This window comes from Coptis chinensis, chromosome 2 (assembly GCF_015680905.1).
Source record: "Coptis chinensis isolate HL-2020 chromosome 2, ASM1568090v1, whole genome shotgun sequence".
Classification (NCBI taxonomy): domain Eukaryota; kingdom Viridiplantae; phylum Streptophyta; class Magnoliopsida; order Ranunculales; family Ranunculaceae; genus Coptis; species Coptis chinensis.
The window spans coordinates 5,073,571-5,198,703 of NC_141457.1; the positions used below are offsets into that span (position 1 = coordinate 5,073,571).

Here is a 125,133-nt window from a genome sequence, read left to right on the forward strand (position 1 = left end):
AACGAAATGCAACAAATAAACATATACAAAAATCAAAAGGGACAAAGCAAGCAAAAGTTCTTACCTTCAAATTAGAATTTTATAATGCTAGAAAATTTATTAGCTAAACATAACCCAGAACTCAATGTCAGCAAATGCCTTAACAATCCAACCAGCTCAAGTATTTTCAAATGGTTGCCCACAGGTATAAACCATATCTCATTATGAGTACAACCAACTAGAATAACTTATATTCTGGTATGAAATATGAAGTACTGAACACTAATGCTTTGGCATTTGGCAATAGCAAGATAGAATTTCAAAATCAGGAACATAAATGGTTTCAACAAATACCCAATACTTGTAATAAGAAACTGATCTCAACAAAACAATAATATAGCTGAAAATTAGTGTATATAAAGAAAGGAAAACTAACAACTCATTTTGTTTAGACACAATGTCAAACACGTTGGTGCACTGGTATACTTGACGAAATATAACATGAAACAAACAGTCAGCAGGTTTAAGTGTTTAACCGTTTAACAAAGAGAACTAACAACAAACTCAAGGAAAAACAAATATATCACAACCAGAAAATGGACAAGGAAATGAACATAAAGAAGAAAAGAATTGAAGTTTACCAGTTTGTTATTGGTTAGTTTCGGTTGGCCAGTAATTGATGAAGAAATTGATGTGCTTCCAACTTTCAAGTGGGTGTGTGTGAGTGTCTGACTTCTTTCGTGTATAAAGATCGACAGCTATTTGGAGTCAAACGTACAAATAAAATTCAAAATGCAAGATATTGAATTGTATTTTTTGCTTCAATGGCGAAATTTTAAGCTTTCACCGCTCTCCCAACTTTTAATTTTGCTAAAGCTCGAATGTGGCGATTTAACAACAATGTGGCTAGATTGGTTTGTCCAAACAGGAATTAAAACGGTGAGAAACTCAAATTAAAATGATCTTTGGTGGGTTTTTCGAATTGAAACTCGAATTGTTTTTGGGGTTTTTTCGTTAGGGTTTCGAAGGGTTTGCACGAGAGAGATGACCAGTTAGAGTAGGTTTTCCCGGTTTCGCAATTTAGGTGGGGGGTGTACTGGGCTTTTGTTTGGGCTTGGGCTGGAGGCTGCCCAATCTAATTTTAGTGGCGCCCAATACAGGACTCTAACTATATTTTAGGTAGTTTAATTGGGCACTCATCAAATTGGATTGGGCAAGACCCCAAAAAAAAAGAAATTTGACAAGTTTGTCATATTACAAGTTTGTTATCAAAGCCGAGCCCCAACAACCAATTCAACCGATCTCGCTATAACGAAACATCCGAGTCGTTTGAGTGTACACTCAAACGATCTCACCATGTCTAGAGTTCACAAGATCATGACATGTGTCCTAGATGATTTGAATTTGAATTTTGTATTTGCCAAAGTCATAGGGTATTTATGTAATTATACCTAGAAAAGGGCATTAAAGTTTTTTCATTTGTCTTGACAAAAAACATCACGGTCAAACTCAGTTGACTTGGATGTGTTGTGGTCTTTGGGGGGGGGGGGTAAAGCTAATTGGCCTAAGTTTTGGAGGGGTAAACCTCTAGATGAAAGAACTGGGGGGATAAAGCTAGAAAACTATTAAAAGGACAATAAAGTCTTTTTATATGCATTGACCAAAAAGATAACAGTTGACTTGAATGTGGTGTGATCTTGGGAGTAAACTTCTAGATAAAAGAACTGGGGGGGGGGGGGGTGTAAAGCTAATTGACCTAAGTTCTGGGGGGGTAAAACTAGAAAACTGTAAAATAAATACATTCTGAACATGCAATCAAGCAGAGTGTACAAAGATGTACGATGATGACCCAAGGCTTAACTATACTTGAGCTTTAGCATCTACGCACACTATGCATGATGACACACTTGCGATGAAAAAGAATGAAAACTACATTTGCCTACCACCCGCTACACTCCCAGTGTCGCGCGATCAGTATCTCATTGTGAGGGCGGGTTTCGATCCCCTACCTCTGGTATAATCAACCACTGTCGTCTCTTTCTGCTGCCCCAATCTGATCGAAAAGGTTTCTGTGGGAGAAGAAAGGCAAAAGATGATCGCTACTTGACGAAGGCTAGTTGGATTAAGTGCGCCTAGTCGATGTTTGCAGAGATTTATCAGATTTTTATGTTTTCTATAAAGGAAAGTCTCCAATCCTTTATAGAAACATATAAACACGAATATGCACTCATGTTGTGCTATATAAACTCTCTGTAACCTAAACTCCTATCATCTCAAGCAAAAATAAAAAACATTTCTTCTCCCGTGGACGTAGGTCGCCATATTGGCACCGAACCACTATAAATTATTGTGTCTTGTCTATTTATTTAGGTGTTAAATTCTACATGGTATCAGAGCGGAGCTCCTAATCTCTCTCTCTAAATCAATCTAGATAAACACAATACATTATGTCAGATCCAAATCCAAACCCAAAGTCGGCTGTTACTACAGAGACTGATTCTAATCCTGGTTGGAAGCTGTCATCAGTTTTTTTGAATGGAACGAACTACATACCTTGGTCTAGGGCGGTTTCTCTATCGCTTGGTGGAAAGAGGAAATTGGGGTTCATTAATGATGCAAAGGTATGTCCTGCTATTGATGATGCCGAATATGAGAATTGGGTTTCCAATGATCAGCTTGTTCGATCTTAGTTACTAAATTCTATGGAGTCTACTATTGCTAGGATTTTTACTTTCTCTGATTCTGCGAAGGAGATGTGGGATTCAATTGAAGATTTATACGGAAACCAGAATAATTCTGCCCATGTGTTTGAACTTCAACTCGCAATCGGTGCTTTGCAACAAGGTGAGAAAACTTTTACAGAACACCTTGGGAATTTGAAGAAATTGTGGGATGAGTTAAACATTTACCGTCCCCACACCACTGATGCGAAGACTCTATTGAAACAGGCTGAGGAGGATAAAATCTTCACAGTATTTCGTAGTCTTAAATCAGAATATGAAAATCTGGAAAGCAACATTCTAATGGAAAGCACTCTTCCATCACTTGCTGCTGTTTGTGCAACTATTCAAAGGGAGGAAACAAGAAAGAAAACCATGAACTCCGAGGTAAAGTCCTCAAATCTGAATCCATTGTATTGTTTGCAGAAAATGATTTTAGGAAGAAGTCACGAGGGGATTTGAAAAAGGGTAAAGGAAAAAAGGGAACCATCTCACTTTGTGATCATTGTGGAAAGAACGGCACACCAAGGACCGTTGTTGGGAATTATATCCACATCTTAAGAAGGAAAAGGAATTGTCCAAGAAAGAGCATGCATTTGTTCGGAGACATCAATGTCCAACTCAGATATTAGTCATCAGTTGAGTCAAATTCTCCAACAAATCACTAAGTCCATGTCTTCTAGCAAAGGTCAGTTTGCCTCAACTCATGTGTTAGGTAATTTACATGCCTATTTTACTATGCCAGAAAACAGTAACTCATGGATAATTGATTCTGGGGCTATTGATCATATGGCTAACTGCCCTGCTTCTGTCCATAATTTTGTGTCCAAACCTGGAAAACATAATATTTCCATAGAAAATGGTTCCACAGTTCTCATTCTAGGTAGTGGTCGAGTGAAATTTTTTGATAAAAATCTCAAGAGTGATGCTCTAGTCGTTCCGTCATTCCCTGTTCAACTTCTATCTGTGGGAAAACTTACCAATTCGTTAAATTGTGATGTCATTTTTTCTCCTAACTCTATCGTCTTTCATGATCGAAAGTCGAAGAGGACGATTGGTGAAGGAATTTATTCTAATGGACTCTACTTGTTGAAGTCGCATAAGAAGGCGTATCAAGCTAGTGATTTACTTGAGAGTCGTATTTTGCATAAAAGACTTGGGCATCCATCTAGTCATGTCCTTTCAAATTTGTTTCCGCATGTTTCTTTAAACTCTGATGATGTTTGTAATGTTTGTCAATTTTCTAAACAAACTCGGTTATCTTTTCCACACTCAATCGCGGTCAAATAAGTTGTTTGAGTTAATTCATTCTAATTTATGGGGACCTGCTCCCCTTAATTCCTATGATGGCTATAAGTATTTTGTGTTGTTCATTGATGATAAATCTCGTGCTACATGGTTATATTTATTGAAATCGAAAACTGAGGTTGTGATTGTATTCAAGGATTTTCATACTATGATTTCTAACCAGTTTGGTGCTAATATCAAGATGTTTAGATCTGACAATGGCACTGAGTTTTGTAAAGGTATGTTACCTGAGTATCTTCGTAGCCAGGGGATAATTCATCAAACTAGTTGTGTTGGCACACCTCAGCAGAATGGCGTGGCTGAAAGAAAGAACAGACACCTTTTGGAGACCACTCGTGCTCTTATGTTGGGCATGAATGTTCCTAAGCACTACTGGTCTCATGGCGTCTTAACTGCTGCATATTTGATTAATCGTCTTCCCAGTCGGGTCCTTGGTTTTAAATCGTCATTGGAAGTGCTCAAAGCCAGGCCGCTGGATCTCTCTCACCTGCGAGTGTTTGGGTGTGTCTGTTATGTGCATCAGCAAGCCATTCATCGAGATAAATTTGATGCTCGGGCTACTCAATGTGTGTTTGTTGGTTATTCCACCACCACGTAAAGGCTACATATGTTCTGATCCCTGCGACAAGGAAATTAGTTGTCTCTCATGATGTCCGCTTTGTGGAATCTGAAGCCTTCTTTCATGATTCAGCTGTGCCTGGGAATCGGTCCCAGGGGGAGTGTTTGGTAGATTTGGCACCTCTCCCAGCTATTATTACGGCTGAGTTGGCTCCTCTTCCAGCGGTTGGTGAAGGCATTGCCCCTGTCCCAATGGTTGGTGAAGGTACAGTTCCGACCACTAAAGAATTGGCGCCATCAAGCAAGGGGCAATTGCGCTGCGGGGAGAGCGGGTGCGCTCTGGTAATCCACGACTTCTAGTAGATGGGGCACAGGTGCGCTCTGGTAGGGCGCAGGTGCGCTTGCAGATTGAGCAAAGTGATCCACGACTTCCAGTAGATGGGGCGCAGGTGCGCTCTGGTGGGGCGCAGGTGCGCTTGCAGACTGAGCAAACTGAGCGCGGGGTGCGCTCTGGTGATTCTCCAGCCCCTCCAGCTCCTCCAGTTTCTAGACAATCTGAACGAGAGAAACGACCTCCAGTAACTCTCAAAGATTACTATAAATCTGATAGAGAAAGGTATCCTCCAATGACTCACAGGAATTTTTATTCTTTGCATAACGTTACATATCCTCTACAGGAATATATAACGTATGCTAATATCACTTCATCTCATCATGCTTTCCTAAGTACAGTTGATGACGTGCAAGAACCCAAGAACTTTAGAGAAGCTAACTCTCGTCCAGTATGGAGAAAGGCGATGCAAGAAGAACTTCGTGCTCTAGACGAGAATAACACTTGGGATATTGTTATGCTACTGTATGGAAAGAAAACTGTTGATTGTCGGTGGGTGTTCAGAAATAAGTTCAACAGTGATGGTTCATTAGAGAGGTCTAAAGCTCGACTTGTTGCAAGGGGATTCACCCAAACGTATGGTCAGGACTATAAGGAGACCTTTGCACCAGTTGCAAAGATGAATACGTTTAGAGTTCTTGTATCTCTAGCTGTGAATCAAGACTGGAAATTATTTCAGACGGATGTGAAAAATGCATTCTTACACGGAGATCTTAAAGAAGAAGTGTATATGAGCATCCCACCTGGACATCCGAAGGAGACTAAGGTCGGATTAGTATGCAAGTTAAAAAAGGCTATCTATGGACTTAAACAATCTCCACGAGCGTGGTATGCCAAGCTCAGTTCTATTCTAGCTAATGACTGGTCTTAAGCGAAGTGATGTTGATCCTTCCTTATTTGTTAAATCTAGCAGGACAGGCTTGGTTATAGTTCTTATTTATGTTGATGATATAGTTATCACAGGTGATGACCTTATCGAGATTTCTAAGCTCAAGGAGTTACTGCAGGAGAAGTTTGCCATCAAGGATCTGGGTATTATGAAGTACTTTCTTGGGATCGAAATTGCTTATTCAAAAAAAGGTATATTTCTGAATCAAAGAAAGTATGTGTTGGATATTTTGAGTGAAGCAGGAAAGCTGGGGGTAAAACCATCTGATTCTCCAACTGATAGTGGAGCCAAGTTGGACAACACTGGTGATCTTCTTACTGACATTGGTCAGTATCAACGATTAGTTGGTAAACTAATATATTTAACTATTACCCGACCAGATATTTCTTATGTAGTGAGCTTGGTTAGTCGTTTTATGTATGCTCCAAGGACTCCATATATGAATGCAGTTTCTAGAATACTGCAGTATCTGAAAGGGTCACCAGGCAGAGGTATTTGGATGCAGAAAAATGGGCATACATCTATTACTGCGTACACAGATGCCGATTGGGCAGGATGTCCAGTTGATCGGAGGTCTACTTCCGGTTATTGTACCTTTGTGGGAGGTAATTTAGTCACTTGGAAGAGCAAGAAACAGAATGTAGTGGCTCGTTCTAGTACAGAAGCTGAGTACAGGGCTATGGCTTCCACCACCAGTGAAATCATATGGCTTCGCGCTCTTCTGAAGGATTTGTGTTTTAGGTTGCATATGCCAACTACACTTTATTGTGATAATCAAGCTGCTATGCACATTGCGGCAAATCCAGTATTTCATGAGAGAACTAAGCATATCGAAATTGACTGTCACTTTGTGCGTGAAAAAGTACAGTCCAACATTGTCACTACCTCCTTTGTTCGAAGTGACCAACAGCTTGCAGACATTTTTACCAAGGGACTTCCAGCTTCCAAGTTCCATGATATTCTCTCCAAGTTGGGTTCGCTAGATATCTTCGCACCAACTTGAGGGGGAGTGTGGGAGAAGAAAGGCAAGGGCGCAGTCGCGCCTTGACCAAGGCTAGTTGGAGCGCAGGTGCGCCTTAGTCAGTGTTTGCAGAGATTTATCAGATTCTTATGTTTTCTATAAAGGAAAGTCTCCAATCCTTTATAGAAACATATAAACACGAATATGCACTCATGTTGTGCTATATAAACTCTCTGTAACCTAAACTCCTATCATCTCAAGCAGTGGTGGAGCTAGGAAAGTAAGTGAGGGTGAGCCAGCCAAACAAAAACCAAGCATACAAAAAAAATAAAAATAAAAAAACATATATTATATATACTAATGTATTAGAAAAAAAAATCAAATCTAAACAAATACTTGTTCATAGTTGTCCTCGGCGGCCTTCTTTTTCGTCATCCTTCTTCATCTTCTGGAAGCGTTGTAAGATCAATTCAGTATCAATGCTATCAAAAACTTCTTTTCCAATGTATGTTATTAAACAATCATTCAACCACTCATCAGCCATCCGATTGCGCAGACGATTCTTTATGATATTCATAGCAGAAAATGCCCTCTCTACAGTGGCAGTAGCAACAGGTAAAATCAGCGCCAACTTAATCAACAAATAAACAAGTGGGTACACAATGTCTTTCTTCGTCTCAACCATTTTTTTGGCTAGGCCGCTAATTCCATTTACTTCACCAAACTTAGTATCGGAATGCACATCAATGATATAATTCTCAAGCTGATCCGCTAATTCCATCTGATCTATCTCTGAAAAATCATCGGGATAAAGTCGAGCAAAACGGATCAACTTTTGCTTATCAAAAGCAACAAACGATTCACTAGGATCAAGACATGCCATACAAAGAAGTAATTCTGTGTTTGCTTCATTAAACCCGGTCGTTTAACTCTTGAATTTGCAAATCAATACGATTGATAGAATAATCCAACACGATAGTAATGTAAATTGGTGTTTCCTTACGCTCTTCGTCGAGACCTCCCTCGAGCCATATACCTCTCTTCCATATTTGGAACAACTACATCATGTTTGACACATAGTGAAGAAACTTCAGTCAAGAGACTATCCCACCCATCATCTCTCATCACCGTAAAGTTTACCTTTGTTATTTTAACAAGAGCCATAGCATTGACAATGTCTTGGTCTTCGTCTTCTTGAAAGCCTTTGACAAATCATTGCTAATTCCTAGTATCGCTTTCATCAAATGCAAATTGAAGATAAATTCAAAAGACTACACTGAATCTAATAATCCGTAAGCCTCACCTCTTTGTTCCGAGCTTGAACCATTTTCCGCTACATTATCGAAGCACATCAACTACTTGAACCATAAGTGGTTATCATGCCAAGAAGTGTATAATAGTGTGAGCCCCATCGAAAGTGTCACCGGATCGTTTTAAGACTAGTCTCTTGATTCAACCCTTTGCCACTTGAAATTTCTCCACTTTGTAACGCTACAACAACTTTAGCCTTCATTGCATCGCATGAACATATCCCCGCCGCTACATGATGCTCCAACAGTATTTACCACATTAGAGAGAATACTAAAAAGGTTAGCGATTGACTCATGGTTCTTTGCAACCGCTACAAGGGCTAATCAAAGGCGATGGGCAAAACAATGAACATAAAATGCAGGCTCATTCTCTTTTTATTACAAGTGTTTTAGGCCATTCAAATCACCTTGCATATTCTGGCCCCATCATACCCTTGTCCACGCTAGCCTAGATATGCTCAACCCATGCTTGGAGAACAACTCATCGATTGCCTTTTTAAGTGTTAATGCACTAGTTTCCTTAACATGCACAACTCCAAAAAATCTCTCAATCACTTAACCTTTCTTATCGACATAACATAAAACAACGCCATTTGCTCCTTAATTGATATATCACGTGCTTCATCAACTAAAATAGCAAACAATGAATTTCCATAATCTTTTAGAATAGCATTTGTAGTTTCCACGTTAAATTTAATTTACAATATCTTTTTGGATATCAGGCGATGTCAATTTCGATTTTTAGAAGCATTATCAAGAACTTTCTTAATGACTTCGTTATGATCTTTCGTAAAACCGTATAAGTTCAAGAAAATTACATTTATTGATCGACTCATCTGATTCATCATGACCACGGAAAGCTAAACCTTGTCTCAAAAGAAACCTAATGCAATCAGTTATTGTAGTTAGGTGTATTCGATAATCCCTTCGAACTTGGTCAGATTGTCTGTGAAGAAATGTCTCGATATGCTGCTCTTGATTTAACAAAGCTTGTGCTGCCCTATAAGCAATATTATGAGCACTATTTGGTCCTCCAACGTGCTCCTTTAATTTGGTTTTTCTTTCCCAATTAGTAAACCCCCGTGAGAAAAAAAAACATCCCCACCTCCTTGTGCCCCCTTATTAGGTTTAAAGAGATAACAATATAGACAAAATGCGGCATCCTCGTGAATACTATATTCCAACCAACTAAACTCCTCATACCACTCTTCCTGAAAGCGTCGGATTCTCTTGCCTCTTGTTCTTGGAGGAAAAGCATGATTAGGCTGGCAAGGACCCCTAAGCAAATATGCTCGATCTTCTCACTGAGTCTTGATCATTAGGATGATAATCGAAATCTTTTTTCGGTCGCGAGTGGTCTCCCCAAGACTAGACAAGTCAAGTTCTTCACGATTTTCACGATGAACCCACTTTGACGTGGGTTGTTCAACACCACCATCCTCAATTTCTTGGTGACTTTGCTTTGAGGAGGATCCTACTTCAACACTGGCAACAGTATTTGTTTTATTAGGTGGTTGAGTAGGTTGAGTAGGCAACGACTTTCCTTTGATCAAATATTTTAACATATCTGTTTAAATAATTAAAATAAACCATTCATCAACTGAATTGAAATTGCACTAATTAAAATAAACTACCAATGTTATTGTGATATTCAAAAAATAAAATTAAATAAAAATATGTGGTTTAATAAATTCACAAAAAAAATACAAAAAAAAAATTAAAAAACATGATTTAGGAATCAATTTAATATGAAAAGACAAAAAATAAGATAGAAAATTTAATAATATTAGACTTACCTATAAAACTTTAGAAATTATAGATAGCTAATTAGAATAAAAGAAAGAAAGGTGAAACTATGGAAAAGTGGGATACCTGTGGGTTTTGCTCAAATTTTTGATAAAGAGTCAAACTGGTTTGTTTCGTTGTTTGGTTTCGGTTTGTGTGTCTGCTTTTTATTATGTCTTTTGTCGGTTATGGGGTATGGGTTTTTAGTTAGACTTCGAAGCCAACACTGTTAAGTGTTTACCCAATTACTTTAGTACTTCATAACTTTAGTACTTTACTTTATATAGACACATGGTTCTACTGTTCACTTAGTACTTTCCTTTATACAGACACACGGTTATATTGTTTACTGTTGGAGTTTTTTTTCGGATATGGTTTTTGGTTTTTGCGAAGATGTGAATAGTAAAAAAAAAATTGTTTGCGAAAGTTGAGGGTGAGCCAGGGCGTACCCTGGGCCCCCCTTGGCTCCGCCACTGATCTCAAGCAAAAATAAAAAACCTTTCTTCTCCCGTGGACGTAGGTCGCCGCATTGGCACCGAACCACTATAAATTATTGTGTCTTGTCTATTTATTTAGGTGTTAAATTCTACAGTTTCAAATAATGTTTTCTGTTCAATTCACAGGATCCTGAATCTTTTAAATTTCCAACATTTTTTAACCTTAACGCAAGTCCAACTAAAGCAAATCCAACGTTGCATAGCTTGCAAACTTCACTTTCCAATAGCTTTTGAACCACAATTTCTGACATTACCATGCTGTTTTGTATAAACTCGTTCAAGAGGTCCAAACTCCGAAGTACACTCTCTGTTAAAGGAGGAATAGCTTATATCCTAAACTCTAGAGTACTATTTCTGACCAGTATAAATGATGGGTGAGAACAAACAATTGCTAACATACATAAATTTGTTCATCCATAAATCTAAACATTAGAAGAAAAAAAGAATGCTTCCATTCTTGTGCTTTCAGCTGCCACTACTCCAGAAAGGCAACCGGGGAAGTTGGGAAAGCAGGGAATTCATGACTGATGCAGAAGGTGTTTTATTTGTCGACGTAGGCTCCTTTCCTTCCCCTTGAACATCAGCATCCCGCCAGAACTTGATAACATGGAGGCTCTCTTCCTCCGTAGATCTCTGAACAACAATCCGAGACGCATATCCCTTGTCTCTCATAATGCCACATATCTGGAAAGGATTGTTGGCAGTTAGTGTCACCATATACAACCAGCCCCTCTCTGACAAGAGCTTGTCAGCAATGAGTAAGATCTTATCAATAATGGTACGCCCATTCTCCTCTCCTGCCCAAGCAGCAGCAATCCCATCAATATTCACTTCATCTTCTGGTGTTGGTACGTAAGGCGGGTTTACAACCATCAAATCGACCATCCCCTCTAATCGCCTCTCCAGTCCTGATGCAACATTGTCACAAATCACCTCTGCATGGACCCCATGAGCCTTCAATGTTTCATGTGTAACTCTTACAACATGAAGATTTATATCAGTAGCAAAATAGTGATGCCCGTCACCCTCCTGCCCAAGCATAGTGGCTAGTGATGTAATTACATAACCGCTGCCACAACCCACTTCCATACACACCGTAGGTCGATGCTCCAACAAGTTTATTCTATCAGCTAGGAGTGCATCAACTAGTGCAAAAGAATCATCACAGGGCTCATAAACCTCCGGATGGCCACTTACAAGTTTGATTTGGGCAATTCTAGACGGCATTCTCGATAGAACCTGGACAAAATAAAAGAAAGCTTGCTACTTAAAACACATACAATGCCAACCGAAACTCAATACGGTAAAAGTGTGTATCATCCCTACTCCCTAGAATCTCACACTACTAAAAAAAGGGGTTGTTATCTCGGTTCTAAAATTAGCCTTATCTTAGTTATGCTGATAAGCGAGATAATATGTCCTATAAATGAGATAATATGTCAGGTACTAACTCTGAGTATAAATATGTTATCTCGCCTCTTACTTAACCGAGATAAAATATATGGATTTTACCACTGGTGGTGTGGAACTAATATAATAGGAAATGTCGTTTATCTCACCATTGTGGAACTGATATAATAGGAAATTTAATTTTATCTCATGTTTAATTGATATAATTGATATTATACCAAATATCTCGGCACTCAAATGATATAATTGCTATTATATCAAATATCTCAGAATAAATTTGGCAAAGAAAATAGAAATCACAAAAAAAATAGGGACACGCACGATAGATAAGTCCTGCTCTACAGGACTCTCTCATGACTAGCACGAACTCACGATGGCAACCGCCGTTGTGCTCCCAACTATCTCGCCTCTCCACTCTCTCTTCGTCTATATTGCCCAACTCCATAGCAGCAGTTCCACTACCCATTTCAACTCGCACCAACTCAGAAATGATTTCCACTATCCATTTCAACTCTACAGTAGTTCAACAACTCTTCTCTCTCTAATCTAGTAACTATCGACTGCCTTAATATGAACACATTAGCAAAGGTGTGCATATTTCAGCCTATGTATTTCTCGCCAAGATTGACAGATTGGGACTTTCCGATTTGTCCAAGTATTTTATTTTTTCATAGAAATCACGCACACTATATTCATTCAGATTATGAGGCACAGACGTATTGAGAGAGGAGCTTTAACGCTTGCTTCTGCATAAGTCAAATTTCAGATTGACACAGAAACTCATGATCCTCTTGATATTGGTATGTGACTTCAGTATAATGATAAACCACTGAGCTGCACGACTTTATTCTCCCAAACAAATGCATATGATCTATCACAATATTGAAGGAAGCTTGTTGGGATAACAACAATTTTGCCATCAACAGGCTTGGTATGTAGTGAAATATTGTGTTTCTGTCTTTGTCTTATATGCCGATGTTTTTGCAGGAATGTATCATATTAGAGAGGCAAACCAAATGATTGAGGAGTTTATGTTAGCTGCAAATGTTTCGGTTGCCGAAAAAAATCTTAAAGCATTTTCCTTTGTTCTCGATATTAAGGTATATCTTTGGTTTTGAACACCATACTCATGGATGTGGTTACTTGTTTGTTCTTATGTTCCTTCACATCTCTTTCGTTGGAATGGTTCTCTACCATGATAGCCATATACTTCCATGCTCGTAGAGTGTATGGTTTTCATTTGTTGAAGCCACAAATATGTCGCACCTTCAACTGATTATTCTTGCCACGGTGTCATAATTGAGTAGTTTCTTTGTTGTGATAGTTCAAGTTCTATTCTTGACCGGCTACAATGTGTATGGTTAATTGGTTACAATTATGAAGCACCGACACCCGACATGAGCATATTCTAAAAAAGTAGGACGTGGACATTGCAAGGACCCAAATATAAGATAATATTTGAAAATTTATTTTATATTGATGTAAGATTAAATTTTAAGTCTTATCATAATAAAGATTCGTAAACATAATAATTCAACATTCATAAACATAGGACCAATAAAAAGGAGTCATAAAGATATCTCACATAACTATATAAGTCATGTCCACGTCCAAACTACCCTAGCACGTGGCACACGCATGTTCCATGTCGGACATGTGTCCAAGTTTGAAAATTTATTTTATATTGATGTAAGATTAGATTTTAAGTCTTATCATAATAAAGATTCGTAAACATAATAATTCAACATTCATAAACATAGGACCAATAAAAAGGAGTCATAAAGACATCTCACATAACTATATAAGTCATGTCCACGTCCAAACTACCCTAGCACGTGGCACACGCATGTTCCATGTCGGACATGTGTCCAAGCCACGTCCGTGTCCGCGTCCGCGTCCGACACATGTCCGATATTGACACAGTGGAATTCTAGAGGTGTTCGTGCTTTGGAGGGTTACATTCATGGTTGATCGTCTACACCCAACGTAAAGGTAAAAAAATTTAAGTATAATCCACCAAAGAAAATTTGGTAAAGGAATCTTGATGACAAGCTTGTGGAGTGCTACTCTTATTTCTTATAACCTTTGTGCCTGCTCTTCTTTGGGTCGAGAAACACTCATTTCTATCCATCAAATCTGTATTAAACGCCACAGATGGATATAATGGATCATTTCTCCTCGTAATTAGACTCCAAACTGGAGAGGTCCGGACCTCCCAGTCCATATTTGGTCTTCGTGAAAATGCTTGACTATGCAAAGACCAATTGCGCCTATTCCGCTTCTATGAGTGGACTTGAGCTATTATTAAACATATTAATACTTGTATATCTAATTCAAAAGAATGTTAACAAATCCTGCTTTTTTCTCTCTGATTGGAGCATCTTCAATAAGTTATTCTTGGTTAAGTAGTAGTGAGACAGGGTGTTGTCTTCTTCTGTTGTAAGCAATGGAGAAATCTAGAATCAGGAGTAATTAGTATGGGTTATTGTCTTCACTTATGATTCTGTATCACAATAGAGAGGCAGTTTTCTTTTCATGGAGTTGTTGTATATTTTATTATTTTTTAGTTCTTTCTTTATTTCGTGAATATTCTAAGAGTCGTTACTTCCAGTGACTAGTTTCATATCTCAATATATTAAACCAGAGACTGCTACTTTTAGGTTCAAAAATTTAATATTGCATGAGGTGCATACCCACTTTGCTCAACTTCTTTAGTCAGTTGAATGTACACAAATCATCAGTGATTGCTTACTTGTGCAGACGCCATCCCAGTCCAACGAAAGAGATGCTTGAACCTTTACTACGGACAATTTCTTGCAGTTTGGTCCGGATTTGGATGTTTCATCTTCAAAAGCTCTGGATGATTCACTTGATCGTGCGGTGGTAAGATCCATTGTTCTATTGCCTACTGATAGCATTCACATGCTTAAGGGTGGCTTCATGTGTATACTTCTTTTATAACATCTGAACTTTGTATATTAAATGAAATAGGTTTTCAATTAACTGGGGAAAGTGTGGTAAATTATAATATTTAGGTTTTGTTCATTTCTAGATATATATTTTTTAATTAAAATGATTTACTTGAGTAATAAAAATCTATGGCGGGGTGATGATCCATACTTTAATAAGCCGATCAGATATCTTGGCGACTAGGTGCATGACAGGTAACATTATCGGGCTTATGAACTACTGTGTGTATTATATGTATAATTCTACATGACTAAGCTGATATTTTATACTTCTAGGCAGTTTACTTCTGTAGTGGAGATCTCACGCTTCCAGAATTTCACCATTATGGTCTTGCATCACCTCTCTATACCCATTTTACTTCCCCTATAAGGAGATATGTAGGTAATAGGAGTTATTTTATGCTGAGAACTCCTCTCCCTTTTAACACATGTGTCTTACTTTACTTAAATTTAACAAGTAATCTTGGTACTTTATATTCCTACAGATGTCATTGTGCACAAGCTGCTTGCCGCAGCTTTGGGAATCTACAAGCTTCCACCAATATTTCAAGACAGACCACAACTAACCAGTATTTCTGACAGTAAGAATCTTTTATGCTATGCTACTTATATAAATGGACAAAAGAAAATTAGAGCTAGTTGGAACATTACTGTAATTCCATTTCTTTTATAGTATTAAGATGAAGACAGCTGAACACTTTGATGAGATGTGTTAATTTCTGATGTGTTATTCTTTGACTACTGAATGTTCTTTCTTACTGATCAAAGAGATATTATGTTTTCTTAGTTTTACATCTCATCTCTCGCAGGGTCCATTCTTTGTATTTTCATAAAGAAGCTAGTTATTTGCAAATTTTATTTTGTGATTCAATTTGGTGTGGTTATCTATTTTCAGATTTGAATTATAGGCATAGAAATGGCTAGTCAGGCCTCAGTTGAGCTGCATACACTCATTTACTTTAGGAAAAGGTACCCCCCTCCCCAACACACACACACCACCACCACCACCACTCTCTCTCTCTCTCTCTCTCTCTCTCTCTCGTTTATAGCAGCTGTTTTCTCATGCGGTATTAATGAAGCAAGAATAGTAAAGATAAGAGCCAATGGTTTTATTGTCTTTGTGCCCAAGTAAGCTATCTAATTTTTGCCTCTCTTGGTTTTCTTTTTCTCATTGAATTGTTGTCTGTGAACTGCGGCGCAGAATAAGTCCATCCCACAATCATTTTATTTCACAATTCACATCATCATTTATGGATAATTTGTATTATTGGGTGTAATTGTTTTTCCAGAATCATCTGTAAACCTACTTTTAAAAAATGAAATAAAAATGAGAATAGTTAAAGTTATAGCTCCCAACTAGTTTTCTCTAGTTTGCGTCTCTTTGTAGAAATCAAAAGTGGTTTCTGGATCCTTTTGCCATTTTTTCAAGTATGGTATTGAAGGCCCTGTGTACTTAACACCTAGAGGAGAAAAAGGAGGGGACTGGTTCGTAGACGAGGAGCATCAGAAGGTCAAGAAGATGGATGGAAGCATCAGTTACAGATGGTTAGAATTCACATGGAGGTTGTACGTGGAACCCCAGCCGGCGATTGAGGTACTGTCCTCTCTCTAATAATTCACTTCTGCTTCACTTAACAACTAACAAGTAACCTCTATTGATATATATCCAAAAAGAAAAGAGGTATGGTCTCTTCATAGGATAACGTTTTGTTTCTTCTAATCACTCATTGAAATATTTTCATTACATCTTTTGAATTATACTGAAAATGCAAGTGTTAGCTTGCAACTCTTTTTTACATATCCAGCAGCTCCCTAGACAGTTGAGTCAGAGAGAAGTGTTCTTGGATGGAGTTTCTTCATTTTGTTCTCACAAAGACACTAATGTTTACCATCAACCTATCTATGTTCAAAGGTTAGTTTTTGCTTTCTAGTTTCTTCAATATTCTATGTTCCTTTTTCCAGCTATCTTGGTATTAAGCTATATTCACCAATGTTTCACTTGTACTTTTGATGTAGTGGTTGTTTTTATTTTGTTATTAGGAAGACTTATTTGGACTTGATGCCCTGCTGATTTTTGTAAAAATGTGAATTAACTTCACACAAGTCTATTGATCATACGTCATGTACATAAGTATGTATGTTCAGTGCATGTATATCGGCACGAGATTTGTCTACAAGGTTTTTAGTTTTCACCAAGTGAATGTATAGTTCGTATGTCCTTTCCACTTTGCTGTAGATCGACAATTAACTGTCCTTAAGAATTAATTTATGCCTATAATGACTTCTAGGCCGGTCAGGGAACATAGTGAAGATGTACATGAGTGGGGTTTTAGCACAAACCTCACTCATGTTGTACCATATTATATATATGTCCTTTCCTTAAATGTTGATAAAAAATATTCAAATAAAAAAAGTGTTGGCTTTTTATTAGATTGGATTATGATATGTCATCTTTAGTACCATTAATTTATGTGTTCTATTTATCGGGTTGCTTCTAGGGGACGTCACTTGTTTGGCCACCGTTCCAATTGATATGAAAGTAGAAGCACATTTCTTTGTCAAGGAGGACGACATCATTGCTAGAATTTCTCTTGCAGAGATGATATTTACCGAGGTCGATCCTTCATTGGAGGTATGTAGGGAGTCTTTTCTGCAATTCCTATCTCTATTATATTTATTTTAAATGCACAAAAGCGTCTATTAATTAACAACATTTTTCGCTCTTAGGTCGAGTGCTTTAAGAAAGATGGAGATTATGTAAGTAAATGGACACAGTTTGCCAAAGTTTCTGGTAAGATCACTGTTGCAACATTTTTATACTTGTTAAACCCTTCCTTTTTTTGCCCTTCTTCTTTTGTTTATATTCTCTCTTATTGTGTGGTTCTATTGCTTAGAAGTAACTTCTAAGCAATGTGAGGACCCTGCATCTATACTACCAGAGCTTCATTGGGGTGAGATAGCTTCCAGTGACACACATAGTAATTATGTCCTTGAGCAATCAAATAATTATGTTCAGGTAGGGGCCTCCACTAAAGATGCACCTCAAGTTGAGTCCTCGGTTGCCAAGCGTGGATATATTCTTATTGACATCAATGACCGATTCCCTCGGGATTTCCTGTCAGATATATTTTCAAAGGAAAGATTGACTGAAGAGTCCTAAGTCCGTTGTACAGTGATGGAACTGGATTGAGCATAAACATTGATCATTCTTTCAGAAGTTAGCATTGAATGAGTTCGTTAGAAATGATGTTTCTATGGATCAGGACCATCTTGGATATTCATCTCCACTTACTAAGTTGATGAAGAGAGTCTTGGAGCCTATAATTTTTCACAGCTAACAACTGACGTGAATACTTTAGGACCTGTGGATTCTCAAATTTTTTTTGAGTAGAAAATTCAACAGGAACCATCTATAAAAAGGAAATTTAGCAGGAACCATCTGTCTCCTTTCATGAATATATAGAGAAAGGTTAAAAAAATGTCTTATTATAGTTCGAAGAATAGTAGTTGATACAATATTTGAGTTTCTATATATAATTGATTGATCACTAGTACTCTTTGAAAGTTAAGTTCATGTTCAACATTGTTCTTTCTTATCTTAATGAAATAAGTTCTTCAAAGAATTTACTTATGTTGGGTTGCTTTTGTTAATTAGTGTTGATGTTTATGAATATGAAAGGGAATGTGGTGGTTTGGGACAGGTTTTTATTTGCTGATTAATTGTCATAAGCAATACCAGCAAAAAATGACAAAGGATGAAATAAAAGGTTGTCCAACAATCTCCCTTTGCAAAAGAATTTATTACGGTTATTTTTTTATATTATCTCGGTTTCAATAATTCCAAAAGAATTTATCACGGTTATTTTTTGATATTATCTCGGTTTCAATAAAAAAAAACATCTCAGTTTTCTTCTATACTAATTGGTTTCAATCAACAATTCATTTCAGTTTTATTCTATATAATATCAGTTTTATTTAGAAAATCGAGATAATATATTTAGATAAGATCTCAGACTTCTGAGATAATTTAGTAGTTTATTATCTCGGTTTTATAGAACTCTATTATCTCAGTGGATGTTATCTCGGTTTGTTTTTCTTAGAAAACCGAGGTAAAAACTCTAACATCTCATCTTTTAACTGAGCTTATAAACCCTTTTTTTAATAGTGATGGGCAGCGTTACACAAATTATGGATTCAAAGGTTCAGAACAAAAAAAATAGGAACCTAAGGTGCTAGCATAAAACTCACTAATGGCTCTTAAGTCTCCTCAAACTATTTTAACAGACAACTCAAGGGGAAAATGTACAACGGTCCAAGTCCTAAGTATCTTCCCAAAACAAAAAGTAAACGCAAGATATGATTTTACACAGTGAGAAAAGCTATAGAACTGTGCTTGTTTATAACCCACCTTCTGTGTTCTGCTTGAGGGAAAGGAGAGCTGATTAGCGAAGTCATCTATGTCAATATTGTGCTCCATGTCAATTGTCACTTAATTCGACAATCCTGTGACAAACGTAGATAATTGAATTCCTCAAACATATAGTTAATATATGCAGAACAAAAAGCATGTATGGGATGTATGAATGTGTCATTAAAGTTGATACTCGTATGGAATCATAATTTTAGTATAAATCACTCCAATAGATAATCCTAAAAAAAAATGTTGACACAGTGTATTTCCTATAATTGAAGATTGGGCCTATATGGGCTTTATATTATATAATGAGTAAACTGTCCACACGCGAGGCCCGAGTGTATTTCTTCACGTTTGCTTCACTTCTATTTTGCTGGCCATGGAACGTTTTTTGCAAGATTTGGCATTGATATGTCAGGAGCAAGAATTTCGAAGTTGAAATATCATTGATATTCATTGACAATGTGGACTGCTCAAGTGTTTATGTTAATACTTAATAAAAAGATTTGGAAGTGCTAGTATAAAAATGGTTGAAGCATTTTCGCTACACGTACAACAAATGAACTTGTGTGGGTTTAATGACCTTAATCCATGTCAAGAGAGTTTCAATTTCTGGGGTAAAAAATCAACCTTTCTAACACAAGCAAATAACCATTCGCAGACAACAAATTTCTTTAACCTACCAATCCAAAGCAAGATAATATAATCATATAACAATTGCACTGTACAGCTCTTCCTAGTCCAGATGACAAACACAGCAGTTCATCAGTGTATTCAGTATCTCGAAATACCATTCTAACCAACTAATAACTTAGTCATGTATCCTGCAATACAGTACATCTGTTTATTCTAATGTCAACAACTTGTAGCCATCTACAGCAGATGAGTACCACCACACATGCAAAAACCACAAATCGTTTGAACTAGAAATTGATGTCCCAAATTTGTAGTACAGTATATATCTGCTTATCTACTGGAAAACACACACAAAATATGCTTAAACTTTCAATACATTAACAAGGCAAGAAATGTAAAACTGCAGCTCTACTGCGCTTAGAGCAACCTTGAAACCTAACAAGAAAAATATCAATCTTCCATTTCACGTGAAGCAGATGATGCATTACTTCAGTACCGGTGTTCCAACTTCTCCTTCTCTTGGTAACTCTGGACATACCTGCATCCCATAGGAGGAACTGTTAGCATAGACTGCAACAGGATAATGAAAGATGGGCCATACGGAAACTGGTCCTAGCTATGTCCCTCCTTACAGCAACTCAAGCAGGAAACAAATGGTAAACCGTCAGATTCTCTTGAAGTGGGATCATGAGGATGGTCATGTACACACGAATAAGATACAAATAAAAAAAAATAGGCAAGTCCCATGTAAGTTCAAGACAAATCTGTCGAAGTAAATCATGGTTGCACTAAACCTAGGAGATCCTCCTAAGCAAACACGTAATTGCAACACACAACCCCAGGAATAAGTAAACTATGGCCTACGGTCAAGTGTACGACAAAGCAATGGTCACCGGACTGTATTAACAAGGACAAGGAAGTACATGGTAAACATTTTCGTTAGAGTCCAGTGTGATCAATGTAAATATATGGTAGGAAGATACCTTTGCTAACTCATAACTTGCAATAGAACATTCTTAACAATACATATAACGAATATATATACAAATAAATCTGCAATGATTTGTTATTCAAATAACCTACAAAAGCCTTTCTTTCCATTTTCTCCCATTTGTTGGCCTCTTTGAAACAGAATGAGACCTAAATCCTGGGATTCTATTACCACTAGTGTAGTGAAAATTACACAAGAAAACAATTTTATATCAAAGAACTGGCTCCTTTCATCATCTTACTTCTAAAACCAGTTTTCTAAAAGATGCTAGGCGGTGGTCGGACGGTGGGAGAGCACCTAGACATGCTAGGTGCTAGGCGGTTTTATTTATTTATTAAATATATATATGTAAGAGTGTAAATGTATATGTATATATGAAGAATGAAGAAATGAAACTTTACAGACTTCTTAAAATGCATGTTAGTGAAATGTGAACAAAACATGTCTCGTGATTCAAAAATTCAAACAAAAAGGCATAAGAGTTTCCAAAGCAAACATGTTTCATAAGTCATAACTGACAAAGACAAAAGGATGGAAATATCGAACATTCCACTATTTCTCTAACTCTTCCTCTCCACATCTCTCCAAATTGGGCTTGTAACTTAAATTTTTAAGTCTGCGTTTTATTTTGGACAGACCTCTTAAATTGAAGGAAAAAAAAAACACCTCCTAGGCCAATTAATCAGCCCGCCTGGTCCGTCTAATCGGACCACCGATTATAGGCCTAAACAGTTCAGCTAGGCACCGCCTAGCACCTAGGCCGTTTTTAAGAACACTGTCTAAATCACATAAAATAGAATCTCATGATCTGAGGTAACTCCTAATTCTAGTTTGATTTCTTCACCCTCTTTTTCTATTTAGAGAAAACATGAAATCTTCACACCAACAATAGGATCCATTCTATCTTATTGTTTACCATCCATTCAAATACTTGAGAGGGTAATGTTAACTATATGGGCAACAACAGAAAATGGAAAATCAGATAAAAAGCCCCACACTTTATGCATCACCAATATTATCCAAAAACAAACTAAAAGAGTAATGCAAAAAAAATTAACGCTATCCAAAGGTAATCAGTCACCAATACGTCCACGCAAACTACCCATCTGAACAAATAAATTCTGAAGTCTTAACCTAAGGCCAGTAATTTCATCAGTAATTCAGACGACGTGTACTAGAATCTACAAATTTCTTCCATCAAACACACAATTCGTCAATAACTTCAGCCATCTATATAAATCTATGTTGTCAAAGGCGTAGCTAAGCAGTCGGTCCCTCCAAGGCTGAGATTAGTGAAAATGGTTGGGATTTGTTGTCAAAGGTGTTCGTAAGGAGCAGCCAAGGTGCCTAAAGGCGCCAATTGGGAAGGCTACAGCCTTGCATTGCTCCTGACAACATGTGGACCCATACAGTGTACCAGAGGCATAATTCTAGTGAAGTACGATCTACTCACCATTATGATCCTTCCCTAGAAAAAACCGCTCATTGGGATATCTCAACGTTGTCAGAATGGTCAAAAAAAATATGTCCCTCCTTACAGCAACTTGAGAAGAAAACAAAAGGTAAACCGTCAGATTCTCTTGAAGTGGGATAATGAGTGTAGGGGAGTGATATTCTCTATACAGCACGCGCTTAGCATAGTGGAACTAAGGGACCGACCTGTGATATCAGGTCGCATCCAAGAGCCAACAACGCGCCACAAGACAGATCGTATCATCACGCGAACTACATCAGGCAGTGACACATACTCCCTATCCATAAGCAATCATGACTGACGGAGTACTTGCACTAATCCCGTCGATCGCCACCATCGACACGACCGCAAGCTACTTGCTCGGGATCCACTCCTCATCATCACAGCAGACCTATGTAGATATTTCTCACATGCTCCCATGATCCACACCCCACGTTGGTGATATCCTCTACACGTGGAGGGTGAGGATACACTCCGAATCTCTATAAATACCACTCCTATGAACTACGCCAGGACTGATTCTACGAGCCCCGACCCCAGAAAGCAAGATCGCGAGGCGATTCGGGCTCCAAAAGCCGAACTCGGTCTCACCTATACATTCATACCAGTCCCCAGAGACTGTTTGTAAGGGAATATCATATCACACCTTTACATTGGCGCCGTCTGTGGTCTCGATTACTTGAGAAGCCAAACCACCTTTACACTAATCATTAGCAAAAAACCAAACCATAAAGATTCTCAAGCCCACGGCATGGCAAGCCTCGGCTCAATTCAACTCTTTGGCGCCGCGCCTAGGAACCATGAACGAACAAATTGCACAACTCAGGCAAGAAAACGTCACCTTACGTGCACAAGTAGATACACAAAGCCCACTAGCTGGCACCGCCGACGACGACGTTATCAACGTCAGTCAACAAATCACCGAGCTAAATCAAAGGCTCGACAAGAATGCGGTCAAGAAAGATTCCACTCAAATAGTGCAGAAAATGCTGAAAACCTATCGCGCCTCTCCATTCGCTGCCGAAGTCCTTCACAAGGTCTCGCCTCGGACTTTGTCCACCCGTTTTCCATCAGATGACGGGTCGATTGCCGGGCGCCAAAGATATAGCACGATATGCTCAAAGCCTCGCGCTCTACAGCGCGCCAGAGTTCGACCATCTCCGCTGCAGACTCTTTCCAGCCAGCCTAAAGGACGGCCCACTCGACTGGTTTTTCTCCCTCGAGCCCGACTCCATCTGAAGCTTGAACAAATTTCACCGACGTTCGCGAACCAAGACGCGTAACAACGACAGGCGCCAAGAAGGGTGATCTCAATTCACTCTTCCATTTCACTCTGGCAGGGGGAAACCCACTCCCTTCTTCTTAAAGCCGGTTCAAAACAGCTCTTGGACATGGAAAGCGGCCTCAAGGAATCATTTGCCGCAGATGGCTTTCATTAACTGACGCTGCCGCCCCGCGAACACCGGCCTCACTAGGTCGCTCTTAAAAGACCAACCCGACACGTTGGCGGCATCTTGCGAGTGGATAAATACATCGTTTTGCAAGAGGCTTTGTTAAAGCGAAAAAGGGAAGCGTAAAGCAAAGAAGCCAGAAGAGGAAGAAGTTTTACGGTCGCATCATCATCTAGGAAACGACCCGACAACAAGGGCAACCCTCCGCATCCAAACCAAGAAATGATCGGAATTCGGCCGTGCTCACGGATCTCCTAGTCACATACTAGAAAAGATCAAAGCGTCTTTGATTCTACCGCCGAGATACGACGGCCCGCCAGATCGCCCGGATCAGCCCTTCTTCGCGCTTTCATCAAGAAGAATGCCATGAGACCGGCGTCTGGGGGGCTCAAGCATTACTTGCAAGACACGGTCGGTGGGCACATCAAACATTACACTAACATCCCCCGACGGCGACTGCGCCACAAACTCATGGCCGCAAGATTCGGCGAGGTCCCCACCCAAGAAGGAGCTCCGAGGTCTCACGATCGCCCCGCCCGCCGAGGGCGCTCCCCCTTAACGCCTTATCCGGTCGCCGCCACCCGCCAAGGCGTCGAAAGAAACCGCGACGTAACCATTCACATGATCACTCTCCAAGACGATTCCGTCTCAAGTTCACGGGAAAAGCGAAGGCGCGTCGGAGCCCTTCATGAAGTATACAATTTCTCTTCACAAGCGCGACCATGCCGCGATTCGGGAAGAAGAAGAACGGGAGATATCACCTTCTCCGAGGTCGACCTCAACAAAGGTCCGCCTCCCGCGATAACGATGATGCACTCGTGGTCCACGCCAAAATCGTGGATGGACCGCCGTTGAAGCGAAGTTTTGATCGACCCTGGTAGCTCGTGCGATATTTTGTTCTATCACACGATCCAGGAGATGAACTTACCAAAGTCGGTCTTCATAGACCCCATTGCACCCCTCTTCGGATTCAACGGCTCCAGAGCCGACCCAATAGGAGACATCATCCTCCCAGTCTCAGTGGGATCCCGGGAAGACAAAGTCAGCTTCAACACGCGCTTCAGCGTCCTAGATACCAAGTCGTCCTACAACGCCATTCTAGGACGACGTTGGATACATCGATGCGGTGCCGTACCATCCACGCCGCATCGTCATCCGCTTTTCGACCCAGGGGATGATGGAACCGAAGCAACCAACCGAAGCCCATCATTGTAACAAATCATCGCCGCAAGAACCAAGAGCGAGGAACCTCCCATCTCCACAAGAACGAACCTACCAACTATACTATGGCCAAGGATTTAGTGGTCGAGGTGAGAGCTAGCTTGAACAAAAAACAAGACGGGGGCTCCAAAGAAGAGTTTTCAGTCACCAGCCCCGATCTCAACCACTACCAAAGCACTAGGCATATCGACGGTTCAAATCCCAGAGATCGCCCCATTGGGCAGCATCACGAACAAGCACAGCCTCGTGCTACCACCACCACCTCCCCTCCAACCAGTTGTAATGTCGGGGGAACTACCCGGTTCTGTTGTCACGCCAATGCGGCGATAGCCGACTGTTACTTCCGTAACTCGTTGTCGGGAAACCAGTTCCCGACGCCCCCTTCCTCCGACCACCGGCCAGCCAACACACCAAGACAGAGCCCGCGCACGAAAGCGCCGTAAAGTTTTAACGCCGTGAGAGCTGCCGACTCAAGACAAGCAGCAAGTGAACCTCGGAACCGAAGACGACCCTAAACTCGTCTATGTGGGAGCCAACCTAGACCCCACACTTAAGGCTCAACTTGTAAACTTTCTGTCCATGAATAAAGATGTGTTCGCTTGGTCGTATATTGATGTGCCTGGTATAGACCCTAGTGTCGCATGCCACCGGTTAAACGTCAACCCTGGTGCCAAACCAGTTCGACAACGTCCTAGACGATTGTCACTACGCTTTCAAAAAGCAATCAACGACGAGGTAGATAAGCTCAAAAAAGTCGGTTTCATCCGCAAGGTCGACTACCCAGAATGGATCGCCAACATAGTGGCAGTCCCGAAAAAGAATGGCACCGTCCGTTTGTGCGTCGACTTCACCAACGTCAATCAAGAAACTCCAAAAGACAGCTTCCCCCTACCAAGAATCGACCAGCTAGTCGACCAGACTTGTGGGCACGAGCTGCTATCATTCATGGACGCGTATAGCGGGTACAATCAGATACCACTAGCTGAAGAAGATCAGGAGAAGACATCATTCATCACCGAACAAGGAACTTACTGTTACAACGTACTCCCATTCGGACTAAAGAACGCGGGAGCGACCTATCAGCGGCTAGTAACTAACATGTTCCAGGACATGTTAGGGGATACCATGGAGGTCTACATTGACGACATGGTTGTCAAAAGCAAAAAAGCAGCCGACCACCTCACCCACCTCGAGCAAGCGTTCTCCAGACTACGACGAACCGGAATGAAACTAAACCCAGAGAAGTGTCTTTTTGGTGCGTCCTCCGGAAAATTTCTCGGATATCAGGTCTCGCAACGAGGTATAGAAGCAAATCCAGACCAAATTCGGGCGTTCATCGACATGCCCGACCCTCAAACAAAGAAACAGATACAAAAGTTGTATGGGGTATGGTCGCCGTGACTCAACCGATTCATATCGAGCATCGGACAAGTGCCGCCACCATTCTTACAAATACTCAAAAAGGCGAGCAATTCTCATGGAACGATCAATGCCACCAAGCATTAGCCACCCTCAAAGAGTACCTCACAACACCTCCGGCCTCGCCAAAACCAACCGACGGAGAAACTCGGGGGCTCTATCGGGCGGTATCCGATTTCGCCATCGGTTCGGTCTGTTCAAGGATCGAACACTGGTCAGAAAGGCCGATCTACTTCACAAGCAAGACACTCATTCCGCTCCGGTAGAAGAACTACTCTTATATAGAAAGAGCGGTCCTTGCTTTGTTATACTTCGGCAAGAAAATTCAGGCCCGTATTTCCGGCTCATCCAATCAAAGTCCGAGCGATCTCCCTTTGAAGAGGATTCTTCACAAAGACAACAAGACTACCGGGATGGCAATATGGGCGTAAGAGAGGCTTTTTAACACCATATGGACTTCGTCCGCCGCGATATATCGCGGAAGTCGGTCGTTCTGCGGACTTCCTAGCAGATTTCCCGGGTTGACGACCCTAATGGGGAGGTGAAAACAGAGGTCGCACCCAAGAAAGGGAGCACACAAACACGGTCCCTCTACGCCGATGGTTCCAAAAGAACCCCGAGGCGGTGGTATGGGAATCGCCCTAGTCTCCCCGAGGGAGCTATGGTAGAGAAGCGATTCGGATAGACTTCGCGAACGCCAAACAACGAAGAGTCACGAAGCACTAATAATGGGGAATGCCAAGCATCCAAATTTGGGAGTAAAGGAGATCCAAATCTTTAGTGACTCATCGCGAATGGGTCGCTCGCCAGTTGCAAAAGAGTACACTACTACAAATGAAGGTAACCTCTCTAAATACCTTCGGGTTGTTAACAATTTGCTTCCGTCATTTAGCGAAAGCGTCGATACACCATTTTTGCGTGGCGAGAACCGCCACGCCAGATAGCTTGGCATATCTAGCTACCCGGAATCGAAGCGTGGTCCCTCGACAACCGATTATCGAAGTAGTCGACCGAATTTACAAAGCGGACCAAGTCTTGACAATTAGCGACTGGTCCCACTCTCACGAAGATCGACGAGTCACTCATGGATGCAGCCTATTATACAAGTACATTCAAACGGCACACTCCCCAGGAGCGCATTCAAGGCCAAGAAGGTTCCACACCAAGCACGTAGCTATTGTTTGGTGAGCGACAAGTTATTCCGCAAATCCCAGCGGACCTCATCCGAGATGTATCACCCGAGCAAGGCCGGCTAATTTTTTGCTGAAATTCACGAAGGAGAATCGCGGCAACCATGCCGGGTCGGTCACTAGCCCACAAAGCGATCTCCCCAAGGGTACTTCTGGCCTCGTATGCAGATCCATGCTAAAGCGTATGTCCTCAAATGTATCAAATGCCAAACATTTGGTCACAACATCATGCAACCAGCTCGCGAACTGATTAACATTGCGAGTCCTTGGCCGTTCCACATGTGGGGCATGGACATTATGGGACCATTCATCCCTCGGAAAGAGCACCGGCTCCGCTTTGTCCTAGCTGCCACAGACTACTTCACTAAGTGGGTTGAAGCAATTCCGTTAGCGCACGTCAAAGAATCACATGTCAGAAATTTCATTTGGACTCATCTCATCACCCGGTTTGGCCTACCACATACACTGGTGATGGATAATGGCTCAGTTCAAAGGGCAAAAAGCGATCAAAGAGTTTCGGCCAAATGGAAGATCGTTCATGCATTCTCTACACCACGAAGCGCTCAAAGCAATGGACAAGCAGAGGCCAAAGTAATAAGGCCATTACGGAGAATTTGAAAAGAAAATTGAAAAGAACAAAAGCCGGTGGCCCAATCACCGGTGGAGAACATAACGGGCTCATCGCGACTATTTCGCTTCAAGCACCGGGCGAAGTCACCATTCTCCCTATGCTATGGCACGAAGCCGTCATACCCACCGAAGTCGACAATCCGACAACCCGATCTGAACTTGTCTAAACAGCCTTAATAACTTCGGTTCTAGCTCGAGAGATCGACCTCCTCGAGGAACGGCGCGACCTAGCAGCCGTCCGAGTAGCAGCCTACCAACAGGTCCTCAAAAGATCTTACAACAAACGAGTACATCCACGATCTTTTCAACCAGGCGATCTCGTGTTGAAGAAAACTCAAGATGATGCTAAGCTAGCACCAACATGGGAAGGCCCTTACATCGTGGAACGTGTCGTTGGCAACGGCGCGTATTGGATTAAAACCCAAGAAGGAAAGATGTCGCCACGACCATGGAACACATACTTGTTAAAGCAATTTTTCCAATAGTTGTATTACGCATTGTAATTCCTGTTCCCAGGCACAACAAAGTTCAAATGAAAGAAAGTCAAGATGGTATCATAAATGGCGGACCTACTCACATCTCCAAACCACGCCTCCCGCAGGCAACCGAGGGGGCTAAACACGCTCATACGCCAGCGGGACGCTTTCGGGGAGCTTACAGGGCTCAACTCTCGAAGTCTCGCTAAGTTGAGGACCTATACTTCTAGGATCAACTAGCGAGAACGCTTCGGAGCGTAACGCCCTCGGGGGCTAAACACGCCATATCATCACGCGGGACGCCTCGAGGAGCTTACAGGCTCAACGCCTCTCCGAAGTCTCGCTAAGTTGAGGACCTATACTTCTAGGATCAACTAAGCGAGAACGCTCTCAGGAGCGTAGCGCCCTCGAGGGGGCTAAAACACTCATATCGGCGGGGACGCCTCGGGGAGCTTACAGGCCTATCGCCTCTCCGAATCTCGCTAAGTTGGGGGCATATACTTTTCGAATCAACTAAGCGAACGCTCAGAGCGTAACGCCGGGGGGGCTAAACACGCCATCGCAGGCGGGACGCCTCGAGGAGCTCATAGGCTCATCGCCTCCCCGAGTCTCCCTAAGCTGCGGGCATCCACTTTTTCGACTCAACTAAGCGAGAACGCTCCCAGTGAGCACCATAGCCCACGAACTCACAGGGGCAAAGCCCCCTTTTCGTCCTAAACGATCAAACGCTCACACAGCGTATTCCCATACATTATCATAGCAGCACAACATGTAGCAAGAATACATTTGAACCAAAACATATATAAAGATTAATCCGATCCAGAGCACCGACCTGCTGGGTCTACCCAGAAAATCCAGGTCGGCTACCGAATCGCAAATACCAAAGGGAGCGAACTGCCACTTTAGTGGAAACCAGTTCTCCAAAAATCAAAAGAAGCGAACTGCTCGGGCAAGCCCGAAAATGCAGCTCTAATGTTTAACCCTCATAGGGGCACAGAAAACACACGATCAAAGCGGACAAATCAAAAAGCCGTATCCTCACCAATAAACAAAATCAGCATCACGGTGCGACCACATGTTTATCCTCGAATACCGGTCGAGGGAACATATCCGGAAGCTCGCGAACAACAACACGATACCGCCTCTTGAGCACCATCCGCTTCTTCCGGTGACAATATTTTCGTCCGGCTTTGGCGTTACTCACTACTGAGCGGTGGTATACGCTGCGTTCGAGCCTTTACGAGCAACCCTTCGGCATTGCTTCACAGACTCGGTCACCTCCGTGATCTCCATTTGCAAGTCAACAACAGACGCAAACAAGTTTTTCATTTTCAAAAGACGACACACTTACCTTAGCCGACATAGCTTTCCGGCCTCCTCTTGTCGGCTACCGAAAGCGGCTCAGCAGACATCCCAATTTCGACTCGGGCATCAACATCGATAGGAAGGCGTTACAACGTTCTTCACTTTATCATAACCAAAGAAGAAACCGCAAGCACGAAAGTACAATGAACATCAATCGAGAGAACGACCGAGAAACTAGCAAACAACACTTTCACTGGTGACATTTCGCCATGTCCATGGTCCCCAAGAGTATCCATGTCGTCGTCCTCGACCTCGGCTTTGTCCCCGTCAAAGCCAATACCCTCGAAGACTTCGCCGCTATAGCGCAGAGTGGAAGCCGCGAATAACGCGCCACAAAGACGCTTCTTCCCCGACCTCCCCGACGAAGAACTTCTTCGCCCCCACGCCCCAACGTGTGGGCGAGAACTCCCACTAGCGACGTGGCCCCCTGCGCCCGGTCGTCCATCCGCTCGGGCGACCGAGGGCCGTCTCCTCCTCCGGTGGGCGATTCGATAACCACACCTCCGATTGGTTTCGCCCGACCTCCGGGGCCGTTTTAGCTTTCTTGGACCCCGTTGCATTGCCTTCCTCTTTGCCACGGTCGCCGCGGCACATGTGGATGAAATTCCATCTCCTCCATCCAGAGGAGAGCTCTCTCGCCTCTTGCCTTCTCCACACCAAAAGCGTAATAACGAGCCATATGAGCGGCTAAAGCACAAAGAGCAAAACAGAGGCAATGAGGAAGAGATAACACCTTCACAATGATCAAAAAAGAGAGAACCACCATACGGAAGATGACCACCAAAAGCAAACACGCGTTCGGTGGAGTGAAGACAAAGAACAACGGGGAAGTCCAAATGCCATCGCTCTCCCGAGCGGTTTCTATTTATGCAAAAGAAACGTCTCTTCCCGAGGCTCATTAAGACATCGAGGCGCCAAACGCCAATCCAATCGGGCAACCATCATTTCATATTTCGCGAAACCGTTCATCTCTCGCGACACGTGCAAGCACGCGACTTGAAATGGAAGTGACCATTGCTCAGGGGCGCTCGGTCGTTACCAATCTTGAGTAACCGAGGACGCTAACACCGACCTCCACGCAAAACACGATTCAAGATTGATACAAGTCGACCAACCCGGGGCATACAAATCAAATGCATGCATAAAGCGAGACGCAAGGAAGAAAAACAACGGATAACAACATGGCATTAATATAAAGCGGTTAGCAAACCGAAGAGACCGATCAAACCCAACCAGTCGCCCGGATAAGCCGAAGCTGCTTTGGTCTACCCAGAAAATCCAGCCCGGCTAAAACATCGATTATCATAAACACGCGGACAAAGAAAAGACGAACCGCCGTGTAACCCCGGGAAAACAGCTCTATTGTTTTAGGCCAGTGGCCGCTTACAAACGCAAAAACCAGACATTCAACTTTCAAACAGCATCTTCAAAGCCTTCAACGGAGGGGCGCCCAAAGACTTGGGGAACGGCTCGGATCACGGGGAGCGCGTAATCTTTGCCGGTTAAGCGCCCCACCCTGACCGCCAACGACGGGAGGTTGATCCGCAACCATCTCATCAGCAGGAGCAAGAACGACCCAGAACCAAAGACGACCGACCTCGGCGAAGTCGACCCGGTCGATCTATTGCAGGTCGCGAGCGGCTCCTCGGCAGGTCGCCATACCGCCTCCGGTTCCTCTATTTCAGACGGATGGCAAGATAGGCGCGCCGCCTCCATTGCGAGTAGCTTTACAACGCAGCGTATTAGCGGCAGCGACCTTCTTCGGATCATCGACCTCATGCCGGCCCGGCCGCTTCGTTCACGGCCGGCGCCCTCTCCGAGACGATGTAACTAGTTGCGCTTTGGCGTTTCAGCTCCACCTTCTCCGATTGAGATATCGCCTCGAGATCGGAGACCTCAAGCCTCAAGGCCTCAACCTCCGACTTCTCCATCTCGGCCAAACAAGGCGGTTGTCTTCGGTTTCGATACCCGCAACCATCTGCAGCAGGCTTCACGTATTACCGCAAAACAAACGATAAGCAAGCGATGTACAATAAGGGATAACACAATCGGTAATAACACTTCCACTTACCGGGCAAATCGCCTTTATCCACCGCTCTCACATTCGACTCTAGTTCCTTGGAGTCAAGGTCTTTCTGTCACACCATCAAGTGTCATCCCTTCTAGCAAGCAAAGCGGCTATGGGTGCGGACTTGTAGCTGCGATCCGACCTCTTCCGCAGGCGCTTCTTCCCGCCATTTTCATCAACGCGTACATCGTTGCGCTCCGGCTCGTCCTTGCCCGATGCCGGACGGCTCCTTACCGGTTCCTCTCGAGCCAACCTTCCCCTTCATCTTGCTCGAGGCATCTCCAACCACCCGGGTCGAATGACCTGCAGGGCAACCTCAGCGGCATCCTCCATTAGAACGCTGAAGTCGGGCATCGGCCTCGACCTCGGGTTGCGAGCTGCCCCTCCCACCCATTCGCGACCTCACCACCACAATGCGGCGATCCGGGCCACCCTCGCGATCTTAGCGGTCGGTACTCGGAACATCGGAAGGAACGTCCTCAACGTCGAAGGGAGCATCCTCCCGACCCATGCCCGACCCAGACCCGGAGGCCCCAGCACCCCCGAGGGGTCGCTTCACCCCAGTACGGCCCCGGTTTCTATCCTCCCTGGTCACCAAATCACTTCCACGCTTCTCCATAACACGTACTTTGGACGCTCCCTTACCACGAGCCCTACTTTTCTGAGCTTCTCTTCTCTTCCGAACAACAGGTCCTCCACGCTCCTTAAAGAATTCGGCGACCTCTGGCAACTTGGCGATTTTCGTCCGTCCGAAGTCGGCCGAGCGAATCTCGATCTCGCTTTCGGTTAGATGGCACGTGCGGTCGGTATATCTGTACAAAAGACAAAACACCAAATGTTCGATCAGTACAAAATCAATCGATATCAGCGGAAAACCTAAGAAAGCGTACTGGTACCCACCAGTGAAATCACACGTTTTCTGTCCACACCGAACCCGGCTTCGCCGCGGTGGTTACCGACTAGCAGAACGGTCTTTTATCCCAAGACTTCGTTACTCACTCCATCCGAAAAAGCGCTGAGAGTAGCTCGGGTTTGCAAGCTAAAATTGTATGCCCTAGATCGCTTCAAAGTGAAGTGCTCAATAATATCAGCGACTTCGATCTGGTATTCACCGCTGGCGTTCAACAGGTCGAACACCTTTAACAACCGCCAGGTGTTACCCGAACCGCGACGTGCGCTTTGCCCGGCCGGTTCAAAATGACAAACCAACCCGAATCGGTATCGTCATGTGCGCCCTCAGCTGCCCCTCACAGACGATCACCCCGTGGTGCGGTGGGACGTACCTATCGCTAAAGACCAGGACGCCTCGGTCAGGCTCGTGGATCTCCAGACCTTCTACGGTTATACCATATCTTTTCCTCAGATATGGAAACGCCCTCAAGGCGTGTTTATCCACAGCCCTAGGCGGCAGCTCGCTCGAAGCCGACCTCTCACCGCGTCCTGAAGTGCCAACGTCAGCAACCACAGAAGCAGATCGAGCATCGCCTTCTTCACTCACAGCCTCAGCCTCATCCCTATCTTCCTCACCCAGCCTACCAGCTGATTCATCTGTCTCCTCCTCCTCTTCCCAACCAAGGGAAACTTCACGACTTCGATGCGAGCGAAAGTGTCATCGAATCCGACATTCTTCTCCTCTAAACTTAACAAACCTAGCTACTGGTATCTAACAGAGCACCCTAACTACTCTAGCACAGAAGCTTAACACTAAACAAGGGAAACGGGTTCAAAAATGGCAGAAAACTAACCTGAGGGTTGATGCGCTAATGAAGTTCTCTCTACCAAACGAAGTAGCCAAATGAAGCCTCAGTCAAGCAAGTAAGATGTTTGAACAACCGCCCCTCCAATTTCCAAGGCATTATGATTACACCGTAGCCCTAGCCCCCACGACTTCCAAGTAACTGTCTTGTCTTTTCACATCCCGAAAAACGGGGCCCCACGTTCCCTTTGTTTGCGAATCGCCGGATCATCGCCACGTACTTTGCACACGCGTCACACGATCACACTAACCAACTCACGCGGTTAGCACTAGTCGTTCTATTAAGCGATCGCGGGCGATCCCCAACTATCACATAGTACGTGCCACCGTTAATCGTTTCTCTCGCCAGTCGTTTTCACAACCTACTAAGAGGGGGTGGTAGGGAGTGATATTCTCTATACAAAGACGCTTAGCATAGTGGAACTAAGGGACCGACCTGTGATATCAGGTCGCATCCAAGAGCCAACAACGCGCCACAAGACAGATCGTATCATCACGCGAACTACATCAGGCAGTGACACATACTCCCTATCCATAAGCAATCATGACTGACGGAGTACTTGCACTAATCGACCGATCCATCGACACGGCCGCAAGCTACTTGCTCGATCGGCTCCTCCTCATCACAGCCAGACCTATGTAGATATTTCTCACATGCTCCCATGATCCACACCCCACGTTGGTGATATCCTCTACACGTGGAGGGTGAGGATACACTCCGAATCTCTATAAATACCACTCCTATGAACTACGCCAGACCTGATTCTACTCTGAGCCCAGCCCCCAGAGCAAGATACGTAGGCAGTTCGCTCCAAAAGCCGAACTCGGTCTCACCTATACATTCATACCAGTCCCCAGAGACTGTTTGTAAGGGAATATCATATCACACCTTTACAATGAGGATGTTCATGTCCTCAGAACTAATGTGTCGGAGTAAATCACGGTTGCACGTACAAAATTAGGAGTTCCTCCAAAGCAAACACATAAATGCAGCACACAACCCCAGGTTATAAGTAAACTATAGCCTATGGTCAAGTGTACAACACAACACAGGTCACAGGACTGTATTAACAAGGACAAGAAGTACATGATAGGAAGAAATCTGCAATGTTTTGTTATTCAAATAACCAACAAAAGCTTTTCTTTGTGTTTTCTCCCATCCGTTGGCCTCTTTGAAACAGAATGAGACCTAAAACCTGGGATCATTATTATTTTTTTTTTATCAGCAAAACAATACAATGCATTAATTTTGATGATGTAGCCCATAAGTACAAACATACATATACAACTCGCCTCGCCAACCAAAACATCCCATCCAAATATGAGATCTTCCACTTTCATTCACCAAACAATAGGATCCAGTCAATCTTATTGTTTACCGTGCATTAACAAGATATTAATTATATGGGCAACAGCAGAAAAAGGAAAAATTAGATAAAAAGCCTCGGACTTTATAATCCATAATCAAGCTAAAAAGTAACGGGGAAAATTTTGAACGCTATCCAAAGGTTATCTTATAATAAAAATCAACAACATAATGTTCATCAATCTAACATTAAATCGAACAAAACCCAAGTAAATAATATTCATCAAATCAATTAAAGTATGAAAACAATAATGAATCTTATATATAAAAAAGTAGAGAGATGGGGTAATTACGTATAGCGCCGACAACGGGGAGGCGACAAGAAGAGTAGCTACGATCCAATTCTCGAAAAACTTTTTCCCAAGCTTATGAGGAAGATCTCTCCATAAGCCAGTCATCACTTTTTGTTGAAATGGTGATAAACTGTACACCACTGCCTTCATCCGTATTGGCGTCTTCCCCATTTTTTTTTCTTCTTCTGCGAATAAAAATGGTGCAGACGGATAGCCGAATATCGATTCGTATTCGAAAAATAGGATATTATCCAAAATTTTCGGATTCGGATACGGATGCTGGTACTATCCGTCCGATAATATCATAATAAGGTTTTTTTTTTCTTCAAACCAAATATCAACTCCGCCACCACCACTCCTCTTCTCAAATCTCAAATTCTCAATGCACCACCACCGCTCCTCTTCTTCATCCTCAAAGCACCACCACCATACAAAAGTATGTGATTCGATTATTGATCAACTCTCCTTACAATCTTCTTTCTTTTTAAAATTTGAGGTTATGATTCGATTTCGAATCACTTTTTTTACCGCAGTATTTAGTATTTAAGAAATGTACAACAAACTTTTTGAACGATAATATCAAGACTATTCTATTGAATAAACATGCACACAACTTGTATAATCTATAAACACTCACCCCCTTTTTCAAGGTTCGATAATGAGGTGAATCATTCCAATAAATTTTGATATTATGACTAAACAATGCTAGCCATCTAAAGACAACTGGGAAAGTTCTAACTAGGGTGACAATTATTATTGGCATCGACCAGTCATAATCAGACATCCCAGAACAAAACTTCACCCGCTTCAAAATGAGATATCTTATTAAAGCTTGTATTAAGATGACTAAACACAACATGCAGATTGTGCCAACACTGGCAGACGCCAGGTTTGTGCTTATTTTAAATTGTGGATCAAACCAATAAGCACACCGGTAACATCCCTTCAATCGTCCAAACATGCTACTGCTCCCTTTTCTAAGAACCTTATTATAGCTACTAGTGGTGAAGCTATTATCCTCTTTAATAAACGGATAAATCTGCCAGAACATTGAGAGCAATAGCACCATAAAGCACAAGACTATGATATGTTCTATGATGAACATAACAATAACTCTAGTATGTATTTGTATACAGATGTTTACAACTATGGATATGACGAAAATGCTCAAGGACATCAAATTTGAAAAAATATTAGCATCCCTGTTATTTCCAATAGAAGGCATGAGAAAACTCATACACACACATATAAAGGTAGTCCCATAGAGTTTAGAAAACTGATCCTGGGCACTCGGCATTGAGGTTGTCAGATCGACGGGGAGTTTAGTTGCTATGGAAAGAAGAGTTGGAGAAACAGAATTAAGTGTGAATAGTTTGTAGGGTAGCCATCGCTTTTTAGCACGAATTCCAGCTACGGTATCACAAAGCATCAATAGCATGCACACCAAAGAAGTTGCAGCTATGTATAAACCAATAACAGGCACAGGTGAAGGGAACTTAGAACCTTCTACAGTTCCATTGATGCAACCATGGTTTGCCATTGTTTCTCTGTTGGCTCACAGTCTGAAGGAGTGAAAGATGGATCTAGCTCTCCTTTAATAATGGCAATTGGAACAAGTTTTATTTTTATTTTTTTTAGATAAGCATTACTTTTATTGTTGTATGAAGCAAGGTATAACGTAGTGCACACTGCACATATGAGGGAGATTCTCATACGAAGGATACACAAGCATAATTTTTATTAATGTATGAAGCAAGGTATAACATGCCCTCATACTGTCCCTAGTATCCTAATTAAATCCCATTACTACTTAATAGAGTATTCCAATAAAAAATCATCATTTCAACACAAATAATTATTTCTTGCGGAGAATCTTGAGAACCAATACCACAACAAAGCTTTAACGTCAAACAAGATTCTATCTATTGTTAAGAACCAAATAACTGGGATGCAAGAGTTGGGAGAATTCTTATTGAATTGAACAAAACCAGTTGGCTTAAATAGCCTTACAAAGTAACTGAAAAACAGAGGAAGATGCAACCCACGTTTAACACTACTTCACTACGTGGTATGAAGCTAAAGAATAGGTCAAACAAGCAAACACTCCCTTAACAATAGGGATTATTAACAAATCAGTAACAAATCCTAACAACTTAACATCCTCCCTTAAACTGAATGATACTAGCACTTTCGGTTTACACAGTCTTGGACACCGCCCAACATGGTCGAAGCTTCAAGAATGCATCCAACTGTAGAGGTTTAGTCATCACATCTGCTACTTGCTCCTTAGTATTGCGGTGAACCATCGTCGCGATCTCGGCCTTTGTGAGTTCACGAAGGAAATGAAAGCGAACATCGATATGTTTTCTTTGCGTCCATGCATCAACTGGATTTTTGGAAAGCTTGATTGCTGAACTATTATCACAATATACAGTGGTAGACTTACTTTGAGTGTGACTAAGCTTCTCTAAAACTCTCCTCAACCACACTTTGCTTGACAAGCACATGAAGCCGCTGCGGCGTGATGAATTTCTGCCTCGGTGGTGGATAAAGTGACTACCGGCTGCTTTCTTGAAGACCAAGACACGCCCTGAACTCATTAAAATACATACCCTGACGTGCTCTTCCTATCTTCTGAGTCCCCAGCATAATCACTATCCGTGTAGGCAATTAATTCCTCACTTCCTCCCTTTTTGTAAAAAACACCAAAGTCGGTTGTACCTCTCAAGTACCTTAAGACTCTTTTTGCTGCTTGCAAGTGAAGTTCAGTAGGATTTCCCATGTATCTACTGATAAGACTTACTACAAACATCACATCTGGTCGAGTAGCGATTAAATACATAAGACTTCCCACGACCTGCTTGTAGAAAGTGCTGTCTACTTTTACTCCATCTTCATCTTTGAAGAGCTTAGTTCCCGGAACAATTGGGTTGTGAACTGGATTGCTTTTATCCATCCCAAACCTCTCTAACACTTCCAGCGCATATTTCCTCTGACTAATGTAGATACCATCAGATCTTTGCATTACTTCAATACCAAGAAAATATCTCATCTTCCCAAGATCAGTCATGTCAAACTCACGCATCATGGATCGTTTAAACTCAGCAAACATAGACTCATCATTGCCAGTGAAGATAAGATCATCAACGTAAAGACTTACAATTAAAATTTTACCTTTTTCTTCTGTTTTGATGAACAAGGTATGTTCACAATGGCACCTTTCAAACCCTTCCTTCACAAAATAAGACTCTATACGACTATACCAAGCTCGTGGAGCTTGCTTCAGTCCATATAAGGCCTTTTTCAGCTTGTACACCTTCTGCTGCTTATTACCCTTCTGTTCATAACCACGAGGTTGTTCAACAAAGACTTCTTCGCGCAGTTCACCATGTAAGAAAGCAGACTTCACGTCTAGTTGGTAGATAGTCCATTCTTCCTGAGCTGCAAGAGCAATCACCAAACGAATTGTATCTAATCGTGCCACAGGTGCAAACACTTCAGTATAATCAATCCCATGTTGTTGAGCATATCCCTTTGCTACCAGCCGTGCCTTGTATTTATCGACTTCCCCATTCTCCTTGAGTTTTGTTTTATAAACCCATTTTACTCCAATTTTCTTTCCTCCAGCAGGTAAATCAGTCAATTCCCATGTACCATTCTTTTCTATTGCCTCTATTTCCAAATCCATAGCTTTTCTCCATTTTGCATTTTTCACGGCATCTTCATAAGAAATTGGATCAGCAGCTGCAAACAAGGCCAGATTTTCCACATCTTCTTCTTCAAAAAGGCCTTCTCCACTTTCATAATCTATCATCCAGAATGGTGGTTTTCTGTTTCTTCCTTCATTTGAGCTAGGTGAACTGTCTTCAGTTGGCTCATCGGAAGACGAGTTCTCCACTCCTTCTATATCACCATTGAAATCAGCTTCATTGTCATCGACTACAGCTGTTTCTTTTTCACTATTATCGACTACGACTGTTTCTTCTTCACTGTCACCCAATTCCAAATCAGCTATAACTGCTTCTTCATGGCTCTTGTCCCAATCCCAACTCTTATCTTCTTCAAACACAACATCTCTGCTCACTATAATCTTTCGAGAAGCTGGATCATATAATCTATATGCCTTTGACTCCTCACTAACGCCAAGCAAAACACAACTGAAGCTTTTGTCATCGAGCTTTGTTCTTTTACTATCAGGCACATGAACATGAGAAACACATCCAAAAACCCGAAAGTAATCAACGGATGGTTTAACTCCACTCCAAGCTTCTTCTGGGGTCATATTTCTCACTGCAAACGTTGGACTCCGATTCAGCACATGTACAGTCCAATTGACTGCTTCGGGCCAGAAAGTTCTTGGAATCTGCTTCTCTGAGAGCATGCTACGAACCATATTCATAATGGTTCTATTCTTTCTTTCCGCAACTCCGTTCTGCTGGGGAGTGTACGCAGCTGTCAACTGTCTACTTATACCATTTACATTACAAAAATCGATGAACTCTTGTGATGTAAATTCCTCCAGCGATCGACAAGACGTAGACACTTTATATATGATTCTGTTTCTTTCTCGACACGATTCTTAAAAGTTTTGAAAGTAACAAAGGCTTCTGACTTCTCAACCAAGAAATAAATCCAAGTTTTACGACTAAAATCATCAATGAAACTAATCAGGTACCTCTTCTTATTGTTTGAGATGGGTTTGATTGGTCCACAGATATCAGCATGTACTAGTTGAAGTCTTTGAGAAGCCTTCCATGTGCTCTTCTTTGGGAATGGATCTCTCTGTTGCTTCCCCACCATGCAGTCTCTACATAACTTTGAAGGAGCCTTGAGTTGTGACAAGCCACTCACCATCCTCTTTTGCTGAAGAGTTCTCAGACCTTTGAAGCTCAAATGACCATATCTACAGTGCCAAAGATGAGTTAAGTCTTCTGTGATTGTGTTGAAACAGTTGGATGCTTTTGGCCAAGATGTAGCTAGCAAGATGAACATCCTATTCAAGGACATTTCAGTTTCCATAATCAAGCCCCTCTGAGGATGATAGATCTTGCACTTTCCACGTTGAATCAGAATTGCAAGCCCTTTCTCTTGTAGCTGCCCAATGCTTAGTAAGTTGTTCTGTAGCTCAGGTACATAGAACACTTCAGTGATAATCTGAGTAATTCCATTTACTTGTAGCCTTACGTTGCCTTTTCCAATCACAGTCATGTTTGAGTTGTTTCCCAGCTTCACAGTTTCCTTGAAGTTCTCATTAAGATCAGAGAAAAATTCTTTGTTACCACACATATGATTGCTGCAACCAGAGTCGAGAAACCACACATCTTCTCTCCTAGCATTATTAATCTCCACATAAGACATCAACAACATTTCCTCTTCAATCTCTGCATAGTTAGCCTCATTCCCCAAGCTTGGACATTCATATTGAAAATGTCCTAGCTTATGACAGTTGTAGCACTCCACAGTGGACTTGTCGTATACTCTTCTGCCTCTTCCTCTTCCTCTAAAACCTCCACGACCTCGACCCCTTCCTCCAGATCGATCTTCATAAGTGACCTTCAACGCTTGCTCCTCTACACCGTGGCCATTCATGCGTTGCTCATGCACAAGAAGGCTACTTTGCAACTCATCAATGGATAAGGTGTCTAGATCATTAGACTCCTCAATGGAACACACAACATAATCAAACTTGGGGTTCATAGATCTCAGAATCTTTTCAATGATAACAATATCCCCCATTTTCTCACCATGTACTTTCATCTTGTTGGCTATAGTAAGAGTCCGAGCAAAGTACTCATCAACAGATTCTCCTGCCTTCATGTGAAGAACTTCGAACTCCTTCCGAAGAGCTTGTAATTGTGCACGCTTGACTCTTGTCGTGCCTTGGTATTTCTGCTTCAAAGAATCCCAGATGTTTTTGCCAGTGTCTTTGTTCAAGATAGTTTCCAGAATTGATCGATCGATCGCTTGAAAGAGATAATTCTTAACTTTCAAGTCTTTCAGCTTCTGTTCATCAATCGCCTTCCTTTGTGCTTCAGTGAGATCAACTCCTTCTGCTGCTGCAGGGATCCCACTCTCCACCAAGCTCCAATATTCCTTTGAACGCAAGAAGTTTTCCATAAGCATAGACCAGTGATCATAGTGCCCATCAAACTTTGGAATAGCTGGTTTCACAAAGCTTTTTTCTGACGCCATATTCTTACTGCTACACGCAAGAAGACTGCCGCTTCTTAAGTTTCAATCAGACTCCCTTGACGTGGCTCGATACCATATGTTAAGAACCAAATAACTGGGATGCAAGAGTTGGGAGAATTCTTATTGAATTGAACAAAACCAGTTGGCTTAAATAGCCTTACAAAAATAACCGAAAACAGAGGAAGATGCAACCCACGTTTAACACTACTTCACTACGTGGTATGAAGCTAAAGAATAGGTCAAACAAGCAAACACTCCCTTAACAATAGGGATTATTAACAAATCAGTAACAAATCCTAACAACTTAACATCTATTACTTTGCCATTCTTTGATGTGACGCTCTATTACTTCTATCCCTACCTCAAAAACTTTCACGTACCCAGTCGGATATGGAACTCTGCACCTTTAAAGAAGAGATCACTTCATGCCCATTGACCAATGTGTACACGTATTTACAAGCAAAGAAGCAGTTGCAGAAGTCAATGAGTAAATGAGTAAATGTGTACTGCTCAAGTGTTTATGTTAATACTAAAAAAGATTGGGAAGTGCTAGTATAAAATAGTTGACGCATTCTGGTTACATGTTCAACGAATGAACTTGTGTGGGTTTAATCCATGTTGAGAGTTCCAATTTCCAAACTTGGGCTAGTGAAAAAAAATCAAGGCAACAACAAGCAAGCATCTAACACATGAAAATAACCATTTGCAGACAACAAACTTCTTGAACATACCCATCCAAAGCAAGATAATATAACCATATAACAATTGCACTGGGCAGTTCTTCCTAGTCAAGATGACAAACACAGCAGTTCATCAAGAAGGTCTGTCAGCACGACTAACCTAAACCTGTAAGTGTGTACATAACAGTGGCAACCTACAACTCTTGGTTCGTTAGATAACAACACAGCCCTTCACTAGAAAGGCCTGTGAGCAAAAACCTATAATTGTACATTTATTATTACAGCACTCCAGTGTATTCAGTATCTTGAAATACCATTCTAACCAACTAATAACTTGTTAGTCATGTATCCTACAATTTAGTACATCTGTTTATTCTAATGTCAAGCACTTGTAGCCATCTAGAGCAGATGAGCACCACCACACACATGCAAAAACCACAAATCTAATGAAGATGCAGAACAAATCATTTAATTAAACTAGAAATTGATGTCCCAAATCTGTAAAAAATATCTGTATACCTGCTTATTCTAATGGATAACACATGTTTAAACTTTCAATGCATTAGCATGGCTAGAAATGTAAACTGCAGTTCTGGTGCGCTTAAAGCCCAAAACCTTGAAACCAAACAAGAAAAATATCACTCTTCCATTTCAAGTGAAGCAGATGATGCATTACTTCAGTATCGGTGTTCCAACTTCTCCTTCTCTTGGTAGCTCTGGACATACCTGCATCCAATAGGAGTAACTGTTAGCATAGACTGCAAAAGGCTGATGAAAGATGACACTTATTAGCTATGTCCCTCCTTACAACAACTTGAGAAGAAAACAAAAGGTAAACCGTCAGATTCTCTTGAAGTGGGATAATGAGGATGTTGTCCTCAGAACTAATGTGTCGGAATAAATCACGGTTGCTCAAAATTAGGAGCTCCTCCAAAGCAAACACACAACCCCAGGTTATAAGTAAACTATCGCCTATGGTCAAGTGTACGACACAACACAGGTCACAGGACTGTACTGACAAGAAGTACATGATAGGAAGAAATCTACCTATCTATAAATTTACCTATCTATAACGAGATAGTGGGCTATCGGTATAAGTTTACCTATCTATAGCGTTAGTTTTAACGAGATAGCGTTAAGTCTGCACGGCAGTATGAGTGGCGGGTAAAAGAAATCTAAGCCACACGCCCTGCTAGAATTTAAAAAAAAAAAAAAAAATCACACACGCCCCTTTGAGAATGGCGGCTGGAGAGTGGAGAGTCAAAAAAAAAAAATCCTTCCTATACGCCATTTGTACTGGCGGGTGTGAAAAATGGAAACGCTAACTCTAGTTAGGAAAAGTCGAGATGCCAGCATAAAAAACACAAGTTAAATATCATGTGCCGGCATTTCGACCGAAACGAAGATTATTTTTGAACTTTTTTGAGTGTGCGTAAGTGACAGTGTACATATATTTGCATCCAATAAAAAGGGGGGGGGGGGTAAACCGTTTGTTTGTTGGAAAAAGAAAAAAAAAGAATCGGAATCAGAATCAGAATGGGTACGATGGAGAGCTTGATAGGACTGGTGAACAGAATACAGAGAGCTTGCACCGTTTTAGGAGATCATGGTGGCGAAGGCATGTCTCTTTGGGAAGCTCTCCCTTCCGTTGCCGTAGTTGGAGGACAGGTGTCTCATCTCTGTCCCGTTTTTATTATTAATTCATGCATCTCTATTTCTATTTCCATTAGAGTTCCGGTAAATCTTCCGTATTGGAAAGCGTTGTCGGAAGAGATTTTCTGCCTCGTGGATCGGGTAATGTTTTTTTTATGATCTCATACATACATTTTTCTATCATCTCATCTTATACTCTATTAATGTCTCCTAAGGTATCGTTACGAGACGGCCTTTAGTTTTGCAATTGCACAAGACTGAAGCTGGACAAGCTGAGTATGCCGAGTTTCTCCATGCCCCTAGGAACAAATTCAGTGATTTTGGTACGAATCATATCTAATAATAATTGTGTTTTGATATTCTTTTCTGCATTGCCCACACTACTAAAAGAAGGGCTTTTTGTGTCACTTTTTAACTAACAAAAGAAGTCACTTGTGTCACTTTTGAAACTAATTCTGGAGTGACCTATAAGCCCCCGACACATAAAGTTCTACCAAAAGTGACACAAAAGCCTTACTAAATGTGTCACTTTTTGTTAATAAAAGTGACACTTAAGAATAACCTCTTGTGTCACTTTTAAGAAAGAGTGTCACATGCTTATTAAAAGTGACACTAGTTGTATCCGTTTAGAACTAGAGTGAGACATAATTTCGTTAAAAGTGACACATTAAAGTATCTTGGTTGTGTCACTTTTTTTTGGACCGAAGTGAGACATAAGTACGCCAAAAGTGACACATTAAATATCTTGGTTGTTATTGTCACTTTTGACTAGAAGTGAGACATAAGAACGTCAAAAGTGACACATTAAATATCTTAGTTGTCTCACTTTTTGGACTAGAGTGAGACATAAATGCGTCAAAAGTGACACATTAAGTATACTTGGTTGGTCACTTTAGACTTTTTAGAAGAATGAGACATAAATGCGTCAAAAGTGACACATTAAATTATCTTAGTTGTGTCACTTTTGGACGAGAGATGAACATAAATACGTCAAAAGTGACACATTAAATTATACTAGTTGTGTCACTTTTTAGACCAGTGAGACATAAGTCGTCAAAAGTGACACATTAAATATCTTGGTTGTGTCACTTTTGGACAGAGAATGAGACATAAATGCGTCAAAAGTGGCACATTAAGTATACTAGTTGTGTCACTTTTGGACCAGAATGAGACACAAATGCGTCAAAGTGACACAAAAGCCCCTTACTTCTTGCGTCACTTTTGGGAATCAACTCCATATAACTTCATTATGAAAAGCGACACGTATAAGAGTGGTGGTCGGTTGTGTCACTTTGAATAGATATTATGTCACTTTTTTCAAAAGTGAGACAAATGAAAATAATTTTTTTTAAAAACATTTTCTCATTTTAGTATTCAATCGTATTCATTTCTCAACCTGCATCCTATACGTCATAACCAAAATCCCATTAACCTGCTTTGTGACATAAACAACATCCATATACATTTATCAAAACATCACAACCAAAATCACTTTAACCTGCTTTATGATACGGAAACAACATCCACTCAAGAAGAAAGAAACAACATTTAAAACAATTAACTTCTATTGATTTCATCGATCAAACCAAGTATTTTTCATCTAGTTTGACTCTCAACAAAAGAAGTCATTCCAATACCAAAAGAATCATAATTAAAAAACTACATATATAACGCCAATACTATCCTAGCAATATCTTAGCTTATTGTGCGCACTTCCAACACCAAAAACCTAGCTGCCATCTATTCATCTGTTAATCGATCCATCGATCCATGACACCTGCATCATATCATGAAGTCGTCATTCCACTATGACTAGTATATAAAATTAAAAAACAAGTGAATCAAGAAGGGTATATTATACAAGTAAGAAAAAAAAAACGATAAGAAAAGTATATATATACATAAACAAAGGGAAAATATGGAAACCCACTTACCCAAATTAACTACTCGATAAATTGTTGGATAAAGTCGATGAATTCAAGGCGGAGTTCATCTATTTCATTGGTGTAACTCTTCTTGCTAGAGAACTCCAATACGTTAAACGAAAAATATATTATAAATATTATGAAAATAAATTATGCAGGTAATGCATTGCCTACCATATTTACAAATGCACCAATTTATAAGCTAGCTAAGACTATATGAAAAATAATGCTACTTTGTAGTCACCTTCTTTTTTATCGGTGGACCAGGATCCTCTACTAAATCTTGCATAAAGCAATACATAATATCCCATACAATCCCTCCTTGTTGTTGTGGGCACTATACATAATTAATACTTGCATTAACACATACACAAATTGAAAGATACTTTGTATTGTATTCCAAAGAAACTAAGCTTACTGTCACATAGTTTCAATTTGGATTTGGATTCATCTTTCTCTTTCCTTTGGACATATTTGATGTCTTGATCGCGACCTTGAAAATGAAAATGCATTTGTTTCATTCTCATTATTTTCAAGATAGAATCAAATATACAATGAAAAATACAATAAATAAAGACTAAACTCACGTGTTTCTTGATAATTTAAAATTTGGATCCGGTGCCCACGAAAATCTTTTAAAGAATCCAACCAAGACACTTCCATTGATGGTATGTTAAGAACCATTAAGACCCAATGCCCCCTACATGACCAGTTATGTGGATACAAATTTAATTAAGTACTTTTTTAATTATATAACTTGTCGGAAAAAATAAATAAAAATAAAAATAAAAATAAAATAATTTTAATTATATGAAAATAATGTATATGTACTACAAATGTATAAAACACGGTTACCTGTGTTGAAAGGAATTAAAAGCACCACGATCACCGTGTTCTTGACCAACTTCGAATATATCGAGCCTTCTCATCATCTTTTTGTATAAATAGTAAAACTTTTCGGGTTACCAAATGCATACTTTGCTCGAGCAATTCCAAAAGTCGCATATAAATATCTACAACATATATATATACATTACGTTAAGTCGTCAGATATGAAAAGTTAAATTATAACTAACACAAATAAGTTCACCAAATTATTCATACCTCATGTAGGAGATAATCAGTTACCATTTAACATTCTCTTCTCACACACATCCATCAACTCATCTTTTGAAACTTCATTACTTCCTCCATCTCATCATGGAAAAGAGTTCCAACCATTGGAACTTCTATAAAAGCGTTTTCTTTCACTATTTTGTCGACACAATCCACAAACTTTTCTGATCTTATATTGAATGCCCCGGCGGAAGTGGAATACGCTTCTCTACCTAACAAAAGTTGATGAACAAAATTGATATTTATATAACAAAATTAAATAAATTACCATACAAATATCCATATCCTTATACTACCTCGTCACTTTTAAGTATCACAAGTTCCTTAGGCCATGCCACAAAGCGAGTTTCTTGCATCTTTAACAAATACATGTTCATCGCCCGTTTTGGTGAGAGAAAGGCATCACCACACAATGCTTTATTTATTGAGACCTTCATATATGACTCTCCCAAAGGCATGTTGTGAGCAGTATCCTCTGGCCCCTTCCTTGCTAAAACACGACCCGGCAACAATGTTGTCTTTAGATCCCAATGTCAATCTACAATCTTGGTCCTATAACAAATAAGCAAAACAAAGACAGGATTATCTAGTAACAAATTTGACACAAATATTTAATCAACCTTTTTAATTAAGAAAATATTTTTTTTACCTTCCCATCTTTAGCTTTAAGTTTTTCGGAATCCACAATGCTCTTTCTGTTGTCTATTTTTGACTATACGACAAAGTGTACATCAAGTTAGTATATGTGAAGCACTTGGAATAAAAGAATGAAAAAAACTACATTATCATTCCCCTGCATTTACTCCTATAACAAATAAGCAAAACAAAAACAACATTATCTAGTAACAAATTTGACACAAACATTTAATCAACCTTTTTTAATTAAGAAAATATTTTTTTTACCTTCCCATCTTTAGCTTTAAGTTTTTTGAATCCACAATGCTCTTTCCGTTGTCTATTTTTGACTATATGGACGAAGTGTACATCAAGTTAGTATATGTGAAGCACTTGGAATAAAGGAATGAAAAAAGCTCACATTATCATTCCCTGCATTTATTATACCACAATGAATATAACATGGTTAAGGCAACTATAGAATGAGCTTACGTACATTTTTCGACTTAAGTTTTCTTGAAGTCACACCTTTTGTTGACCACCATCTTTTCTCTATACATTAAATATGAGTTTAGTTAAAGAGAACATTTGAAATATGTAGAAAATCAAAAATACAAATTTAAAGCCAAAAACTTACTGCTTAGACTTGCCAATCACCTTATGCCTATTATCACTTTTGGCACTATTAGATTCCACATTTTCTAATGGCAACGAGTTGACGAGTTTTGGTCCTTGCTTGAGCAACTTCGCTTCAACCGATTCTGTCGTCATTTGGTGAATTAGTCTCACCTTGTTCTTTAAGCACATGTAGCACCAAAATTTTCAACTTTCGTTTTGAGCTTCTTTCTCTTTCAACTTCACTTCCAAATCCTCGTGATATTTCTTTGATATTTTATTAGGAAGATTGAAGTACATAGTGGGAGTCGTATATTGTCCACCGCCTAACTTCGACCACTAGGCTCTGGAGTTCCCAATGCCATAGTAAGTATGTCATTCTTTCCTTCCGTTGCCAAAACCCCCTCCTCTACCTTATTTTTCAGCTCCTCCTGCAAAAATAGATATAAAATTCAAAATCAACGAATGAGCGACCACAGGCTGTTCTAAGAAGAGGCGAAGGCGGCGGATTTTCAAGATTGTCATTCTGTTTTACTGCAAAGAGTAGTATATCGTTAAAACCATCATAGAAAACTTAGTCAATGTGTAGGAGATAATATCGATATGTAAATAATTAAGCTAATTTATGATCGGATTATTCTTATCTTTCTTCGCATGCAGAAGATGAGTAGATACCGATATATTGGAATTGTAGATCTTGCCAACACCTCAACGGTTGGCGAGATCGAGATATGTCAAAGCGTGTGGTGACTCGAGATCTGGTGAAAGTTATGGTTCAAACTGGATTGTGTACCATATCTTCATAACTTCGATTGGCGGCTCCCTTTGTTTGTTTCCACCTGCCTCAAGGCTCGAGTAAAACCCATCTCAACTATAGTAGCAATAGTTGCTTCATCACGGAGGTGGAGCCATACTTATTCTATATCTATACTATAATAAGAAAAAAGAAATATTACTTTGTCGTAGAAAATAAGATAGTATTATACTATTATAGGTAAGGTGGTTCAATTGGATGAACTAACCATAAATAGAAAAGTATCGCAAGAAATTGACCAAGTTAATGCATATAGAGTCCAACTTAGCTCAACACCCTTTTAGCGAGGTGTTGTTAACCTCAAAGTTGTGATGACGAAGACCTTACGATGAAGTGGCACAAGTGTGGGAAGACGCCAATACCACAAGACCAAGTCTAACATTTGGACAAGACGAGGAAAATAGCCAAAATGGCAAAACACGGTACAAGAAGAGCAAAATACTGAAAATAGTGTAAAGATCTCATTTATAACTGTTTGAACTTGCGGTAAATACATATATCGGTAGAGTTTAATTACGTGATGCGAAGCACACATGCGATTACCACGGTAGACATCGCGATAAATACATTACGTGACATGCGGTAAATACACATGCGATTACCGCGGTACACATGCGATTACCGCGGTACATATACGATACACATGCAGTAAATACATATATCGGTAGAGTTCATCCAATCCACGTAGACAATGATCCCGAGCATCGAGGAAAGAGCCCATTACATATCCCGGAAGTAAATATTCTTACAAAGGACCTCAAAGCATTGCAATCCTTAGCGGCTTGCGGGCCTTTGTTATTCAAGCACAATGCATCAAGCAGCGTGGTATGCATACAGCGACCCAGTGAGCAAATAACACCACCCATTCTGACCTCGGGAAAGCGGATGGCAAATCAAAGTGACATCTAAGACGGGGAAAACAAGTAGGATCTATGAGAGTCGGAATAAAATTTTGTTATTATCGGAATAAATAGGCTGCGGTGGTATGCAACCAATCCATCGAATAAATAGGTCACTTTGTTATCCATTTCGCCCGGCCTCAACATCGACAACTTGTTTTCCCTTACCAAAACTATGAGAGTCTTCACCCATTTCTTTGGAGCCACTTTCAATATAACAAACTTACGTCTTGGGGCGAGCAATAGTGTCGTCTAACCCCCAAGTCTCACGAACAGCGTCGCGCATTTCTTTGGGTTGCTATAATCCATAAATGCCTCAAGAACATGAACTTGCGAGTACCAACCAAATGTAAATGTTGGGGTTCGTGTCTTTAAGAAGAGGAAGAAGAGTAGGTATTAATCTGCTTCACTTAATCTTGAGCAACCGAAGAGGATGAAACCAAAACAGTTACTAGCGACGGGGAGAGCCTCAAAGAAAAACAATGAGAACATTTTGAGTAATCACCCGGTGATGGAATCGATAGTCTTCGCATGAAACTTGGTAGAATGCCACGGTGCCCACCGGATGTGATAGCGATCCAACACTGCCGCTTTGGCGTGATCTATCTTGGCAAAGGGCAACCAATGCTAGAGTAGATAGAATTCGGATCTTTTTGGGAACCATATCTTCATAACTCGATTAGTACCATATGATTACCTATAGTAGGTATTATAATGTAAGCGGGCGTAAATTTTATCTAATAATCAAGCGTGTCTTTGTCGTCAAAGGTCTCGCGGTAATACGATAATTCCTCTCAATTTTAAGCTTATAAACAAAACTTGATTACAAGTTTCAAAGCGATTGTAAAACAAGCAAAAACTGCTCACTATAAATATTTCAATTTCGATTTACAACCTAAACTGCGATATGGAAAATGGTGCTAATTATTATAATATCTAAACTTATCACGGATGACAATCTATTATCAATTCAACATGTCGGTCCCTCCGTATGATATGGATGATCTCTAACAACATGCACACACTCTCCATTTCGGGATTCCGGATCCTCAATGATGCATCCTCGAACTAGTACAAACCATTTTACCATCGGGGTAAAATCACCCACGCGTAATGATGTTACTATGACGAGAAAACATATTCAAAAGACATTCATGTCTCCATTCCACATCCATCTTTGTGGAATCCTCAACGAACCGACTAAGACCACATATCCTCTTGGATGCCACCTAACCCACTCAATACCCCCTCCGGACCTTCAAGTGTACACTTGAGACTACCTAAAGTGATGTCCCACACTTGAATAAGTCCATCAAACCCTCGAGGCGAGGAGCTTCCGTCGAGAACTAAAGGCAGGTTGCTTGCTTTGGCTTACTCAATAGGGGATACCCGATCTTTATTTCGGGTATCGTCGAGGAAGCGAAAAGATCACTCCACTTAAAAGGAGAGGAAGCTTTCAAGAAAGGAAGCCTTGGAGGGATAGCTGGGCGAAGTCAAAGGTAGCAAGCAAAGGCTGTGAAAAGCCATGCCCGTAGAAGCTTTGAAAGCTATCTCAAAAGGGGTTTGGAACCGAACCACGATGGAAAGGTGCCTAGAAGTGCCTACTACTAGACTACATTCAATCTCGGTCGGGCGTTCATCGTTATGCTTGCTAGTTCAGTAAAAAAAAAAATCATAAATCGAAGCTAGATCAAGCTAGATAGGGAACCACATCATCTAGATCAGTACAAAAATACATCAATATATCAAGCTAGGTATCCTACACAATATCAAATATGCTTCATGAAACACACATACAATGATGAGCTTGATACTTACAATCTTTTGAACTACCTCCTTTGTGGCATCATCAGCATATTCACCACTTTTGTCTTGTCGAGCTAAACGCCACAAAAGAGATCTATCATCTTCATCAATAGGTATCCCAGCTTCTATCTATTATCAATTACAAATAACCAAACCAACCAAGTAATATTAGATTACCTACGTTGGTTTTATCTAACAAACTTAAATATAATATCTACTTACCATCTTATCGACAAGGCCATCATAACCTAATTTGCTTAGTCGATGGTTATACTTGTTCAAGTTTCTTCTTTCCAATTGAATCTTGCTTAGTTCCTAACAGCCCAAATGAAAATAGTATATTAGTTTATCACACCTTAACAAAATTATAAATTTATTAGAAATGAAAATTCAAAGGAAATGACGGATATATACACGGAACTCTTCCGATAACCTTATTTTTACAAATTTCTCCCAATCTTGCTTCTTAACATTAGGATAGATTTTTGGTGGATTCATTAGATCGGGGTCATCTATGTAAGGTATGACAAAATATTTTGTGCAATAATTCTTAAATTTCCGCCATATCTTACCACATTCTTTGCAATCCTTTTTTTCTTAAACTTAGGATCGCCTCAAATTTTTCCTACAAATAACCAAGGCAGAGATGAGTCTACACTTCTATAAAGACAATAATAATAATTCAAAATCAGTATAATAGGCAAAACAACCGCTTACAAAGACTTGAATCCCATACATCATCTTTTATTTGCTTGTCAACTTTCGTCGGTTTGGGTATTTTCGGCTAGTGGAACCATATTTTTAACTAGTGTGCCAACCCAATTACTGAACTTCGCTTGAATAAATGCACCTTTGATCTTTCTTTTCGCATTAAACTCCACCACAAGCTTACCTTTAAAATGCTTAGTGAGTGAAAGTTTTTTAGCTTGACCCCTAACACTTGTAATATTGTCACCTTCCTCGATTGGATGCTTCCTTTTTTTCTGAGATGATTTGGCACTTGTTTTTGGATCCATATCTAACTAAACCCTACAAAAAAAACTATAGAATAGGAAAATCATTAGAAGATGACATTGATCAGTAGCAACAAGCATGTCTATGGCAAAAACTTGATATCATAATTTGAACAGAACCAAAATAATCGCAAGGACAATACATAAATAACAAAAGTTGGTCACAATCTCTTATTAACAAACCAAATATCGATTCCACCACAAAAAACAATGAAAACTAATAAATCAAGAAGTTTCTTTATGCTCAACCCAAGTGCCCTCGCAATCTTCACGGACGTAAACTGACTGAGATTCGTCATTAACATCCAATGAGTCAACATTTGGCAATTCAACAAAATTGTCATCTCCTACATGAGCATCAACGAGCTCATCATCGTTATCGTCGTCGTATTTGTGAAAGCATCTTTGAGGAGATTCTACAACAACCGACCCGCGTTGGGTCAAGTTGATCGGTACATAGAAAACTTGCTTTCGGCCGAGAAGCTAGGATGAAGGAATCAGATTTATAGCCAACTCTACCAAGATCCACTAAAGTGAAACCCATGTCATCCTTCCTAATTGCATTCTTGCTATCAACCCGATCACACTTGAACATTGGAATCTTGAAATTTGTATAATCGAGCAACCATATTTCAGCAATAACACCGTAGAAAGACATGTTCGAAAAAATTGGGTTTTGATCCTTTGCGCTTGAAACCTGTGGTGTTGTTGCTGTCAAACTCACGCCACTATTTTGATTTACTCGTAAAGCGTCTTGCCGTTTAAATTGGCAAAGCGATAACCATTAGTGACATAGGTAGAATATTTGTAAACATGTGCCAAAGGCCCCTTCGATACCCACTTCAAGGTGTTTGACACCTTGTTGTCAGGATTTCCCCTCTCCAGCAAAACCTGTGCATTGTTGTGTAAACATTTTAGTCCTAATCTAAGTTAAATTAACATACAAAAATAACAAAAACAAAAAAAAGACCAATTTATAATATACCTTGTCTCTAAGCCAATCACTAAATGAGCGATTGTGTTCAGCATGCAACCATGTGGGTTTTTTGATTTCTGAGGTTGTTGTTCCTTGGATAGTTCATATGTTCTCTATCATGTTAGGCCACAAAATAAACTAGTTAGCTATCGGAATCCGAAACCAAGGAACTAAAATAGACTTTTAAAGTGAACAACTAAAGAAACCTTACTCGATGTAAGGCTGAACATCTCTTGTGTTTTGCAACACATAGAGATGTGCCTGGTCCAATGTTTTTCTATCTACTTGACTATGGGTACTTCCTCGGGGAAGATTTCGGATGATATCAAATCTGTGGTAGTGTTATCTTTACGGAGAGGAATCCCAATTGCATCTAAGTCAGGTAAGAATTAAGCTACAAAATTCAATTGCTTCCTCTGCAATGTAATTCTCGACAATACAAGCTTCCGGTCGATTTCGATTAGCATTATAAAGCCCTTTTTTAACGGTCATGTACCTAAGAGATTGAACAATAGTAATGTTTATAAAGAAAAAGCATTAAGAAATATTGAAGGGTAATATATAATTCATTGTACCTCTCAAATGCATACATCCATCGGTAGAATACAGGACCACAAAGATCAACTTCTCGACAAGGTGCTTTGTTAGATGAATCATAACGTCGTCGAAAAAAATGATGGCGGAAAATACTTTTCCAACAAACATCTTGTGAGCACAATGTCTTCCTGAATTTGAGGCAATTTTTCCTTATCTATTACTTTTCGAGCAAATAGCCTTAAAAAGAACATAGCCTAATAATTGCACATCTCACATTCTTTGGCAAAATTGTTCTTATTGCAACCGGAAGAAGTTCTTTGCATCAAAACATGACGATCGTCGCGACTTCATATTTTGCAGTTTTAGATCTTGCATCGAGACAAGAGGCCTAAAATTGAAGAGTATCCACTTGGGACTTTTAACTCATGCATGCAAAGTTTTGCATAGTCTTTTTCTCATCTCTAGATAGTGTGTGACAAGCCGGAGGCAAAGCGATCGCTTTTCCCCAATTGTTGGAGCCAATTCTGTCCTTAGACCCATTTCTTGGAGGTCAAGACGAGACTTAATGGTGTCTTTATTTTACGTGGAATGTTAAGTAGGGTCCCAACAATCTTTGTCACATACATTTTTTCTCCGTGTGCATAAAATCCACATTATGTCGGAGTTCTAGATATATCTCGATTATGGAAGCTAAAAAAAACTGATTTCTTCTTAAAACAATTGGTAGCACCCGTAATGGTTCCCTTTGTTCCCCATATGACTTTGATCCCTTCAACTTCTTTTAGTACTTTCAAACCGGTTAAGGGTTCGAGGTGTGCCTCCCGCAGCTCTGTTTTACCATTGAAGGCTTTTTTGTCTTCGATATGGATGATAACGCTGAAGAAATCTTCTATTGGCTGTGTATAACGTTCTTCCCGAGTGCTTAAGCCTGGTTGAAAGCGTGCCCTCGCGCCATAAATAGGACAAGCAAAATAACCTTTCACGGTGCACCCGAAAGATTGATATACGCGGGGAAGATCATTGATTGTCCATAACAAAACAGCTTTAAGTATAAATGATTCATGACGGTACACATCATAAGCATCCACCCTATCTCCCACAAAACATGTAAAGTCGTCAACCAAGGGTGCCAAGTAGACGTCGATATTGTTTCCAGGTTGATTTGGACCTGATATCAACATCGTAAGCATCATATACTTTCTTTTCATGCATAGCCACGGTGGGAGGTTGTATGTGACCAGCATAACAGGCCATAAACTATACTTAGTACTAAGAGTACGGTGTGGATTGACTCCATCGGCTGAAAGTGCTAGGCTTAAGATTTACGGATTCTGGCGCGCAAATTACGGATATTTTTCGTCAACCAACTTCCATGCTGGAGAGTCTGCTGGGTGGCGCATCTTACCATCAACCACCCTTTCATCGGCATGCCATGTCATTGACTTTGATGTTTGGGCAGATTGAAACATCTTCTTGAATCTTGGAATTGGTGGAAAATACCACAAAACTTTTCTTTGGTACTCCACCGATTTGTTGGTCGCTCTCTTGTTCTCTTTATATCTTGAGACTCCACAAATAGGGCACATAGTTTCATCTTTGTATTTATCATCCCTATAGAGTATACAATCATTTGGACATGCATGTATTTTCTCGTACTTCATCCCATAAACAGATAATGTCTTCTTGACTCCATTCAAGGATTTCGGCAAGAGATTTGGTTGAGGGGAAGCATCGTGTCGGTAGCTTCAATAACCCGAAAAAACTTGTGTCGGACCACCCACTATTTGCTTTCAGATTAAATAAAATGATAACTATTGATAGCTTTGTGAATTTTTGAGCAACCCTCATTACAAAGGCGTTTGGCATCTTCAAGCAATTCCTTAAATTTCGGGATCAATCGTGATAATGGTCCTCTGCAGCCTTCGCCATTTCTCTCATCGTTCAACATCTTGAGAGTCTCAATCTCATCATAATATCCAACATCTTGAAGTCTCAACCTCATCATAATGTCCAAAAGTGTCTTGTTCGTAAAACTAGTCGGGTCTCGAAAATAGAGAGCTTTTCGCCATGAAACCGCCAAATAGTGTAACCTTGGCTAATACCACGTTCGAAAAGATGATTTCTGATCTCAGTCTTAGTTAACTCGTTGATATTTGAACAATCTCTACATGGACAGCGTATGAAACTTCCTTCTTCCTTTCCAACACTAATTAACCTTTCAACTCCTTGAATATATTCGCTTGTTAACCGGTCCTTGGACATCCAAGACTTATCCATATCGTAGCAAAATGCAACAAACCGATCTCTTAAAGAAAAACAGAGTCAAAAAAAAAAAAAAAAAAAATCAAGTACAAAGACCACACATTCAAAAATAAAGTATCATGGCAAGATGATATCAACACATGACACATTAGTAGGAAAAACATTAAGTAAGTCTAAGATGATATGATAATGGTATTATGCAAAATCAAATTACATTGGAAATCTAACTAACCAATTTAGGCTACTCTCAATAACCAAATAGAAGCTAAGAAGCCACGGATACCGACATGCGACCACGAGATCACGACCACGACGGATACGCGGACACGGCATTTTTCAAAAATATAGGAAACGGATACGCCCCGGACACGTTTGAATAAATATATATATATATATATATATATATATATATATATATATATATATATATATATATATATATTCGGCCGTGAAGGGCAGGGGAGCCGTGAATATTAATGAATGTTTGCTTGTGATTGAATACAAACATAAATGCGATTACTAAAAATCTTTATGCAACATGGAGTTTCACGGTGACTTCTCTAGTGGAACATAACTGGCTTTGGAAACTTCATTGAACTTGCGTTACAAGAATTCACACGCATATCGTTGTACGAAACCAAAATGAACTCTCGGAATGACAATCTACATTTGAAACATAAGTGTTTCACTTTCGAAAAACAGGACCGCCAAATTAGATGAGGTGGGCTATATATACAAGGGTTAAAAAATCTCTTCGCACTGTACTCGGTCAACAAAATGATGTACCATACCACTTTTTTTTTTACTTCTGAGTTTCTAAAACAGAATAGCCAGGCAGGGATTTACTAAATCATATACCATAAGGAGAAACAAATTAAGTGTAAAGGGTGCACCTGCTTCCCATTTGCATATGTTGTTTTGCATTTTTTATATAAAACCAATTTTTATTTATTGAACTAGTCCAAAAGTGGCTCTTACGAAGTAGTTTTAGGCTTTTAGCAAATGTAAGAAAGTGGGTACATTAACTGGTACCCTGTAAAACTTCTCATCCTGATGTTTACAAGGACAGGAAATAACTAAATTACAAACAATATATATCAACAACCAACAGATTGAAAATACAACAATCAACATACATGCGACAACAGAATTGAATTGCGTGCTTTCAGGGCTAAAAAGATCTGGCCATATGAACCGATATCACTTGCAACATTCATAAAATGCACAACTGCACTCATTCATTATTATGCCCATCAGAAGATGGATGAATTAGTTGAAACATTAGGGCACCAAAAGCAATGCAAAGGGTCCTAACTGACAATTTGTCAATGAAATTCTATATCTAGACCTAACCATATATCTTTGATCCAGTACACCATAAAATTCCTATAGATCTATAGAAAATGCTAGACACAATGACAAGTGTAATCTCTTTTCGATTTCATGAGTCTCCTAAGTCGTGGTCGGCCCCGCCCGACGTGAAATGATCCATAAAAATATAACAATCCAATCCGAGTCTAGGTTCCAAGCATTGCTTCTTCACCAAAATCCAAAAGAAGAAATGGGCACAAATGAATCAATTAAGTACAAACAACATTTAAAGGTCCATTAAAAAGAGATTTAAGTTTCACTAATGCATACTGCAGTCATAATACTAGTATTTCCCTAAAGCAGTGTCCAAAAGAACCGTTCAGTCAAAATACAACAGTGACATATCAAAACTAACATAGTTATCTAAACTTGATATATTTGATAGAGCTCAAACAATGCAATCCAAAGCCCTTTCAAAGAAGAAACACACGAGGGTAACATGGCAATCAAAGAGCAAAATACACAAGGATCCATCACGAATACCACTCATCAAATGCCCTTTTCCTATGAGCAGAGAAGGGTTCTTACTTGAAAAAAAAAATTAAGTAAAAAAAAATACTTCAAAGAATTTTTGGTAAAGATCTTGAAACATGAAAAGAATGCAAAAAAGTTGCTTTCGGAGGCCAAAACGGGGATAGAAGAAGCGTTTTCTTTATAATACAACTTTTCGATTGGGTAACCAAACAATAAAAGCATCGCGAGGAAAAGCGAAGGGCACAACACGTATCAAGCGGGGAGATTAGAGGTGGTCGACGATATGTTCGAAATCCCACGACTTTTGACAAATGACAAAAGCAAAAAATCCAAAGAAACAACCGAAAAGAGCAACATAATAGATCGCTACCACACAAAAACAAAACTTTGATCGATTAATAGCATCCAAAACATAGACAATTAAATAAAACGAAAAAAAAAAAAAATCTTACCTTTATTTTTTGCTAGAGAGAGAGAGAGAGAGCTGGAAAGTTTAACCGAGAGAACGAGGGATGGACGAGAGATGGGTGAGGAGCTTGCGGCGTGGTGCAATAAAACACCGGTGAGAATTTGGGAAGAAGAATGGTTACGAGACAGTTTTTCTTTTCTGGTTTTTTTTTCTTTTTTAACCTAAGTGATGAGTTACGAAGTGAGTTAAACACCTTCAGTTTCTATTTCTATTATCTTTCTATTCCGTTTCCTTTTAGGTTTAGAAAGTTAGTTGTTTTTGGGAGGGAACTTAAAAATATAGCGGCGCGCACAAAATCATAACTTTGAGTTTCATGGCATACGAAGTAATTATTTATTCGATTATCATTACTCTTTACTCGTGTCGCTTATTTATTTCGATAATTTGTTAATTTTTGTTTTCGATATTTTTACATCCAGAAGTGACACATCAAGGCAAACCACTAGTGTCACTTTCAAATAATGGGACACAAAAAATAAAATTACTTGTGTCACTTTTCCTAAAAGCAACACATCAGCCCTCCTTCTATAAAAAAGTGACACATCAAAACTCGTATTGTCACTTTTTTTCTAGTAAGTGACACAAGACAAAAAAAATAAGTGACACAAAAAGCCCTTCTTTTAGTAGTGCCATTTACACTTACACCAATTCAAGAATCTATGTTCCACGTGCTTGTGCTTTTGCTGAGCAATGGCCTTTCTTTTCTGTTTTTCAGCTGACGTTCGCAGAGAGATCTCGGAAGAAACTGATCGCTTGACCGGGAAGTCCAAACACATTTCTAATAAACCAATTCATCTAAGCATATACTCTCCAAATGGTTAACTTTTCACATGTTTTTTTCTCTTTGGTGTGAAGGGTGCGACCCGTGCTCCCATTATGCCTGGGTAAGGCTGCGCTCATGCTTTGGCGACCTCCAGTGATTTAAGCGCGACCTGCGTTCCACCGTTTTTTAGCATGAATTTTGACTTTTTAATAGTATAAATATAGGTTTTTTCTATATAAACCTAACCTAACAAAAAAAAATAGAGAAAGAGAGAGATTGTAAGAGATAAATTCTTAGTGAGTTGAGTGTTCATTCTTTGTGAGTGAATTGAAAACTCTTGTAATATGTTACTCTGGACATCTAGTAAAGCTTGGATCTCGCCAGTGTGGACGTAGGCAAATTACCGAACCACGATATATCCTTGTGTTGTGGTTGGTTCTCTTTTGCATTATTATCTTTACTTTATATACTTGTTAATTGTTAATGAGAAGCGTTGGGATAGTACTTGGAGGGTATTGAAATCTTGTCTATTGAGAAGGATCAATCTTTGTGTAGGATTGATCTATTTGTTGTGGATAACGTTGTTTTCGCATTGTCCTATTCCCAACAACTTGCAACTGCATTATGTGGTGCTTACAATTTTGCTTAACGTGTAAGCAGATTCCTCCACGTTACCTGCATATATAAACAACTGTTTTTTTGTCTACATTTTCGGTTGAATGAACTTTTGTCCGACTACCTAGTACCTATTATGCTAGCTATTTGTATGAGTAATTGGTAGTTTACTATGCTGCATTTTCTTTCTGAAAAATGATTGTAGTGGACTTTATCTTCCAGTTGATATGATTGGAAGATCAAAGCATTAAATTTCAAGTACGACGCACAGACGCTAATTACATAAGATTCAAATACCAGGCGGAGTAAATACATAAGTTGAGAATAACTAGAAATTTCATATATGCCTTTCGTTTTAGTATTGACCGTTTTTTTCGTGTTTATTTGGATTTTTCGAGTCAATTAAGAATAAATAAATAAGTACATAAAAGAAACCTCTTCATCTGACCAGTTCCTTGAGCTCATGGCGGGACTCTCGGAACGATTGAGTGCTTGGCCCAATTCCGAGCATGTAAGCCATATGCATTGATACTATATGGTTCAAAATGAGCTTTAGTTGCTCACGGTCCTTGAGACCTAGCTTCTGTATCCATAAAAAGTCAAGACATTGAGCAGTAGATATTCATGAATAGCTTGGTTATGGATGGAGCAGAACATTGATTTAACGGTTGGAGTGATCAGTTACAACAGCAATACGCTCAGGGGAGTTAAATAATAATAATCATAATAATAATAATTGGTTGTCTTTCTTTTTTCAATGAATGGTTGGTTCACTTGGTTGTGTAAGCTTGTTATAGCTCTCTTTTTAAGGAGGATACAACTCTTATTTTCCTTAAATAGCATCTCCCAAGCTCCTTGAACAATCTAAGATGTCTTTATTATTATTACCAATCAATTATTTTATTCCTATTTTCAGTTGTGAACTTGACACTCATAGATCTACCTGGAATGACAAAGGTTGCCATAGGTAAGTTCCAATCAGCAATCTTTTGGTTTTATCTGAGTGTAAGTGATACATATTTTGTTAGTACTAACTGGTAACAACAATGACCTTTTCAGAGGGACAACCAGACAGCATTGTTGAAGATATTGATAATATGGTTCGTTCATATGTTGAAAAGGTGAGAATACCATGTTATTCATGGTATCTTTACTCAAATTTTCAATCTGCCTATCATCTAGTGTTCATTTTGTATCAAGTTACTCTTCTTCCTAAAAGTATAGGACTGTCTAGCACCCAAAAGGACAATCAAGACACCTAGTACTAACCTCGTAATCTGATTCGGAATTCTGATGGTGTCTAATTATTTGCAATTATTCTGACCCATATAATACATATACTATCTTTTGGAAGATGATGTCGTTAAACATGAGCTAGCTTTCTAATGCGGTAAAATTTACCAAATTAACATTCTCATTTTGGTAATCTCAAGTACACATCGGAAATGATGGTTTGGTCCTACCTATCATAGCGCATGATGAAGACCTTGAAATGCTTTACTTAGTTGACCGGATATGATTATTTTCTTTAATCTTTATTAGACTCCTGTACTTCACTTGAAGAATGTCCCTTATAGTTCCTGTTCAGAATTATTGTCTGGACCGACACTTGAGTCAATATGTGACTACTATAAAATCAATTTCTATGTATGACTTCCCTCGCATGACTGTAAGTATCGATCAGAGCAAGCGATTGAATCTCAAAGCATGAGTTTTGGAAATACACTTATAGGTTTTTAAAGTAGTTCCGTACGAGTTGTACTGGGCAGTTAGCAAACGGGATTAATTTTGTCTCATGGTTGGTCTTGGTAATGTCAAATTGTATCGATGAACGCAGGATCTTGGTCAAGTTATGTATATCTACTCTTGGGTTCAATTTGAGGTCAAGACCATTCGGACTCATATTATAAGTAGAAATCAGAACATGCATATGTGTGCACTTAAGCATACAGTAGCAAATAAAGGGTGTGGGAAATCTATATCGGGTACACAAATTTCTGATTTCATTTATCCAGTTTATTAACTGTATTCCATTAAATGAGCACCTTGTTACTATCTAATGTGATTTATAACTGTTCAACAATTCAATTTTAGATTTTAACTATTTGCCTTTCTTATTACGCTTTTACTGTTGTAGGAATTGAAGCGATTCCCATCTCTTCAAGCTGACATTGCAGCTGCAGCAGGGGAATCCTTGGAAAATTTTCGTGAAGATAGCAGAAAAACAGTTCTACGACTGGTGGAGATGGAGTCTAGTTATTTGACAGTTGATTTCTTCCGGAAGCTTCCTCTTGATCCAGAAAAAGGCTCCAATCCTTCTGCCCCAAATATGGATCGGTATGCTGACAGCCACTACCGCAGAATTGGTATGCATGATCTTTTGGCTTTTCCTTATAATGCAATGCTTTGTGACACAAAGCACTTTTGATGTCATATGAGATCAATTGTTCCTACAACTAATGTGCCATCATCTACTTTTAGGATCTAATGTCTCAGCTTATGTTGGTATGGTTTGTGATACACTGAGGAATACCATCCCCAAAGCCGTTGTTTACTGTCAAGTTCGAGAGGCCAAGAGGGCCCTGCTCAATTACTTTTATTCTCAAGTTGGAAGGAGGGAGGTACTCTATCTGATTTTATTTTCATTTTTTTTCCCGAACCTTGTACCGTGCACAAATTAGCAACAGTTGATGCTTCTGAACTGATTAAGCCATTTGTCCAGTCTGATTGTGCATATTTGCTCTTTTGTCCAACCAGCTGATATTTATGGATATACATGACTGACTTTATTTCTAGTTTACACTGTCAAAACCCTGTAAACAAATACTGGAAATTATTGCCGCTATATCAGCACTTTTATTGTTTCTGGTGCATCCAAATTCAAATTGGCTGGGCGTAGAGACATTAAACCAATTCAGACTTGGTTTACTGGACATGTGTCGTTCAGGCATATTGCGTTTCAACTGTTTTTGACAGTTGCTGAAAGATGATATTCTGATAGAATCCTGTATACTTTTTTCAGAAGAAGCAGCTATCCGCAATGTTAGATGAAGACCGAGCACTGATGGAGAAAAGGGAAACCATAGCTAATAGGCTTGCGTTGTACAAATCAGCTAGAGATGAAATTGACTCTGTGGCATGGAAATCAGAGCATGCGTGCATACAAATTCTTGTAGTCCATAATTCAATGAGCCAACTAGTCCAGCCACATATATCTATCTCAGATAGACTGGAGTCGGGAGCTAATAGACTTTTCTGTAGATAATTTCTGTTTTGCCACCGGATAATGGGCTATGATTTTTCTTCAAGAAATGGGGCTCAGCCCCTTGGGTTGAATCCGGATTAGTGTAAACCCCTTCATATCGGCCCATACCACATAACCTCCTTATTTATCGGCTCATACCACAAAAACTCCCTGCTTTCCAATATCAGCGAAATTTCAATCCGATTTCTATTTCCTATTTTATTTTATTACCTTTTTTACCCTTCTTCCATATTCATCATAAGTTCTACCCAGAAAAACACCGATTCATCTGCTTGGACAACGATTTGACATCTTTTGTTTCTCAATTGAGAAAAACACCGATTCATCGGCTGACGAAAAACACAATTCTCAATTGATTTGAAAAGGCGATTCTCAATTGACGAAAGAAGGTTAGATGAAGAGATTCACCTCTTTTCCATCTTCTTTTGCGATGAATTTCGAAGTTAAATTGCTTGGATAACATGATTTGGCCATGAAAATTTAAAAGTTAAATTCTTTGAACATACTTGTTTTGGTGGTGATATTGACTATGTAAAAATACATTTACATATGTTCATCAATTTGATTTTGTTGTTTTTGCAAATGCGGACATGGATGGGATTTGCTCTTTTGCTATTATATATGCGAGACGCAAATTATGAGTGTCCGCGTGGCCGGGACTAACGGTATGATTTCGATTTGAAGTGTACGATTTCGAAAAGTGGCGGACCTTACTCCATTGTCTATAGAACTGTCTTTTGTAAAGGGATTCAAAGCGTATTGTGATAGAATCCATTTCGAGCTTCAATCCCTTGTTTGCTTCAATTTGGTTAAAAGTCTTGATACATTTTTTATAACAGCATCGTCAAGAGGATTTTTTGCTTTGTGTGACGCTGGTTCTAGTTCCAAAGTCTCTCTTCAGGCTTCTAGTTCTTCTATGTCTTCTGCTACATACGATGAAAAATATGTTAATGTCGCTTCTTTGCCTATTTTGATTGGTGTGGGACAGAAATTTCCTGGCGGTGCTGCCAATTTTCGTGTTGAGCTTTTACGCCATTGTCTTGTTAATAATTACAGAGTTCTAATTAAGAAGAATGATCCTGATAGAGTCACGGCTGAGTGTTATTTGAAGACTGAAACCGGATGTCTATGGAGAGTTCACGCATCCAAGAAGTATAAGATGCCGAAGTTCTTTGAAATAAAGACAATGGAAGCAAAGCACACATGTGGAGCTGGATTCACTGATGTTAAGAATCCCCCAGTGAATAGTAAACTTGTAAAGAGTATTGTTTTAGATATGGTGAGAGACAAACCTTTGATTAAGCCAGGTGAAATCATTGACTATTTTCTAAGGGTATATGGTGTGAACTTGAATTATTACTTCTATGATACCGGCATAGATCTTGCATTGAAGGAGATACATGGGGACTATGCTTTATCTTATCATCGGATTACATTGGTATGTTAGAAAGTGAAAGAAACCAATCTAGGAAGTCATGTTGTTTCGAAAAGGAATCAACAACGGGGAAAGTTCAAGAGATTATTTGTTGCATTTGGTGCTTGTATTCACGGCTTTAACTTCTGCCGTCCTATGCTTTGTTTGGATGGAACTTTCGTGAAAACAAAATACAAGGGGTGTGTCTTGTCAGCTACTGCCAAAAATGCAAATGGGGGTATGTCTTTTTGAGTTTGTGAATTTTTACATAGTAGTTCATAGTAGTTTGTAAAACTGAACAAGCATAAACTATAAAAATTTACGTTCACATCAGATGTTTAGCCTATGCATTTTAATATTTACATAATAATTTTGCATATGAAAATTTATTTTTATATATATGAGTTAAGTTTTAATAATGAGTGTGTGTGCATAAAACCAAATCGAAGAATTGATGTTTATTTGTGTTTCGGGTATTTTTCTAGTAGCTATGGCTGTTGTATTTTTCAAACCGATGATAATTGGGATTGGTTCTTGGAGCAACTTAGGTTGGTGGTCTCCAAAGATCGTGAGGGCTAACTTTTATATCTGACGAAACCATGGTCTACTCGTGGGTGTCCCTCGCGTTTTTCCTGATTCTCATCATGGTTATTGTTTGTGGCACCTTAAAAATAATCTTAATTCAGCTATGCCCAGCCACCATTGCTTCCGCTTGCATACCCTTGATCTTTTTTCAGACCTTGCCTATGCTAGGACGCACCATGAGTTTGAGAAAGTGATGGCTGTTTTTCGAGATGTTTGCGGCACTCAAGTGAAAACATTTTTGTCCACCATAGGTTATGAGCATTGGTGTAATGCTTATTTTCAAGGAAATAGATATGGCGATATGTGTTCCAATATTGCGGAAAGCTTCAACTCTTGGATCCTACTAGAACGGCACTTGCCTATCACTGCAATGGTGGACAAGATCCGTGGAAAAATTATGAGAATGATGTCCGATCGGGCGGAGTTAGCGAAGAAGAGTTTGGACTACTATCTTATGTCCATCTATGGAAACTTTATTGGCTGAGAGGATTGAGGTGGGGAGAAGTTGGGTGGTTCTCAAGTCAAGGGAGGGTATTTTTGAGGTGCATGCTACTCATACTCACTTGGTTGACTTGAATAGAAGTCATTGCTCTTGTAATTGGTGGAGAATCGAAGGATTCCCTTGTGCACACGCACTGCGCTCCATTTTGGCTGATGGATTGAATGTGTATACCTACTGTGATAAATTCTTCTATTCTCAGACATTCCGTGATAGTTATTCAAGAGCTATAGTACCTGCGGAGAACAGTAAATTGCCTGCTAAAATACCAAGTGTGCCTGATTTACTACCTCCGGATCTGAAAAAGAAGATGGGGAGACCAGACAAGAAACGGAAACACAACACGGGTGCTACAAGAGGTAGGAAGAAGAACAAGGGCCCTTGCTATGGCCATCGCGAACCCAAGAGTGGGCTCCACTCCTACAACATGCTCGCATACGGTTCAATGAATTTTTCATCTATTCTTTGATGTTGCTCGTATATGAAAAACAAGATGTCGATGAACTTGTTGGATTTTATAGTTTGATGTTGGATTTTATATGTTATGTTTTTTAGTTGGAGAATGAAAAGATAGTTTTACATAGTAACTTTTGGGGATGAAATTAACCTGACACTTAACAACTTTATGTAAATGTACTTTTACATAGTCATTATATATGTAAATCTAGATTTACATAATACATTTTGGGATTGAAAAGTTCCAGAGAGACCGAATATATGTAAATCTAGATTTACATAGTCATTATATATGTAAATCTATATTTACATAGACACTAAAGCTTTGCTTTGCAATTTAGTAGATGTTTGAGCTAGCTTTGCTATCCAATTTAGTAGATGTTTGAGATGAAATGGTGATCAGTTGGATTCATATATACTAAATTTGTCCACTCCAGGAGTTTAGTTTGTCGTCTTCCCAATTTGCACAACCTGTCACCTACAATCCAAAATCACCTAACCAGTAATTTATAGCAAGCATGGTTCCAGAAACTTAATTTGCTGTTGTTAATACTTTGTGCAGTTTGCTAAATGCATAACCTACTTTCAGTTGCACATTAAAAGATCAAGAAGCACATATTACATTTAAAAGAGCATAACGACCTAAAGAGTTGAAAAACAGATTAAACAGAATTGACAGTAAATATAAATGCATAAAGAACCACATTATATATAAACGTAATCTGAAGTTAGTTACAGAATATGCAGAACAATACTAAACAACTCCAACACATTAACAGTAACATTACATCATAATCGAACACTCCCGAGTTAGAATGGTTCTAATGTTTTAACACAAATAAACACATCATAATCAACTAGAAATACGGAAAATCAGTCCTTCATTTCTTGCATTCTTCTTTTGGATCCCATTTTTCTTGTTGGCTTGATACGATCTCATATGTTAGGTTAACCCTCAATTGTTTCGTGGCTTCTAGCGTTATATCTTGGATATCTTTTCCACATATTATAGCCTTCACAAACAAAATGACGAAGAAACCACAATCTGAACTGAAAATGCAAAAAAAGAAGTTTAAGATAAGAGATAAGAGATTAAAAAGACATTTAAGTTTGGGAAGTTCTTACGATTCTCCTTGTTGTGGGCATGCTCCAACTGTGATATCTTTCATCAAATCCACATCTGGCAACCTTAGCTCCTAACGCCTACATCTAATAGCTTCCACCACCCTCTCTTCACTACACCATAACAGGCTATTTGCAACGGCAAAAAAGCGTTGCTAATAATTTTCGCAACACTTTTTAAGCGTTGCAAATATGGCGTCGGTAAAGTGTTGGAAATATTTAAGCCGTTGCAAACAGAAATTTCCAACGCTTAAAAAGCGTTGCAAACAGAAATTTCCAACGCTTAAAAAGCGTTGCAAACATAAATTTCCAACGCTTAAAAAGCGTTGCAAACATAAATTTCCAACACTTATTATAACTATTTCGTACACATATTTAAAACATTTGCAACGGTTTTTTATTTCACAAACGCTTTTTAAGCATTGGTAATTTGTTAAAAATTTTACCAACGGTTTGTAACCGTTGCAAAGTTGTTAGTTAATTTAAAAAAAAATAATTTAAAATTCATTTGTAACGGTTATAAACCGTTGCTGATGGGTTGCTAATAAAAAAATAATAATTTCTCATATTTTGTAGCGAGACCAGCTAAACCTACAATAACCAATGAATACAAGAATGGTTTAGACAAATATATATATATAGCTACAAACTCACTCCAAACTGAAGCAAACAAAATTAAGGACGGAAAGCAAACTTCCCGCTAAAACAAACCACCCTTGCTTTCAAAATCTTCCCTTCACTCTAAGAAGTCCTTGGCATCTTCAAACCCAAAAGCTCAACGCGCTTCAGATTCCCCTTCCCGCGACCCACGTAAACCCCGCCCGCGCCCTCAACCCATCGCTCTAGCAAGTAGCATCTCCTTGTGCACTCTCCCATTTGGATTATCAATACAATGAATAGCCATTAGAAAATAACAATGCAAAGAAAAATTAAAAACACTGTGACTACCAAGGATGGCACTGTGACTACTAAGCGAAAAATACAGTACAAATCACTTGTAAACACCAAGTACTTCAATTTTCCAAGCAAAAAAGTACATTACATTATGCTTACAACTAGCTAGAAAGACTGGTTTATGCTTACCAGGATCAAATAAAGACTGGTTTAATAGCAGGAGCTCGTCATCATCACGAAAGTCAGATGTTGACTTATCCTCCTTCTCACGAAGCACTAGAGATTTCACTGCAGAAAAACTTAACCCTGCCCTCTCTTTGACAGGTGAAGAATTTCTAGATGATGCCAGGAGATCTTTCATTGAATTAGACTTTGCAGATCTGTCAAACAAACGTAAACGGAAAAAACGAAACTATTAACTTACGTAATCGCCAGATCTTAGAGACACCCTCTTTTCTTTTTTCTTGATAGAGATCGGTACCAAAGGCAAAGATAGTATACTTTACACCGTAACATACAATAAGACACAATACAAAATCTCCTACATATAATTAAAGCGGACACATGACTTGGACGCCTAAAGGGGAGAAACACTTACTCAATTGCTGTTGCCAATTGCTTAATGATAGTTGTAGAAGGTATCACATCCATGTTTGACGCATTTAAGTCTTCTTCTATGTCGGGAAAAAATTCTCTTTCTGACCCCTAAAACCATTAATTAATGTCTACACACCATTGACTACAATCTAGCATAACATGTACACGATTAACCTTTTCGAACTGATTCTAGCATAACATGTGCTAGTTAAGTGTAACACAAACTTTAAAAAAGAACAATGCTAAACATGTATATATTCAATTTCATGTACATATGATGCTCGGACAGGACAAAAAAAACACAAAAAACAAAAACAAAATAAGAATAGACATGTAGCTAAAAGCACATGTAAAACTCAACTTCAATAACCAAACCGGAAGACAAATGAGCTTACGACTTTTCTTAGTGGGAATTGTAGTGTTCCCGTTGATCAACTTTGTGAAGATACCACCCCGAGTCTCAAGACCTAGGGATAGAGGTGTGACATCCAAGAGAAGAAGCTCCTTGACATCTCCACAAAGTATGCCACCTTGTATTGCAAAGACCCATATAGCAGCTTCTTCATCGGGGATTCACTCCCCTTGCTTGGAGCCTTCCCAAATATCTCTGCGACAACTTCTTGAACTTTGGGAACTCTCGTCATCCCTCCTACAAGAAGTACCTCACCCACCTCCTTGGTAGTAATACCGGCATCTTTCAAGCGCTCGACATGGGTTTCTAGTCCTCCCAATCAAGTTGCTAACCAAAGTCTTAAACTTTGACCTAGTTAGTGTGATATTCAAATGTTTTGCACCCGATGCATCAGCGATGATGAAAGGCGGAGTTGATCTCGGTCTGTGAAGTGGATGAGAGTTCTATCTTAGTTTTCTCACCGCTTCTGAGCCTCTGGAGGGCCAACTTGTCTTTTTGTAAGATCAATAGACTCGGCTTTCTTAAACTCATTCACCAAATATTCCAAGAAGGTATTGTCAAAGTCCTCCCCACCCAAAAAAAGTATCACCATTTGTTGATTTAACCTGAATGAGAAGAATTTTTTGTGAGACTCAACTTAAAATCAAGGATAAAACAATTCCTAGAAAAGATAACGACTTAGAAACCATACCTCAAACACACCATTGGAGATTTCCAATATGGAAACATCAAAAGTACCACCACCAAGATCAAAGACAGCTATAAGGCCCCCTCCTTGTTATTTACTCCATAGGAAAGTGCAGCCCCTTGATGGGCTCATTGATAATTCTCTCTACATTTAATCCCGCAATCCTTCCCGCGTCTTTTAGTCGCTTTGCCTCTAAGCGTCATTAAAGTATCTTTGGGCGTAATTACTGGCTTTGGAAACCGACTTCCCCAAATAAGCCTCTGCAGTTTCCTTCATCTTTGTCAAAACAAAAGCTCCAATCTGACTTGGTGAATATTGTTGTCCATTGGCCTCAACCCAAGCATCTCCATTTGGAGCCTTTACTATCTTGTATGGAACCATTTTCATTTCTTTTTGTAATGCGTGGATCATCAAACCTTCGCCAATCGACGCTTAGTCCCCAGACTGTGTTTGTGGGGTTTGTTCAGATCGACGGCTTGGCGGGGAGTGCCAACGAAGTTCCCCTTTTGGTTGAAGGCTACCACTAATGGAGTGGTTCGAGCACCTTTCTGAATTTTCAATCACCTTTGCAGGGTGCATACATGACAAGAACAAATAAGAAACAACCTTAACTAAGTAAACTCTTTGGAGAATTGACAAGTCTCATACCTTCCCTTCCATGACAGAAACACACGAATTGGTGGTACCCAAATCGATACCGATAATATCATTTCTAGCAGGCTTTGAACTGCATAAAGTCAGAAACTTAGTTATTTCATCAAAGAAAGAATATAGAAATTAAAGAATAGTTGTAGTGGATATCATAACAACTCTCTCTTATACCATCATGGAGGTATAAGCGTATAACCCGCCTTTACTCTGCTTCAGGTATAAGTGCACAAAGCAGGAAAACAGAGGAGAATTAATTAATTAACGTGATCAAGCCAATGATGTTCATTTAGTTTGTAAATCTGTGACGCCTCAATCATTTTCTTTCCTTTGCGAATCAAATATGTTTGTGTACAGAACAAAAATAATGTGTTGCATTTGCAGCGACTTGAACGAGAGGAGCTAGGGAGGGTGTTAAAGAAAGCATCCATGGATGATAGAACAATCATTCTAAGTTCTAACCACCTGAATAAAGCATGGGCAGGACCGGGTCCATGCTTGACCTCTTTCTTGAGAGTTTTTCGATAGGTGAAGGGACATCCGGACTCTTGAACCACCTAGTTATTGTAGCCATGGACCCAACCACGTTTTTAGATGCAAGTCCGTACATCCACACTGTTTCTATCTCACAACTCCCGGTGTTGATTTTTCCAAAGATAAGCGGTTCATGTCCGAGGACTATCCGAAGCTCATGTGGAGGAGGATCGACTTTTGCGAAAGTAGTTCTTGAACTGGGCTACAACTTTGTTTTTCACGGTATGGATTTGTTTTTTTCAATTCAGTCTTACGTTCAATCGAACGCATACAAACTTCGCATTTCTTCATAATCGAGCCATCGATAGACTAGACCGGCCACGAATCAAATTCGGTTTTTTGTCACTCATAATAATACGACCCAAATAAGAGGATACACGTCACTACGTCGGTGGTACACCTTAATTCAGATCTATCTTCATTTGAAGTATAACAGTTGACTCGCCATTGTAGGATGCAGATATAATGTGGCTTAGGGACCCATTTCCCCACTTTGACAGTATGGATGAAATTTATATTGCATGTGATATCTACCAAGGCAATTCAAGTGACAAGAGGAACATGGCGAACGGAGGGTTTAACTATGTAAAATCAGTAATGGCAACCATAGAATTCTACAAATACTGGTACATGGCAAGACTCCTCCACGACAAACAACATGACCAACTAATCAACTAAAGAGAAACTCAATTGCATGAACATCAATGAGCTGAAAATTAGAACAAATACCAACTATTCTTCAAATTCTCTCTAGTTTCAACTCTTTCCCCAATAAGTGAACACTTCGTAACAGAAACCAACAACACGTCAACACTAACAGTAAATTAAGATCGATGTACCTCAACAACACACATTCCATCATAATCTAACCATCCATCAATCTAAAAAACAAGCTTAAGCAATTCAAACTAAAAACATAACAAAACATTAAAACAAAAGAAACTCGATTTCCGAAACCCCATTTAAAAGCGGTTTGAATCCGGATAGCGACCCATTCTTGCCTCACAACCCTGAAATTTTTAGGTGGAGCCACGAACTATAGTAGCAACAAAGCAGCATTAAAAGCATCGGCGAGTTGAAAGAACACTCGAAGTCTCAGGCGGCTCTATGATGACTTCCTTTTGAAAACCTTTTCCACCCTGTACTCAAATCTCCTGATGAGCTTCTCCATAGTTTCCACTTCTTGTTCTTATTACCACTAACCTTCTCCTTCACAAAACAAAATATCCAAACCTTAAAACTCAGTAAACAAACAAAAACAAGAAGAAATGAAACAAAATGAGAGTTTTTTTTTCCAGCTTACTTGGTCATCTTTTTCTGGTTTTTTCACACCAACTATTGATTTTAGGCATTTCCCTGAAGCACCCATTGTTAAAAATCAGTTCTTTGAGCTGATTCCACCTTCAAAACTTCAAACAGAGAGAGAGTGTGTGTGTCCTTTCTCTTCGACCCGACCCTTCTATATATATATAACACGAGATTAGTCAGGAAGTAAGAGAAAGAAAATAAGAAAGGGGAAATTTCAAATACCTAACCTGATTTCAACATAAGGCTGGAACAATCGGAAGTCTCAGATTAATTACGAGCTTTCACGGCTATCGTCTCTTTCTCAATTAAATCAGTAGCATCTTCGAGCGTTATTCTAGGCACATCTCCTTTTTCTTCACCAGCAAAGATAAAAAAACCCTAACCTAACCCAGCGGCTGTGAGAGAGAATGAGAGGTTTTCTATTTTGACATACCGATGGCGATTTCTTTTTTGTTTCCCTATCTTTGAAATTTCGAAGTTGTTTTGGTTTTTTGGATTTGTAACACTTCTCCAACGCTTTTTAAGCGTTAGCAATTAATTTCGGAAATTCACTCAAATAAACCAACGCTTTACAACATTGATTTAGCGTTGGCAATTTACTAACTGTAAATAAACGTTGCAAAGCAAAAAAGGTGTGTGTTGCAAATATCCTATTATGGTGTAGTGCTTGTTGCATTAAATTGAACAAAAAAATTACCAAAACTGTGTAAATATATATATGCAAATCTATATTTACATAGTAACTGACCTATGTAAACTTAAATTATCCATTGAACATTTGACGTCAAGATAGACCAATATTTTCTCTCAAGCTTAGATTTTCTAAAATGAGTATCTACAGTTAAGGTACGAAATTTGCCAGACAAGTAAAGTGTCTTTTCTGACATTTTTGTATTATTTCAGTACTATAGAAAAATTGACATTGTGATTTGTGAGGGGTCGATTTCCCCCTTGTCGTGTTAAATATGTAAACAACTGCTTCTTCAGTCCGTGCCCTCCGGTGATTAGAGGCTCTTAAACTCGATCTTAATACTAGAAACTAGAAAGAGTCAACAACAACAACTTGCGGCATGCACCTAAGTCAAACATCATGCATGTATGCAGTGACTTTATATATGGAACGTACATAGCACTCTGTCTGAAACAAACGAGACCAACACTATGTAAATATATATTTACATAGTAACTTAAAATAAAATTTCACTTACCAACATTTCAGCATCTTCTAATGGAATGTATTTCTTCTTCTCGTAGTTCCTTGGCCTTAAAGAGTCATGGTGCGTCCATTCCCAATTCAAAGTATCAACATGAAGCAAAGTCCAGTGATAACCATTTTTGAATTTTCTTAACTTGGGACTATTTATGATGAAAAATAGATGAGCGACCTTGTTGTCGAACTGTTTTAGGACATCTGTGACATAGACTTTCATGCCTTGTTTCTGGTTATCTCTTAAAGCCAGCTACAACAAATAAGAACAACACCATCTTCATGCCTTGTATGCATATTCAGTTGAATTTACATATTCAACCCGATGAATTAAATTACATGGAAGATGCTTACCCATGCAAATGATGAGAAATGGAGACACTTTGGTGGAGAAGATCTAATTAGCTTTTTCACTTCCTTAGAGAGTTGGAAGTGCACGTACCAATCAATGATCTACCATAAACAGTACGAAAAATTACTAAATTGCAAGTTTTTTCATTTCAAAAGATTTGAGTAATCAAAAGATTTACCTTGTCACTGATAAAGAAGTTCAACATCAGGTGGTTCACGTGTTCCCCCTGTATTTTCAAGTGCATTTGAATGTCCATCCACGCAATTGTACTGCAATATGCATACATGATCAAAACAATTTGTGCAATTACATAGACGATAAGAAAAACTTACAAATATTTATGAAAAGTAAATTTTACTTCTGGTTTGCTTTTCTGAAAAAACTTTCCACCAACGGCAACTTCTTTTTATCAAGTAGACTCCACAGCTTGGTTGAATGTGGTTTTGACATAGACTTTCCTACGGGCGGGGGTGGTGGAGTCTCGAAATCATCTGCATCAATCACTGGTTCATCATCCAATTCAGCAACTTTAGTATTCCTTTTTTGCTTCTTAAGATTTCCGAACTCATATATTGTTGATGTTTTCTTCATCCGCTCCATTTCTTTCACTTTCTTAACCATCGAGTTAGGTTTTCCCTCACCTCTTTCCTCCTCCTCCTCATCTGACTTTGTCTCGCTGCTTTCCTCTTCTCCATCCAACTCGGATTCTTTCTTTTCAGCCAACTCTCCACATGTCTCTTTCTCAGACAACTCTTCCTTTTCAGCCAACTCTTTCTCGGACAACTCAGATTCTTCCTTTTCAGCCAACTCTCCATATGTCTCTTTCTTAGACAACTCTTCCTTTTCAGCCAACTCTTTCTCGGATAACTTGGACTCTCTTTTGCCCTCCTCTTTTTCGGATTCTTCCTTTTCAGCCAACTCTTTCTCGGATTCTTCCTTTTCAGCCAAATCCACATCTCTGTTCTCTACCCCTTCAACCATATCTACATCTCTATGTTCGTGATTTTCAAACATATCTTCTAGACTCTCTTCACAAACTATTCTCGTCAGTCTACCAATTTCACCCCTTAAATCTTTACTAAGTTTCCTCAACTCTTCATTCTCCCTCTTCAACTCAGCATTTTCCCTCCTCAAGCTTTCAGCTTCACTTTGGTGGTGTTCAGGGTATAATGCCTCTTTCTCTTCCTCGGCCAGTTCTAATTTTACTTTGATGTTGCAATTAGGAACATTTTCTAGCTTGAAAGTTTTTGGTACTTCATCCGCTAGTCGTTCCATCGACCACTTTGCAATCCGTGGGAAGCAAGTCTCGCGGACTGGCTCACAAAGTTTCACATGCTCACACAAAAAGTACTGCACATAACATGTAAATTTGTATTAGCAACATTTTCATATAATTCTTTTTCCAACATATGACATATGACATCTGCATTGGATATGTAAATTTCAATTTTCATATGCAAATATAGATTTTCATATGTAAATTTCTATTTTCATATGTAAAATTGTATTTTCATATCTAATTTGCCGACTAACATGAATTCTGGCAAAAATAATGTTATGCTAAAAGTAAAACTAGATCTCCACCAAAAACACTGATTGACTGATCAATGATAAGTTTATAATTGGCGTTGTACAAACTAGATTTTCAGGAATACAGACCCAGTTAGGTGACAAAATTTTTAGATTTCATCTACAAATTTGAAGGACCAATCCAGAAAACATCCATCTTAGTTTATATCAAAAATTACATAAACATGAAAACATGACTATGAAAACATCTTAGTTTAATTTCATCTAGATTTAGTTTAATTTCATCTAGATTTAGTTTATATCAAAGATTTGTCGTGTCAAAAAGATTATCGACTAAGGAGCTTTTGCAAGCTAGATCCATTTCTCGCATTCGATGAAGGAGAGTTGAAGCATGTTCCTAAGACTGGAATACAAAGACCAATGCTCAATGATAATGCACTCAAAAGTCTGATTCATGCCATCATTGCAAGTTGATACAACAGGAAGTACAGACATGAAAATTGCAAGAAAGATGAACCAAGAGGATGACACTATCTTTCTCAAAGTACAAATTGCTGATAAAGATGGTATGCTACTGTCTAATTTCTTGTTCTTCATTTGTATTTGTAAGCACTTTTTCAATTGTTTGTGGAGAACATAGAAAATCGTAACAGGTTCCAAAGTCTATAAATATATATGTACGATATAGCTTCTAAGAGTGCACTGTGCTTACAGGCTCTGTCAGGAACATATATTTTCCATTTGACTATGAAAACATGACTATGCATATGTGAAAACAAAATTACATACGAAAACAGACGTGTTATTATATTACCAACATATGACATATGACATCTGACACATGCATATGCAAATGCATATTCTCTTTTATCATGTGAGGTGATATATGCTATGAAAATATAACTACGCATATGTCAGAAAACAAACTAAACTTACCAAAAGCTGAATAATGCATCCTGAAATTTTGAACGGACTACTGCTATCCCACTTTTGAATTTTTTCAATCAGTTTTGAGTGAACTGAGGCAGCCCATGACACACTCCATATAGCTTCCAAAGTCTCAACATGCTTTGGGAAGGACCAAGCTATTCCACTCGCACCACTACTTACAAATACTGTCATCACCAGAAAAATGACGAGTAGTCTCACCACATCTTCAATGTCCGTAGGGTCTGTTGAATCTATAATCTGGTTCAAGATTTCTTTTACAACCGTTGTTGTTATCTTGTTAACTCCAGAGAAACGTCTCAACAGGAATGGTGATCCAGAAATAGCTTCGTCTATTCTTGTTCCTGACTGGAAAACAACAACTTTCCCCATCACCGGAAGCCCAAAAGTTTCTGACCACATCGGATGGACATAAAGACACAAACTTACTTCCTATCTTAAACTTTTGCCTCTCCTTGCACCAAGTCGCTAACAACTTTATAATGATGTGGCTTAGTTTCTCTAACATTCTACTATCGACCTTTCCATCGACAAAAACCATAAACAGATGACCAAAAGGAGTTTCTTTCATCTTGGTGATATGAATATCCCTAATTCTTCCCTTCAAATCTTGTACAAGCTTTAGCATTAGCAATGCAGAAGAACGAAATACCTTGTTAGAACCAGTAAATTTTACGTCCTGCTGCAATACAAATTTCGAATATGTAAATACAAATTCAAATATGTAAATACAAATTTCAAAAGATGACCAAAATACAAATTTCAAAAGATGACCAAATACAAATTTCAAATATGCAAATACAAATTCACTTGTGAAAATACGAATTCATACACACACACACACACACACACACACACACACACACACACACACACACATGTGTGTGTGTGTGTGTGTGTGTGAAAATGCATATTTATATCATAAATTAAGCATTTTCACCTTAGATTTCGTTTATTTACAAACAAAATTGAAAAAAAAATATGATTTTTACCTTCGATTTGGTCTTTTTTTATTAGTAGTTGATTTCGATTTGGAAACTTTCGATTTTTTTTTTGTTTTAGTGGGTGTTTCTCTCTTATTTTTGGTTGTTTTTTCATTTTTTGCGGGATAATTAGGGTTTCAGGGAAGAGAAAAAGCGGAGAAGAAAGAGATAAGGTAAGTTTGAGATCTAGGGTTTTATGTGTGGGGGGTATTTTGGTCTGTTTGGGTATTTTAAAAACATATGGGGTTTTTATGGGTTTGTACGTAATGAGGGGGTTTTTATGTTGGTCATGTATCAACCAGGGAGATTAAACCCAAAATCTGGATTTTTCTTTCCTTTATTTGATTTGTTCATTGATTCAACTGGAAGCATTCTTACAAATTTGAGTTTATGTCATGAGCAGTAGTGTTGATTTTGACCAAAAACCAACTTCATGACTCTGTCCTTACTTGTTAGAAGACGACACTACAATGACCGGTTTCCGCAGGAAGGGTGGCCCAAGATTATCGGGAAAAAAAAAAGGAAGGTCGGCCCAAAAAATGGCTTTCTAATAAATTCAAGAAATTAATTTAACTCCATAATATAGTACTCCTAGCTTGTCTATTTCAGCAGAGTTTTGTTGCCGAGAGCTCATAAAGAGATTAAGCCAGTAGGACATTCTAGAGTAGCTAAGGCCAAGTCCAATGGTTTGGTGCGCCATCACACCAAACAACAATACAATAGTGTATACGGTTAGTGGGTTAGTGTTTGAAGACCCAATGGTTATCTCCAATTGCATAAAAAAAAAAAAAAATAAAATCACACTCTCCAGCCCATTGACAATGGCGTACATAAAAAAAAATAAAAAATAAAAAATAAAATCACACCTCCCTAGCCGCCACCGCCAAAGGCGTATGGAAAATCATTTTTTCTTCCCAAAATAATGGGGATACAAATGTAATTCACCAAAACAAAAGATTTTGAAAATAAATTTGGTCAAACAAATTTTCTAGCCGCCGTTCCTACTGGCCCGTGCAGACAATACGCTATATCGTTAAAACTGGCGGTATAGATAGGTAAACTTATACCAATAACGTTGGCGAGTTAGCGTTTTGACGCACCATTGGATCACAATTTCCGTTATATTTAGTGTTTTACCGCACCATTGGACTTAGCCTAAGTGATCAACTACACTATTAGTTTCCCTAAAAACATATATAACTGCAATTTGTTCATCGTATGACCAAGTTCCCATAATTGTCACTGTATTTTTAGGTATTCGATGGCATTTGTTGCTGCATTCTTGATGCCTGAAGCTACTAGTTACCTATTTTTTAGCCTTGTTCTGTATTGATCTGCATCCTGTTGAGTATTGCTAATAGCTCCAGTTGTAGCACATGATTCGAATTAAAGATCCTAAAGTCAGCTTGGATTTCTATTCTCGCATTTTCAGGATGTCGTAACTTATTTCCTTCAGTGAAATATTGTTTGCTCAAATTCTTGCTTTTAAGTTGTTGTTTAATCAATTGACGACGATTATGTATTCCAATAAAATTAGCCTGAGATAAAATTAGCCCAAGGGATGGTCAATGTGAATGTGCACTTCATTCAAGTCACCATCCAAGTCCCATTCGAGTTGCACTTTCGTTTAATCAAGAGCCAAACACATTATTTTTTTAGTGACTAAAAAACAAAATGAAACAAAATGAATTTCTCAATTTTTTAGTCCAAACGACCCAGCCATGTCATCCAAGAGAGTCTCCAAACGACCTAACTATATCGTCTTGGAGACTGCCCAAACGACTCAGCCATATCGTCTAGCTAAAAACCCGAGAGTTTTGTCTCAAACGGCCCCTGCAGACCGCTTGAGTGTACACTCAAACGGCAAACTCAAACCGTTCAAAGAAAAAACTCGAAAACTTTGTCTCAAACGACATGACGAGACTATTTGAGTGTACACTGAAATGACATAGCGAGACCGTTTGAGTGTACACTCAAACGACCTCGTAAATTTGATTGAAAGTTCATCACAGTGATATATTGAAGTCGTTTGGGTCTCATTACACTTTTGATTTTAAGGACTTGAATTTGAAGGGTTTTTAGGGTTATGAGTTTTGCCCTTTAGGAAAGAAGAACAATTGAGTTATGGGTTTTAGCCCTTTATACTCTTACTTAAATGAGTTTTCATAAATTTAGAAATTTAAAAGTAAAACCATTTTGAAAATTTGAAAGTCACAATAACCAAAATTTGAAAGTGGAGCTATTTTTAAATAATTAAAATTTTGATACATTTCAAAGATGTTTGAAATTTTGATACATTTTGAATAATTCAGTGAAATATGTTTGTAATTAAAATTTATTATGTTAGTACGAAATTTGTAAACCCTAAACTAGTCACAATTGAAAAAATATAAAATAATAACAAGTTTAGATATAAAACAAATTACTATTTTAGATTTTGACATGTTTGATTATATTATTGTAGATTTTGGCATGTTTGATTACATGTTTTAACTTGGTCATACACAGAACATATAAGGAGTGAATGTAGTTGTGTTGGTGCATCTAATTGTGTTGTTCCTAATCCAATTTTTTAAATCAGATTTCAATTTTACTAATTTAATTGGGGTGTGTTGATCGTTAATCATTGCTAATTCAATTTTGCTGAACATTGTTTAAATAAATTATTATAGAATTATGGTCGATTAATGATTTGTATTATAAAAATAGTGTTTGGTGTTTATGTATAAAAGAAGTGGAATTTGTGTTTGGAATTTTCATTGGTTAATCAAGAATTCCATTGGTTTGGAACTTCTCAATTTTTTTGGTATACGTAGTCTAAACGACCCAGCCTTGTAGCCCAAGAGAGTGCCCAAACAACCCAGCTACGTCGGTCAATAGAGTCCCCGAACGACCTATTAATGTCGGCTAATAGAGTGCCCAAACGACCTAGCTACGTCGGCCAATAGAGTCCAATGACCCAGTGGTGTAGTTTGGGCTCGGGTTCTAAATATTGTCGATACCAAATTGTAGTTGCAATATGTTAAATGAAAGTTTGCAACATTAAAATTGTAGATGCATTCAATCAAACAAGAGTTTTGTATTCATTCTAATGAATGCTCTCTCGTAGATTCATTCAATCAATCAAGTGTTTTGCATTCTCTTGTAGATTAATCCATTCAATCAATCAAAAATTTTACATTCATTCTAATGTGTTTGTAAATGTTTATTCTTCATCTTCATTTCATGTTCCATTTAGGATTTTTATTGGGTTTTGATTGAGTATGAAAAGAGTAATGAGTAAATGAGAAGCTTGAGTATTTAATGTAAGGTGAAGGGCCAAAAGAGTTGGGCAATAACAGGTTACCTTGATGAGTTGGGTGGTACCCAACACAAAACATTTTATTTTTAGAAAATGGCAAACTTGTAATATATATATATATATATATGACACTATATAAAATGTGCAAGACATTATATAAGCTGCGCAAGACACTATATAACAAGTCCGTAAACGGACGTCCGTTTAAAACTCACATTTTAAACGGACGTGCAAGACATTTTAAATCTCGGCTTTTAAACGGACGTCCGTTTTACGGACTTGTTATATAGTGTCTTAGCAGCTTATATAATGTCTTGCACATTTTATATAGTGTCATATATATATATATATATATATATATATATATATATATATATATATATATATATATATAATATATATATATATTTATTTATTTATTTATTTATTTATTTATTTATTTATTTTGGGGTAGCCCAATGCAATTTCATGAGTGCCCAATTAAACTACATTCTTGTTTCTTATCTTTCGTGCCTTCTAAAAAACACAACCGAGTACAAATCTCGAGAATTCTCTGAGCCCTTGCTACTATTTCATATATACAAATTTTCTTGGAGCTAAATAACATAGATCAAGCGATGAAAAACCAAAACCCATAAAATTTATTCATCCCCAAAACTGAATTGAAGCTTTTCAATTCAATTGTTCATTCAACATCACAAATTCTTTTTCAAATCAATCCAATACATCATTTCAATATCAAAAATAAGTTTTCAACCCGATTCAGTCTAATCAATTAGATCACTGTTTTGATTCAAGTTCTAATCACTTGAATCTATTCAAATCATTTGAAGTTGTTCTAAACACTTGAATTTGTTTTCGATCAAGCTTTTGATCAAATACTATTAAGAAGCAAGATGAATTCACTCACAAATATTGGGAATTTTGTACCAATTAAAGGATAACTATATTCTATGGCGATCACCTTTTAATTTATTCCAATCATCAGAAGCAATGATTTAACAGGGTTTATAGATGGAACCTCAATTCGTCCAAACGAATTTCTCATTAATGAAGCTAGTGATGAAACAATAAATCCTTGTTTTTTTTACAAAATGGTAGTACAAGAAATAAATATCAGAATCTGCTTATCTGGCTTATTGCCACTATCTCAAAATCACTACTTCCTTATGTTGTTGGAGCACCTTCAGTGAGTGTTCTGTGGACTACTCTAGAAAAACGATTCTCATCTATTTCAAGGTCTCATAAACTTCAACTCAAAGCTAAGCTTCAATGCTTGATCGAAGAAATAAAGGTATTCAAACTATCTCTGAATTTTTGCAACAAATAAAGGAAATATTAGATAACCTTGCTACTGTAGAAAATCCAATAGAATAAGAGGATTTAGTGATAATGCATATTTTAAATGGCTTATGTTAAGCAAGAATTTACTAAACTAAATACTAATGCATAAACACTAATACATAATCTAACAAACATGTGTTTAAATCAATACTCTCTCTCTCTCTCCTATCACGTAATATAGATCTAGTAAATGTTCGAATCCACTGTTAAACTATAACGACTAAATAGAATTCAACTAATTAAATCAAGATAAACAATGGTGAGAGTAATAAATTATTTGAAGGATTTCTATTCTATAATTAAACTAATGATTATATTCTTAATCTAATTTAATTAAGCAATAAAAATATGATATGAAGAATGAAAAGAAACTAAAGAGTGATAATTCACCTAATGATTTATTTCATGCCAAATTCAAATTACTCATTGAAAATTAATCTTCTTGAGGTTTTTCCGTAATGTTCTAATCTAAAGCCTCAAACTTTATTATCATTTTTATTTTTATTTTATTGGTAAGACTGTTTTAAATGAGATCAGTAATTTTTTGATGCTGACGTGATTCGAGCCCCAGACTTCTGGTATCAACACCCAAAGGTTTTACCGACGTTACTAGTCGGCACCTGCAATTTTATTATCCCTAGCAACAACTTACATTTCTATAGTCATTGTTGCTAACATGTAGGATAATTACAACTAAACATCTCTGTTCTAATCATAACAATCATTGGTTTAATTCAATATACACTTTATCTCTAAACATGCATAAGAAACTAAACCTATTAAAACATACACAATGAATAATTATAATTTAACAATACTACAAGAAAAAAAAAAAGCTTTATATCACTATTAAACAGTGACAAACAGACAAAAAGTCTTTTCTCACTGTTTTTTTTTTCCCAAAACCATGATGGAGTGGGGGTCATTTATTTTTTTTCCCAAAACTGTCACAAATATTTGTTCCAGACTAGTCTGTATCTACCATAAAAAATGGTAACAACTGCTAAAAAACCATCACAACAAATCATATCATTTGTGACGGTTTTAAATAAACGGTTATGCATTCATCCTTTTTAACAGTCATAAAACCATAAAAAAAATGGTAACAACTGCTAAAAAACCGTCACAACAAATCATATCATTTGTGACGGTTTTAAATAAATTGTTATGCATTCATCTTTTTGAACAGTCATAAAAAGTACCATTAGTTATGACGGTTTGGGTAAAACCGTGATATGTATATTTTTTTTTTATTAAAAAAAGAAACGTGATATATATATATATATATATATATATATATATATATATATATATATATATATATACGTCGACATACAGAAATGACATACGGAATTAACATACGCAATCCTACCTACCTACATAATGAACTAAAAGCTGATTTTATGGAGATGTGATCTCCACAACATGGAGATCATCTCCACAAAAAATCAGCTCCTTTGAACATGTCTAACCCTACCAAAAATTGAGTTCAAATTAGAAATTTATGTGACAGTCCAGAATTTTAACACTTTTTTGACAAGACTAGACACATCCGATTAAGTTGATTTTTTGTGGAGATACTATCCATGGTAGGGAGATAATATCTACCAAAAATTTGCCCTTAGAGCAATGTGCAAGTCCGCTTTTGGATTGCGTATGTCAATTCAGTATGTCATTTCTGTATGTCGACGTAGCCAGCCATGTCAATTCAGTATGTCATTTCTGTATGTCGACGTAGCCAGGGGCTGGCTACGTCGACATACAGAAATGACATAGGGAATTAATATACGCAATCCTACCTACCTACATAATGAACTAAAAGCTGATTTTATGGAGATCATCTCCACAAAAAATCAGCTCCTTTGAACATGTCTAACCCTACCAAAAATTGAGTTCAAATTAGAAATTTATGTGACGGTCCATAATTTTAACACTCTTTAGACACTCTTTTGATAAGACTAGACACATCCAATTGAGCTGATTTTTTGTGGAGATACTATCCATGGTAGGGAGATAATATCTACCAAAAATCAGCCCTTAGAGCAATATACAAGTCCGCTTTTGGATTGCGTATGTCAATTCAGTATGTCATTTCTGTATGTCGATGTAGCCAGCCCGTATATATATATACGGGACCCGCAATAGACTACACACCTAAATAAACTACATACCTAAATATGATCCATTAAATTTCAAGTAACACTTATATATATTGCTAATTTCATTGAAACATTCCAATCCCCTTTTAATAACCAATATATATTTGTACTTAATCGTAAAACATAATTAAATAAATAACACATTTCCCATCTAATTCATATAAATATAATCAGCCTAATCCAAATCTAAATGAAAAAATAACCTAATTTCGTCAAAGTCAATCACCAACATTGATAAGTGCTCAAAAAGTACAATTTAACCCTCGATTATGCCTCTTGTTTAGCCATCTTAGTGGACTAATAATGTTTGTAAGTTATGTTTTAAGATCTACAGGTGAAAAAGAGAGTTTTGTAGAATATTAGAGAAAAAGGGGTAAAATGGAGCAATTCGGAGCATTAAGGATCACATGGGAAGCCCGTGGACAATCATGGAGAAAGCCAAGGAATTGAAGCTATTAAAGATGCGACTTGGACCTATTTTAAAGCCTATTTGGAAGCCCAAGGCCAAAGGATTTGTTGCTTGGACCAAATCCCGCAAAAGAGGATAAAAGGATAGAGCAGAAAAGACAAAATAGGCTTACGCATCTGGGACGCATGGATCGAGCGTCCAGACGCATGAATCGACACTATAGCCAATTCCTTCTCAGTTTTGGAGACGAAGTTGGACTCTGAAAGAAGTTTATTTGTATTAGGAAACAAATGACGGTTTGGAATGCTTCTAGAGCTCATTGTAACCCTTATAAATAGAGGACCTAAGTGCCTCATGTAGATGGCCAATTCACTTATATTCTTGTCTCCAGAACTTAAGGCAGAGAGAGATTAATAATAAAAAATCAGTTTTAACTAGCTGAGTCTTAATAAATTAGTCTTTCTAGTCTTATGTTCTTCGACACTTCTTCTTCTCATTCTTCGTGTTCTTCCTTCTTTATGGAAGGCTAATCTTCTCCTTCAAGGGAGGAGATGAAGCCAGTGCTTAAGGTTTAATGATTCTTCTGGTTCATGGTGTTCTTCAATCAAGTTAGTTCTTTATGTTTTTAGTTATTAGTTCCATTGCCCACACCAGGGGATGGAAGTATAGAATAGGGTTTATGTTTTGCAATATTAATATCATGCTAGTGTTCTTTACTTTTCTTCTAGTATAGTTCTTTAGAGTTAGGGAAGTATTCTTTGTGTTGCCTTAGAAGGGGTAGCTCAGGGAGTGGCTGCCTAGGGGAAGTATTCTTTGTGTTTGCCTTAAGTGGTGATTCATTGAATGGCCGCCCTATTAGGAAGTACTCCTTGATGTTGCTCTTGGTAATACATTGAATGGCTGCCCGAGCTTACATAAAAGGAAAGAAGATATTAATAGCATAAACATAGGAACAACCTTAAGTAGAGTTAATTGTTAACGATGTTTCGTCCAAGAGAGCATCGGCACTTGCTCGATTACCTAATTGTAGTCTACTTGTAAGAACAACCATGAAGCAGAAGGTCATAGATCAAAAGTATTGGTGGATTCTAATCTCTTGAATTCCCTCTCTTATAAATTCTCAATAGTTTAGTTAATTTAGTTTAGTTTAGCATTAGAATCTAAATCTCTATAATCATAGTTTTTAATCCCTTAAACCCCATTTCCAGTCCTGTCCTTCACATAACATACACTTAAAAGTGGAACGATACCATACTCATCCTTTACTTATTGAGGGATAATTAGGTTTTGATACGCTTCTATTTGTTCAACGACCATCATCTATCTACATCATTCATACACCATCTACACACAAAAAGGAGTGAGTGTCAAACATATGAACAAATTGGACAAATCCACAACACTTTCCCAACTGGTAGTATTCATTCCTCCAAAGGAACCCCAAAATCCTATCTCACATCTTTTAACATACTAGCCCACTTGAATCCTGCAATTGAAAAGAGGTGGTGACACTCAATATAACTTGATATAAAATAGTCAGTAAATGCACCGATATACAAGGTAACCAAGTAATCTAGGCATGCACAAATTATATATAAGATATTTCTTAAGGATTTAAAGTAAATCATTAGTAGGTATGATAGTTGAATGCAAAATAGTTAACTCAAGATCATAAATACCTATGTGAATAAGTAAAATTGCAACTGTTAATATATCTATAGCGCCCCGAATTTTTTAGACAATTGAATATTTAGATAAAAGAGCTCGATCCAAATATTCAATCGTCTAATAAATCAAGACGTGAGCGGGTTCGACTCACATGAGTCCAACTAGAACTAAAGTATAAAACACCCTTTGAACATCGCGTTCAAAGAAATTTCAACAGAGTTTCCTCTGTATTTCCAACATTTCATAAAACCTGTCATAACCTGAAATTCAAATAGTATACTTCCATTTAATATATAAAAAACCTCAGCCGTAACCCAACTACTAAAAGATATATTGATTCGTGGCACCAACTACTTAACCATCTCGACAAATGCCAGTAAAATCAAGTAGTTGCAGCGCCCCGAAACCAATTCAATCTCTTACTCTAGATCGGTCTTTCACACTTGGAACACTCATCAGTGTCATAATTTCTACCTAATGGATGCATTCTAATAAGAATTCATTTTTAAAGACAGTAAAGAAATCATAATTTATTACAACACACACTTAGAAGGAATAAATTTGAAATTAAAATAAATAGGTGAAGGAACCGTTGTATCACTCAGAGTGCGCTTCATTCACGTTAAATTGTTCTTAACTTGCCCGTATGCCTTTTCTTGTCTTATGGAAGCACCTGTTCATCCCTGTGAAGATACTCCAATGCTCAATGTTGGATACGTAGTCAATATATAATAATCAACTTGAAATGAAATTGAAAACAAAAGACAAGATTAACACATACCTTTAGCTACTTAATACTACTTACCGTGTTCTTATGAAATATTTGTAAGTGTATCAATTACCGGAATTTCATTAAACACGTTAGCAAGCAATGTTAATCAATATTACCAATAGATTTAAATCATGCCCAAAACGTACGAATATAATTTAACCAAAATTTATTAATACTAAAACAGGTTAAACACTCGACTTCCTTGTACAAGGGATAGGGGTTTTCCTATGAAAGCGGCTGAGCAATGTGGGTGCCTACGTACCCTTTTGGGATCAAGCCAGTCGTAGTTCTCTTATTGATAAGGTGTTTCTATAGGAATGGATTAAGCCATTTTCGATGAGGAAGCCGGTATGGGTTCCTCACTCATGTTCTAATCATGTAACGTCCACTAATTGATTCTCAACCTTGAATCTGTATTCTACATGTACGTCACTTCACTTCTAATCTTCAAGTTTCCCCAAATACTCAATCAAACAAACAACTCTCAATACCAATAAAAGAATATTAACTTATTTTTATTCGAACTAGCCAAAAATATAATTACGCGAGAAAAACAAACAACAAATTACACGTGGCCTAGCGTTGTCCCTAGCAAATGGCATGAGTGACTTGGATGCGGCCTGGTATATATATATATATATAGTTTAATTCCTTGGGTTCAATCTATAAATTACTAGCGCACCCTTGGCCTTAATCTACTATATGAATAATCCACCAAAGTATATAGACTCAAGCTCCTTGCCGCAAATAGCAAGTTATTAAAAGCCAACACAAAGAGAAACCCAGTCTAACTATTCGTACCTGGTGTATGGACACCTTACCGTTTACATTCTTGAAAGTGTTTCGAAGACTAGGTAGACCTTGAATTTGGGAGTGGTAGGTGTTGTTCATGTACGCCACGCCCCCACCCAACTGTTCCTCAAATATTTAGCCTGGAGAACAACAAGGGAAACTTCCACCCAAAACTCATCAAAAGTCACGAAGTCGCCTTATCGATCTATCCAAGCTTTCCCCCTCTAGCTTCGTGTCGAGTTTTCCTTTTTCGCTAGTAAAAAAAAGAATCGGACCTCAAGGACACCTCTCCTGTCCGCCACCTAGCACCTTAAGGTTTATCCTCCCTCTCCAGAAGCCAGCCATACGTGGCTAACTAATAAAACAGACCCCTAGCCTCCCCTTCATCACTTCGTGTCTATCCCATAGTTAAAGGCTAAAGCCTTATTAGTAGCTCATGCCCAACTCACCCAATATAGCTAGGCCCAAAAAAATAAAGCATTACCAATATAATATAAAGGCCCAACATAATAACAAGCCCAATACAATACACATGCCCAATATAAAAATAACCATCAATGAAAAGCTCATAATCCTCAAAGTCCGCCAATAATAAACGTTAAAACCCCGCCATATATCTACTAATTGACTGATGGTTACAAACAATAAATTTACATTAACTTTGGAAATTACTGCGTCAAATACCCATACCAAAATTTGTAATTATTAGAATACTTAAATAAAACAGATACCAACACTCGTCACCCACATCAGTCTACACCAATTATTCTATAGTAGCACTGAACTAACATATAAAATGACTAAATTGCCCTTAGTGAAATTCCAAGTCATTACAATATCTAAGGGGTAAGTCGACCGAAACTATTTGAAACAAACTACAAGTCATTATAAGCATCTTATAAGAAACCCTGATATCGCAAACAAACAATCTGTCAATTGTTAAGTTAAACCAAGATAGACTTAGGTCCAATACCCATTAATTGTTCTTGGGGAACACATGTACAACTCAAACCCTTTGTGAATAACTCAAACACTTAATTACAACCAAGTACAAAGCTCCTATATATAAATAAATAAACATACTGCCAATGCTTTAGCCTACCCCAAGGAGATGAAAAAAAATGTATATGTACACTTTAATCAATTTTAAGTGCCTAAGAGTCGAAAAGTAAACTACTAAAATTCATTATCAGTGTAAGTATATGAACGATAAAAATTTCAGTTTGAACAGTCTAACCTGTTAGTTTTGTAGCTTTTAGCACAGACATCGACAAGTAATGAAACTTGGTTCACTTGAATGTAGACTCGACGGGGTAACGTGTAGGTAGCGGAATCCCAGCTTGAACACGACTCAAACTTTCTGTCTGTGCACACTGCTAAACACAACTACTATCACTTTTGCTAGTAACATCACCAAATATCAGCCTTTCAAATAGAGACTAATAGCATCAACTTGGTGATGATGTCCACTGAAATATAAGAAACATTCTACAGTAGAATCATCATATAAACATGGAAACAAAAGAAAATAATCATCATATAGAGAAGTATAGTAACATAAACAAAAGAATTATTGGGAAAAAAAAAAAGTACATAGTAATTAAGAAGCACCTAATATTCATAAAGGGCCAAATTCAAGTCCTTGTTCAAAGAGCACAACCATGAAACTACAAGCAACAGAAATAGATTCCTTCTTTACTTCCCTGACCCTAAACAAAATGACATAAGAGCTTAAGCTAGATTCCAGGCGACCATCACCTATTTCATATCACCAGGACTTAGGTAGCATCCAAATATAACAATTTATATATCTCTATTTTACATAATGACATTTTTTATTTTACTCACGAGAAACACTACCATGGCAATTCAAACGACAACATAATATATACAAAAGGAATATTCATACCACATGAACACCGGTGAATTGAGACATAAGAATTCCAGTTTTAATTTGCTTCTGAAGAAGTTTTCCAGCTCTACAACTCTTCAACCCTATCTTATGTTATAGTTTGTAATACAAACAACAATCATCTTACCAACACTATACACATTGGTTGATTGTGCAGCTAAGTTTGGCACCAATTGAGGTTGCCCACTAGAGATATACCCGAATTTATTCCGTGTCGAGTAAAGATAATTGGAAATACCCGAATTGATGTGAAGAGAAATTTGGAAGCTGAAAAAAAAAATATAATATGTATAGCAACTTGGAATTTAAAATATACCATTTTTATCAGAAACTAAACCCTTGAAACCCCAATTCTAAACCCTAACAACCCAAGCATGCTATATTATTGAAATTGAAAAACAATTAATGGATATTAAAGGGGGAGAATGAGAGAGACAGAGAGCTCTAAACTTGTTCGCCTTGCTTATTCCTCCGCGACTCCTTTCAATAAGCAATAGGTACCTTCAAGTATTCATCCCAAACAACACTGCTAGTGGTGAACAACAAGTAATTTGATGCCAACCAAAGCCAAATAAAATAGTAAGGTCTTTTGCGACTTTGTATTTTGCCTTCAAATTATTCCCACCGACTTTGGTGAACCCATTTTCGGTGAGATTACTATCTAAAGTCTACTTAACCACCACATCCAAAAATATCACATAAAAGGCGTTGTTCCAATTTGCACGTCCTTTTCCAGAAATGGTACCTTTACCCATCTATATATAGTGACAACAACTAATGATACGTGTAAGCGAAACTTCTCAACATATAGTGATGTTGCAAAGTGATTAACAACCATATAAGTAGCAAGTGAAGAAAGGATTATATTTGAAACTAGTTGAGGCATGGTGTACAAACAATGACCAATATATAACTTAATAGTTGCATGAGTATGATATGTTTAACAACTATAAAATTAGATAAAAGTAAGTCACACAATATAAGACTTGCCTTTGACTTTCTCCGTTGAAAGGGCGTTAAATGTAGCTTACACGAAGTTGTGCAGGCAATGGGGCTTCTTGAATACTTTCACCTGAAAAAATTGTATACTATGTCATTGGAATTTTACAAAGAAGACAATGTCTACAATGTCAAAATCATTATGCAAATGGAACAAACACGCTAACCAGCGTCCACACAAACATGAAAAAACAGACACATACATTTCTAAAGGCTACAATATCATATACACTGGCCTAAAATTTGAATGCTCTGACATCTAATTTGAATGGTTGACTAATATTAGTCTACTAACATGTTCATAAGATTTCAAAAAGAACAGGGGGATTTTATGTAAGAGTGGATCGAACTGAAATAAGCCCCAACAGGATCGTAATATGAAGAACTCAGAGAGAAGAAGCTACTTCTACTAGTGAAAATAGAGCTGGAGGCCATCACAAGGCACAAGGTACAACGCACACATTCTGTTTGATAAACAAAAAAAAGTAGAAACCAATAGCAAGTACACAGATAGAGAGAGATAAGTGGGCGAATTAGAAGCGATCCAAATCCAATAACTGACCTAAACCCCCAATTAACGCAATCTCTCCATTGCATCAAACCCATCCAAAACAAACCTCTACACCATCGGCCAATGTCAATCGATTAAAAAAAAAGTCATATTTCAACATCAATATTGCATTTATGAACATACTTGTTGTTCATCAGTTATTTAGTAGATAGAAATTGATCAGATTTTGTACCGTTAGAAATCGAGCTCGAGATGCCAAGTGAGTGAGACTTGAGATCTAATATAAAAAAAATCTCGACTTGAGGTGATTTAATAATTAGTGGTGGAGGCGAGAAGAAAGGGCGGTTCAGTGGGGGAGAGAGTGCGACAGTGAGTAGTAGTAGCCTAGGGTTTTTTTCTTTTCTTTTAATGGGCGAGAGATAACCAAAAAATTTGAGCCTGAAATTTTGAGCGGGTTGGAAAACTTTTCGAAACAAAAATTGTCACAGTGAAATTACAAATTCACAACATTTTATGGCACAACAAAAGTTTTCGAATCCAAAGTTAGTGGGAGACAGAGGGAGGTGAGAGTGAAAGTGGCTGTGTCGTGTTTCAAAATTAGTTGTTTTTTAGTGGAGTTGTGGCACGCTGGACCAAAAACTAGTTGGGTCATTTGGTCAATATGTAACTATTTTAGTAAAATAGTCACAAATAGTTCTCCACACATATACACCTTCTTTAGGGAAAAAAAAACCATTTGCGACCGATTCGAAAACACACGTCACTAAAAAAAAATTAAAACATTCACAAAAACCCTTTTCTGCCATTTGTGATCATTTCGAACAAAACAATCACAAATAACATTTTAAAACAGTCACAAAAAGCTTTTTTTCTACTAGTGTCTATTCCTCATTAGGTTTCATAATCACTTCCTCTAATTGGAGGATTAGCCTAATATCATTGGAATAACCACAAGAATATGATTAAAAGAATACATTGTGTTATATGGAAGAAGAAAGATGGAAGCTTTTTATTACTGGTGAAGGAAGGAAATGATAATGGTGGTTAATTCTAATTCTAACGCTAAAAACTAAACTAAAATTGGATAATACAATAGATGCTTAGACTTCTAGTTAACCACTATTTTTATAGAGAATAGATAGGGTTTTACATGTTGTGATCTAAATTATATCTCTATATAGGTTCATAGGTTAAAATATTTCACTAAGGTCCAATAATCAAAGTCCAAATCTATAGTGTTTTACTGTTGCACCCGTTTGGTTAACTTATACTGCTCCAAATGGGTCAAGGCCTAAACGATTAGAAATCTATTTCCGAGCCGGTTATTTTAATATAAAATGGGCCTCAATCAGAGCTCTGAGTTCAAAGATATGCTCAGATTGACTTTCACTTAACTTTTTTTACTTGGACTTTTTCAGGACTTTTTCTTCATAAATCTTGGCCTTTCTCCATGGTTTTCACCTAAGAATCAATTTAGCTTCTTTTCACGCACAAGTGAAATCATTTCAATACTTATTCAACTCCAAAGCCTAAAATACGCAAAAGCAAGTAAATAGTGATAAACTTACATTATTAATAACATAATTGGCTTAAATGAAATACTATTATGGGGTTTAAACTACAATTTTGGATGCTTATCAGCTTACCTGCTGAGTATGATTCGTTTTCTACTTAAATAAGAATTATAACTAAACCTGTAACATTAGATGAACTGCATGGCCGGATTGTTGTTAATTGAAAAGTTAAACATTAAAACAAGACATAACAATGTGGTACACATTAAAGTAGTAAATCAAGCATTTTCTCTTATTCATGCGAATGGTAATAACCGTGGTGGTTACAATGAAACTAGATATAGAGGTGGTTTTTATGGTGGATATAGAGGTAATTCTAATTGTGGATATATAGGTGGTAATAATAATGGCTATTGAGGTGGTTCTAATGGTTATAGAGGAAGAGGAAGATCTACCGGTTCTTATCGTATTAGAGGTGGCTTTATACAACAATCTTGTTCACAGAACAATCAACAGTTTACTGGACAAAACAAATGTCTTCAGTCAGGACCACCTGGATCAAGGCCATGCACTATGCTATTGATTGTTATGATCGAATGCATTATGCTTTCCAAGGAAAGATTTCACCACCAAAAACACTCAAGGCAATGGTTGCAAGCAAAAACACTCAAAGTAGTGGGGCATCTACTTCACAAAAGACATACTACAACTCAAAATCTGGATCACAGTATGATCCTAACAAAGGGTCAAACTGGTATATGGATGGTGGTGCTTCCAATAACATGATTGCAGATATGGGTAGCTTGAGCTATTCTAACGCATACTATGGAAGAGGCCAGGTCACAGTTGGAGATGGACAAGTTAAGTCTAAATATTGCTAACTCTGGTAACTCTACATACTCTACACTCTTCTAGTTCTAAATTCAAGTTAAATAATATCTTTCATATTCCAAAAGTATCATAGAACCTTTATTTATTTGTTCATAAATTCACAAAAGACAACAATTGTTCACTTATATTACTTCATCTCATTTTTATGTCAAAGATAATCACACACAAGGGATCCTTTTCCAGGGACTCAATAAACAGTCTTTATCTTATGCATCTTTCACAATCAACCAAACCATCTCCACCTCATACAACTTTCATTGGTGAAAGGTCTACATCTAGTAATTGGCACCAAAGACTTGGTCGACCATCCTGCAAGTTCTATTTTTCAAATATGGGAATAACATTTGTAGCTCTTGTAAGTTTGGGAAAAGTTGTCAACTTCTCTTTGTATTGTCAACTTCAAAAAGTTTGCACCTTTGCAATTACTACATGTTGATCTTTGGGGGTCCAAGTACTGCAATAAGTACTCTTGGTTTTAAATATTATGCATCTATTGTTGATGACTTTTCTAAATATTATAGGTTGCTTCCTTTATGTCTCAAATCTAACTTCTATAAAGTTTTTCAGCATTTCAAATTACAAATGGAAAATTTGTTGGATAGGAAAATCAAGATTTTTTAGATCAGATGCTGGAGGAGAGTTTACATGGGATGTTTTTGAAACCATTTTACTAAACTCAGGAATAAAACACCAGTTTAGTTGTTCCCACACATCACAATAAAATGGTGTGGTGGAGAGAAAGCATAGACACATAGGCTGATTTGAGTAGAACTTTGTTCTCTCAAAGCAATATCCCACATTCATATTGGATAGAAATATTTCAAACTTCCATTTTTCTAATCAACGGGCTTGCTGTCAAGAGTTTCAAATTACATTTCACCATATGAAAGACTATTTCATAAAACACCCAACTACATGATTCTAAAAAGTTTTGGTTGTGTTTGTTACCCTTGGTTGAAACCTTACACCACAAACAAATTTCAAGCCCATAGCAAAGAGTGTCTTTGTAGGCTATAGTTTAAATCATCAAGGTTACAAATGCTTAGATGTTAGTACAGGTCACATCTACATTTCCAGAAATGTTGTTTTCAATGAAAATGTTTTTCCATTCAAATCTTCTACGTCATCTAGTCCACATCATGTTTATATCCAATATGATTCATTTACAATCCCATTATTCATTTCTTTAACTTCTTACACAAAATATAATAAAATTTCATTCAAAATTCCACAATTATCTATCATACATCCACAACCTACACAAATCTCTCAATCACTTCATATAGCACTTGTTAATGCACCTACTACAACATCTATGCATGTACCTACTTCAGTCATTCCTAATTATGCACACACTTCAACACAAATTACTCCATCTCGACCTCTTTCTACATCAGTGATACCTCCAACATCAAAACCTGTTAGAAGAAGAAAACAAGTTCCTCAAGCAGTTATAGCTAGCAGTCATACAATGACAACAAGATTCAAATATGGTACAGTAAAAAAGAAAGCTCTACACTCTGTAAAGTAACCTCTACCTCAAAGCTACACAGCCACAACATCAACTTTACCATCAGTTCCAAGTTGTTTCAGTCAAGTAATGAAAGATGCAGGGTGGAGGAATGTGCGCAATGAGAGAAGAATTTAATGTTTTGCATAAGACAAATAGTTGGAATTTAGTGCCATTTACAAGGCAAAATGTTAGTTATTGCTTCAAAGTGGGCCTTTAGAGTAAACCAAAAAGCTAATGGTACATTAGATAAACTCAAAGCAAGACCAGTGGGTAAAGGTTATCACCAAAAGCCAGGAGTTGATTTTGGAGAGACATTTACGTTCTATTAAATTGTTGAGTACTTGTCGAGCACTCACCGAGTACTCCGTACTCGGTACCTACCTGACCAGTGCAACACATTATTCCCCATGAGTGATCGGGATCAAAAAATCACTAGGAAATCAGTCGATTTGTCGATTAATAAGTGATCGGGCTCGGGCAAGTTAGTCGTGTGGAATCAGGCCTCACATAAAAAAGAAAGCTTTATTTTTGGCCCGCGACTAAACAGTTAACACCAAAAACAAATTTTGGGCTTTGCCTCCAGGTCTTCTCCACTCCAGGTATGCTCTTCACTTCTTCTCCATTCCCCTTAAATCTTCTTCTTCTATTCTTTAATCTTCCCTCACTTCTTCTCCTCCCCCATCAGTTCTTCAGTTCTTCAATCTTCACTCACTTATTCTCCTCCTTTTTCTATCCTTCTGTCCTTCTCATTCTTTTTAAGTTATGTTCTTCACTTCTTCTCAAGCATTCACTTTTATATCCACTCTCTTATTCACTTCTTCACTTCTTCTCCTCTCCTTTTTTTATTTTTTATTTTTAATAGTCCACTCAAAGTTGACTGTTTAGTGTTTACCAATTGATTTTTTTTTAAGAGATATCTTCAAGAGCTTCGAATGAACCATCTATTGGGAGTGGTGCTGATGCCACAACAATAACAACCTCAATGAAAAGGAAATCAGATGATATAGCATGAGAATGGGCCGGTGAGTGTAGGGACCCAAATAATAGAAATTTTGTTTGATGTTTGTTGTGTGATAAAAGGATGTCTAGAGGGATAAATCGGTTGAAGGAACATCTAGTTCATAAGAAAGGGAATGTGACGTCATGTCCAAATGTGACCATAGAGATTCAAAAGAAAGTCAATGCAACGTTGCAACAAGTAATTGATTAGAAAGAAAAAGCTTGATAAGATATAATTCAAGGTATTCTTGAAAGACAAGATGAAGATGTTGATGAAGTTGAAGAACAAGAAAATTTTAATGGTGGTGGTAATAGAAGTCAAGGTATTTCCATTGGTGGTGCTAAGAAAAGAAAAGTCATCGACAATGTTAGAGGTCATCTTGATCGATTATCGCCAACCGATAAAATGAAGCAAATCATTTTGGATAAAAACAACCCTCACAAGCAACTTTTGAAGAAAATAGCATGGAACAAGATAGCAAAGTGGGTATACAAAGTGGGATTAGCTTTCAATGTAGTACGCCCACCAAGCTTTACGAAGTGGGCATAGTTTGAATTTTTTTGGAAAATCAAAATTACGCAGTGGCATAAAAAACAATTTTGGTTTTTCAAATGGATGGAGCCATTTCAAGTGGCGCAGAATGCTCAGTAACCCCACCACATCACATGTCAATTATATTTTTGTTAAAGTACTACACTATCCCTACTAATTCAATTTTGAGAAAAAGATTATGCGGGGCAGTTTTGTTTTTTTGAGTTTTGCTTGTTTCTAAACTACAATGTTCAATTGGCGCAATTTTTTTTTTCAAAACCACTGGATGCCATTTTCGTACCTCTATCCTTAAGTACTTTTTTGAGGTTTTGTGGATACAAACCTAAAAACCATTGGACTCAATCTTAGGGTTTTATTGGTGGTCTTCCCGTCTCCCAACCACTCCCATTTAACACCACTCTAATGAATTTGTACTACACTTCAAGTGTCTTTTATAGTATACTAGTCTCTATGCACATGTAGTCACACGTATTTTTCTTTCTCAAAATATGGGCGGGTAGAATTTATAAATTTGCCCCGTGACATACCCTATTCACACATCTTCTATGGACAAATTACCGTTTTGCCCACAAAAAACAAATTTGGAATTTGGAATATTATCATTTTGCCACTCCCAAAAGTCAAAAAAATAATAAAAAATCGTAAAATTAAGAAATTGCCACTGTGAAATCACAAAATAACAATTTTGCCACCCTGACAGAAACAAAATCTACTATTACACAAAACAGTAGATTTGTGTCCGTCATAGGGACAGAAATATCATTTATCATGTTAAAAAAACACTTTATGACACCTGTCAAACATTGAGGGTCATTTTTGACAAAAAATAATAAAGTATTAAGCAAAATTACTTATTTACCCTTGTGACACAAAATCACTATTCCTCACATCCCATATTTTTCTAATATAGTAAGATATATATGCTTTGCTATCTCATGGAGTCATGGTGTTGCCGCTTACGGCTCATTGGTTAGGGTGGAAAACTGAAGAAGAAAAGGAATGTCCAGGTTAGAATTCCTTGAGAGATGCATGACAATTGAGAGGACTAAAAAAAATTAGACCATGCAATTCTTATACTGTTTAGGCCCAAGCACTAATACAATTACATAGGCCTAAAGAGGCATGCATGGATTTTGGTTTGCGCTGGTCATCATTAATACTTTGGACCGTGATTAAAATATCAACAAATCCCATAGATTAGTTGATCGGAGTTCATTAATTATTAGACCCAGACTAGTTTGGTTTAACATAATACTTGCATTATCACCTAATAAAAAAAAGGTACTTAGAGCGTCTCTAGGTGGTAGTATCACCTCCCAATTTCTCCAAATTTGCTTCCAAAACTCGGAATTTCGCAGAAATTCAACTCTATGTGGAAGCAAATTCGGTCATATCACCTGTCTAGCTGCATCCTTGGAAGCAAATATGGGATTTCAGATGTGGATGTGACACGACATTGGTAATGTCGCCCCAAATTTTTTTTGACTTTGACAAGCACTCCGCGCCATTACTAATGTCATGTGCTCCAATGGGAAAAAAACGGGCAAAAAACGACTAGAATTCGACATCTATATATCTACACTCATTTTAATTCCTTATTCATTTTACATATACTCAACCCAAACATTCTTATCAAACAACTCAACAATTTCACATCAATCCTCAACAAACAACACACACACACATTGCCAAAAAATAGATCATGAAGTGTATGAGCTTTTTCTCTTTCAATCTTCATTTTCATCTTCATCGTCATCTTCTTCTTCATCTTCTCCAGCGGAAGACTCGGTACGTAGATAGTCTTGATGAAGAATTTGTTAACGTCATCCCCCTTATAAATCACAATTTGGTTGTACTTGCACAAGTACATGCTCCGAAGGCACCACATGGTGGTTCAAAGAAGGGTCAAAAAGTGAAACATATAAACCATGCTTTGACTTTGGAAATCTTGAAGGCCAACTACTTTGACGATCGTCCTATTTTTCCGAAAGAGAATTTCAAACGGCACTTTCGTATGAAAAAATCTTTATTCCTTCCCATCTTCAACGATATTCAGACTCATTTTAAGTATTTTTTAGCCTAAATTTAACAATGGTGGTAAACCTGGGATAAATCCTTTGATCAAGGTGGCTGCAGCTTTGCGTATTCTTGGTTATGGTACGGTGGCTGATCAAATTGACAATCAATTATACATTTCCGAGCAATCTGGAAACCAGGCATTGAGGCATTTATGTGATGCAATTATCAAATTGTACGGTTCAATCTACTTGCGAAGGCTAAGCATTGTAGACACAGAACGTTTGCTTGCACATTCTGCTAAACGTGGATGGTCGGGTATGTTGGGAAGTATTGATTGCATGTATTGGGAATGACATAATTGTCTAACTAGATGGCAAGGTGCTTATAGTGGTCGTTCTAAAAAACCATCTATTATTTTCAAAACGGTTGCAATCGAAGACCTGTGGATATGGCATTCTTTCTTTGGGATGCCAGAGTCACACAATGACATCAACGTGTTGAACAACTCGCGCGGTATTTGAGCATGTGATCAATGGTACTTCCCTACCTGTTTATTTTGATGTAAATCATCCTAGCTACAATATAGATTATTATTTAGCTGATGGTATCTATCTTGACTATGCGGCATTTATATAAACAATTTCAAAACCTAATGCTCTAAAGACAAAGTGGTTCGTAACGATGCAAGAAGCTGCAAGGAAAGATATTGAAAAAGTTTTTGGGGTTTTGCAATCTAAAATTAGGATTTTGGCAAAAGCTTGCAAATTATAGCATGTGGAGACAATGGGTACTTCTATCAGAGCATATATCATATTGCACAATATGATAATCGGAGCTAAGAATAAAAATTATGAAATGAGGAGATACATTCCTGATCCAAAAAGGCAACCACATATCACACCTACTCGGGAATACTATATTGAGGGGATTCTACGAGTTCAATCAAAGACTATGCATGATAGACTCAAAAGCGACCTTGTCGAGCATCTATGGAGCATTAGGGGTGACCGATGTTGATTGTTGTAATTTAATTTAATTTTGTAGATGCATGTTTCTTCTTAATCATCAACAAACAATGTTAATTAATTTCTATTTAATTTAAACTAACATATATTTATAGAAAATAAAAGTTTATTCATATTAAAAAATATATATTACGTTACATAGTCATAAAAAATAAAATGATTAATCACTCTTAACTTTTTCCATTACAGCACCAAACCACTCACATTTTCCACACACTAAACACTTCAATAGATCAAGACCTCTTCCTTCAAGGTTCACGAACTTTTTCAGCACTCTAACGTCATCACAACCATTTGGGCATGGTATCTGTGCATAGGGGCAATACCTATACCAATGATCATCCTCGCCACAACACGTGCATATCAACAAACTGTCTCCCCATATATATATATGCACCATTTCAAAAATCTTACTTTCTTCACCATCTTCGTTACAGTTTCTATATATGAACATATAACCTTGGCAATGTGGTACTTTAGGACACCTTGCATTCAGATACTTGCATGATAATGCAAGGTATTTTCTTGAGGTGCAAATTTGGCACCTCTCTTGATAGAGTGTATCAAAATAACATGATTGTTGAGTTGATTCGCTAACGTTGGTATGTTGGCTAGTTTTTTGCAATGATGAAGAAGAAGTCATGGTAAAATGAAATGGTTGTGGAGATAGTTTTGGAGTGTGGGGTGAGAATGAAGCAATTTGTGAAATTTGTACATTTTTACTCGATAGCACGCGACATTGGTAATGGCGCGCGATAGTAGTACTAGTGCGCAATATTACTAATGGCGTGCGTGGTAGACCCTACATTCAAATATGCGTCCGATATTTGCGACCACCTAGAGTTGGTCAAAATTTGCGTCCAATTTCTTCAAATTTGGAGGTGATACTACCACCCTAGAGATGCTCTTAAAATCATATCTTTTGCAGGATGAACATTAAAAAAAAAAAAAAAAAAAAAAAAAAAAAAACAAGTAGATTTCAATAGATACAAAATTTAATCAATTAATCAAATGTGATAAAAAAAAAAATCTCTCAAAATCTGGATTCATTCAACTCAAATATATATTCGTACCTAGACAAGTTCCATGAAGGGGACAATGTATGTTAAGTTGGACAATGTCAAAAAATTGGATCGATCGAAAAATCGAGTTGCATGAGGGGGAATCTTCACGAAGCATGATGAGAGCCAATTATTTAAATCATCAAAAGCAATCATAGAATGATGAGAGCCAATTATTTAAATCATCAAAAGCAATCATAGAAACAACGCAACAAGACACAGATAAATATATAGATGGAGTTGTGTATCTAATTCAAAAAAGAGTCAAATAATGACACCCACCGGGATACATGGGACTATTTCGGTGTTCAACCCTACAACACCAGGTTGTTGGGGTGGCGGATCGTGGACCGTGGACGGTGGACCTTTTGATAATTTGCTTACCTCTATAATTTCATTATGCCACGTGTCATTCAAAGTGTTGTGTAATGAACAATAGATTGCCACATTGCCAACCTCTATCTTTTATCTCTACATTTGAATGCAATGAAAATTTTAAATTATTTTCCTAAGTTGATTAGTGTTTACTTCAGTTAGGAATTGAAGTAGGAACGTAAGAAGTTAAGAACTACTAAACACAGAAAAGTTTAAAGATCCCTAACATTGCTAAGGGTACTCCTAACATTTGAATACTCTTTGGTAAATCAATAATTTTGCTAGGTAAGCGAAACATATTAATAAGATGAAGGTGAACACAATTGAGGAGTGGGTTGTGACAGATCCACACTTCACTCAAGTTACAATCAGTTTGTCAACTGACAAATTACCATTAGTGCTAAATGGAAGTATCATTAGCTAAAGCGATAATTTTACAAGTCTGGATGTTTTCACCTTGTAAGCCAATTGGGTTTTCCATCTTCCACTCTTCTTAAGTTGTCGAGTAATCTGCATCCTTGATTTGCAGCTTGGTCTGCCGAAAAGTTCACTTCCCTCTAAGTTGAAGTGATGAATTTTTTTTTAATATTGTCGAGGATATACTTCCATCTGTTGGAGAGTTGCCATGGTAGTGCCAAAGTGTCAAATGCTTTAACTGCAGCTTCTGAGTCACTTACAATCCATACATCTAGCCAGCCTTTCTCAATAGCCACCTCGAGTCCTACAATTGCTAGACATTCTGCCCAGTAACTAGTATGCCTATGGTAGACAAGTAGAAAATCTCCATTACAGTTTTGATATGTGGCTCCAACACCAGCGTCTCCTGGATTGGCTCGTGAACCACCATCTGTATTGATCTTAGTGGTTGGTGCTGTTGGTGGAAGCCATTGCGTGCTTCAAATTCTCGGGGCATTTCTCAAATGCCCTTTAATTCCCCAGAAGCTAAGGATGTGGATGTCATCATGGTTCATGTGAGCTTTGGAGAGATGTGATGCAAAAGATGCGACTTCGGATTTGTTGAAAGCATTTAGAGATATTAAGCTTCGTGTCTTCAAAGACAATCTTGTTACGATGCTTCCAGATAATCGTCATGGAACTTACGATTGTCGTGTTCCAAAGGTGTTTGATGAATGGGCTGTTGTGCCGTGAGAGCTTCAGTGCATCGAGAAATTCATTTAAGGTATTTTGGTAAAGATTTTTCCTAACATTTCACAAGCATGAATTACTTCGTCCCAAATTAAATGAAAGCTACACAGACAAGAATTCTTAAATTTACAAAAAAATTGATGGACTGAAATAAGAAATTTTAACTAATTAATATACAATTTACACAAACGATACTTTTCAATACTTAGGTACTTCGGAGTAGTTTTTAGAAATCGAAGTTTCAAGTTTTCCAATAAAATATGTATCTATTGTTCTACACATATATCCATCATATATATGTTTTCGATAGGTGCTTTTACTACTTAGTAATAAGATATACAATATTACAATAGTGGTATCAGTATTCAGTAACACACCTCGATCTCGTAATTTCTGGTGTTGTTTAGATGCTTTTGTAGAGCATGGCAAAAAATACCGCCTTTAAATTGTTATATAAACTTTGAGGTTCGATATTGATTATTGTAGTAAATACCCAAAAATTTCACCACTAGTAGAACCCTGATAATTTAATACGTGACGTGATAAATTAATTATGGCACTTATATAATAAAAAAAATTGGTTCTGATTTGGGCCAGTGGACTAAATTAATAATTTCACTAAATTTATAAGATAATAAATTTCAAAGCAGTCCCTGTGGAGCTTAGTGGAGCCCATTTATTATATAAATTAATAAAAAAAAATACAAATGAGGCGAAATATTATGTCTTCTTAAAATATGATCGAGTCCAGTGTTACTTGTCTTGTGGTGAAATTTAAGTCAAGCTGAATCTTAAATAACAAGGATCATGATCACATTGATACATAGCTATTTCCTAAAACTAACATTAAAACCTAAGAGAACAAGTTCTTATATATATATATATATATATATATATATATATATATATATATATATGATCTTTAACACCATAGAAAATATTTCTAGAATAAATTTTGAAAATTCATAAATATTTAGATAAATTAATAACTATTTTATTTTGTGGAAATATAACTATTAATTTACCGATTAATTAAAATCTCACTTAATTAATAGATTTTGTATGGTCCCAAAGGTATTAAATTATCGAAGTTCTACTTTAACAATTTTCGCCTTGACATGATTTCATACATAATAGGCATACAAAAAATAATGGTCCAATATACCGAAGGAAATTCATATTTCATATTGTTGCCTTGATGTGGAGTACCCAATATTTATGATTTCAAATGGAATCTTAGAATTCCGTCAGATATTTTGGTTTTTGAAAAAAAAAACGAAAAGGATTTGAAATTTTAATATAGGGTTGAAAGTTACTAATTTTGAAATATGTTCGGAATAATCGGAATTCTAGGCAGAATTCGGGTTTTTCAATAATTGGGAATTTCAAAGATTTTGAAATCTCGAACTATGGGAGTACCAACACCTGGAATTTGCATTACACTAGGGTATGCTCGTGCCTACGACCCACTAGACCTCGACGCTGCAGCACTACCCCAACAACTTGTCGCGCCTTCGGTGCAAGACCAGCCACGCCTTTAGTACAAAACAACTCATCGCGCCTTCAGCGTAAGACCAGCACACTTGCCCATTATTCATAAGCCGAATAATATTAATTAGCCAATTGTGCAATACTATGTTAAATTTGGAGGCCCAACATTATATGGGCTAGCCCAACAGTTTATAAGCCCAGCCACAATTGTTGACTTTTGACTGATTTTTGGATATATTACATGGTATTGATTACATTTAACAAAATTGCACAAACCCTCTAAACACTTGGATCTGCCAAGTCATATTTTGGTGATAATGATTACCTATTATTAGATGGAGCATTTTGGCCCCACACTTTTATATTTTGTTAGATAGAAAGATTACATTCAACAAATGCAATATATGGAGGGCTGAAATGCTCAATGCAACTCTTGTGATGTACATCTATGATATGATTGGTTGTCGGTGCATGAACAATATAGGTGTATATAGGCTGAACCTAGAGATCTTATATTATCCGTCAAAATCGATGAGCCGTTCATTGCCTCTATGATTGGTTAAAGTTTCAAAGTTGGTCTTTTTAACTTTTGCCTTGAAGAGAGGTGGATGAGGTCACCATGCAAAGTGAAACACTCCTTCTGGTACATTTCTTCCCGTTTCTTTTATTCTGCACTGCACCAAAAACTCGTGTTGGAATTCACAATCGCGATGTATGTGGATGAAATTTTGAAGATTTGAAATATTGCAAAACAAATTGAAATTTGTGGCAAACAGCCAAACAGACTAAAATTTAGAATAGTTTCATCTTATTTAAGGGCAAATAGGTAAATTAAGATTTAGAATATATTGCGCAAGCTGTGACTTCCTATTTTGCTGAGATTGGGTTTACACGTATAATAGGCTGGGATTCAGCTTGGAGCGTTTTGAGGGAAAACCTGTTTGGAGCAAAAAATCACTCCATTGGTTTTCCTCCAAGGGCTCCAAACCAAATCTCAACCATACACGTTTCAATCTCATCCCAGTAAAATAGGAGGTGACATAATGTTTTCATACTCATGTACCATTTTACCCCAAATGAAATGAAAAGAAAGAAAAAAAAAAAACTCTATAATAAACCAGAGCATGAGGTTTTTCTTGATCTACGACTAATCCACTCTTGATTTCATGTCCACAATTGATAATTCTCCATTGATATTGCTTCACACTAACAGAGATTACTTGAAAGCTAGTTTTATTCACCCTCTCACCTAGCAATCAATTAACTAGAGAAAGTCAATAAACATATGTATTAATGTATTCTCACTCAATTGGGTTTCTATTTCATGTTGCAGAAGAAAAAACACATTAAAGAGTCCACTTTCATAGTTTCATCTTACTTAAGAGCAAATAAGTAACTTAAGATTTAGAATATATTGCGCAAGCTGTGACTTTCTATTTTGCTGTGTAAGGCTAGGATTCGGCTTGGAGGGAAAAACCGCTTAGAGAAAAAAAATCACTCTTGAAATACCAAAATATAGAGTGATTTTGCTCCTAGCAATATTTCCTCATAGGGCTCCAAGCCCAATAAAAAAGCAACACATGTCTATAATATTTTGAAATCCAACTACCAATAACCGCCTTTTTCTAGACTTACCAATTTACCATCGTCAAAATTTAAAGAAAAAATTTAAAATATTTGTTGAAAAAATAGGAAATGATATTTCAAATGTGTTTTTTTTTTCATCTTCAATGTCGACTCATGAATAGAGTGATTCCCTATAAATCTTTTTTTATTAGGACTCAAATGATAATTATTGAATTTTTTTTATTAGATAAAAAAACTAAAGAAAGAATTGTTGGCCAATATTTTAAGGGTAAAATCGAAAGTGCAAATCTAAAGAAATATATTGCTAGCTAGATCTCCCATATAGTTGATAAGGTGTTCCTTCTTGATTGGGCTTGGAGCCCTTGGAAGAAATATCGCTGAGAGCAAAAAATCACTCCAATATATATATATATTTCATTAACTTCATACTACACTTTTTGTTTGCGCCCAATCACCTATTTAGTGACAACATTGTACAAGATAGTAACCCTACTATACAGGGCATCTCAAGCCATTTGGTGGCCCTAAGCGAAGTTCAAAAAGAAGCCTTCTGCTATTGATTACACTCACTTTTTGTAGAAGAAATTAAAAGTTTTTTGTTGGAGAAGTGAAGGTAATTTTGGGTTTGCTTGAGAATGTAATTGCATTTTCTTGTGTTCAATTCAATTAATGTTTTTTTTTCAAATATTATTATATAAGTTTTTAACTATTATAAAAATAATAAAAAATAAATAAAATCCGAACCACTGAACTCGTGTGGATTGAGTTGGGGCTCTTTGGACTGATGTGCCCTAAACAGAACTACCTATTATGTTATAGGGTTGAGCCGACCCTGCTACTGTATATGTAGACGGTGCAGTGATAGCTCTAGAATGTCATCATAAACTTTTTTTTTGCACATTGAAATGATGAAATGCACTGTAATTAAGCACTAAGCATTATGCACTTATGCACTAGAGTGCTGACTTTATACTGTTGGCTGCCAATGCCCAATAGACAATAGTACTATGTTAGAAAATGGACCATATATCCCGATGTATATATATGAGCAATATCAATGATATATAGTGTTGATATTGGGCTATTGGCATGCGTATGTATGCCTAATTAAGAGCAAGTCCAATGGGATGCTATATGGATTGCTAAAGGTCATATAGTATCCCAAAAACCAAAATGTTCAAAGTTCAATTGGACTGCTAGAAGGCTCTTAAATTTGGTTGATGTGATAAACTCAGTTAAATTTGTAGTATTGTCTAGTAGCTACATAATATGTTTCGGGAGAAACAGTACAGTTTCTGCCGTCCGTGTGTTAAATTTCGACGGATAGCAGAAACTGTGTCGTCTGTCCAAAAAAATTTAAATTCAATGCAAGTTTGCAACTAATGGACGGACATCAGAAAATGTACCGCCCGTATCCCTTTAACACTTTTATCTTCAACTTTTTTACATCTCAAATTTAGTTGGACAACCAAAAATACTTCTATTGGAACTGATTTTGAGTTTTTTACATCTCAAATTACTGGACATATGGTATGCAGTTTAGTTCCAAATACAAAATCCTAAATTTTATTGTCCATCGTTTCGATTCAAAAATATGCATTTAGCAGTCACTTTAGCACGTACTGATCGAGGTCAAACGGTGTGACAAATTGACAATCTGATATTTCTCTAGTTGAAATTTTGAAATTGGATTATGGTCTTATATATCGCAATATATATGCCAATTTCCACTCATTAAAATCTCGACCTCAGCTCATGTGGAATTACGTATGGCATCATTCTTGGTGGTGAAAACAAAACCCGAGGCGCAATAGTAGTTTTTGGATTACTTAGTCAAGCCAATATAGCAGTACTTTTTATACAGCCTGTAATGAACAAAGGCCAGGTTGGCTTGTGACCATCAGCACTCCATTCAAAATGCATCTATGCCAACGACAAATTACGACATACTACATACTACATACTACACAACAACTCCCTATAAAATTGTAGCACCTCTCGATCCTCACTCGGCAGTGCAAATAAGTGCAAAGTCCAAAGAGCAAATATGGGCATATGCAGCTCTTCTGATTCCACTTCTATTGCAACAGCTAAATTAGTATTTCAAGATGGAAAGCTTCAAGAGTATGCATATCCCGTGAAGGTTTCTCAAGTGTTACAAAAATATCCAAGTTACTTCATATGCAACTCTGATGAAATGGAGTTTGATGATTTTATATCTGCTATCAGTGCTGATGAAGTGCTCCAACCGGGTCAGCTATATTTTGCATTGCCTTTAGGTAGATTGAAATATCCACTTCAAGCTGAAGATATGGCTGCATTGGCTGTTAAAGCAAGTTTGGCACTTAGCAAGAGTACTGGCGGTGCATGTGTAACCGAGGGAGTGGTTCCTATTGGATTTTCAGCGTATGATAGAACGACAGTGCGGCAACGACAAGTGGACAACACGAATGGTGGTGATGTAGATAATAGAATGGTGGTGAGGAGAACCAAAGGTGGTAGTGGTGGTAGAAGGCGTAGTTTTTCGTCTGACTTGAGTGCTATTGAAGAATAGGGTAATGTAGGCCAACTAAGCTAGAAAAATTTAATGGATGTGTCGGATGTAAATATATAATGCAGTTTTTGAGAGATTAGTGGGAGTTGTTACTTATTAATTAGTATACCATTTATCATTTCGCATTATGAATTGATTACAAAGCACGTTGTGCCATTCTTTTTCCAGTTTACATTCATGCACGAATTAATTAAACTTAACAATTTTAAAGAAATAATCAGAATAATTGGTGTGTTCTGCACTTCTACTAAACTAAGTTGAATTAAGATCGATAATGAAGGACAGCTAAGCTAGAAAGTTGGATGGGGTGGGGTACTTTGTGTAAGGAATCCAATTCTTTGGGTACTAACGTTTGTTGTTTAGTAGTCATCTATAGCATTTCGTGATTTGAAATTAAAGTGTGCTGTGCCAATTTCATCGCTATTGTTCATGCATGATCGAACTGGAACCAATTAATTCGGCAGTATACCTACTAGTCTACTACCAAATAATGCCCGTTTATAAGGCATACAATTATGTTTACCAGCTCTTGCAGTATTAATGTACCAAATTTAGAACGTACTGTCGAATTTTGTCACGTACAGCAGCGTATTATACAAAAAAGAAAAAGGTGTATTGTTACATCAATTTGGATAAAGTTCGTGATTAAATGAACAGAGAGGACTTGATAGGAATTGAGTACGACTTTGAACTAACACTTTGAAACATGATCGATACAATCATACAAGGACCGGCCATGCATTACATAATCGCTTGATTGGGTCAATTAGCTAGGTTCGAAATATTAATACCCTTGTATCGATCGGGTTCCTTAAGCCGCGAGCTCCCGTATATCAATATATTTAATTTAACATAAACCTAGCTTTAAAGAAGTGGTAAAAATGTTAAGGTTTTGTCGTAATACCGAAGTATGTTTTGGATATTTTTCTTATCTAAAAAATTATTATGGATGTTTTGATTAAGGGATATTGTGTGACCATGACGGATGTAGATCTTATAAATTTAGTTTAGGAGGAAGGTGGAGTAAAATGAAATCAAATGGGGATGCATGGCATATTGGCATCATGGCAGCGAAAATGCAGACACACGGCCAGATACTATGGCGTCATCTTTGGTAGTGAGGGGAGAAAAGAGGACAAAGTGATGAGATATTCCAACAGGAAGTCAGAACTCATCAGAATTCAGAATTCAGAATTCAGGACATATGATGGTCTGATGGAGAATACAGCTGGTGGGCAGAGAGAGAGGGAGGGAGGGAGGGAAACAGTCAAGAATCCTAAGTTGCTTTGTATGGTAGTGATGACATGTTGGCAGCCAGGCAAACGGGTTTTTCAGATCAGAAATCACAATCTGACTGACATTCGTTGGATCATTTGGTGTTTTTATAGTAAAGGATATGCGTACTGGACTACTGGTAAATGAGCACGCTTACACAATAGTAGCAATGAGCTAGTTGTATGAGACTCTCATGCCAACAGCTGTTTTCAATATGTTTAATTATTGATCATGATTTCCAGTACGTGATCTTGAGTGGGTTGTTAAGTTGCCCCACAATCTTGAATTCTTGATTTGCATCCATCAGAGTATCAAGATTCAAGACTGGTCAACAGCAAACTAGAAAATGTCAATGATATCCACTGATGTTTTGATGTGTTATGAGGTGCCAGCATGGACACATTGCATGGACGAGTCACCAACCGAGATGGCTTTTTCTGATTGCCACTGATTTATTATAACAAATCAACAGCAATGCCACTATGCCAGTAAGTAAGTGAGTATGGAATTGAACGAGATCAGGTAAGGTGTTGCAATCTAACAAACGTAGGAATATGGTCTCTATAGGCTATACATTTATGTTTGAGAGGTGATTATTCAAAAGTTTTGAGAGCGATGATTCTCCTAGCTAGGGCCTAGGAGTGCTTTTGTAGTTTTATGTGTTTTTTAAATTTTTGCGATCAAAAGTTTGCGCTTTACTTGTAAAGTTGCAGATTCCATTGATCCACTACACCAATTCTTGAGCTCATGGTTGTGAGCCACTGTTTTCTTTTCTTCTTCTTGAAAATAAAGTTCGAAGTGAACTTATTTGATTGATGGAGTAGTCTTGGTTCCCTGAACCAAACACTGTCGTCAATATCACCAAATTTGTGAACCGATTGTCCATTTGATTGCATCATGAAAGTGACCAAGTTGCTAGCTGCGCTATAACGCTAATACTCTATAAGCATCAAGCATGCATAGTAGCAATGCAGAGGATCTGTATTTTACTTACGGATTTTCTAAACATAATGATCCGATCATATTCGTCTTTATATTTGAATTTGACATCACATTTGTATTTTTAAATATTATGTACTTTCTTTATCATGAATATTGAATTAGCCCTATACCAAAAGTGAGCTGGGCTGGCCCTCAATTTTTCAAGCACAAATTTAGACTCATACACATAAATCCAAAAGTGAGCTGGGCTGGCCCTCAATTTTTCAAGCACAAATTTAGACTCAAACACATAAACTGAATAGGAATTTCGGCTTCAGTACCAAGTGAGCAGTAATTTTGGTTGTAGGACAAAAATGGGTTGACATGGACAACTATCATTAATAATTTCGGTTTAAGGAAAAATTAAACAGACTGACGTTTTCATATGTGATTTTGTACTTATATATGTGAATTTGCATTTACACGGTATTTTTTGCAATTGAAGAAGTTTGTAAATTTGTATGACTAATGTGAATACAAATTTACATTGCCGAGGTCAGCCTTGTTTTTGTACTAAAACTGAAATTGCCAGCCATACGTGCCTAAAACCGTAATTCCCAACTAATTTTGTACTATGGGCTTGATCAATGATTTTTCAAAAAGACCCATACAATGGCCAACTATTTTCAAAGCTCTAAACAGACTTATTGCCTTATTGGGTCGATTGTCAATGAGCTAAAGAAGTGACTACTCAAAATGTTGTGTAGTTATTTTTTTTTTTTTTTTTTTTTTTTTTTTTTTGATAAAAACTTCATAGATATATTTATATTAAAACCTGCATAATAGCATCCGGAGAATACATATAAAAGTCCGTTGGTCCATATGATCTAGCCGGTCCAAACTCATTGACCAAGAATTATCGATTCTGAAGTGGTTCTAAAACAAAAGCGAAAAAGAACTTAAAGAGGCATGAATGCTTTCTATCATAGCATTCAGTCAATTTGAATTTTTTAGGGCTCCATCGAGGAATCCTAGTAACTTCTTTCTTGGTGCCTTCAAAAGTAGCTTCCACCGGTATATACGCACTCGCCAAGTTCATCGCAAACTCGGTTTGCTAACAAATGTGCTTCAGTTTTTGATAAAGCTCTACTCGATCGCGTGAGGCTGCTGACAATACACCCTCCATTCCAGTCTCTAATAATCACAGCAGACACACTTGTTTTCTTAGCACACATAAACAAACCAGTGTAGTTTACTTTAACCTTACCGAAAGGAGGAGCAACCCAATTCTCCTCTATGCAAGGTAAACCAACCTCAAGAGATATATCAGAAACGTCACTCTCTCCAGTCGTCCACTCTTGCCAAGCATAGAAAGCTTTCTCTAAGACAGAGATAAAGTTAGGTTTCATAAAGCTAAACCTACACTCATTTCGATGCCACCATATGTTGTACATAAGAGAGAAAGCATATAGAGATAAATTTTCATAACTGCTGTCTCTACTCCGAAAGTAATTAAACCAATTTTGTGTTTCAAAAGCATCACAATCCACCCTTAAACCCAGCCAAGAGGAGAACCAGAGCCTGGAAGTCCAAGGACAAGTAAAGAAGAGATGTTGGAAGTCCTCGACATGATTATTGCAGAAAACACAACAGTTATCCACAGGAACATGATGTTGCTCAAGAGTAGCCCCAGTAGATAATAGATTATTTGCAATTTTCCATAGAAAAAGTTTCACTCTTGCAGGAATTTTCAGCTTCCAAATAATCATAAAATCATGTGATTGTTGAGCAGAAGAACACTGGCCAATATTACTTTCCAGCGCTTTAATAAAATTGAAAGCAGATTTCACGAAAATCTCCCATTAAGCTGCGGGGTTCCACATCAACTTATCTCGAAGAAGATGGCCTAGCATAGCGATACTCACAATAGAGTTTAGAACTAGACTAGGAACCAAAGCACGGAGTCCCACACAATCCCAAGAACCATCGGGATTAATGAACTCATTAACAAGAAGATTAAGATCCACCAAAGGTGGCGAGAGGCACCACCATGTCAATCGAGAGCATGGTTTATCCATTACCTTAATCCATTGATCAGTCCAGAATTTCACAGAAGCACCATCCCCAATACTCCAGATAGCCCCCAACTCTACAAATCGTTTAACTTTTTGTAAACCTCTGCAGATAGGAGACACCCCAGAGGAGGGGTTAGCATGATTATGAAGAGTCAGATCTTTCTCATACTTGGCAAGCATAAGATCACTCCATAAAGATTTCTCAGAGACAACCTTCCACAATAGTTTACATAGCAGAGCTAGATTAAAGAGATGAGAATCTCTAAACCCTAACCCCCCCTCAGCTTTAGGCATACATAACTTATCCCATGTGCATAAATGAATAGCATTACTATCAGCATTATTCCACCAGAAATTACGACAAGCTCTATCCATTTTAGAGGTGATATCAAGAGGTAGATAAAAGGCAGACATAGAGTAAATAGGTTTTGCCTGGGCAACAGCCTGAACTAGGATAGTCTTACGCCTTTTGGAAAGCAGTTTTTCCTTGCCAATTTGAGACGACCCTGCATACCTTATCCAAAAGAAAACTGAAGTCTTGGATTTTTGATGTCGAGAAAATAATGGGAGAACCCAAGTATTTATCTCTCACGGACATAGGTCTCACCGAAGGGGTATGCATAATAGCTTCTTGGGTGTCTCGAGAAGTACCTCCACTAAAAAGAATAGCGACTTATCCAAGTTCACCATCTGACCAGTGCCATTACAATAAAGGTCCATAATCTTCTTGATTTTGTGAACTTCAAAAGGGGAAGTTTTTCCAAAAACAATTAGATCGTCAGCATAAAGCATATGTGAAACACTAGGTGCCCTCCTCGAGATCTTAATGCTAGAGATATCTTGTGCAACTTGGGCCTGAAGAAGAAGTCTTGACAAGGCCTCGGTGAGAATGATGAAGAGATAGGGGGACAAGGGATCCCCTTGTCTAAGTCCCCTCAAAGGTGTGATAGTCCTAAGGGGAGACCCATTCAATAAGACATTATACTTCACTGTAGATATGCAGAATTCCACTAGAGTTATCCACTTGCTCGAGAAACCCAGTTTAACCATGATAGCAAGAAGAGCTCCCCAATCAACTCGATCATAAGCTTTCGACATATCAACTTTAAGAGCAAACAAACCCAGCTTATTCTTCTTAGCCCTTTTTATCTTATGCACAATCTCATGAACCACTCCTATATTATCCCCAATAGATCTTTTTGGGAGCAAAGGCCCCTTGATTAGGTGAGATAAACTTAGGCAATAAACTCAACCCTATTTGCAAGGATCTTAGAAATAACCTTGTAAGAGACATTACAAAGGCTAATAGGTGCAGAATGAGAAGTATGTGAGGGGCAATCAATCTTAGGAATCAAAGAAATGTAAGTTTGATTGAGGTATATTCCAAACCCGCCAAGATTGAAAAACATTGTACCATCCTAACTAGATCCTCCCCAACCGGACGCCAATACTTCGATAGAACATTGCGGGGAAAGCCATGTGCCCCGGAGCTTTCAAACCACCCATACTCTTCAACACCTTTCTAATCTCAGTTCTAGATGGACATCTAGTTAGAGAATCATTCTCAGAGATAGAGATACAAGGGTCAAACAAATCTAGGATGATATCAAGGGAAGGGAGAAGAGCTGAATTTGGTGAAGGTCTGAAAGTATCCTCAAAAGATGAAATGAACTCTTGCGCCACTTCCGATCTAGAAGTAACCCAAAGACCGGCTTCAGTCTGAATTTTGTCAATACTATTCCTTCGCCTTCTGAAACTAGCATTAGAATGGAAGAATTTAGTATTGTTATCAGCCTCCAAAACCATAGAAGTATTTGAGTGCTGCTTCCAATATGATTCCTCCTTTTTGTACAACTCCAAGATATGTTCCTTTATATTTTTAATCTCCACCAGCACGAGATCAGAAACGGGGCCAGCCAAAAGAGAAGAGAGAGCAGATTCAGCCTCTTTAATTTGAGAAAAGATATTCCCAAAATAAGTTTTGTTCCAAACCCTCAAAGAGGATTGCAGCTCAACAAATTTAGAGTTCAGAATGAATGAAGGAGACCCATGAACATGAGTCTGCCAACAATGCTTAATCACCTCCATACAAGAGGGGTCTTTAGTCCACATCTCATGAAACCTAAAGGGTTTAGGGCCACTATCCACCTTCCCAGAAACATAAACAGCTAAGGCAACATGATCAGAAGAAGGAGTAGTGACATGATCCAATCAAACCCGGAGGAAAGAGATTTAACCACTCAACATTAGCAACAACACGATCAATCCTCTCCCTTATATTAGCAGCCCCTAATCTATTATTAGACCAAGTAAAAGCAGGACCATGATAGCCAAGATCAGCCATCTCAAGATCCTCCATCAGGGAAACAAATTCATCAATATACCTAGAGGGTGTGGAATTCCCACCCTCTTTTTCAGACAAACTAGAAATGGCATTAAAGTCACCCAGAATCAACCAAGGCCCAGAAAGAACATTTCTCAAATCTCTCAAATAGTTCCAAACAACAATACGTTTATAAGCAACAGGATCTCCATATATAAAAGATACATGCCATGAAACATTCGAGAGATAATTTAAAAACGTACCCGAGATAGCATTTTTATTCCCATCCACCACTGAGAAAGAAATGTTATCCTTATAGAGAAACGACAAGGCCCCCACTTCTTCCAACGGGATCAACTGCAAACACTTGAGGATACTTCCGGTTTATTACGTACATGCTTCAACTTCTTATATAATAATTTAGTCTCGACTAAAAATAAAACATCGGGATCAAACTTCTTAACTAAAGCTAACACACTACTGAATGGCCTCGGAAAGAGCCCATTCCCCGGCATTCGGGATATAATCATGTCCGCCCGGGTAAACTTCCAAAGCCCAACAAACTCACAATTATACAACTACAAAGAAACGGTTACTCAGGTACAGTCTTAGTAGCATAGGCAATTATTGAGCAACCGAAATCTTCTCTGTGCCAACAAATACACACCCCTACTAACCCACTCGTCTTATATCAAGAAAAACCACCAAGACAAACTAAAATCAGCACCCATACAACTCAAAGCCTTGAACAAGAAACCACAAAACCTAAACTGATGTAAACTCAGAAAGAATCACAACATAGGTCACACCGGACTTCTCGAAACTCAGTAGGAATAAAACTTCAATCACTTTCTTACCACCATCCAGAAAGTTATTCTCAAATTGATTGCAACGGAAATATCAAGATCTTGTCTCTATCTCTCGATTAATCCGCAAAGCAACATCATCCAAAATTGGTGTTTCATGAACTCAGACAAAAAACCCGGAAAGAACTAACTTCGCATGACCAGAAAAATCTCTGCTATCAATGGAAATCCCCTCACTTCATCGATTCATCCCCCCCAAACAAGCAGGAAATCGATTAATTAAGGCCTCAATTCCTCTCTGCAAAGCAATTTGTACCTCGTCAGAACCCGATGTTTTTCTCCCCAAAATGCCGCTGATGCCATCACACGCAAACAAAAGATACATCTCCACTGCAAACATATTCAGAAATGAGGAGAAGCTGGAAAATCAATAGCAATAGACAAATCGGGGAGACCCTCGCGATGGTGAAAGAAAGTGATTGAGTGAACTAGCCGATCGGAGCGAAAGCATCTTCTTCTTATATAGACTAATCCGAGTTGGCCCGAAAATGATCGAGTTGGCTGGATATGATCGGAGATGGCTCTCTTAAATCCTAACTTCAATTGTGTCTTTATATGCTAACCCACATCATCACCACCAATACTTTGCCGCAAAAGAGAAGCAAAACTGGACGACCGGAATCTTTACATAGTTGGCCTGAATCTCTCCGAAATAACTCACAAAGGGTCAGAACTTTGGGATTCTCTACCACCTTAGGCAGGGCACCGCCATCACACTGAGAAAAACGGGGAAAAAATTGCAAAGTTGTTTCCTTTCTAAAGCTCATACCTTTTTACTACAGATCTCGATCAATAAGAAAGCTGGAGGTAGCTTGCCACTATGACCATCCTACTCAAATACATACAATTTCCATAATTCAATAGTAATTATATGTTTTTTTTTGGCTTGGTAAGGTGAAAATATATTATAGAAAAAACAAAAGAATGGTTCTGAAAGCTTGCCGAAGCAATTTCTTAGTTACAAGTTCATAACCATCCATAGATATATTCATCTAGGAGGCATTAACATATTCTACTGAATTGCTCAAATGGGCATTCCGATTTGAGTAGCCATATCCCAATGCCAGAAGGCCCTGGACTCCCAAACATTGCTCCGTCCATGTTGAGCTTCATGGTGTTTGGTTATAGAGGAATCCGAACATAAGTCTTCAGTTGAGGTGGTGCAGTTTGTACTTGACTGAAGCAATTTTGGATAGCCCTAGGAACTACATTATTATAACCCAAAATGAGATTAAGCTTTGCTGAATCCACCAGAAAATGAGCATGCCTAATCAGCTCTCTAGGAGAGAACGCTAGCTTAAAATAAGCAAAGTTTTGTTTAAGAGATATTATCTCTTGCAAAAGATTGAGTAGACTCCAAGACAAATCCGAATTGCCTTCATTAACAACTTTCATTAGGTTGTGGCAGTCTGAACAAGCAACTATCTTATTTATATCCGAGTGCAGCACTTCTTCAAGCCTGAGCTTCAGTGCTAGCAGCTCTATTTCTTCCTTTGAATCGACTTTGAAGTGCTTGCTTACTGCAATGGTTTTGTGTATATTCCACTGGTTAATAGTCAAAACAGCACCAACATCTCGATCTACTAAAGAGATCAAACCCACCATCAGAGCAAAGCATGAAAAGATCATTGATATGTAGTTGTGGAATTAAATACTTAAGAATGATAAGGGGTTTAATGGATAGGATCGAGTTTTGAGCTTGAGAAAGAATCTGGGAAAAATCAAGATCGAGGATTATAGTTTGGGTCAAATATGAGATTATTTCTATCAAGCCAAATAAAGTAAGCTACATTGGCCAAAGTAGTAAGAGAGGCTAAGAAATCCTCATTATTAAGACAGTTGGAACATATTTTATTGATCACATCTTACACCCGGAAGTGCCTATCCCAGGATTCAAAAGACAAAGCTAAAGAAGAAGCAAACCAGACTCTAATAATCTTAGGATCGACAAGTAAAAATAGCATGCTCAATAGATTCGACACTATCATTACATCTAGGACGTACAACAAGAAATATCACAAATATGTCGACCATATAAAATCTTCCTAGTAGGCAGAATAGATCTCGATCATAAGTTTCCACATAAAATTTTTAATCCTTAAAGGAGAATGCAATTTCCATATAAAATTCCAAGATTTCTTTAGAAAACCATGGCTATTACTAAGCTTAGGTATAGAGGACTGAGAAAGAAACCAATTGTAAGCAGATTTCATAGAGAAAAGACCATTCTTTTCTACATACCAAAACAGAGTTTGAGATGTGCTGGATGGGTGAATCTTAGTTTTAAAAATCTCCTATTGAATATCCGGAGGGAACAACAGACTAATAATATCAATATTCCAAGAAAAAGTAGTTTGATCAATCAAGTCAAATACATAGGAATAAGTATTATCGTAAGGTTTTGAACCAAAAGGTTTTTTATATGGGAGGGATGGGATCCAATTATCCTCCCAAATATCAATGTTAGAGCCACTAGAAATACGCCAACAGGGAATTAACGAAAGATCATTTTTTACCTTAATAACATTCTTCCACAACTTAGAAGCAGATTTTTTAGCCTTAGCATTCAAAAAATGAGTGTTACGGAAATACTTATCTTTTAAAAGCTTTACCCATAACAAGTTTGGTTCAGACATTATCTTCCAACAAATCTTGGAGATGGGATTTATTTTGGGAATAAGAGTGCCTGAACCCATAGCCCCCATTACTTTTTTTTTGTACAACATTGTTCCCAGCTTAACATGTGTATCTTATTGTTATCAGAATCATTAGTACCATACCAAAAGTTAGCATTAATCATATCTAAGGTATTACAGAATTTTTTTGGAAGAAGATTAGTTTGCATAGTATATATAGGGATAGCAGAGACCACACTCTTAATGAGAGTACCCCTACCCGCAAAAGAAATGAGTTTATTCTTCCAGGAGGTAATCTTAGAAGAAACACTGCAAAATCCGAGAAGTACTAATAGTATTGGCCGGGACTAACATGATTAAAATCAATACCTAAATGCATATTATTTGAGTTTGACAAAGGTATCTTAAGAATTCTAGAAAGAAGTTTTTTATGCTGATTATGAACATTGTGACTAAAAAGAATAGAAGATTTATGGAAGTTTATTTGTCATCCAGACAGAGAGCAATAGTCATTCAAGCAATCAAGGATAGTATGAGTTTCCTTAATATTAGCTCTAATAAAAATAAAACAGTCATCAGCAAACATAAGATGTGTGATAGGAGAAGAGTTTCAAGCAATACATATACCATGCACAGATTTAGTTAATTGAAGAATAGAAATATGTCTAGAGAGGTACTCAGAGCATAAAACAAATAGAAAGGGAGAGAGGGGGTCTCCTTGTCTCAAACCTCTGGAGGCAATGAACTTACCAAAAGCAGACCCATTAAAGTTAATGGAAAAGGAAGAAGTAGTAATACAAGTAGCAATCCAGTCGATCCATTGTTGACAGAAACCAAAATGCTTAAGAACTTTAAACAGAAAGGGCCACTCAATTTGATGAAAAACTTTATGCATATCTAACTTACTAGCCATACATTCTAGGACACCTTTTTTCTTTTTAAATTTTTGAAGAATCTCTTGTAGAATAATGGTGTTATCAGAAATCTGTCGATTTTATTAACAAAAACAGATTGATGCGGAGAGATTAAAGAAAGCAGGATAGGCTTAAGTCTGTTGGCCAAGATTTTGGATATAAGTCTGTAAATAATATTACATAAACTAATAGGACGAATTTCTTTTAGTTGGCTTGGGTTAGGCACTTTGGGTATCAAGGTGATATTTGTATGATTAAAATATTGAAGAAGAGAATTATTTAAAAAAAAAATGATTTATGACATGAAAAAGATCATTTGTGATGAATTCCCAGTTATCTTGGTAAAACAGTGGTGTGAAACCATCGGGCCTTGGTGCCTTACATGGTTCCATAGCAAACAGAGCAACATGCAACTCATTAATGGTTAAAGGCTGAATCAGATGATCATTATCACTACTACTAACAATGCTAGGAATATAAGGAATACAAGCAGGAATATAGAGGGATTACTAGTATGAAACAGGGAACTAAAAAAATCAACAATGTTCTTATCAATGTCTGTTCTAGTATAATACCAAATATCCTGCTCCGATTTAACACATAAAATCTCGTTAGAGGTTCTATGGCTGTTAGCAGCTTTATGAAAAAACTTTGTGTTGCTATCTCCTAAGGTTAACTTGAGGTATTTGGATTTATCTCTCCAAAAATAAGCTTCATGTCTAGCATTAAGTTCTTGAATCCTATTCTTAATCTCATTTTCCAAAGCAATAGTATTATAAGTAGGATGAGCAATTTGAATCTTACTTACAGTTTGAAGAAGAGTTTGTATTTCAAAATCTAATTTTCGAAAGTGATTTTTATTCCAAAGACAGACTTTTCTGTACAGAAAATATATTCTGTAAGAAAGCTTGAGAGGTAGTATCAAAATTGAAATCCCAACTGTTATGAACAACTTCCTTATATGAAGGGTCCTAGTCCAAGCAGATTGAAATATGAAAGGTTTTTTAGATTTGTATAAAAAACAATGAGACTGTGATCTGAATGAATGAACGGTAAGGTAAACAAGGTGTGTGGCGTTTGGGAAGTTGGTTAGACCAGAATTGTTGATCAAAATTTTGTCAAGTCTCTCTTATTTTGTTAAACTGAAAAGATTTTGGTTATTAGTCCATGTGTGTGTAACACCCGCAAACCCGATGTCAGTGAGCTGGGCAGTGTTTATCAGAGAAGAAAGTTCTCTAGAAGATTTGGTATGTTGGAAAGGTTTGCCAAAATTTTCCCAAGGATTCTGCATCTAATTAAAATCCCCAATGATGAACCAATCATCAGAGATGTTATGACTCTGAGTCTTGAGATGGTTCCAGAATAACCATCTGCCCTGTGGTTGAGGTGGTGCGTAAATGAAGGAAATGAACGTATTTGTGGGATTGTGAGAAGAAATCAAAACTGCATGTATAATATTTTGTGAAGTAAAAAGGATTTGAAGATGAATTGTGTCAAACCAAAGTAACCATAAACCACCGCTAAGACCACTTGCGCAAACTTGCTTTAGTCTCCATAACAAAACAAATGTCGAACTTATATACATTATGTTGTTTGCAGGGCTGGCTCAAGCCAAAATGTGGCCTTAGGCGAGGCCATAATTTTCCTAGGCCATCTATAATCACCAAAAAAAATTCACTATATATTCACAATTTTATTATAAATTAAGAGCGAAAATCTAGTATCATGACTCAAATCGAACGAAAAAATGACAAGAACGTAACCAAATAAACATCAAAACTATAAATAAATAAAATAATATATTCATATTGAAATTAAAAAAAAAATCAAATTTCACAAAAACTGTGAGTATTAGGTGATGAATTGATGATTAACCGTTTAGAACTCAAAAGTGAAATTGACAAATGGTTAAACTTGAAACAGGTGAAATAGAACAAATGAGAGAGAAAGATTTAATGAGAGAAGTGTAATAACAATTTCTTTAATTAAGACAGTTTAATTAAGTTTAATTAAGAGAGGGAAAGAAAATACATAGAATGTGGAGATTCTTTCACTAAAAGTGGGATTTCCCATTTGTTTTTATTATTCAAATGAAACAATTTGATTAAATGAGCACACTCATACAAAAATTGAAATTACTACGCGCTTGTAGCCATTGGATTCATATTAATACATCGAGATGTCATTTGTACGGTGGACTATTGGATTGTATACACTCCACATTAATTCACTCCAAAATTTAGTGCGTGGATAGAAAACCCATTTGTAAACAAATTGACTATCATATCATTTTTTGGTGTTTTTTTATTTATAAAATTAGGTAATAAACAAATATGTGGATAAATTAGGAAATATGGGTCCAAATTTGAGGTCTTAGGCGGAGTCCGAATTTGTTCACCAGAACTTTTGCGGATAAAACCTACCAACGCCCCTAGTGGGCCACGTGTCCAGCAAACAACCTATTATTTTTTTCATTTTTTTTTTATTTTAATAAATCAATTACTTAGAAATAAAAAGAAAATCAATTTTTCCCAAGATTCTCTTCACAAAACCCGGCCGTTCTCAGACTTCTCTTCCACACATAGTTCCCTCCAACTTCTTTATCTCTCTCCGTTCCTCTTCTCCATTAGCGGTTTAAAACCAAAGCTTTCTTTCTGGCAACAAAGGAGCAACTCGAGGAATACAATTCTTTGTAGGCAACTCTCTTTTTGTTATTTAATAATGAGTAAGCAACTCTTTAATTTGAAACAAAGAAAAAACTGAAATATACAATGACGAGTTGAATTTTGAGGCAACAGGTGATGTAATCAGGACGCTGTCTGGATTTGGTTCTTTACTCATCTTAGTTTTCCTAAAGCAGCATCTGGATAGTGATGCACGACAAACTGGAATATACACATAGCCCATTTCTTTTGTAATACAATATGAGAGAAAAATAGTACAAAATTTAACGGAATATCCCACTGTCCAACATTTCATTAACAAGCCGCAGGGCTTCTTCAGACCTGCCTATCTCACAGAGACAAGTGATGAACATTGAATAAGTTCTAAAATCAGGATATGGTCCTTCCAGTTTAATTCGGAGAAAGACGCTCCTAGCATCGGAAACCATTCCGTGGTTCATATATATCCACAAATCAGGGTAGAATAACTAACAATGGTTGGCTCACAACCTTCTGTTCTCATTTTCTAGAAAACATCCAAAGCTTTTTCAATCTGTTTGTCCTTAAAATAATGAACCATTAAGGATGTATGTACAGGGATTGTGCGATTAACACTACCCTGCTTCATTTCATCCACTTTTGCCAAGGCCCGCCTCCACTTTCTTTGCTTTGAAGTGGGAGAGAGAGTGGCGTATTTTTTAGGTGAAAATATTAGGAAATCTTTATTTCCATGTATATATTGTATTAATTTTGTTTTAGAAAAAAAAAAAAAAAAAAAAAAAAAAAAAAAAAAAAAAAAAAAAAAGGAAATTAATGATAGGGTTGTTTGCTGGACACGCCACTAAGAGCGTTGGTAGATTTTACCAGCAAAAGTGCATGTGAACAAATTCGGACTCTCTTAGGCGGCCGCCTAACTCGCATAAGGGTTGAGCCGGCACTGGTTGTTTGAGTAAGTAGCCTACTGTAGAGGGTTTTTTACTTCCACTACAATTCCAAGAACATATTTTTATAGATGGGGTGGAGGCATGGAGTGAAATTATGAAGATTATTGTTAATGAAACAAGGAACAAAAAAAGGGCTATGTGATTATTCCGTTTCTCCCTAGCACTGAATGACTGAAAATGACTACTTAGGTGGCATCCACGACATCATTTTTAATTGGTTTACTTCACAATTGCTTGGCTAGTAAGCAACAACCTCCTCTCGTTTATATAAACAGGTTTTACTTTTCCAAGAAAAAAAGAAGTTTATTTACGTTTTCATCTTGAGGCTCAACTTTATTTTCTGACAAATTACCAATTTACCATTCAAAAATTTACAGAGTCCATTGCTGCAATTTTTTTTATAAATTAGAAATAGGTTAGAGTGTCTCTGGGTGGTGTTCACTTCAACTGGTGCAAATGTGTGAACACCACTTTGAGTTGGATTTTCGGGTTATTTCGGCAATTTGGTATTTGCTACCACCTAGAGATGCGCTTAGGACTTGGGTTGAGATTATTGGCTAAAGGTTTTGTTGGGGTCACTATGCTCGATTGGCAGGCTCAGTTACTTAACCATATTAAGGTGGGACACCTACGTTGGTCCAAGACGGGCATTTTCACTGGACTTTACAGTGGAAAGATCCAAATCTGACCCAGCCCACCCACTTCACCCCGAGAAAGCACATCACATGGGCACATGCAAATGCTGAAAGTCAACACCCTCACGTGCCGTGATCTATGAATGCAGTCAATTACCCAATTAATTAAAATCGGTTTTCGAAACTGTCCAGGAGCGATATATGCAATTAAAATCGGTGATTAATCAGTGTTTTAATCGGTTATATTGGAGGTATATATATCTATATCAAAATCTATATCTATATCTATATCTATATCTTAATATTAAAGCTTTCATAAGGAGTATTTTTCAAGCTCTATTAAAATTCCACGTCATCTCCTATTAAAACGGGAATTTATCTATTATTTGAAAAACGGGAATCTTTTTTTACAACGAAAATTGCTCCCCTACTATAACGGGAATTTCTCTCCTATTAAAACAAATTCTAGCACTTCTAATTAAAGCGAGAATCATTCTCCTATTAAAATGAGAATTCCTCACCTATTGAAAAGGGAAAATCTAGCATATCTAATTAAAACGGGAATTATTCTCCTATTAAAACATGATCTCTTTCCCAATTGAAAAAAATGGGTTTTTAAAACTTAATTAAAACAATTTGTTAGAAAATTAAAACGGGATAGCGACTAAAACGGTAGTCCCAATTTTCTAAAAAAAATCTAAATATTTTTAAAAGAGCCGGTGCATATATGCACGGGCCTACAAGCTAGTCTTACTATTAAAGCTCCCACAAAGGGTATTTTTCGAACTCTATTAAAATTCCACGTCATCAACTTAATAGTTAACTTAAAACGGGAAACTCTTTTCCTTTTAGAATCCAACTTCAAACGGGAATCTCATTTCTTTTTAAAACCAAAACTCAAATAGTGGCATAAAAACTCTTTATTTTCAAATTAAATTGGTATCCCTCCCCTAATTAAAAAACACAGGTTTTTAAAACATAATTAAAACAATTTGTTAAGAAATTAAGACAGGTTTTTAAGACTTGATTAAAACAATTTGTTAGGAAATTAAAATAGGTTGGCAACGAAAATAGGAATCATGATTTGTTATGATTGTTGAGCAAATTTTTAAAAGAGCCGGTGTGTATGAACGGGTCTACTTTCTAGTCTTAATATTAAAGCTCCTATTAGAGGTATTTTTCGAGTTCTATTAAAATTCCACGTCATCTCCTATTAAAACGAGAATTTCTCTCTTATTTGAAAAACGAGAATCTTTTTTTTTACAACAGGTATTCATCTCCTATTATAACGGGAATTCTTCTCATATTAAAACAAATTCTAACACTTCTAATTAAAGCAGGAATCATTCTTCTATTAAAATGAGAATTCCTTCCTTATTGAAAAGAGAAAATTTAGCATATCTAATTAAAACGGAAATTATTCTTCTATTAAAACAGGATCTCTCTTCCAATTGAAAAAATAGGTTTTTAAAATTTAATTAAAACTTCATCTAAAACAATTTGTTAGAAAATTAAAATGGGT

The 125,133-nt window shown here is 37.8% G+C and overlaps 7 protein-coding genes, 3 long non-coding RNA genes and 1 pseudogene across 11 annotated transcripts; 5 read left to right on the forward strand and 6 right to left on the reverse strand.

Moving 5' to 3' along the window:
• Positions 1-10,498: 10,498 nt before the first annotated feature.
• On the reverse strand, positions 10,499-19,326 carry LOC147514490 (uncharacterized). Its single transcript, XM_086583421.1, has 2 exons — positions 19,186-19,326; positions 10,499-11,637 (listed from the first exon to the last, which is right to left on the reverse strand). The coding sequence occupies exons 1-2, from the start codon at positions 19,252-19,254 to the stop codon at positions 10,864-10,866; spliced, it is 843 nt and encodes a 280-aa protein (XP_086439547.1). The 5' UTR covers positions 19,255-19,326; the 3' UTR covers positions 10,499-10,863.
• On the forward strand, positions 16,086-18,262 carry LOC147514491 (nicotinate-nucleotide pyrophosphorylase [carboxylating], chloroplastic-like). Of its 2 annotated transcripts, none has more exons than XM_086594380.1 (4): positions 16,086-16,689; positions 17,276-17,409; positions 17,505-17,568; positions 17,672-18,262. In XM_086594380.1, the coding sequence occupies exons 1-4, from the start codon at positions 16,623-16,625 to the stop codon at positions 17,935-17,937; spliced, it is 531 nt and encodes a 176-aa protein (XP_086450506.1). In that variant the 5' UTR covers positions 16,086-16,622; the 3' UTR covers positions 17,938-18,262. The 2 variants fall into 2 exon arrangements, with proteins under 2 accessions (XP_086450506.1, XP_086450507.1); XM_086594381.1 differs by having other exon boundaries at positions 17,794-18,262.
• Positions 19,327-20,096: 770 nt separating the features above from the next.
• On the reverse strand, positions 20,097-22,410 carry LOC147514492 (uncharacterized). The gene is made up of 2 exons (XR_015208297.1): positions 22,272-22,410; positions 20,097-20,365 (listed from the first exon to the last, which is right to left on the reverse strand). It is a non-coding gene; the product is annotated as an uncharacterized LOC147514492 (long non-coding RNA).
• Positions 22,411-43,906: 21,496 nt separating this feature from the next.
• LOC147514493 (phragmoplastin DRP1C-like) lies at positions 43,907-63,658 on the forward strand. Its single transcript, XM_086592602.1, has 9 exons — positions 43,907-44,067; positions 44,130-44,193; positions 44,268-44,375; positions 59,660-59,761; positions 61,239-61,289; positions 61,382-61,443; positions 62,460-62,688; positions 62,804-62,943; positions 63,345-63,658. The coding sequence occupies exons 1-9, from the start codon at positions 43,936-43,938 to the stop codon at positions 63,585-63,587; spliced, it is 1,131 nt and encodes a 376-aa protein (XP_086448728.1). The 5' UTR covers positions 43,907-43,935; the 3' UTR covers positions 63,588-63,658.
• On the reverse strand, positions 48,677-52,203 carry LOC147514494 (uncharacterized). Its single transcript, XR_015213224.1, has 3 exons — positions 52,065-52,203; positions 51,855-51,971; positions 48,677-48,754 (listed from the first exon to the last, which is right to left on the reverse strand). It is a non-coding gene; the product is annotated as an uncharacterized LOC147514494 (long non-coding RNA).
• Positions 63,659-66,050: 2,392 nt separating the features above from the next.
• On the forward strand, positions 66,051-66,554 carry LOC147514495 (uncharacterized). Its single transcript, XM_086592603.1, has one exon. It carries the CDS (start codon positions 66,051-66,053, stop codon positions 66,552-66,554), a length of 504 nt encoding a protein of 167 aa, XP_086448729.1.
• A 4,526-nt stretch (positions 66,555-71,080) lies between these two features.
• On the forward strand, positions 71,081-72,114 carry LOC147514496 (uncharacterized protein At4g15970 pseudogene; annotated as a pseudogene).
• A 424-nt stretch (positions 72,115-72,538) lies between these two features.
• On the reverse strand, positions 72,539-73,138 carry LOC147514497 (uncharacterized). Its single transcript, XR_015213225.1, has 3 exons — positions 72,972-73,138; positions 72,740-72,895; positions 72,539-72,645 (listed from the first exon to the last, which is right to left on the reverse strand). It is a non-coding gene; the product is annotated as an uncharacterized LOC147514497 (long non-coding RNA).
• A 687-nt stretch (positions 73,139-73,825) lies between these two features.
• On the reverse strand, positions 73,826-77,153 carry LOC147514498 (uncharacterized). Its single transcript, XM_086592604.1, has 5 exons — positions 76,770-77,153; positions 74,662-75,653; positions 74,482-74,572; positions 73,953-74,204; positions 73,826-73,882 (listed from the first exon to the last, which is right to left on the reverse strand). Exons 1-5 carry the CDS (start codon positions 77,151-77,153, stop codon positions 73,826-73,828), a joined length of 1,776 nt encoding a protein of 591 aa, XP_086448730.1.
• Positions 77,154-107,852: 30,699 nt separating this feature from the next.
• Positions 107,853-108,359, forward strand: LOC147514499 (HTH-type transcriptional regulator). Its single transcript, XM_086592605.1, has one exon. It carries the CDS (start codon positions 107,853-107,855, stop codon positions 108,357-108,359), a length of 507 nt encoding a protein of 168 aa, XP_086448731.1.
• Positions 108,360-114,052: 5,693 nt separating this feature from the next.
• Positions 114,053-114,841, reverse strand: LOC147514500 (uncharacterized; the record flags this gene model as incomplete). The annotated part of the gene is made up of 1 exon (XM_086594996.1): positions 114,053-114,841. A coding segment is annotated over one exon (789 nt), but the record flags the coding sequence as incomplete, so codon positions are not given.
• Between the last annotated feature and the right edge of the window lie 10,292 nt (positions 114,842-125,133).

Bases quoted from the DNA above. Each gene is read 5' to 3' on its own strand.
- LOC147514491 (XM_086594380.1), top strand. From the start codon at position 16,623: ATGGAGTTTCTTCATTTTGTTCTCACAAAGACACTAATGTTTACCATC. The intron at 17,410-17,504 runs GTATGTAGGGAG...TTTCGCTCTTAG, and splicing joins AGGTCGATCCTTCATTGGAG to GTCGAGTGCTTTAAGAAAGA. The intron at 17,569-17,671 runs GTAAGATCACTG...TCTATTGCTTAG, and splicing joins ACAGTTTGCCAAAGTTTCTG to AAGTAACTTCTAAGCAATGT.
- LOC147514490 (XM_086583421.1), bottom strand. From the start codon at position 19,254: ATGGAGCACAATATTGACATAGATGACTTCGCTAATCAGCTCTCCTTT. The intron at 11,638-19,185 runs GTGGGTTATAAA...TATTTTGTCCAG, and splicing joins CCTCAAGCAGAACACAGAAG to GTTCTATCGAGAATGCCGTC.
- LOC147514493 (XM_086592602.1), top strand. From the start codon at position 43,936: ATGGGTACGATGGAGAGCTTGATAGGACTGGTGAACAGAATACAGAGA. The intron at 44,194-44,267 runs GTAATGTTTTTT...ATGTCTCCTAAG, and splicing joins TTTTCTGCCTCGTGGATCGG to GTATCGTTACGAGACGGCCT. The intron at 44,376-59,659 runs GTACGAATCATA...TCTGTTTTTCAG, and splicing joins GAACAAATTCAGTGATTTTG to CTGACGTTCGCAGAGAGATC.
- LOC147514495 (XM_086592603.1), top strand. From the start codon at position 66,051: ATGGAAACTTTATTGGCTGAGAGGATTGAGGTGGGGAGAAGTTGGGTG.
- LOC147514498 (XM_086592604.1), bottom strand. From the start codon at position 77,153: ATGGGGAAAGTTGTTGTTTTCCAGTCAGGAACAAGAATAGACGAAGCT. The intron at 74,205-74,481 runs GTAAATCTTTTG...TATTTGTTGTAG, and splicing joins ACTTCTTTATCAGTGACAAG to CTGGCTTTAAGAGATAACCA. The intron at 73,883-73,952 runs GTAAGTGAAATT...CGTTTGTTTCAG, and splicing joins TAGAAGATGCTGAAATGTTG to ACAGAGTGCTATGTACGTTC.
- LOC147514499 (XM_086592605.1), top strand. From the start codon at position 107,853: ATGGGCATATGCAGCTCTTCTGATTCCACTTCTATTGCAACAGCTAAA.